The sequence below is a fragment of the Phalacrocorax carbo genome, chromosome 7 (genome assembly GCF_963921805.1).
Source record: "Phalacrocorax carbo chromosome 7, bPhaCar2.1, whole genome shotgun sequence".
Classification (NCBI taxonomy): Eukaryota; Metazoa; Chordata; class Aves; order Suliformes; family Phalacrocoracidae; genus Phalacrocorax; species Phalacrocorax carbo.
Window position 1 is genome coordinate 49,130,199 of NC_087519.1, and position 144,179 is coordinate 49,274,377.

Consider the following 144,179-nt stretch of genomic DNA (forward strand, 5'->3'; position numbering starts at 1 on the left):
AAAGTGATAAAATTTTTAAAATGCTTTCAAAGTTTTTTGTATAACCACATCTGTGATGGTCCCCTAAGAAACCGCGGGGATGTCAACAGCACTGCACCATGCCATGAGGTGCCACATTTCTGTGACAGCAGCTGCAAGAATGCAATCATTAAATCTTCGTAGTCAGATCGTGGTTTCTGTCACTCAAGAAAAGGCAAAGTCCATAAATCTTAACCGCTGAAGTCAATGACATGTGCAGTTACGTCATAGCAGACAGCTCTCTACTTCAGAAAGGTGTTTCAACCAAAAGGTCATAACTACCTTGTAAACCATCAAGTAAGTTTGGCTGTTGCATTTTTTCTGTTGCATGGGCAAGTTCTTAATTGCTCCTGTTGAAGATGCTGGCTACATTTGTTGGTTTTCTTTTTAAAAGTGTTGAAGACCTGGAAAATTTTGCTTCTTCTGTTGTAAAGGTGCCCTTGAGCTAAAGTTCTGCGAGTCAACTTTAAGAAACTATCAGCACAGCCGGCGAAACTCAGGGGTATTCTTTTTTCATCTTACTGAAAAGTTTCAAAATGCAACCACTGGAATTCATTTAAATGTCAAAATTTGTACTAAAAAAGTGGAAAAAACTGTCAAAGAATAAATAAAAGGAAGAAAAGATGTGACACATCTATTCAGTCCATTACTAACACAAGCTAGGATCACCTGTCCTGAAAGCATTACTGGTAAATGTTTATTTAATCATATTTGAAAGCCTTTACTTCACAGAAAATCTATATTTTCCACAATCTACTCTAGCTTTTAGCCAACCCTACTGTTAGAAAACTGAAAGATTGTCCTAATAAGCTCCCTTTGGGATTATTTTATCCAGGAAACATAAAGCACTTTACTCAGAAAATTATCCTCAAACCATTTTATTTCTAATGCAATCTTTCCAGCCCCACCCTGCAAAGGGCATGGGCTGGACCTGGCTAGATCCACCTCCTGGGCATGCAGGAGATAAAAAAAGGCTCAGGCATTCAAATTTATACCATGATCAAGCAGCATTATTAAAGAAAATACCACCTAGGTTTGGGCTGAGGAATTAAGGCTCCTGCAGCATGGGAGTAATAAAAGCTGGGGGAAAAGGCACTTGGGCAGGGGAGGTGGGGCAGGAGTGGGGTTGGTGGTGCTGCCGGGACTCGAGGGCTGGTTATCAGTCACGCGGCAGCTGCTGAGCGATCAAACCACTCTGAACTCTCCTGGGTGTCTGCACGTTTCTCCCTTATACGGGGTGGCTGCAAATCCCGTGCAGGAAGGACCCCTGAGCCCTCCTGCGGAGGGAGGCTAATTACTCTGCCGGGTCCTGATGTCTCCCAGGGACCGTGATCCACCGCCCCCTGGGCCTGCAAGCTTACACTGTGTTTGATGAGTGATGTTCTGTGCTCAGAAACACACGCGTAAAACTTCATTTGACTTTGGATTATCCTGGTGTGTTTATAACTCAAAGGGCAACTTTTATTGAAAAGATTCGTTTATTGGAATAAATTAAATCCAGACATGTAGAATGTATTTAAACTTTGGGACAGGAGAGACCATTTGTAAATAGAAGCAATCAAAGCAGACAGTGTTTAGACTATAGTGGAGACATCAAGGGACAGCTTGTAAGATAATGTATTAGGATTATACAGCGATCTTGTCATCGGTGACCCAAGAGTGTTTATAAAAGTTCTCTGCTGAAACTTTTTGAACCACTGTGCTGTTCAAAATAACCTTGGCATAAAAAAAGAGCAATTTACTGTCATTAATTATGAATATGTGCAAAGAGGATAGAGCTTTGTGCAAAATCAAATAATTTAAAAACCCAAAGAATGCTGCTATATTGGCAAACGTGTTCCTTGCATTACCTTTTTTCTCTGGGTGGTTTAAGAAAGTAATGAGGAAGTTATTGTACACGAAAAGAAAAGGCCAAGTCCTCAGCTGTACAAATCAGGGCTCAGATGTCAGCAGGATACCAAAGTTTAACAGAACCGCTGTAAATGACTGCATGCAGTCATCTGCTGTACATGTGAGATGAAAAGTGTTAGTTAAAACCTCAGTGATAGGTACAGTATGACATAACACGCCGTGTTATGACATAATGTAAGAGCTGAGCAGGAGCATCTGTTTTCAATACCAAGAAAAAAATTATTTCATAGTAATGCAGCTGTTCCTCTAATTAGTACGCTGAAAGGTTATTATTTTTTCCTTAATGAGAGTGTCACAGTGCTAAACAGTTTCATTACAACAGCCAGAAAATAATTTGACATAGAAAACATGCTGTTTAAAAATGCTAAACTGTACTTTTTAATGAATTTAATACCAGAGCAAAGATTACCATGCTTTATAACAGATAAAAGGATGGCAAGCCTGTGGTAGTGGACACTAAGTTTGTGTAACCTGGTACAAATGTCATGAGAGAATAAAAGATGAAATATGCTGTTAAAAGAAATAGATCTTGAATTTTTATATTTTAATATTGTAGTCTGATTTTGTTGAAATTATCAATGTTTTGCTTGGATTCAAAAAGAAAGTACAGTTGACATTTTCTCCCAAAGAGGAGCTCCAAATTTCATTGAAATTTAGTAACACCATTTTACCTTGGTATTATTTAGTAGCAAAAATCAGCAAAGCTTTATATTCAAGAGCATAGCTGATTTTTTTCGTACTGTATTTATTCTTTTCCTCACTATTCACACAGTGACAGCATCAACCAGGCACACGGCTGGAACATTATCTCCTCATACAAGGTACTGTATAAGCGAATCAAGCTTTTTGGGAACCTGAACTACGTATAGTAGAAACAACACTTTTGCCTGTGAATATTCTGCCTTAGTTATTCTTTCTCCGCTCCACAAAAATAAACTACCTGAAACCCTCTTATATTTTTCCTGAGAAAGGTCTTAATTTCCTTTACCACCCAAAAGTTTTTGCTTTCCTCCTCTTCCAAGTTTCTGTACCAGCGCCTCTCTGTCCCACTCCATTGCTAGCTCTTCTCCAGATTTTTGGGGCTATTTAATTTTCTCCTGTTTTGGACCAGTCCTGGCCATTTCTAAGCTGCTGGCAGGCTGCTGGCTCTCCCACCTCTGCTCCTTTAGAGTGGATCTCACTGGACTTTCACTGCTCAGCTAATGCAGCTTTTATGGTTCTGAGAAGGTCTGAGGCGAGGTTTATGAGTCCTTTTTGTAGCCATTTAAGGTTATCATATTTAACAGCTGTTTCTCCCTATGTGTATCATACATCACATAACAGATTGTATTTACATTACAGATGCTGGCCCACAGTTTCTGCTCTCTGACACCAGAGCAGGGATAGACTAACTTCTTAAACCTCGCTGTAATTACTCGAGGTTTTCAGCAGCGCGTGAGCAGAGTCACTCGCAGAAGCCATCAATCAGCTATGTTTCTTCTGGCCCAAATCTTTATCATTAAATTGTTCTCAGAACTATTTTCATTGTGTGTCATCTGACAAGTAAAACCTGATTTTAGTTTCACCACATCTTGCACCAAGACATCAGCTTTCATCCTCCTAATTATTCCGGACTCACATGTACTTTGGAGTTTTTGCACTTCAGCCCTCTTCCATTGAGTAACGATGTAATAATGGCATTTACCTCCCAGCCGTGATGGGAGATTCAACTAGCATTTTCTGTCAATGCTGCAGCTTCACAGACTGTTTTTAAGCAGGTCGCTCCATTTTTGGGAATCAATAACGCAAGATATATATACGGCTTTTCAATTTCTTACAAAGCAGCACTTTAATATGTCCCACGGGGCCGTCAGATGACCTAGGAAAACCTACACACATTCTCAGTCTTAGCTTGGCTTGACCTGAAATTAGTAAATCCCTTTCGTTTTCTCTCTTTCACAGAAATAATGAGCTCTCTTTTTGGCTGGGTTATATTTGCATACTTCCACCGACGCCTGGCAAGGCAATGGGAGAGCCTCATTTATACCTTGCTAGAGTTCTGCATCCTCATTCTTTGTTTTCTGCAGCACATTACTTTAGATCAAACTCATGGCAAACCTTTTTGAAAAAAAGCTTCTTGTGAAAATATTTATATCTCTACTCTTGTAGCAGGAAAATTCTCACCCAGATTCTCTTCTGTCCAGAGAAAAATAAATGCGCTCAGGTACAGCTGGTGGTATTAGGTTTAGTATAACAAAATGTATTAATTAATTAACATCTCCTCAACGTTCTTAGAAATGTGAATTATGAAATATAATTGTGTATATTGTGTTAGAAGTTCACAGCTAAATCTGATCATCAATAAATAAAAGAAAATGAAGCTATGTTGATTAGATAAAAATTGATGTTTTTGTGAAAAAGATCCACGCGACCAGCAGAGCACTAAGTAGAAGAGTTTCCATCCAAAATAGGCTTTTCTCATCGATGAATATCAATACCTGTAATTCAGCGATTACTAGCTGCTGACACTGGAGAATGCATTGCTACGTCTGAAGTTTGTAACACAGAAATTCGTCTATAGCGACAGTTCAGTGAAGAAGTTTTTTAGGTTAAAATTTTATCAGACAAAACTTGAATAGGCCAGTGATAACTATGAGACACTGTTAGTGCCTGTAGTCTCCCAGTGTTGTTATTTTCCTCTATTTCACTTTTACTGTTCAGCTCTGATGTGCGTCTACTTAATGCAGGTGTTCCCAGGAATTACGGGCAATAGCAAACCTTTTTGGCTTGTTCATCAGCAACATACACAAAACATCTTGTTCAGGATACCTAGCAGTTTCCAAACTGTGTCTAACTAGTTGTCTTCTTTAAAAAATATATAAAATCAATCAATCATACCTGCACTAGCTCTTACAACAGTTACAGTGTAAATGTCAAACTCGGGCTACTCCTGCAGGGAAACAGTTCTTCTAATGCGTTACCAAGCTGCTATAAGGTATGTGACACTTTCAGAAAAAAAGAATATTATGGGAGCAATGGAACAGATTATTCCAATGTTGTGTTCTCTGGTAGTAAGCCTGCAGGAGATCAAACACGAGCATGCGCTTTCTGCTGACATCTCTGTGGACTCACAGGTTCCTCGGATGCAACAACACTGGAATAAGGATTTTTTGAAAATATTATATTGATATAAGTTATGACACAGCAGAAACTTTTCATTCAAAGATTTAAGAATTTTACAATTGCATTTTACAAATAAAAAACCCAAATGCCATTAGTCCCTTTTTGCAGTTTTCTTTCTTTTTCCTTGTGCTGGTTTTGGCTGGGATGGAGTTTATTTGCTTCCCAGCAGCTGGTATGGGGCTCTGTTTTGGATTTGTGCTGGAAACAGTGCAGATAACCCAGGGATGTTTTTGTTCCTGCTGAGCAGGGCTTGCACAGAGCCAAGGCTTTTTCTGCCCCTCACCCCACCCCACCAGTGAGGGGCTGGGGGGGCACAAGGGGTTGGGAGGGGACACGGCCGGGACAGCTGAACTATTGAAACCATATTTAAGAACCTGGATCTGCCCTCATCTATGCAAGCCCACTTCGCTCTTTAGGCATGTCAGTGCAGACACTCATGTCCAGCTGATGGCTCACCTATTGTCTATGTGTTTGTATTTACACCCAGACAATTCTCCGCTGTCAAGTAATTGAAATATCAAAAATGGAAATGCAGCCTCTGAGTAAACTGCTATGTTATAATTTTCCTCAGGGTATTGGTCCAGGACACAGGACAGTTGATCTGAACTCAAAGCCTTGCTCTGTGTATTCCAATTCCTACCTTTACCACTGCTTTACTTTCTTTGTTGGATTTAACGCTACAAGGTACGGATTTTTATACATTCTTCTTTTTTTTTTTTTTTTTTGTCTGGCTTTAATTCAGGCATTAGCTCTTTAAGGCTCTACGCTTCTTTGTAAGAGCACACCCAGCATAACAGGGCTCTGATTTTCTTGGCACCCTGGTGTACTAATATGAAGTGCTACGACTACTATAGAGTGCAATGCTGAAATCAGCACAAAGCCTGTCTGAGCCCTCTCTGACTGTGGCAAACCTGAGGGCTGATAAAAACAGATAAAATACAATTCTAGGAAAGTTCTATTTAACATGCCAGCTATTAGTATCCGGCAGTAGATAAATATAAATTATTAATATTTTTATTAACTGAGAATTGAGAAAGCAATCTAATTAGCACCCTAATAAAGAAAAATGTTTGCCAAAGAATTAATCACACCTTGCTATAGTTCACTCCATTAGTTTTGACATCTTCATTTTAAGGAACTGCCTCGGCATCCCATTCTGGGCACCATTAAATGCAACTAATTGGGAGGAAACAGCTGTTGTTGTATCATTTACTGTGACCAAGACAGAGATGGGGCTACAAAGCTTTTTGTTATAAATATTCTCAAGACAAATTCTGGTAATTTTGGAAGTCAGCAGGCTCCAACAAGAGAGTGTCAGGAAATATATTCTCCCCGGTACAGAGACAGGGAGGGATTTCTCCACACTCTGCTCTCTGCTGGCTTTAAGATGCCCCTTGAGCTGGTTCAGGCCTTGGGGTCTTCACAGCAGCTGTAACGGGCTTGATGGGAGCTTGAAGTAATGGTTGTAAAAAAGGAAAGAGATTTTCCATGTCACTTATCTAGACTGAGTTGCAAACAGAAAGAACTTACATGGTCGTGTCTCAGAGAACAACACAGCAAACAACAGGAAAACAAAGTGATGAGGTTTTTCCAGCCCATCTTGTGTAAGCTAGAAGGGTTGTTTCTTAGAATAGACACTGAAGTCAATTTTCCAGACTAGTTTTAAGACTCCCAAGTGATGAGATACCCTGGGGGATTTTTTTGATGATGCTTCTTTACCTGCTGTCCTGCTGTTCAACCTTCATTTTTCTTTTTTTTTGACTTTTCATTAAATTACCCCAGGTTATGAAATTAAGTATGTCATTTAATTGCTCTCTTCTCTGACTCTGCAGCATAAAAAGTAGGAAGAAAATACTAACAAAAGAGACCTAACAGATGTTGTAGTTGAAACAAAGCAATGTTAATTATTTATACTATATGAAAAGATCACATTTGGTATTTGCAAGTTTAATGCCACACCACATATAAGTATTGATAATAATGATATATAGATCCTTCATAGCCTGTAGGTGTAATTGTTTTGCCTTTACATTGTGTTATTTTACATAAGGGGAAAATCGGTTGCAGATTTTAAATGAATTGTTTGAGGTTAGCAATCCTACCTGTTGCAGAGTGAGGAGTCAGGGAGTCACTGATTGCTGCCCGTCCCTTTGCCCTAAATCTCACCTTCCTCTTTGCTATGCAATAATCTGTTTTATATATATATGTGCATGTCAAACATAACACATATCATAAGATGTGGTTTTGCTTTTGATTATGGAAGAAGAATAGTAAAAGCTAAACACCTTTAAAACCTGAAGGCAAAAATGGAAGTAGGCAGTATTATATGAGCATGGGTTTGAACAAAAAGTAAATGTTTGTATAAGATGACAGAGAAGATCCATGGAATTATCTACCTTGCCAGGCTATAAACTGAAGTGGAAAGGAGCAGCCCTAAAACACTAAGTAGGAAAAGTGGTTTCATTTCTGCACCAGTTTGTAGAGCTTTTGAGTCACATACCTTTACTACATCCCTACACAACATGTGTACTGCCAAAGACAGAACATTATTTAAATTTCCTCTAGCCTCCCCACCCTTTAAGCATCACTGATAGGCAGCGTAACAGCAGTTTTCACCTTCTGCATCTTGCATTTCATGTGTTTCCAATAATGAAGGCTTTCTGCTGAAAACACTTGTGCATATTTAAATGACATTTTCAAGCGAATGTAGTCTTCTCTTCTAAACTTCCAGTCAAGGCAAGCAAAAAAAAAGCTCAGTTTCAAGGAAGGAGGCTTTACCCAACCAGATGGATACAAATATGTTCTCTGTGTGCCTACACTAAAATGAGAAAAGTTATAAAGCAGGATGAACTGGTCTTCTATAACATGTTAATGTTGTCTCTTTACTGTTCTTTTTCTTTCATAATACTTGAAAATGTTTTTTTCTGAGTAAAAAGTCAAGGCTGGAAATCAAGCCTCCCTCCAGCCTCAGCTCATAAATCCCAGGAATTGAGAGTGCAGCAGGACTACAAAAGGTATTCTTGAGAAAATTTGTCTTCAAATTGCCAGAATGAAATAATCTGCAGGACCAGTGAAACCAGGGGTGTGGAAGAGTAATTGACTCAGTCAGAACTTTGTATCTGTATTCAAACATCTACATAAAGGGTCTAATTTAGTGTCATGCTGAGTAACCAATGTCCTCCTTTGGACTTGATGAGGCCATTCAATAAGATGCCTCGATGTAGTTAAGGAGTATAAATTAAGGCAATAATTTTTCAAAAAGTTTGTTCAAATCTCTGATTGCTCAGTGGAACCAGACCTCTCTGTAAAGCTTATTTGTTATTAAGGCTGTAGGAACAATACATAGGAGCATATTACTAAGTCAAAGTTAACAATGGCATTTTGCCAGAGAACCCAAACCAGAATTCAGTCCTAGCAGGAGCTAAGCCTGAACAGTTAGCCGTAGGAAAGCAAGTGTTTCAGTGTCATTTGGCGTTTTAGACATACTCCTTGTTGGGAATGTTGTGGAGAAGGCAACCTGCCCAGGGAGAGCTGCGATGCTTCAGTCAGTCCTTCAGGGCCTCTCTTAGACCTTGCCTCAACACAGAAAGAACAGAGATTGTTATGTGAGACACAAAGAGAAAAGATGGAACGATCAGAGTCTTCCCAAAACCATTTGTCATACAAATATCCAGGCAATAAAGGATAAAAAAAAGGAGTATTGAAGACTTTTTTCCCTGAAAGTACAAGAGTACTCTTAGTACAAGAGACTAATTTCTTTTCTACATCAGAAGAATGTGGACTGACATAAATAATCTACTTAAATCTAATCAAGCCCTGATTTACAGTGCAGAGCTTTTCCCACATCCATGGATATAAGGCAAATATGCAGAAATCAGAGTAAGCACACCAAAATCAGCCTCCTTGCACTGGTGTAAAACCAGCATAAATGACAGGAGAATCAGGCCAGCTGAGAAAGAAAAGAGAGGGCAAAGTACAAGCTGGCTCCAGGGAGCAGGGAGGGGAAAAAGTTCCAAAACAACACTGAAAAATGTTTTTTCCTTTCCTATATCTACCACTGAACACACCAAAAAAAGCCTCCCAAGGGACCATCAGAGGAATAGATCATTGTGGAAACTTCACAACACTTTAAAATGCATTTTATTTCACCCACATTCATCTGAGAGACTGGAAAAAAGAGATAAGAGGAGGAGGAAAAATGGTATGAGGAATAAAATATTAACATATACACAAAATGTCAGAAGCACAAATAATTGAATATATGATATTTTGACTCTTTCAAGCTTTGTGATTCCCCAAAAGCACTTCTACGTGCATTTTTGAATGAATGAATTAAATTTACATTAATATATTTCCTTTCACTCACATAAGATCTGAAGGCATATTACCGACTTGGAAGAGGAGAATCACCAATAATCACAAGGTAGCATGAAGAGGAGCTTCCCCGTCTTTCACCCTTTTTCTGACATTTCACTGTTTCTCAGGACCCTGTCTGGAAAACAGCCCTGCACAGACAAAAGGTCTAATTCACCTAACGAAAATTTAGGTGGGATGAAATTTTCTCTGCTGGATCTTACCATGCCCACAGTGATTAAGATCCTGTTTTCACTGTGGCACTCGGTGTACCACCTCCCCTTCCCACCATTGCTGAACGGGACAGCTCCTCATTTGAAATATTAGGAAAACATTCAACTGGAGTCCTGGAAATGCCATCACAACGTGAGAAATAGTTTTTTTCTTTTCTTTCCAAAGTATTTTAAAAATATTATCAATAAATAATAATGGTTACTGAGAAATACTCTATCTGCCTGCCTGGTGGCACATGAAACTCTCCAGAGAACATATATTAATCTAACTTGAAATTTTAATTTTGTATGTGCTGTTCATTTCTACATGCTTTTTCATGTAGCAAGCTATGAAGCAATGAAATTCACTTTAATTTTCCACTTCTCTTGGATGCAACGACAAGCTTAGGCTGATTCAGCAGAGTAGAAATAATTTTGACACTTGCAGTTACCAGATGAGGTTTAATATAGGGATTCAAGCTCTCATGGGAAATCTGCAAGTACTTGCAGATTCATAAGTTTATCCATAAATGTTTAAGAATTTGCAAGTATTAGAGAGCCATTTTCAAATGAAAAAAAAAAAAAAAGAAGAGAAAAAAATATTTTTAAGCATTTGAGGAATTTAACATAACATGTACAGCTAACAAAAATCCACCTCATTGATAGTAAAGCTGATCCAGAGACAAAACTGTTTTGTTAGATATATTACCGATTCTCCTGTTAAGAATAATGATTATGTCTCACCACGAAGCCCCGCAGTATATCTGCGTGCAGATATGCATCTCCCTCTCAAACACAAAAAGCAGCCTCGTTTGAAGGCTAAGTGAGTAAATCCTCCCCCTACAAGGTTTCCCCAGGCGGATCTATTCTGCTAAAGCCCTCGAGCAAATCCAGATTAGGGTTTTGGAGAAAAATCTGCCAAGCAGGGCTGCATCTGGGGGAATGTGCAACATGTTGATACCCCAGCTTTCCTCCAAAATTCGAGCTGCCAGTAGCTGCGGGTGCTTGCATCTCCCCCAAGACCGCCAGCATGCAGGGCGTGAGTAAATAAACCATGCAAGGGAGAGAACCCAGAGACACGCCGCTGCACCGCTGCACTCCCTGATCCGAGCGTGGATGTGCACAGCTGATTTCTTTGAGGGCTGCGGCTGCGTGAGTCTACGGTAACCTTTCACGCTCCCCCTTCTCCCTCTATTTTTATCCCGGCTGGATGCTGTTGTTTTGACAGGCCAGGGTGGATCAGCTCCCCGGGAGCTGGTGCCAGCACGCTGGAGCTCGGCTGGGAGGTGGCTTCGGGGACTGTTCGGAGACCACCAACTCCATTGCAATGGAAGCTTGGTGGTTTAAAAGCCCTCAGGGACCTGCTGGATTCAAACCACCAGGCTCTGCAGAGCCACCCAAGTCCCCAGGGACAACGTTCCCCTCCCAGACCAGCTCTCACTCAAACTGCCTTTGCAAACGCTTCCTGCCACACCAGAGCTTCTGCCAATTTTGGCCACGTTGCCTCATCATGATATTCCTCTGTAACCCACAAATTAGTTTAAAACCACTTTTCTGAAAGCAGGCTGGTTTTGAAGCAAATCGACGAGGGTGCAGTGCTTCGAGATCCCGCCTGGGGAAAGCATTCGTTCACATCGTGTGTTGTTAGCTTACCTAAAGGGAAATCTCAGCCGTCGTACTACAGTTCAATTTCTGCAAATTGTGCTGACAGGGGCTAAAATTCTGCAATTCTAGTATATTGTTTTTATTGTTATGTAGATTACAGAAAGCCTTGGCTGAACTGTACCCCCCGCCTCGTCCCAGGTTGTTTTAAGCAGTTCAAAACACACTGCTGGAGCCAAGCTCTGCCCTGCCCAGAGCATCTGAATGTCCTCCCCATGCTCCAGCAAGACCTCCAGACGACACTGCAGTCTCCTCAGACACCTAAGCTACTCATCTTAAGATATTTGATGTGAATGTAGTCATCAATCTTCCCCTCCCTTTGATTATTTTTAATGTTATTTGGCTTTATTCACTCTTACCATATAATGGCTGTAATAAGAATGAACCTCCCTCATCGCTATGTTGTGTTTGAAAACAGCTATTTATGGAAACTTCTACATGTTGCTCGTCACACTACCTAGGGACTAATATTTCAGGTGATAGTATGTGAACACATAGTAAAAGAGAGCATTTATAAGATGTTCAGAAATGGGGCGGTGGATAAGGAATGGCTACTCTCACCTGCACTGCAGGTGTAAAATTTATGCATAGGGAGATGATTTACTTAAAACTATACTGCAAGTCTATGGCATGGAGAATTAAATCCCAGTCTCCTAGCTGCAATATGTTAACCACAAACTCATCTTTCTCAGCATGTAAATATTTGTAAGCAGAATTTTTCTGTTTAACAACTTGATGTTTTTGTATGCTAAAAGATTACACTTCCTATCTGTGAATCTCTGAGTCCTGGCCCCAGAGCCACAGCATCTTATTATGAACAAGAAGTAGCAGGCAATACATTGGAAGCTATTGCTACTTTTATCTTCTGCAAGATTTTCTCTAGGATCTGTCATCCATGCATCAGCCTATTCCCCAGTGGGAGCAGGTGGCTGTTTCTCACAAATATGCAATAAATGATATTACCAAAAGCTACATAAATAAAAAATAAACACCACAAGATATTTCATGGCATCTTGAAATATACTGAGGCAGGGAGGGATTTGTGATGGAAGGGGATGTGCTGGTTATAGTTTAGCAGTGCATAAATTAAGGGATTAATGCCTGGGGTATTGTGGCAAGGGCTAAAAGTGTTTGTCTGTAGCTAGAGAAAATAGGCTCCAGGATCGTTATATTTTCCCAAGCACAATGACAGAACACGTGCATTCAGTCTCTGGAGATGTTTCTCACTCGTAACATACCTCCATAAAATCTGCCTTAGGTTACTTTGTTGTGACTGCCTCTTGGTAGGTAGTTTCTCTAGAAAAAGACATACGGTGTCTCCATTTCCCTGAGTGTGCAGCGTATTTACATCCCCATTCCTGATCCAAAGCCTGGTATAGACCAATCAGGTCAGGGTTAAAGGTTTCTTTAACCTTTAGGAGGGACTTTAGAAATAATAAATAAATAAATAACTTAAGGCCCCTCAAAACTGTGGTGCTCTCAGTGTGAGATGACACCGACTCAGTGTTTCATATATCAGCTAAGTTTCTGTGTGTTTATACATTGCTATACAATTTAGCCATTTAAAACACTAAGTGCAAATCATTTCTTTTCTACCTCTGACTGTCCATATTCATCGTGTGCATTACCTTTGCTTAAAGTGGGCAAAAACAATGTTTAAAAAAAATATTGCACAGCCATGCTGAATTACTACTTTTTGATGCTCTTGAAAAGAAGGGGAAAGCCGGTTTGCTGTGTCCCCAGAGAGTAGGACAAGAAGTAATGAGCTTAAATTGTAGGGAGGGGGTTTCTGCCCAGGCATTACAGAATTTTTCTGAAGAAGGAAGCTGTAGGTCTTCAGCATTGTACGAAAGAGCTAGATAAACAAGGAAGGATGTTCGGTTGATCAGGTCTCAGGGAAGAGAGATGGACTGGATGAGTCTTGATTGCGTGATATTTTCTGAAATGATGCCCTTGAACCCATTTTCTGTTTTTCTGTCTTCCAGTTGTAATATGTGATGCCAAATGTCCTCAAGGAAGCTGAAAGGTTTGCAGGCAGAAATGTCCACTCTCTTCAAAAAGAACTGGCCATTAAAAAAGCAAAACCCAAGAAAAAAACTGTTTTTTAAGAACTTGACTAGATACAAAATAATGAGTTGGGATTTTTCTTATCCTTTTGCTAAGGGACCCTATTGCACGCTGTAAATTGTTGAAAGATTGGACTGATAAAATCTGCTAAGCCCAAGATGTCTGACTAAAAGGAGATATAATAGGTCAGAAATATTAATAATAAGAAAAAGATTAAATCTCAGGTATCCAATAAAAAGTTGTCTATAAGCAACAAGAGTTTTTCCATGGAGAAGGTCCTATGTACTTTTCAAATATGTTTTATATGCTTACTAATTTTAAAAGTATTATTTTATTTTATAATTGCAGAATTATTACCAATGAAGACAGTTTTGCCTTGGGTAGGGTAACACTATGTCCAAAACCTCAGATGATGATTAATTCTATGGCATTTTTCTCTTCCAGTGAAAGGTGTGACATCGCTCTGCTGGCCATAGCTCATGCTCCTGAGGGCTGTGGCAGGAGACATTTTTGGAAAGGGATTTGAAAGAAAGCAGGATGCAGATTAGACATATGGTCCTTGCAATCAATAGGAGTCTTCATATTGATTTCAGGTAGTTTATGTATTATTTAAAGATATAGTTGCAAACATGTCAGGAATCATTTGAGAAGGGACAGATTAAAACCAAGTTAAAGTAACTCTCATATGGAAAACCATCTCTGCCTGAATATTGGTCACAATGTCTGCAGATATTGCTCCCTCAAGGGATTACCAGATACCACCTTTGACCCTTCGTGTATCCCAAACAGACATGGATCTACATTTCAGAGTTCCCACCAGAAATTAGAATACATCTTGAGGGCCGAAAGGGAGACCAGCAATATGAAATACCTACCTTTTTAATATATTTGTATCTGCTAAGGTAACGCGTTGGCTAAAAGAACTTATTTTTCCACATCAAATCACTGTTCTCATTTTCATAGTTCATAAAGTAGCAAAAATGAAAGAGAGAAAAGATTAATCAATTAACATCTGATGGAGAAACTGATCTGTTAAAAAATAGATATTGAGCATAATGAGGTCTTTAATTTGATGGTGTTCTACCATCTAGCAGAGAGTCAGCATAAGAGAAAAACCCGGAAAGATCAGAGACGATACGAGTAAAGCGTTCTAGATTTCATCCGCTGAAAAATAACATAAAGTAATTTGATTCATATAGGAACATACAGATTTATGGTGAATTAAGAATGCTGAACACATAAAATTAGTAGGTTCTTTCTGCTAAATTGTTTTAATTATTCTTGGCAAAGGCAGAATAATTCTACAATAGGTTTTTATGATTTTTTTTAATTAATTGAAGAATTTAAATTAAGCACTTTAAACAATAGTGTACTCGATTAAGTATGCACAGGGCAATTGGCAGCTGAGCACTAGAGCTGAAAACTGTGGCAGTCCAACCCAGACAGGTTCCACAATTTCCCAGGCATACAGGAATTTTAAACATGTAACACATTTGTGCGCATAAATTTCACTTGCATAATGCTTTGCTTGAAGGTTTCAAACCAAATTAAGTCTCTGATCCACTGATAAATTCTTGGAAACCTCCATAAACATTACAGATGAGACTTTTCAGGAGCGCCCGGCATTTGCCTTGGTCTCCTTCCATTCCATATGAATTGCCTATTGATTTTGATGGGAGCAGAAGTAGGGCGACGCAGTGACTTCTGAAAATGTCACCGTCTTAAAAAAGGATGGACTGACAACAGAGCCTTGTGGTGAGGAATGTTTTATGACAAAAAAATTACATCATAGAATAAGAAGCCCTAATTCTGAAGGTCTCTTGATTTATTCAGGATCATTTCTTGTCCAGTGAACACAGCGGGGTTTTAGTCATCAACCAACTAACTGAGCTTTTTATGTAGATGAACCCCTAGCTTGATATTGCAGGTGGAGGGGACGTGCATACCATTCTGCATTTTTTTCACACAGAACATGCAGCTTTATTTTTCTTGATCACAGTTATCAGTGTGATTTTTTCCATTGACCTTATGTGAACCTCCACACATTTTTAGTAAAGTGTCCTGTTTGTGCCCATTTGGAAATCAAGGAAGGATTATTTTCTTTTTCCAGAATTATATTATTTTTCCTCCTGCCAAAAGCCTATTAATTATAAAATGCACTATTTTCAGTGTATAGTGAAAGCCATCAAGATATGAATCAAACTCCTGCTGGGTTGGTGCAAACAACCTCACAACCCCCTCTTTCTAAATCAAAATTGTCCCTTTATTAGTGGTGATACAAAATCAGAGAAAAACAATTTCTTTGCCAAAGAGCTTAAAAGCTAAATAAAAGTATTCCCGTGATTTCTATCCTCCTTCAAATAGTTTTGTACTGTTTAAAAATAATGCTATTCAAAACCTATAAAAAGATTTTAGAGTAGAACATTGCCTTGCAAGATGCTGCAGGGTACTGCAGGATGTAAAGCTTGCAAGGAAGAGAGGACCCTGAGATCCTAGAAAAAAAATATTGATACAAAATTTCTGGTTCTTAGGGTTAAATAGAGCAGAAAAGAATACAGAAAGAAATTAATTTAACAGCACGTGGTCTAGAAGTGGAAAACAGTGACAGATTTGGCATACAGTTTTACATTTTGAAACAGTTGTAGAAACTTTTATGGAATATTTTGGCTTTGTTTTCCTGGTAATAACATTTTTAAAACTAGCCAACACCCAGCACTGGAGGAGTATGTACCTTTCCGTTTCACCAGTTTTATTTTCCTCTAATCATCAGGTTTAGTAGCATCCTTCCCCTGCCCCCAAAATCTAAAAAACATAAAAATCACTGAGTTCTAAAAAAGAACTCACTGGCTTCTCTGCAGCTATGCTAGCTAATAATTTGCTCTCTGCTTTCTAGCCTGCTTAATCTACAATCGAATCCCCCATTGCAGTGAGCAACCCATGTGTGCCACGGTGGGGTACGTGAGAAGGACCCCCTCACTCTGCCCGTGGACCCATCCCACGCCTGCTGCAACGCGGGGCTCTGCTGGGGACCCACGGAGGCGAAGGGCTCCTGTCTTCTCTCCCACTACCCAAAAGGGGCCAAAGCAATCACACATTTCAGGGTAGGGTCGGGGATTTTTAGGGCTTTTTTTTTGGATGCTAATTTACTTTTAATAGAGACACACACTTCATTAGCTGATTATATATGAGAAACTTTGCTACAACAACAATTATTTAAACAGGTGAGATATCTGAAAATCTAATAATCTCCAGCTAGGAAGCAAAGATACATAAAACTCGGGGGATGCATAAAATCCTATCTGAAATGTCTAGTCCACCATTGGATTTTTTGCTCCTTTTTTAACCTTAGGGCATGCAGTATTAGCTAATGGATTTTAAACTAGATATAGCTCAGTGGAGAAGGCTTTTCAACTTTATCTGCAGCAGAAAAAGTGAGTTTTCACACAGCATTTATATTCCTTGCTGGATTGGAGTCCATTTGCCTTTGATGATCATGAAGAAATATAAATCAGCTGTAACATTCCTTTTGATTATTTACACTTTTGCACAGAACCCTTAGGCAGAAGAGACTCGTGTTTGCTCTTGATTAATTTGCCTTTGTATCTTTTAAAGGTGTGTGGTGGTTGTAGATGGTTGTAGCAGAGATAAGAGGGGTTTTTTATGCTGGAGCAGAGGACAAGTCATATCATTTCCTCTTATTAGTCCCATTTCAGGAGGGATGCAGACAGGCCATAAAACTACCAGATTTTAAACAAATGAGGTGGGAAGTTGTGGATATGAGGGTTTTTATAGTGGAGGTATTATTTCGCATTTCTAGTGAAAAAAAACCACTTTAATTTCTCAGCAGTGCTCATAGGCATTATTAGACCAGGAATTACTTGAAGTTAACCAACTGCACATTAATTAGAAATTGCATGCATTAAGTTAGACTCTTCTGGAATCTTTTTGATATATGGAAAAAGATTTTAAAAAAATTCAGCTTCAGCGAAATTGTAGAGAAACAGTTGCCTCCTTCCTGTTAATTTACAAAATCCTGTAAATCCTGGGTTTAAGAGAAAATCTTTCAAAATGAGAAATGCAGTACTGTATTATGAGGATGAGAAGGACTTGGTCTCTTTCATGTATTATGAAACAAGGTGGATGAATGCAGATGGAGACGAGGCATGGGAATGAGTGACGGGAGGCTGCAGGCAGGCAGCGCCCAGCAAGGCTGGCTCTCAAGCCCTGGGGGCTGAAGGTGGGGGCCCTGAGGCCACCTAATACAGGACATATGGTCTTGAAATAACCAGCCCTCCTTGCCTCAAATGCGAAAGAAAGTCTGAGCAGGAGAGAGGAAGAAGGGATTCTGCATTTCTTAAACAGACCCAATAAAAACCCAAAGACCTGGAGCTGGACTTCGTGTTTCTGCCCTAGGTTTATGCACATGCAGCTCCTGCTTTGGTGCCGTTAGCTGGGAAAGCCCTTTGCTTTCTCTTGTTTCAACCTGATGTTATACATAACTAAATACTGGGAAGTGTTTGGCTCTTTGGTTTTGTTACTCGGTGGTGGGCAGAGTAACCACGGACTTGGGTAAGAACAAAGAGAAGGTGACACCCATACGTCTGGGAGCTTGGAGACGAGGTCTAGAGTAACGTTTCACTACTAACACCAGCCCCAGGCAGGAGATCGACCATAAAACAACATTTGCCTTCATTATCGTTTTGCTGTGTTCATTGTTTTACACCTTGCAGGAATACATGAATCACCAAACCTGTGCTTTTAGGATCAGCCCTCGTTGTAAACTACAAAATGCCCCGTAACAAGGTTCACAGTAGTGCTTTGTTCCCAGGTCAATGCTTTTACTTGAAAGTCCTGTGGATTTCCTAGCTTTTTCTTAATTTCAAGCATTAGACTCATTCCAGAATACCTCCTCTGTTATCTTTTTAACATGAAAAAGTCACCAGATGGTAAATGTGTTTCAGATGTGCTGACCACCCTTCCTGAAATACTTGGCAATGGCTGGGAATTTTATCTTTTAGCCACTGGTAACAGATGTACAGCAGAGAAGAAAATGAGTTAATAGATGATGGATGGATGGGCATGTACAAATTGTTTGAATATGATTATCTCTCTGCAGTTTTAGATAGATCTTTAATTTAGGCTAAATATGCATATTTTTGACATAAAGAAAGAGTATTTTAGGGTGTGAAATGTATTTTGTGGGTGTTTCCTTGAAATCCAAAACACTCTGCTATGTCTTCAGCAGGTCTGAGGACTAGCAGGTGACTACCTTTGGCTGGGGTGAGCTGGGTTGCTGCTGTGGTACTCCGTGAATCTATGACCCCCCTGCTTAAGCACAGCTCAGTGTAGCAAGATGCATTATCAGCAGAAATAATCAACTGCCATTATAGAGTTATTTTCAGTGACATTAAATGATATATTTTTTACCATAGTATGAAAAAATTACTTATGGTTTTGCAAGCTTGGCTTTCAAAAAAGATCAGAAAACAGTGTGGTGTTAAATATACACTCCCAAGGCACATGTAAAGAATAAAAATGCTATTATTCTTGGCCACATTGTTCTCACTGAAGGCAATAATAACACATCTAATTTTATTAATATATAAATGTTAATAAATGTACTGGTATTGCTGTCTGTCAAAAGTTACTCCCGGAGTGGTTAAATACTTGAGGCCACATTACTGTTGGCAATAAAAATATTCCAAGTTCATAAAAGTTACAGATATTCAGAAGCATTTTGTGAAGTTAATCTGGGATATTTAAGTTAAATTACTGATTTGGGTGTGAAGGGGAATGGGTGATAGATAAAGGTGGAATAAAATTAGGTTTTCTAGAAAGCATATCCTAAAACAAATCAGAGGTCTTCAGCTGGTTCTCAAGCCATTAAAATGCATGTATTTCAATTTATAGTAGTAAATATCAGTTGCCTTTTTTTTCAAATATAGAGCTCCCAGATATAATTTTAAGATTATGTGGGCTTTTTTGGTTTGGTTTTTTTTTTTCTTTTTGAGGCTGCTTTTCTTAGACTGCAATAACTGTCAGGAATGTGGAATAGGCAGGCAGAATTTTGACAGCCAACAGAAAGGCAAGGAATAGGGTTTTTAAAAGCATATGTTCAGCCTGGCAGGGATGTCCTGAAAGTCAATGGCAGATGCTCTCATTGGCTTCGGCAGAGTAAAGTCCGCCTGGTTATAGTCCCTTCTGGAAAACGCCTCCTTGTTGTTTATCAAAAGATTATTTCAACTATCAAACACTTGTGTCTGTAAAAACAGTCTGGAAATCTCTTGAGAAAAAGGATTTATTGTTGACAAAAACAATCGTTGTACTCCTTGCTTCTGATTATGACAGGAAAACCTCCAAACCAGACCTTTTTAATTTTTTTTGCAGGATTTCTACACAGCATCCTCTGGTCCTCAGGTCCTGAAGGCACTCGTGCGCTTGCACCCGCAGGTACATCGGCAGCCACAGCAGCCGGACCGGCACCGCAGCCGTCCGTGACACCTGTCTGTGGCTTCATAGCAAGCCTTCAAAAAGGCCTGAAAACCCACGGACGTGTTTGGATATGAATATAAATAAAGCAACACTGTACAGTTGGCACCTATTCAAAACAGTGTTTCTGTTGTCCCGTGGGAGATGTAGTGCTGTCGCATTTGGAAGTTAAAGGTGCTCTAGGAGTTAAAAGCACTACACCTATGCCTCAGGATACAGTTCCTCACCCCAAACATTTGCAAATTAAGCAGAAAAGACTAAGGGAACCATTATTAGCTCATTTCTTCTGTCTTTTGGCAGGTAGGAGATGGATTTGAGAAATTAATTTAGATTTTCCTAGCGTAGAGGCCACTGACCGCCCAACCTGCTGCCCATTTAATCTCTATGAATACATTAAATCGTTTAATAAAACTAAACATAGAAATTGGGAAATATTATAGGGATTATAAGAATGTATTTCTGAATGCAAGGCCATTGTTTGCCAGCCGCTGTGTGTTTTGTGGGTCAGATGTCTGCCTCCACGAGCAGCAAGAACAAAATACTACAGGGTCAGGCGGTAATGGTGGCTGTTGCCACTTTGTAATTTCTTGGTGACAGTGATAGATTTTAAAACAAATTAGTGCTTAGATTCCAGGGGAAAATTCCTCAGCAGATTGCAGCACTATCAAGAGGGGTCAGAGCCAGAGCCTAATCTCTCTGACAGTGTCTTGCTACTGCCTGCCTGTCACTGCTGCTCGGCACGGGGCGATGCTTCACTCCTGCCCTGCCCAAGTGGCACAGGCATTGTCATGCTGAAATATTGTCCCAGCCTAGCAACGTTTTAGTACCTTTTCAGCATTTTTCCTGTATGTGTAGCAGATAGGGAAAAAAAGTCAAGAGGAATCCTATCACAAGTGAAGCTGTTTGTCCTGTCCACACCAGCTATCTGTTACACCACAGACCAAGAGCAATAAAAAGGGAAATAGATATCTTATCTAGGCAAGACCTAAATTGCCAGAAAGGCCATCCTGATGGAAAACAAATCCACAGGGGACAGCCAGTCTTGCAACAGATTCACTGGTGAGACTGGAATCTGAAGACCTTTAGCTGGCAAAGGGTTCCTACAGACAGTAATGGATAATTTGTGATATATTGAGGCATAGAGTGAATTATTGGAAAGCTTGCCCTTGTGGTATGTACACCTGGGGCACTGAGCCGAGATCTGCTTACCCCCGGCCCCATGTATTCTTTGAAATAGTGCCGGTCCATACACAACCTTCTGATACAAATGTAAGTAATGAATTGGGCATCACCAAAAATCATCCAGACCTTAATCCAAAAAGCATCAGAGTTTAAAGAAGGCATCCAGAAATTCATGGACTAAGTGAAGGTATTAGCTGTACCTTGGACAGTCTCTGGTGAAAAAATATTTCTGCCGTCAATGAAAACGCAAACTGTACTATTGCTAAGTTATAACAGCAAAATTAGCCTGTATTTGCTTTTATTTCTATAGAGCAGAACAGCACTGATGCTTGCTATACTTAGGTGTAGTTATCCTTGCTATTCAGCTTCACTGCAGCAAGCAGATAAAGAAAAAACCCTAAAACCAAATGCTGGAGAAACTGAGATGATCATGAGTTTGGGGCTTTGCTGACACCGTCTGTCCCATCACTCAACACAGAGAACTTCTGCTTTCAGGTGACCTGTGCTCCACAGTGTTCCCAGAGACCCAAAAAGCAACTGCTGAGAAGAAAATTGCTCTCAAGGGCAGGGAGAAAGTATCTTTTCTTGCAGGGTTTTGAATTTATCATGAAATACAAAAATTCCAAAATCTGTACTTTTTTAACCTGTTCATGATGACTCCCATCTACTTTGATGTGAAACTGCTGTAAGCATGCAACAGAAATTACATGTTGATTGCAAAGGGAGTTAGAACCATAGAGCATCCTGTTACTGTTAAGTTGTTGTAGACTAATGGAGTATCCTTGGGTTTCAACTGCCAATCTATTTAATCAGATCTACTGTCACTTGCTGTCATTTCTACAAGTACTGTAGGTCTAAATGAGAGGCTGGATCTCTTCACCTTGTCATTAAGGAACTATGAAAAAGCAATGGCCATGGTAGATTGTGATTATTTTGACAAGGGGATCATATTAAGCCTCTCTACTCTCCCAGAGGAAATCACACTTGATCATTATAATTGAGAGGTACATTTCTTTAGACTGATGACTTCTATCTCTGTAGCATTGCTTTGCAGCCCAGAATATTACTTGTTTCCTTCCTTCACTGCCACTGAGCACTACATGAGCACGTGTAGAATTTTATTCTTTGCCTTCCCTATAATCTGCTGTTACTTCTGCAAGATAGCCCTTTGAATAAGGTATTTCAATTGCAGTGATTTGATTCCTTTACCAATGTTTACATACATAAAATAAGTCATAACAATCCAATTTGGAGCTTACGTGATTGCATTCAATTCCTTTGATCCCCAAATATTTGAAATGTGATTCCTTTCCTCAGCACAGATACTGTCAGATAGAACCATCTTTCAGCCATATTCAGTCCAGGCCTATCACTTTTAACAACCTTCACTTGAAAAAAAAAAATTAATAACCTTATTCCTGGCAAAGTGATGAGTGGAACCATTTTTTTGTGGCTTAAATTATTGATTGCCCTTAAGCATCTCATTTTGAACATTTTCAAAGAGCAAGCAAACAAGAATGTATTTTACAAATAAAAATCAGTTTAATGAAAAATTCCATAAGACAAATTGATTATGATTCTTGCTTGGTTTTGATTAAGAACGTTTTAAAATTACATTCCTGAACTTGTTTTTTACTGAACTTCACAATGTACATATGGATGAAAACTATAAAGAGAAAGTTGATTAGAGAATGACAGAGATTTTCTAAAAGGGGGATTTACTGAAATGGATCCTTACTTGCTAAGACTGCAGAATGTATTTATATAAGTGATTCACCATACGGATGTGGGAAAATGTTCAAATATTTGTGTATCAAGTTTCAGACTTTCATAAATGTTTGCTACAGAAAGTAACGCTGACTATAAAATATCTTTTTGCTATAGAAAGTAACACTGACTATAAAATATCTTTTGGCTTCAAATCATACATTTAATTCAGGAAACCCACAATGACAGAATGAACCAAATACATAAGCAAGACGTTACTACCTGGGTAGTAAGTCCCCCTCGTGGAACTGAATTCATGATGTGACCCTTACTGCTGCGCCCGCATTTACATAACAATTGCTAAATCCATCTATGCCTTTCTACACGTTTTTCAGATCTTGAAATTGTATATCCTAGTAGGACTTGGCCCAAAAGCTAGTATCAACAACAGCAGCTTGTGAGTGCTAACGTCTGCCACAAGCGATCCCTGGAGGTTTGCTGGCAATTCCCCATCCCACCCTTCCTGGGTAGAGAAGAAGAAGAATCCTACCGTGCTCATGTAGGGTTAGTGGTGCAGAATCAGTGCGGAGAGCTGCTCCATCACATTCCCAGTTAATCCAGTCCAGGTTTGTGAACTTGGAGGAGCTCCTAATAAAAAGATAGATGCTAAAATTCTGTGTTAACAGTATCTGCTAAGAAATGGTCTGCAGGCCCACATCCTACAGCTGAAAGCTCTCCGGGGTTTGGAATAGCAATGCAGGGCTACCACTCTTCTCCCCCGGAATAAAAGAAGAGCTCCTTCCCCAGACCCCGGGTGAAATAGAGCTTGAACAAAGGAAAGTCTATGACCAAAATTGTATTTACATTGATGAGCAAATCTTAGCCATGGCAAAAACAAGCATGTTTTAGTAAAATTATTTATTGCTAGATTTACCCTTTTGTTCTGCTTTTATTTTCATTCTCCCTGCAATACAATGGATTGTTTTCTCAGCATAATGAAGTTGAATGAAGAAGAAGAAAATTCATAGATGTTACTGTTTTTTGTAGTTTGGAAAACAAGAACTTGAGGAGAAAATCGAATATGACATACCCACTGCTGCAAATGCTATATGCTAATTTAGATAATTGAAAAATGCAAGACAACATAATTATCTGACATAGTTCATAAAAATTGCTGCTACTGCAGTGTTAACTTAAAAAGTGAGTAAACTGAGGAATACCTTCTTGCCCACAGAGGTCAGGGAAGGGTACTGCCAGCTGAAAACACCGTCATTATTCATAGGGCTGCAGTTCAGCTGGTGTAAAATATGATGCACTGCTGTTTAACAGGCTCACAAAAATCATAAAAATCTGTTTGAATCATGTAATCACAGGTACCTCTGGGACAGCCTCTTTGTCCTAAAGAAGAACTGAAGATATTTTGGAAAGCACATCCACTTTATGTCTTCATCCAAGGAAACAACCACAAATCAATTAGATTAGAGCAGTGACTAGGTGATACAGGAGTTAAGGTTGTGCATGTCAGCATGCCTATTAGGTTGATAAGTAACCTGCTGTGAAAAATCTAAACACTAGCATAGATGGTCTCCACAAATAAGTTGTCTTGTTATTTTCTCTAAATTTTAAATCATCGGTCATTTTGAACTCATGTCAGCTTCATTTTGCTGCTGTGTGCCTGCTGACTTCAAGAACATCCTTGTGCAGATATTAATACCTGAAATACCATGTGTGAAATTAATTTATCTAGTAAGGTTTTGAAAATGAATGCTCAGTTAGTCCCTGGTGGTGGTAATAGAGGAGTTAAGGCTCCCAGCAATTTTGTGGAATGTAGATTTTAAAAATTTTTTAATAAAAAATGTTCCATTGACTTTAGTTATCCTGAGTTTCTTTAATGAAAAGATGTTTAAATATCTAAACACATAAAGTCAATATTCAACAGAAAATTATTCACATATGCATTTTTAAAGTTTCCATGACAGATTTCAATACAAAGTTTAAACAAAATTGCCAGAATAAAGCTTTTGGATATTGAATTCTTGGCTTTGTTATTCTTTTAAGAACATATGCTATGTTCAAGTAACTGAGATCCGCCCATAAAGAAGTCTTGCAAGATAGATGAGACCTTAAATAGGCCAAATGAACCTGGAAGGAAGGAAAGGCAAAGCTACACATACTACCAGTGGAAACCAAGAAGACTCGTTAAGTGACAGTGCCATTGCTTCATTGCAAAGACTATGTGTATGCCATTAGACATGCAGGTAAAAAGTGGAAAAGCCATGCCCCAAGGTAGACTTCACGCATAACATTTTTCCAGCCACTCACCTAAAAATCAGGACATTCAAGGCATTCTTTTTCTTTGTCCCTTCCGAGTCACAGAGGGGCTGAGGTTGGAGGCACCTCCGGAGACCATCTAGCCCAACCCCTGCTTGAGCAAGGACAGTCAGAGCAGGCTGGGCTTTGTATATTTCCAAGGATGGAGATTCCGCAGCCTCTCTGGGCAACCTGATCCTGTGCTTGACCACCTTCTCTTATGTTTAAATGGAATCTCCTGTATCTCACGTCATGCTTGTTGACTCTTGGCCATTCACTGGCCACCACTGAGAAAAACCTTTGTCTGAACAAACCCAGCTCATTCAGCTCCATTACCCTAATCACCTTCATGGCCCTTTGCTGGACTTGCTTCAGCATGTCCTTGTCTTTCTCGTACTGGGGAGATCAGCACTGGACCCAACACTCCAGCTGTGTCTCCCAAGTTCTGAGCAGAGGGGAAGGATCACCTTCCTTGGCCTGCTGGCAACACTCTGCGTGATACACCCCAGGATTCTATTGCCCACCTTTGCTGCAAAGGTATGTTGCTGGCTGACGGTCAGCTTGGTGTCCACCAGGGCCCCCAGGGCCTTCTCTGCCAAGCAGCTTTCCAGCTGCTGGGTCCCAGTATGTACTGGTGCATGGGGTTGCTCCTCTTTGCGCTTCCCCTTGATGAGCTTTGAGGTTCCTGTCAGCCCATTTCGGCAGCATGCCCGTCTGGTGTGTCAGCCACTCCTTCCAGTTTTGTGTCATCTGCAGGCTTGCTGAGGTTGCACTCTGTCCCATCCGAGGTCATTAGTGAAGAGGTTAAACAGTGCCTGTACCAAGGGAAGTAAATGCTGTACCCTCAACAGTAATAAATCAGATTTCTACGTAAGATAAATGCTCATTGAATGAAAATGATGCATACATTTTTTTCCCATTTTTCCCCTCGCTAGCAGTAAGAATAGAACACAAATATACCTTGGGGAACAAAATTAATATATTCAAATAAGGTTTTCTGCATCTTGAAAACAAGCTCTAAATATCTTTCATAATGCATTCAATCTCTTTTTAAATTTTATGGCTGTATCATGAAAGAACATTTGATTTGTTAGACAACTAACCAAGCAAAAGTGAATTTACATACACATTTTTAACATTGTGTTTTGAAATTAAATCTTAGTTGCGTTGACTTCTGTGTCTGTGCTAAACCTAGGGCTTAGCTCTACTTTTCAATGGGTCTGTAACACGTTGAATATCGCTACCAAAAGGAAAGTTGACAAACTGCTTTTGGAAATGCCTTTTAAAACTCTAGGTATAGGTTGAAAAATAAAAAGTTAATTGCTTGGGTTTCAGTTAACCCTGCAGAATATTGATAATAATATTTTATCTAAGATAGTTATAATTGTTTTGTTTCAGGAAGCCACATTATAATCACATTAAGACACTTCAGGGTGTCTACCCTAACAATAGCATGTCCTGCTGTGTCTTATTACTTAAATGTGCTAGCAATTTGCTCTCCCTGCTGACTATTAATTTATCTTTTCTAGGCATAGATTGATAGTGAATTTTACCAAGTTGTATTTATTTTACTAAGAAAAGTGTTGATCAATACCATATGAGCTGAGACAATCAAACTCATTTTTCTAATGATACCATTTTTCCAGAAAGCCTGATGAGATGTATTTATTTGTACCATACCTTGCAATCAATTACTCCATACAGATGGTTAGCGAGATAATAACCAAATGATCAAACAATGATAATTGTTTCCCCATTTAGCAAGAGTGGTTACTCTGCAGGAAAAATTGAGCAATCCTGGGAAGGTAGTGCGAATCCAAGTCATGGGCCCTTGCTGCTCATCCCAGAGAGCCAGGCGCGTCCAGGTTGGCTGTTTGGAGACGGCTGTAAGACACATTGACGGGAACAAGGTACTTGGGAATATAGCACCAAATACCATGGCTAGAGACCAGCCACTTACTTCTGTGGCAGCCCTATATCATGAGTAGATACGAATGTGTCAATGTGAAAAGGGGCATTAAACACTTCTTCATACTAAAATATAGACAGAGTCTATATTCTCCACTGCAAAGGCATATGGAAAAGCAACCAACAGCCCTAAAAGTACTCAAGCCAGATTTCTGACACCATTTGAGTACTGAAATGATATTATTTTAGTCAGTTTACTTAAGATTTTTCACATGAAGGCAGTAAGTAACCAAACACAATAAAGTGTGTAGAAGAGCTTTAAAGTTACCTTCAGCTATTTAAATTTAAACAAATTCCTCAGTAAACCAAAGCCACTCTGAGTCACGTTCAACACCCCTCCTGAGTGGAAGTCTCTCCGGAGGGAAAGCCCAGGGTCTGCAGCAATACCCCAGGGGAACTCCCATTTAGTCCTGGCGAGGGCGAGCAGCGTGCAGGCTCTGCACGTCGCCTCTGCAGGTCTACAAGTGCTGAGTTAGCTAAAGCCAGAGATTTATTCCCCTCATTGAATATTAATTTGACTGTAACAAGGTCAGGCTAAAATGTGTACTTCCTGATGTCAGTGAAGAGTGCATGAGGAGGAGCAGCTGAGCTCATGAAGGTAGGTTTTTACACCCACCTGTATTCTCTGATGTCTCATAAAGGGTGAGTTTATCTTTATTCTCAGTGCCGGCACTAATATCCTCGCTCTTCTCCAGCTTCTGCCTTTTATGAAATTGGAAGGAATCTAATATCTCTGTCCATGCCATCTCTTTGTTAAATTTCTTTATAAATGCATAATGGTTTAAAAAGACATTAGTACAGAGATCTGGACTGGTAAACAGACATGAGTGTGTGAGCTTATATGTTTAGGTTATATATTTGGCTCATACATAATTAAAAATAAATTTCTCCTTGGTCATGTTAACAATCTTTCCTAATTCTGCAGTAATATTAGAAAGAAAAAGCCTTACTAGCAGCAAATACAGTTAAAGTTAATTATGTCTTAGACACATTCTCCAAAATAACAGCACAAAGACTGCATTTTATACGGATGAACTACCAACAGTTTGGAAATTACATATTTAAGTAATGAATTAATTCCCTCTAGGTCTGTTGACTCAGTGTGGCCTAAATTAGTTATATACCTCTCTTGTATCCCAAGCCAGGAGCATATGCATCAAATACACAGCAGTGTGGAGGAACCTACAGAAGACTATGTAGCAAGCAGTAGAAATTAATTCCTTATGTTACACTGAAGAGGTACTGCTTTTCTGACATTGTAATCCAATACAAGCTGCATTGCTTTTAGAGCTGAAAAGAGGAAAAAGTATACTAATATTGGGATAGAGAGTATTGCTTCTGATAGTCTTCTATAGAGAAAGGAAAATGGAAGCCACACCTAATTAATAGCACTTTACCCGAGAGTTTTCTTAATATTGCAGGATCCAGGGACACAAGTTCCACATTAATATCTGTTTTATGATTCCTCCTGCCCTAGAATGAACCATAATTTCATTATCAATTCCAGACATCTATGCCTGAGATGTATTTTCAGTGTTTACAATGCTTTTCAAAACAGAACTAATGAACTGTGTGTTTTAAAGGATTCTGTGGGTTTTGTAAGCAGGCCTGTTATTAGAGATAGGAAGCAAATGGGAGCAATAAAGTTGAAATGATGCCTGGTGTACAAATAAAAGTTGTAAGCAGCAGGTTCAATATCTTTGCATAATCGTGACTCATCTAGCTGAGTTATCTGCAAGCAGAGAACTCGGGATGGGAAATCAGGAGATACTTTTTCATGAGAGAAAGGAAGAACTTCTCCATGCTGGGAGCATGCCCATCATAAACTCATGTATATATATAACCTAGCAGAGGGAGACAGAGAGTCCCGCTATGGAAAGGGCGGTGTGTTCAGCCTGTAAAGTCACCCAGCAACTATACCCTCAAATTCAAAATGCATATAAGAAAAAAGTTACAAATATTTCCAACTATTCTAAAGATTTTTCCTAGAAATGCTATTTTAGTCTGATTTCTTCCATTTCTGGTTGTTTTTTTTCTTTACCTTTCCTCCTTGTTTAGCTGAGCCAGCCTCTGCAGATTTAGCTTCTTGTCTGTTGCTCCTTTGCCCAGACATATTGCCCAGATTTGATCACAGCTTGTAACAGAGATCGCACTTGCATTTCTACTTCTGATCATTCTCAAGTCTCCATCTACATCAGTTTTTCAGGTCTCCACAGCCTGCTATCCTCACGTGCCTCTCTGATTTTTCATGCTTGGAATTATTTTGTTTTCTGGTAATGCAAGAACCCATCCTTTCATCTTATCTCTCATCTTCTCCAGAGCATCCAAACATGCCTTCTCTTCCTTTAATATTTTACTGATAATTTGTACACCACTTCCATCCTTTTGCAGATCTAATTATTTTTTAGATGAAGAAATATTCTGCACAGCTTCATAATAACCTTTTTTTGTATTTAACATACACACAGTGTTTGGGTAGATGAGATTTTTATGGGAGCAAAATGATCTGTAACACTCAGAAGCGGAAGGTAAATGCATATTTAAGAAGAACATGTACATTCAAACCAACCAAATAAGAGAAACCCACAGACAGTTTGGGAAAATCCTGAACTTGAACTATCTACGATTGGTAAGCGTTACACCAAGGCTGTAAAGCTCCAGCATGTGCTGTATCACAGCATGTTGTGTTATAAGCACCTTCGGAGCTGACAGGAAGAAACATATTTTTGGGGATCAGTTCAGTCATCCTAAACCAGACATTTAAAATAGGTCAAAGAATTGTAAGAGTGACACTGCTTACTAGTCATTAATTTCAGTGATCAGCTCAAATGCAGATGTCTGCACTGTCGATGTGTGAAGTTTGGGGAGACAGAGCCTTACTCAGTGGGGTTTCGCTCTTACAAGCCTTTCCCTCTTTTCAACACATCCACTGAATTTGTGCTAATAAGCATTTGTCCTTGGCTTTATGGTAGAAATCCTTACCAAGACAAAAATTGCTATTTCTGCACCAAAATAGGAAGAGAGAATGCAAGTGTAGTGGGGTACCACATAGACTTTGCGGAAAAAACCCTCTGTGTGTAACCCTTTTCTCTTCTTTCAAGTTTTATCATAGGTCTTACACTCGGACAGAGGGGTAGGTAATTCTTGTCAAACCACTCTGTGCTTCAGTCAATTTTATCATCTTCAAAGCCGATGCAGCTTTCCCTGCACAATAACACCACTCTTTTCCTGATGGAGGTATGTCTCACATTTTGTTTTAATGTGTGGCAGGCTGATTTTTAACTTAGCTAGAAACTGTGAACATGGTCAGAATAATGTTCTGAAACGTGGTAGGTCTATTTTGCCAGTAATATATTAGCTATTTCCAGAGGAAATAATTCTTCAGGTTCATATGTTCTCCCTGCTTGCTTAGCTACATAAATTCTCCCTGGTGGGCAAAGTCTTTAAAGGTCATTGTGTGTGTGTATATAACACAAAATTGCCGCAAGATCTCACTGCTTGTTTCTCTGACAGCTTTGCATTGGGGCATTCTCCTCCAGGTGAGGCAAGGTCTCGTTATCACTGTCATTATTCTAAGCAAGCTAATTTCATGATGCTTTCCCATCTGGAGCACTCTTTACTAGCTAAACTGCGAAATCAAGTCTGAGACAGTCATTTTATCAGATTAGGGAGCGGTCTGGGAGTATTCGTGGGACTTTTCTCCTTGGGGAGAATAACATGAGGAATGGCTCTTTTTGTGTGGCTGGGATAGATCCTCGAAGGTTAGGAGCCTACCTGCTATTACATTCCTCATATTTTGTATACGCAGTGGTCTGTCTAAATAGGCAAGGAAGTATAAAAGAAGTCATGGAGTCTACAAAGGGAATACAAGCAGGAAAAGCTGTGCATGAAGCGCTGGTTACCAGTGTCCAGGTCAGAAACACTGCTGAGGGAGAGCCAGCTGTGAGTCCACACCGGGGTCACTCTGCAGAAAGAGGTCTGTTAGAGAGGTATTGACTTGCAGTAGGTACTCTGGAGCTTGTGTCTGTATATTTTTCTTAATCCTCTTTCTTCAAAGGGCATTACTAATTAATTTTATCACATTGTTCCCAATCCCACTAGTTGCACCATGACACTGAATTCAGAGGAAGACTCCAGAGACCCTTTCAGCCCGCGTACACCAGGAATGTTAGAGGTGAGAAACAAAAGAAGAGAGCAGGGTCTGATCCCATCTGAGTCCTGAATGGATCTGAGATCCAGACACAGTGAAGACTGACTAATCACCCTGTACAGCTCCATTCGTTTCTGTTGGCTTTAACTACTTAACGCCTTTTAAAATTATTGCCCAAAGCATGTTTTGAGCATGTTTTCTTAATGCTTTCTTTTTCCTGTTGAAAATATTAGCATTCAGTTTGTATTGCGAACTCTGTGTTGAATAAAACCTACAGGAGAAAAAAAGAAGCTGGTGGCAAAACACCCCTTCGTTTTGAAAGAACTTGCCCTGAATTTACCGGGGTTTCTGCTGACAGCTCTGCCTTCCCTCTTTCCAGAGGTGGTGGGGAATGGCCTCAACCTCACAGGAGCCTGAGGAAAGCATTTTCTTTGCAGGGCCTTTAGCTAGGAAAGCCCTTCTTGGACATCACCCCGAGCTCAGACGTATGAAACCCTCATAACCACTAATTAATAAAGTAAAATAAACAAACAGGGAGAAGTAGTTTAAAGAAAGACTTTGAATGCATATGTGATTGCATATGGCGATACAATTTCTATCACCATTTTAAAACTCTGAGTGCCTGAGTGGCTTCAGAAGGCTTTTCTGGACTCAGGAAATTTTAAGTCCCTCCTGTCTGTGTGGTGATTGGGTTATTTCCTCTGTCAGACCTTCAGGAATAAGGTTTTTACTGAGAGCTATTTCATGTATTAAAATTCTCAAAAAGAGGAGTAAACATCTCGTTATCTTGCTCAAAAAAAAAAAGAAAAAAAAAGCCTGAAAACAAACAAAAAATAAACAAAATAACCAGCTGGATCCATAGAGATACCTGAAGGAAGGGAGCAGTAATAGAGAAATTAAGATGTCCAGTGTGATAAATAATATTCTGTATTATCCATGTTGTCCTCCATGCACACATCACTTAGAGTGTGTTTTGACTTTGATGTTTTATTACTGATGTTTTTTGTTATTATTGCCAGTTTCTCAGTAAATTCCACTGCCTGTGCACTTGGTCTTTATGTGATGTCGCTGGCTTAGGTCATTCACTGTCCTCAATTCAGAAAACAGTCACACACAGCGCTGAAGGGAAGTATATAGCCCTGAGACAGAAGTCTGGCAGAACTGAAAAATAGCTTGTTAGGGTTTTTTCCAAAATAGACATGTCTGACCTATTGCAGATTAGAAAGGGACCCTTAATGGAAGCTGGTTGCCGTGTTTACTTGAGGAATACATTTGATAATGTTGTGATTATAAAAAGAGATACTTTAGTTTAGTTGACTTGTCCTAATTTAATTACTTTACTTTCCAGAGCCTTTCCTATGCAGCCAGGCGTCCTTAGCAATCAATGTCAAGGCAGGCAGCTATGGCTCTCCTGACGGCCTCCCCTGGCATTAAATGTGCCTCCAGGTCAAAGTGACCTCTGGACCTCCATCCATGCCTGCTGCCAAGGATGTGCAGGCAGGAGGGGAGAGTCTGGGATGCTCTGTCTGCGCTCCTCATCCTCATAGCTGTCGCCAGGATGTGGGATGCGCCAGGGCTACCCCTGCACCATGTGCTGCTGAAAATTGCCTGGAAGTCTGTATAAATGGCAGGATGCTTTTGTGCAAGCCTGGGACATGCCTGGGCTGAAGCTTGTCTGGAGGAGAGATGGAAACAGTGGGAAGAATGGAAAGGGCCAGCTTTGATGGGTGCTGCCCCTCATGGAGCGCTGTGTCAGCCCGGCTGCACGAGCGAGAGCCAGTGCCAACAGGTCCTCAGTAAGTGCGGACACCCGAACCCAGCCAGCACCGGGGCAAATCAACAACTGAGTCCCCTCCTGCCCCAGGACTCCAACTCACCTTCAAGATATTCAACTCAGCTTCTCTCTTACCACCTTCAAATGCCTGTTGAATAAAGATGATCGGTATAGGTGGAAAAATTTATTTAGAAGGTCTTTTTATTTGCAAGGTAAAGGTGGCCCTTAAAAGAATGAGACCCCAGGAGACACGGAGTTCTGGTTTTATTTGTGTTGGGTTTTTTTTCTTGATTTGAAGCTTATGTTATTTTGCATGAGGTCTTGGTGGCATCTCAACATTCTTAATCTACTCACTGCAAGTCCTTTAAAAATGAGGGGCTTAAATCTAGTAATTTAATTTAGTCCAAATTTGAAAGTTTCTGTATGATCTCCTTTTAATTCATTTTTAATTCCTTTATACATTTTTAATTACATTATTAGAGTGCTTGTGTTGAAATTCACCTACAGTGCTGCACAGAGATAATTAGTTAATGTATAACGAGAAAGCCTATTGTATTTGGTACAGTTGAGAATTACTGGAATTCAATATATTCTGGCTTTTTAACTTTAAGATTGTACACTACTATAGTCCAAATGAAAATTTGCGTACACAATATTAACCTGGCAAATGTGAATGGGAAAGAACAAAAAGGCAAGCTAACACCCACTTTCCCTGGTAGTCATACAATGCTTATTATTAGACCCCAACCAGTAATGACACTATATCTGAATCTTGATTAAAAATTAATTGCTAGCTAAATATTGAAAAAAAAAAAAAAAGCAAACAAGAAAAGGAGCTTTTACAGAGATGGGATTAATTGTAACACAATGAATTCACAAATCCAGCTGTGTAGTACATATTTTAACAGCATTAACAAACTGTCATTTCCCACTCCAACTCCAGAGTACAAGACAATAAACTCTGGTAATGGCAACAATAGCAGGCACATTCCTATTTCAAACACTAAACGCTAATTTGTTCTTTATTTACATATCCAATTCAAAATAATGTTACATTTATGCTCTGGAACTGTAAATGTTAGCTTTACTGGCTTCTCTCCCTGAGTTTTAGGCTGTTATTGAGCAATAGAAGGTGAGTTTGGCTTCTTCTGCTTCACCCAAGAAAAATGTATTGCTTGGAAAAAGCACAATTCATTTTTAATTCTTTGCTATCCTGATGGCCATGCCTCATGACTGCATTTGAGACCATGGTCGTGTTATGCGGGGAATTGTGCAGACACGTTGCAGACGCATTGAAGAGCTGGCAGTCAAAACAGGCAAAGTAGAGGAAGAATGGAAGGGGAAGCGGGCAAAGGGGTGGCGTAACCTGTTCAGTGGCAGAACAGGAAAATAACAGCCAGATCCAATCAGTATTAGCTGACAGCACCGTTCGCAAGAGAGGAGTACAGATCATATTATATAATGGGCTTCAGGGAAAGGCTGGAGATTACCTTGCTGAAAGGTGATACTGTGCCCAGTTAGAAACTTTAATGCCACTTTACTTCCCTGAGAAAGCATTTGGTTTCATCGCGGCGTGGAGCACATGCTGCACCAAACCTGGGCAGATGATAATGCGCTCAATTCATGGTTAGTTGCATATATGATAAATTCAAGAGCCTAAAGTCAGAAACACCCATGACAGCCTGGCCTCTTTAAAAAAAAAGAAAGAAAGAAAGAAAGAAAGAAAGAAAGAAAGAAAGAAAGAAAGAAAGAAAGAAAGAAAGAAAGAAAGAAAGAAAGAAAGAAAGAAAGAAAGAAAGAAAGAAAGAAAGAAAGAAAGAAAGAAAGAAAGAAAGAAAGAAAGAAAGAAAGAAAGAAAGAAAGAAAGAAAGAAAGAAAGAAAGAAAGAAAGAAAGAAAGAAAGAAAGAAAGAAAGAAAGAAAGAAAGAAAGAAAGAAAGAAAGAAAGAAAGAAAGAAAGAAAGAAAGAAAGAAAGAAAGAAAGAAAGAAAGAAAGAAAGAAAGAAAGAAAGAAAGAAAGAAAGAAAGAAAGAAAGAAAGAAAGAAAGAAAGAAAGAAAGAAAGAAAGAAAGAAAGAAAGAAAGAAAGAAAGAAAGAAAGAAAGAAAGAAAAGAAAGAAAGAAAAGAAGAAGAAGAGAACTGTATTTGGCTGTGGCTGTGTTCTCTACAAAAGTCTTCAAATGCTGCAAGGAGAATGGAATTTCCCTTTGGGAGCAAAACAACAATACCTGAAATGGAAGATATGAAAATTTTAAAATCCCCTGCAGCTTGTTACTTATTGATACCATAAGACACTTTCACAAAATTAGAAGTAGGTGAAATCCAAACAGCAGCAGAAAAGATTTTTGGAAAAGAGGATTTGGAAATTTGGACTTTTTGCAAAAATATATAAAAATAACATTTTGTAATCAGAAACTAAGCACTGTGATTTAAGGATGCAGAGATACTGCATCAGAATTACAGCTCGAGCATTTGTTGGTCCCTCCATCTTCAGTGAGGCTTCAGTGTAGACCTCATTTTTGGTACAATATCGGTGACGAGGCATGTATGAGGCAACTCAGCGGTAGAGTTTCTCAGAACTGAAAACGAAATTATAATTTTCCACTGAAAAAGTTGCTTTGCTCATAAATTTGAGACTGCCCATTCCCTTCCTCTATGTATTTCCCCTGAACCTGGGTTTCTTGTCTGCTGGTTTTATTATCTAGCCAGGTAAAATGGTTCTGGTGGAGAACTTAAGCGAAAGGTATTCCTCCTCTCTGGTACCATGCCCTTGCCAAGGATAAAGATCAAATCTGGCAGAGGGGGAAATTCCCTGCACTTCAGAGGACGTGGCCAGCAGTACCCCACACAAGGGTCTTGAAACAGAATCCTCCTTTGGGTGGTAAGATATCAAGGTATCCTTGGAGAATGCCTTCATTCAGGATTCAGTGTTGGTTTTATGTGACAGTCAAAGAAAGGCCAAAGTTCCACCTCGAGACAAGAAGTACCCCAAGCCACTCCAAGCCCAGCAGTTTACCAACAAAAGCAGACTAGGAAATTATGTGGGGAGCATAAAATCTCTTTGACTTTTGATCACACCGCCCATGGAACTCTTAATCCAATATATTTTTAGATCAAGTGAAGATTGCATTCAGACCATGGCTGCAACATCAAATTCACAGAAAGAAACTTAAAAGGTACCTTCACAATTCCTCCTGCGTGGGGAGCTTGACTGGTCTTCATTTTCCAGGCTCTCTGCTGGACCATCCAGCTATGACTCCAACCACCATAATGGACTTGTATGAGGAAAAGAAAATTAAGCCACTTTTCCTTTCTTCATTTTTCCTTGAGGTAGTTTACTTCAGCTGAACAGTAAAATGTCTTTTACAAGGACATTACATATTTGCAGAACCGAAAAAAAACCTCCTTTGGGAGGATGAAGGAACACATCTGAGATGGGGCAAAATCTCCAATTCCTGAAGGAGCCTATTAGTTTCTAATAGCCTGGTCTTTCTGAAGGGAGGGAATAGATGGTGTTGCTTCTGTGTCAGCTGAGAAATTTCAAGGACATTTTTCAGTCTGTGCATGACAAATTCTGAAAGATAGTAAAACCAAGATGGATTTGTTTTTCATGCAGTCATAATTACTAGTAAATTTGCAAGCTCTAATTTTGAATTGCTGACTTGGTCCTGATTCGGGACCTTTTAATGCCTTTACAAGACTTGTTTTTACAGATAACTGGGAAAGGTTATTGCTTTTCTTTTCTGCATATGTTCTTTTTGAACATGTTGGGTTTAGTTTTTATATTTGTGGCAAACAGAAATTTCAGAAAGTCCCCATCAGACAGGTCGTCAATAAATTATAACAACCTAATATGCTTGTAAAAGCTTCTAACCCAAAAAACTCATGCACATTGTAAGCTTAAAATATTTTAATGCTTTGGTAGTAAGTGAAAATAATTTCTGTAAAAGTGCGATTATAGCTGAAGTCTCTAATCTCTCTTTACTCAAAAGGAAAGACAGCCTTTCCTGTGTAAATGAAGCTTCTCTAAGCATTTCTACATGGTCAGTTCTCTCCTTTTATTTTGTATACCGAAATTTCATTTAAAATATCATTCCCCTCTCCTTAGCTGAATACATGCTGCTTTTTTACATCATTCTTCATCTTAATTTGACTCTGACCTGCCTGGAGCACTTCTCTAACTTCATGTTAGATTTCCCTGCCACATACGTGTGGATCAGCTACAGAGCATTACAGCTTCCCGAGCTTCGGCTCCTAACTTCAAACAACGGCTCAAACTTCCAACTCCGAAGTTTGTCATTTTGGATACTGACCAAAACCGATGCTGCCATCATCTGCTATTGTATTTACTATTTTTTGGCTCTTTATAACTTTGGTTTGGAGGCAAGGCCTTCAGCATAGTCCTTGAATACCAAGTCTTTGATAGAAGGGTCAATATGGTCATAAGCCATCAGTTTAAGTGAGCTCAGAAAAAGTGCCATTGAAATTCAAAATACCTCCACAGCCACCCATGAGATCGTGGGTCTGTGACAGGCAGAGAAGGTGGCTGCAGTCTTGGTTACCGGGGTCTTGGAAGGGAAATTGTTTGTGCGATGACAACAAAGATGCAAGCACAGATTTAGATCTTCTTTTCCTTATTGAAATTTATGTCAAAACTTCCTTAACCAGATAAAAAGGTTTCAAATGTTTATCCATTTGGTTGAAAGCTGTTTCCTCAGCTGCAGGGTTTAATCAGAAAGCTAACATTTCCACCAAAGAGAAGATAGGAAGAAGTTTTATCATAGTATTTTGGTATGATTGTTTCTCTTCTCAGCTGGAATCAGAAAGGACAAACGCAAGCAAAAGGCAATAACGATGCTACTTGCAGAACCAGCTTTCACAAAGGGGATCTGTCTCTGCCTAGGTAGGCAGGTTTTCAAAACATGTCTATGGATAAATGGATTATCATATCTGACTGGCCTCTAAAAGGACAAATAACATTAGTTTGTAGAAATTAATTATTTTCATATCCAGGATGACTTGATAACGAGTAGGAGTCAAGCCACATTGTAATTTCATTTGGATCATGAAAATACAGCAAGAAATAATCTCTCCGTTGCATTGCTGTGCAGTGGTCGCAGAACAGCGTCCATGGCCCGAAGACATCACCCAAACACCTCCGTTTTTCATAAGCATGAAGTTGGAGTGAAATGGTAGCCTAGGAAGTAAAAAAAATTTATTTTATTCAGACAAGTCACCTGGCTATCAGTTTTTGCCAGAGTTGACAGAAGGGGAAGGACAGCAGGCGCAAGATGATGATTCTGGAAAATCCAAATAATAATAAAAATCCACTAGAAGTAATAGTGGTTTAAGTAATCTACTCCACCAGACTTTAGAGCATGCCACTCTATAATCTCCACGAAAATAAAACATCAGTATTTATCTGTCAACACTGCTTAATATATAGTCAGCAAAATCAGAAATAGGCCTACATAAAATAAAATCTGGCAAAAGCACAGAGACTGCTTCCCATCCGGCACTCTTCAAAATGTCACTGAATGACATATTATTGCATTTTGCAGCAGAAACCGCTGCTCTCCAAGTACTGAGATGTAAACAGACATTTTTATGTGGTATTCCTGATCTTGCCCATCAGCTAATTAATTTTTTTTAATAGAAGTATGTTACAAACTTTGGAGAATATTGATGAATTTGTTATGGCATTTCTATCCACAGACTCTACTATGCTTTAAGGAATCCTTCAGCTAAACAAAATTTCTGGCCTGTAATAAAAGTGATGAAAGAGAATACAGGCTTTTGAACTTCCAATCCTCTCCATGTCATGAGATTATGCATGAAGCACAGAAATTATTTCAAAACCAAACATTGTCTCTGTGTGTAATAGATGCAAAGCCAGAGCCCTTTGGCATCTATAGCACTCATCAGCATCGCGGCCGGAGACTGCAAATCCTCCCACGAAATTCTGACAAACCTGATTACTAAAAAACTGTCAAATCTTTCCATGTCAATTGCAACTCAGCAGTCAAATACGACCCTATAGCAGGTTATCTGATAAATCCTGTTTCTCAAGCTTACCAGCAAAGGATAAACTGCTAAAACAAAACCCACCCTTTTTTTTTTTTTTTAATATTGCTCTGAGTTTTTAGAATATGCAATTTATCTATATTCATCTGAAAAGAAATCATGAGTGTGACTGGGGGGAAAAAGGGAAAGGACCCATTTTAAATATGAGGTTTAAATAAACCTCTTTTAGGACTCTTTTATCATCTGTTAGGACTGAGGCTATTGGTGTTTGAGTAAATTTTCACTAAGACAAATGTCCATGGAAGCAATTTGGAAATTATTGGTGTTCAGGAAACCTGTTTGTAGACAAAAAGAGTGATCGTCCAGGGACTGGAAGTATTTTTATACTCAGGCTGATCAGGGAGAAGGATATAGCTACTAGAGAAAGGCAGAGATAAAGGTAAACAAACGCAAATAATAATTTTATTCAGGATCTTCCTTATATAAAAGTCTTAGGTAAATTATTAAAGTTATTATGTGAAATATTGCATTTTTGCACAGTAAAGACACATGATACAGTTGCACTCTTTCTTACTGCTAATCATCCATTAATATTTCTACCAAAGCTGAACCTTTGTCTGTTCCTTGTATCACAGCCTCTCTCTTGTTTTTTGAAAGAAGGTGAAGGACAATGCTGAAAATCTCATCTCAGGAAAACATTTTCCATTTTCTAATCATGTTAGTTTTATCCCCAAACAGTGAGCTGTACGCATGAATTGGTAAATCACATTCATTGCTTACCCAAGGCACAATATATTCACCACATTGCGTTCAATAGATGAACGTCACAGTGATTGTTTTATTAACATTAACGTCATATTATTAATGTACATTATCAGTAGATTCTTTATGCTAATAATGATTAATTGTACTTCTATTTTGGAAAACATCCTACCTCCAGTGATATATTAGACCAACATTTGGTGCTAGTGTATCTCCTGCAAAGCTTACAAATAATTTGGTATAAAAGATAAGTATATGACAAAGTCAATCAGTCTTTTAAACTCTTAGCAGATCTCATAAGACCATTCTTTCACAGAAGTCAATCATTATTGGTTTTTTGCTGTTTTTTTCTGAATGGTCTCTCTGATGTCACCATTTAAAATCTCAGCCTGCTAAAACAAGATCTCTCCTAGGTTAACTCCACTGGAGTTGCACTACATTTTATTTAATCCAAACATGAAGTTCTGAAGTTCTGTGACTACATCTTGTTTAAAGGCAAAAGCGTGTGGAAATTTGTTCTAAAAATAATATATGTAATATGCAAATATTTTTTATAGGAATCTCAGACTCAGTACATAATCGAACAGGTTTCAGTCCTAGAAGATGCCCAAACACCAGAAATTTAGTGTGGATTCTGTGAGATATGCAGAAAGAGTCAAAATAAGAGTTATTAAATGCTCATCATAGAATTGGTTCATGAAATTGTGGGGAAAGGTTCATAAAAACTGTTCTTATTCTCAGAAGAACACTTCCATATTAATGTTATTTCCAAAATAGGTCACTCTTTGTTATTAAATAACTATTGCTCACTTGATTTCTTTTTTTAGAGAAAAACTACAAGGCTGACATGAAACTTGGGAGGTATTTTTGACTGGAATTTACTTTTAAATGAGACCTACTTCTACTCCTCCTGGTTCTTTTCTACATCTTGCACTAGTTCCTCATGTTGAACATTCAAATTCAGAATGAGATTATGCCCTGATTTATTTTCTTTTGCTCTGGGTTGGTTGCAGAGCCTTTTTCCCCCACTCTTTTCATTCTCATCACTTTTTCAAAAGGAGGTGGGATGAAAGGGGTGTATTTATGGCAGTCCTTTGTGATTCACTTTATATTTTTTAAAATGTGTTGCATACTGGACCAGATCCGTGGGTGCACACCTACAGACAAATTCAGGAACAAGGGAAGTCAAACAATGTTGGCAAGTGGACAACAACTACATTTTATAACATCTCCAGGACAGGGGTTATTTTTTTACCTAGCATATTCACAAGCGATATAATAAAGATACAAGAAATATTCAAAACACCGAGCAGAATGCAATGAGACCTAAAAAATAATCCTGAGTTTATATGTGAAAGCATCAAAAGAGACTCAGATGGAGATTATCCAGATTGTGGGAAGAGTAGAGTCCCCTCTCTAAGGGACCTGCGTGAGATACCCAACCCATCAGTCCATACGCCGTCCCCACACTGCAGCTAGCCAGACGGCTACGAGCACTGTGACCCACCGGCGCTGCCTCTTTGTCCTCTTCCCCGCCACCTGCACCCCCACAGATGGAGACGTGCCTGCTCCATCACAGGTGCCTGGAGACAGGCAGCCTCTCATTAGGTTTCCTGATGAGGAGGGAATTTATTACCACGGGCAGCTTGTCCCTCTTCTGCTTGTCACAGCGTGAGAGCATCCACTGTAAAGATGGCAACCATGGTAACTGTAGCTATATAGTTATATAGCTCACATTTCTGACAAATTGGCGGCAAAGTGCTTCCCATATCTCTTTTAAAAGTAGCAATTATGGTATCTCCTGCGTTTTATCTTGCAATAAAACACCTGATTTTAGAAGTTTTGGGGAAATATCAATACACGGTTGTTGCCACTTGTGTTTGTTGGCCTCATAAACCCTGTTATTATTAATTTTGTTTTGCATAACTGCATGCTAATTAATTTTTTGTTAAATGAACTTACCTCTGCAGGAACACAAAATCTCCAACAGGGTAATACTTGTTCTCTTCCCCTTCTCATTTTCTTCCCCAGATGAGCCACTGGCATTTTACATACCCGCTATAACTGTAAATCTCCAAAGCTGTCTAGGAGATGTGGTCTGTAGATAGGAGGATGCGATCCAAAATTTCTCCTAAATGAGCTGGGATTGAACCATGAAGATGAGTTCTTGCAAACCACTCGTGTTTGAAAAGGAAGCTCAACCATATTGACTTTAATGTACTGGGTTTAATCCTCCAGGTTTTGCATCATTTCCTAGTGTTGTCAGGTCAACTTCAGAATTAGGTGACATTCCAAGATATGAACAAAGACGTGGTTCCTTAGACCTCTGCCAGCTAGAGGTGATTGCAGGGTGCATATAAGGTTGCACTTCCATGCTCGGTATAGCCTCTACCTGGATCAAAGATTTTATTGTGTGCAGTATCTTAGGAAGTACATGGTCCTCGAGACAACTGAACTGGCCCTACTGCCAGAATAAGTTATCTTACAGCTAAATAATGTTACAACCAAAAGAAGATCATTGTGGTACAGGAAGTGGCGGGAAAAGGTTTAAAGGGAACTTTTCTTTCCCAAAGGCTCTATGTTTCTTCATCTTCCATCTGAAAATGTTATCTCTATTACCTCAACAATCTTTGTTTAAGACTTTAGATTATTTCTGTGCGCATGTACATTTTGGTGGTTGTTTTTTCCTCTTTCCTCTCTTCTATATGTGTGTGAAAAAAATGAATAAAAGCTAGGTGATAAAATAAAAGATATTTCATTAATACAAGCTTTTCAGATCTTTACTTTGTTAACCACTAGTAGCACTAGTCAGGGAAAAAAAATCATTCAGAGTCAGAATTCACAAGTGGATGCTCTTAGACAGCAAAAAAGGGTAAAAAACAGCTGCATTAAAAAAATATGGAAAGTACCAATCTACTGCCTTCATTGCCTCATGATTATGTTACTTACATTTATCTGATGAAAACAAATACTTGCTATAAACGTAAAACAACATGATCTGAAGGAAAGTACTGGTAGCCTGGCGCACAATTGAACCATTTACATCAAATATATTGCAGTTATTGCTAACATACCCTGTTTTCCCATTATATTTTGTATCTTTGTGACTAACCATGCACTAAAGAACTGTACACAAATGTTTCATTTAGGAACTTTTGATTTGTCATGAACGCTCTACAGCCATCAAGGGAATTGCTGACTATTAAAAACTTCTGCTGTTTCATCTAAGTATAGAAAAGAACAACATATTTTATAGGATCAAATAATCACATCCTTCTTCCTATATGCCTCTTTTTGGAATCTCAAAGCCAATCTCGCACTAAGAAACACTCATCTAAGTTTCCTACTCTGCATTTGTCAGATAATTTTTTATCATCATCTACATATACGTGATATTTGGCACTAACACACAGGAAGACAAGAAACCATCTTTGAACTTGTGATCCCTGCAGTAAACTCCGGTTTTAGGCAATTCCTGAGCTCGCATGAAGCCCTGTTGAGGCTGCTTAGCACAACATTCTGAAACACGCTTTGCAGCTCTCCTGCAAAATTCATCTTCTCTTTGAATCTACAAAGGAGCTTTTTAAGGGTGTAGGGGGAACTCCTAAAGATGCTCATTAAGTATTCTTAAAAGGAAGGAAGATCCCAAAGGTTTGATCAGTCCATGAGCCAAAGGATATGTTTTATATGAGGTGGTTAAAGAGGCAGGGAGACATCATGTCTATAGTTAATCAAATATAAGCATGAATGACCATGGTGTTTTGGGGATACTGTTTCCGAAGAAAATGAGCCCAAAGGTGGTTGGCACTCAGGCTTGGACTTCAACTGGTGCTCCATCCTGGGACATAGAATTTGATTTTAGATGGACTGGGAGGGTTATGACAGTTCCCATCGTGGTATTTGGTAATTTGTACTTCTGGTCCAGGTTGGAAGTCTGAATTGAAGAACCATGGGAAAAAATATTATGAAGGAAAGATTTTGATGCTCTAAAAGAGAAGGTTCTGTTGAGGCTCAGAAGGATGAGGAGAAATGTTTGTAGCAGAATTGAGAAATTAGTCTAAATGCTTCAAACATCCCTGGTTTATAAACAGCATTTTTATTGCTGCCATTGCTTTTTCTTTTTTTCCCTTTTAATAGTTGCAAATGTCTTTAATATATTTCAGTCCAAACTGTTCCACCAGCTAGAAGGCACTGAGGACTTTCCATAAGAACCATATCTAGCTTTAACAGACAGAAAAATTAGTATACTTGCTGCGTTTCTGTTTCTATCACACACACACACACAAAAAGAGAAATGTTGTTTCTGCTTGTTTGACGAGCAAAGGCAATGATCTCATTCTTTTCTTGATCAGGTGATCCCTTTGCAGACTATGGGTATCTTATATATAATGTAAAAATGTTGTAGAAATTGAAACCTGTGAAGGGTAGACAGAAACAATCTATCAGAATGCATAAAACCTGAAATTCTTCAGGGGAATTGGGCCCAGAATGCACACGGATAATTTGTGGGTGACAAAGATTCTGCCCGTCTGGAAAATTTTATGAAAAGTTCAGTTTGATGCATTGTCTGAGAGGCAAAGCCCTCCTTGCTTCAGTTATCCTCTCTCTGCAGCTGGTAAATATTTACCCTCTTAAAACAACCTTGCACATGGCACAAAGTCAAAAAAAGAGGCTCTGGCTCTTGGTCCCAAACTTTTCACGGTCCTGTTGGAGTCGACAGGAGTGATGCAGGGCTGGTGATAACTGTAGACCACAGAACAAACAACTACATTAAAAATTCTGAGAGCAATCTACCTGTTCTGCACATAGTGATGCATCTTAGTCGCCAGCAAAATTTTATTTCTGTATTTGTCTTTGATAAACAGCTTTTTATCTCTCCTGCTTTAGCTTATTCAAAGAAGAAAATCATATCAAGAGATTTTCTCCTTTCCTCATGACATAATTTGGCATACTCCCTGACATTAAGCAGACCTTTTTTTTCAGATACCGATAGCACGTTTCTGTTCCCAAAGAGACCCAGATAACCGCGGCCACTGCTGGCGAGAGGCTTATCTGTGGTGTTTCTATCAGAAATTGTGCAGTCAAACACAGGTCAAGTAAGCTGGGTCTTGAGCGGGAAATAGGGAAAATTAACAGAAAAGCCCAACTTACAACATCTTTAATAAAGCACTTGTTCAGCTTGCTGTTCTCTCTGATTTTAATATTCAGGAGGCTCAGGCTGGCCTGAACCTGCTGTATTCAAGCTGTGCATACGGCACTCTTCCCCGCAGGCATGCTAAATAATATGTTTATTTCTTCCACTCCTCTCTTCTGGGTCAGGCCAAAGTAGAAGTGTCAGTGGGGATGGTGTGACAGTTCAAAGAGGAACCTCAGGATCCCCAGATTTCCTCCTGCATTTTGAGACATGCCATTCCTGTATCTCGGTGTCCCTCGTAAAACATACTGGGGTGGAGGGAGGGCATCGAAGGAGTGCCCAGGAGAGATGGAGCGGAGCAGGAATGCTGCAGCTGCTTTCCACCGGCACACAAAGTGAGCAGAAACCACTCCAGAAATGAGGTGTGGAGACAACTGATCCCCATTTGGAAGGACTTTAAGAAAACATGCAACCGCTCAGGTTACTGGGATCAGAAGGTGACAGAGAGGGGAGCTGCCCCTCAGCTCCACGCCCGCACAAGGCAAGCACTCTGGAAACCCTGCTGGGCTCTTACCCAGGTACACACGCCATCAACACCAGGGTTTTTTTCTCAGAAGATGTTTCTTCTCCTCCTATTCTTTGGTGTTTCCTATTGCCTAGGTAAGAGGAAGCATGGAATGAGAGTTGGAGCTATAGAAACTCCAAGGATGTTTCTGCATTTTATGAGCCCTCTTGCTCTGGAGAGCACCTTTCAAACCATCTCTGCAAAGGCAGAACCTAATGTTGTCATGCCCGAAAATAATGCAGATTTTTTTAGCAAAGTTCTAAGAAAAATCAAAAGTCTTTCATAAATTCTACGTGCCCAGAGAGCAGTTACAGAATAAATAATATGGATCACATTGTGACTGTCCTAGCTAAACTTCTCCTAATATACAGCACAGGTCAGCAGAACAATTCTGCAGTGAATTTAATTAGCAGAGTTCTCCTTTCTGTGTTTGTTACACAAAAACACTTCTTTGTACAAATAACATTATTTTCTTTTTTACCTTTGCTTGTGCTATTCCCAGTGGCTATCTTTTTAGTGCCATTTTGCCATTTCTTACAGGTTTCTCTGTACCGTAATTATGCCAGTTTGCTTTCTAAATATTCTTTTTTGGTACTGAAATACAAAGGTTGGGACTGCATGAAGAAAGGTAAAATAATTTTCTCAGAATTATTTCAGTTACTTCAGAGACTGCACATAATGTTTTTACAACTTTCCATAGATTTTCCTTCTGCCTATACTTGCACATATTTGGTAGTCACTCAGACAAAAGGCATCCGGACTATCACGGCGTAGGAAAGGAAACTGCTGCGCTTATATCTATTATGAGCACATAGTGCAGTCTATGTAGATATTTTACATGAGACAAGTGGTTATTGTCAAAGAGACACATAATATCTTGCCTGAACATTTTCAAGCTGGCTCTAAGACTGTATATGCAATGCTCGCTGTGATGGAGTAGGTACAATACTCCTACAGTAGCATAGTTCCCTGCAGACGTCAGTAGATTTTATCAGGCTCAGAGGGAATGTCTGACTGTTTATTGCACTGTTGAAGTTCTCCTGCTTTGAAAAGCTCAGACCAGATTAGGCTTTTAAAAAACACTGACTCTTTAATTTTAAAACTTAATGCTTTTTCGGTCTGAACTTTTTGTGAAATTTTATCGGAAACAAACAAACATGCAAAATATTTCCCAGAGATCGCTCTACAGTCCGTAAACTTGTGTAATTTCAGGTTTGAAATGTGTAAACAACATGATTAGGCAACATGACAATTGCCATATGAGATAAAAATGCAAGTACTAAGTTTCTAGAATTCCAAACAGACTTTGGGACTGGGTGATAATAGTTAAACATAAAACTGCAGCTCTCTTAAAATAAACAACAGAAATCCACTGAGGCTGGCTGCATTGAGGTACTGGATGGATATTCAGAGATATCTACTTTAAAATATTTGTTCATCAGTATGGGAGGCCAGCTTTCCTGCATTAGCTTGAAACTCTCCCTCCAGCAAGGTTATAGAGTGGCATTATAATTTCATAATAAGATGTAGTGAGGCATAGGATGAGCACAGTCTTCCCGATTATATGTATAAGGCTATTCTGAACTGAAGGCACAAGGAGGTGCCTCACATTAAATGATGGGAAATTACACATCCCAGGTAAAATATTGACTCAGAACTTTATGCAGCAAAGTGCTTCAGCTTAAGTCCATCCTTTTTCAGCAAAGCACTTATTTTTGGGATAGCTTTAAGCACCAGCATAAGTCAGTTGATTTTAATAGGGCTTTGCTGCATAGAAGCAGCATTTTGAAACTAAAAACAGAAAAACAGTTTAGCAAGGGCCATCCAGTTTTCCTGGCAGAGGCCAGGAGACATTAGCTCTTACAATAGCTCCCCTCTCTTGAGACCCCGAAGCAAAGACAAGATTTTGCTCCCTGCCAGCACAGTAACTTTGCCTTTCTCTGAACCCTTGGCTTGTTTGCTGGCGGAGGGACAGGTCTGTCACTGTGCCAGGCTGGGGAAGAGATGCTTCACTCTGGTTCATGACCCAGGGCAACGGCATTTCTGCTATTCCTTTCCGTTTCCCGCTTGCACCTACGCCAGCATAACTCTTCTCATCACTCCTCAGAGCACGGTAGAGACAGTAATCAGATATCTGACTCCATTTCCTTCCAGGCACCTGCTTGCTTGAAAACTATCAAGGTTAGCAAGAACTGCTATAGGATTAGAAGGATGACAAGCTAAAACCTCCTGCCAGATCTGCAAGGCTGGTTATGAAGGAACTCGGGGAATTTAAAGCCCCAAAAGTCTGTACCACATATGATCCAGGACTGCGGTAATCCTGTTGATGCTGTTGATGGCAATTTACTTACACATATAGACACAAAAAAAAAAAAAAAGAAAAAGAAAGAAGAAAAAATCCATACTCTTAAGTTTACAGTTACACAGCTATGATTTACCATCGTAGTATTCATCACATTGCAAAGCAGGTAACCTCCACAGGATCTCCAGCTAACACACTGGACTTCTCAGCACCACGTGTCACTATTTGTGAGACAGGAAGAAATGCGGAGGAGGGGATGTATCATCCCGCAGCGAGGTTTGGTACCATGCTGCCGCTCCTAACACAGGCCCTGCAGGAGCAAGCTGAAGCTGGTGAGACCTCTCTGGTTTATAAGGCCCTTGTGCAGCAGTTAATCTTGTCTTTGAGTATATTATCGATATCTCCCTAAAAGAGGGGAATTCACCCTTTCTAATTATAAGAAGCTGCTAGAAAATAAATGAAACCAATTAGTAATAAAAGACAGATCTCAGGAGCACTGAATCCAGATTATCCATCGCAAACGTGAACTGGAGGCAGCTAATGGAAAAAGACTTTGGTCTCTAACTTCTCAATTGAAATACTATGGCTGAGGCGATGGCTGTATTATAACGCTATTTACAGACACCGTGTGAAATCACCAGCATAATAAATCCGGAGAAACTGGTAGCGAAATTGAGAGGGAAATTAACACTTCATTGAATTCAGTGTCAACTTACTTCCATTAAATTCAAAAGGACATGAGAGCCTTCATGGGGTTACTGAGCATCTGTAAACATTTCCAAGTGTGTCCCAAGTTACAGGTTTATTTTTCAGTTCATAGAAATTGGCCAGGCAAAGGTACATTTATTTCCTATTATAGAAATAGGAAGAATGAGACAAGAAGTTTGATAAGAGAGCAGACAATTAAAAAATTGACCAAAATCTTATATTTGGGGTGCTACATAGTTTGGGAACCCCAGTGGGCATGGGGAACCCAATCTAATGAGACTGATGCTTTTTTTTTTTTTTTAATGGGTCTTGGCAACATATATTCATTCTAGCGTGACCTCAAAGGCACTCAGCATCCTCACATTTCAGATCTGATATTCTTCAAGTTGAGGCACTGAACTAAGGGACTTGTTTCACAGAATTACAAAATGGTTGAGGTTGGAAGGAACCTGTGGAGGTCACCTTGTCCAACCTCCCCGCTCAAGCAGGGCCACCTAAGAGCCACTTGCTGAGGACCATGTTCAGAGGGCTTTTGAATGTCTCCAAGGTTGGAGACTCCACAACCTCCCTGGGCAACTGGTTTCCGTGCTCTGTCACCCTCACAGTAAAAAAGTGTTTCCTCATGTTCCTGTGTTTCAGTTTTTGCCCATTGCCTCTTGTCCTGCCGCCGGGCACCACGGGAAAGACCCTGGCTCTGTCCTTTTTGCACCTTCCATTCAGGTGTTTATATAGATGAGTAAGATTCCACTTCAGCCTTCTCTTCTCTAGGCTGAACAGTCACAGCTCTGGAGAATGCCTCCTCCCTAGCTGTCTTCCTCAAAAGGTAAAATACCAGCTAATTTCAAGGCAGGGGCAGCAAGATCACTGGACCTTATATTAATGAATTAGAAGCTTGAAAGGAGGAGAAAACCCGCTGTGGTGAGGTTAAAGAACTCTTGCTCAAATAAAGCTTCTTGCTTAAATAGCACAGGAAGAAAAGAAGAGAGGAAGGATAGCTAAACATTTCAGTGATAATATTTAAAGTCTATGCCTTTCCCAGCAGTAACAGGAGAGGCAATCCTGTACGTTACAAAAGCGAAGCTGGCATCTCAGTCTTCTAAATCTTCCTGTGGTGAAGGTTATAGTTAACAAGGCATTGCAATTCTTGGGCATGTGTGACATGCTGTTACTTGTATATTCATCTAAGTTATAAATACATGCTTAATTGGTTTGGAGGGGTTTTGTGTGTGTGTCAAAACATAACCTTCACGTTGACTTCTGGTGAAAGAGTTACTGACTCCTGTTGAAAGAGTGGGGGCTGGGTCAGCTGCTAAATTAGGGTTCACTTTAAAGCCTACAAACTTCAACTGAAAGGCTTTCATTCACTTCAATCACCTTTAGATGAAGCTTCTAGTGCAAAATATCGAACCTATTTACAGCAAAAAATATCCTACAGAATGAAATCAAGAGATGACTGAAAATAAAATAATCAAGTTTTCTTGAAATCTTGGTTTTTAATTCCTAGGCAGAGGTAAAAGGGCAAACACAAGAGCCGGGGTAAGCTCTGCTGGCCTGAAGCTTTAATAGTTGTAAACAACTTGGAGTGGTGGGAAAGGCAAGATGGTATTTGTTAGGAAATGGACTGCAGCTGAATTCTGTGTTTGGGACACCCTGGTTGGCAACCATTATGGAAAATCACCTTGTCTTTTTTATGATGATAAAGCAAAATGATATGGAGGAATCCTGAAGATTTCTTAAGGTTCTGTAACACTGAATAACAGTCCAGGCAACATGGGGAGGGAAAGCAAGAAATAGAAAGGAAAGGGGAAAAAATACATGGATAACTGAAAACTTCCTGGTGCAATTTGCTAGAGGGATACAAAAGAAAACCAGAGATATTACTTTAGTTATTAGTGAGAGGTATTAATTAATAACAAAGGAAAAAAACTCAAGTGTTTTGATTATGTGAATTTGGATCGAAACTGGAAAATGAAAAGTATCACAATCAGGTGAACTCTGGATTCTGCTGTAGAAAAAAATTTATGTGTTCACATTATTTCACATTATGTAGCTTGCTGGATTTTAATAACCTAAATATTGACTGGGATAATTATTACACACACACAAAAAAAAAAAGAAAGGCTATTTGACTACAGGAAATGGTACTTCTTTTTTGAAGACTTCCTTGATTAATGAGTTTCTTCTTTTACTGTTGTACATTTCAGGCTAGTCACAAATCCAGGTCTGATGTTCAGTAGCTGTTTAATCTGGTTGTTGGCCACGTTGCTTCTCTGGTTACAATAACTTGATGAGACGAAGTTCCACCAAATGAAGCGGAAAAATGTTTTCCTTCATAATGCAGGTGGCAGTGAAGAAAAACTACGTTGTCAGCAGTTCTGATCACCTTTCTGGTTATGTTTGGCAAATCTGAGATCTACAATCAATCAATGAACTGATCTGCTTCATATAGTGTTGAATTATAGTGTGTCTCAGAAGCAGCTAAGATACCTGGCTAGGGATCTATAAAGGGAAGTCAAGCAGATAAGTCCTGATTCCCAAACAACAAATGAGAAGTTCCATAATTCAAACAGAAATACCCTTGGAGCAGTACACATATTTATTGCAAACCACAACTCATTTCTTTACATTTTATTCTACAAATTCTCCATTACTTGCTTCAGTTACAGTGAAATGGCCTACTGTATTTCAAGATATTTCAAGCTGATCTTGTACTTCACTTTTCTATGTCAAAAAATATTCAGCCAATTGAACAATCAGATTACTGAAAAGCTGTTTAGTGCCTTGTGATGCAAGGAAGTGTGAGGTATTTAAGAACTAATGTGAAAAACAGCAACTTATATGTTATCAGATAGGTCTAAAAGAGAAAAAAGGAAGAATAAGTCAATATGAGTAGACAGGACTGTATTCAGTAAGCACACTTTTGTTTTGAAATTGTGAGAGAAGAATGCTATTTCTTAGGAGATTTTCCTTCAGATTGTAGAAGAAGATACTTCTGCTCTGAAACATGTATTTTGCCCTTGCAATCCCCGTAGTTTGTAAAGTAATCTGATTGAAAAGAATTGGATGTACAGAAATGAGAATTTTTTTACACTGGAGAAGCTAAAATGAATCCTCTATATTAAAAGTTGCAAAGATTATTTATACAAGAAAAGAGGTGTTCAATCAATCATTTTTAAAGCAGAAACGAGGTCAAAAAGAAAAATGTTGCATTAATGATAGCTATTTGGCAACTCTGCAGAGGTTTCTCTGGAATGAGAAGTTGTTGAGTTCATTTGAGTGGACACACCACACAACCATTACTTTAAATGGCTGGTGACTTTGGCCAAAGGACTAAGCGAGTATTTGCAACTAAATGCCACATAAAAACTGAATAAAACTTAGAATCGTAGGGTCTGTGTTTTGCTGCATTTCATCGATCGAGATTTCCCAAGCCCTCAGTACTGAACTAAATCTGCTCTCTCTGAGGTTAAAAAAGTAGGTAAATATTAACAATGAATTCCCACACCACCAATAAGCAAACTGAGACACAGGAGGTTTAAATGAGTGTCTCTTTCTTTCGCACATTCTTTGAAGAGACCCAGCTTGCACGTTCCTTTCGTGTGTGAAGCAGGCAGGAAGAACCACCGCCGTCCATCCTGAGCTTGCATGCTTTTATCTGCAAGGTTTGCAAAACGGATAATTTAAGTTGGGGGGGGGAAAAAGCAACTTCACTGTAAAACCACAGGACTACACTGAACAAGGTGTATGTGAGTGAGCAGCTTCTGAACTGACCTGTGGCATGTCCCAGTGGGGATAGTGGGTCTGGGTCACCCAGGAGTAGGAGGAAGGACTGTGACATGAGCCTTGCTCCTCTTTGCTCCCAGACCCCAGGTTGGCCCCATTGCCTGGCCCGCCCAGAGGGAAGACATCCGCCACCGATTCCCAAAGGGCAGCCAGTAGCACTGGTTTGCATCCTAAACTGATGGGTGTTGAGTGTAAACCCCTTTTTCACACTGTCCCACTTTTCCGCACAGGCAGATACTGCAGTGCTGCCTGTAACACAGCTATAGTGCTGCCTTCAGTGCAGTGTCAGAGAACGCCTGGTAGAATAAGAGACTGGTTTTAATTCTTATAATATATCCTGATCACAGTAAATGAATGAAATCTAGCTTTCAAACACCAAGACTGAGTTCCAACTGCCAAACCTTCACTCCCCAGTCTCAGAATGCATCCCCTCCCCTAGCACCATCATTTCTGCACTGTACAAGTTAACAGCCTCAGTTTATCTTGCTAAAATTCTACCACTCAAAACATATTTAGGTTGCACTGAAAGTCTACATCTGTCTTAGAAGGGACTAGGAAATTGGCAATGCAGAAAATTCAGTGATTCATGAGTCATGTGCTCATAAAGTGAGAAAAGCCTTATACCAACGTTCTTTTGTATAATATATCCAGAACGTAGCAGAAACTGTTTTTAATAGAGTCTCTGGGGTGGAAATGCAATGAGCGTTTATTAACATTTGAAAAAGATTTAAAAATTTATGGTAATTGAAGATGGAGTGCCAAAGAATTTACCAGAGATGAGTGCCCATTTCCATCAAAATTTAAGTCAATGACAAACTATTAAACCATTTTCATGAAGTCCAAAGGATTGCAAGGAAAGTATAAAGATACTTTTAATTATAGCATTTTCTATCAATTTATATTTACAGAAGTAGATATACCCTACAGAAAGATGGCAAATATTTATATGAAAAAAGGTGAAGAGGGTCAGAAAAAGTGCACATTCTACAGAAAATAGGGAATATGGGTACTGTAATTAATGGATCAAATTGCCAAGGAATTGCAAAGAGGATCAGAGGGTAAAAAGATAATTAGCAGATCAAAGGGTAAGCAGGCAAGTGTTGAAATAAAGTGGCAGTGATACAGACAGCTAAAAAGGAATTATTGACCAATACTTGTATTGCTTGAGGCAAGGTATGCTTTGCTAGAACCTTCATTAACAAGGTTTTTAATGGGCTAGTTTATTTTTATTTTAAAAAAAAAGTGGAGTTATGAATGACAAATGCCATGAAATCATTGTAGAGCCACGGTGCACTAGCAGTAACCTAGTTTTTAGGAGTTTGTAATTGTAATACCGAAGGGAAATAGAAGGGATTCAGGCTGCGGTGGCTGGTTATGTGGTCAGGGAATCTTCTTTCAAATATAGAAATAACATATAGTATGATTTTCAGAGATTTGGCATAAGTCTTGTTCTTATATCAACATAAATTGCATAGTTTGTTCTGGAGTGGGTGACATACTGGACTAAAGCCTCTGTGAATCCTCTCCATTGCTCGGAGTGAGTTTTATTCCCTCCGTTATTCAAAAGGGTTCAAAAGTCTGCCAACAGAAGACTATCTATTTTCATGCTACAGCACACCTGCCTCAGCAGTAACAAGGCTAGATTGGATGAGTGAAAAGCTAATGGGGATCCAGGGGCTTCCAATTGTCACCTGAAGTACTGTCTCGCCAAAAGAGCAAGACCTCTGCCTAAGTGAAGATTTCAGTCCTGTTTTTATCAGTCCACTGGGCTACAGGCACTGGGTCCTGCTATGGCTGACACCATGGGACGTGGTTAGCCAGAGGTTAACTAGGTGGACCAAGCAGGTAGGACCCTGATTGTACTCTATACTCACTGACTTCAGCACAAAGCGTTGTAAGAAACCTCGTACCATTGCTGCCCTGCCCCTGTCTGAGATAGCTAAAGCTGTTGATCTGCCATTTTTGTGTCCAGGGATAGGGACGAACAATTCAACAAGATTTTCTTTATTGCTTTCCTTGCTCTGAAGTGTTGTCAAATTGCATTGCTCAGACTCAATCCAGCTGGTTCTTGGAGTAAGGGTTAAAGACCTGGAGGCTGAGTTTTGACCAAGAACCTCCTTTGCAGTTCTGGCCCTACAGGGGATAGTCACAGGCTTGGGAGCTTCTGTAGCGGTTGGTTGTCAGGAGTTGTAGAATATACTGATCTTAACATTTTTAATAATACATACGCTATGTGAGTGTGGATATGGATGGGAACTGCTACAGTGGATCAGATTTGCGGTACAATTAAACTAATGTGTTGAGAGCCCTGATGGGGGAGAAGAGGACCCTCAGGTCAGCTGAAGGCATGCTGCCAGTTTTGTCAGGGATTGGCAGAGGATAATTTTGGTTTCTGCTTCTATTTTCAGAGTCTATTCATTAGCAAAATAATAGAAACATATAAAATGTAAAGTAAACGAGTTGGTGGCATTTTTAGTTAACATCTAATGGATTTTCCTCTGCAAAGAGAGCACATAGATACAGTTTGTGCACAGCTTTACTCTCCCATTTAGCTTGTCATTAAGAGAAATCTGTGAAAAAAATGGTGTGGATTTTTTTTCTTAAATAGTAAACACCTCCCAGATTACTAAGTGATAGACAAGATTGAAAATGTCAATCAAAGGAGCTTTTGGCCTCCTGAAGGCAATGGCAAAACTTTAATTAACTGAAAGTTACCCAGTGCTCTAAAACTGGGAGTGCTGAGGTAATTTCCAAAGAGAAATGAAATATAAAAGTCTTATTGAACAGAGGCAACCGTGCGTACATAAGTATATACTTGCAGTTTCGGTTCATAATAATCATTCCTGGAACCAGAATAATGCCCGCAGTAAGAGCTACAAGACCAAGCTCTTTTAGAGAGCAGAGGAGGAGAAGACTATAACTATCCACATCACTGTAGCACTGAAAACAAAACATGAAATGGGATGAACTTTTAGATAAAAAGATATGCTGAAAGATAACAAAGCAATACTTCTCCTGCAATTCTAATTCCTAATTGAAAAAAAAAAAAAAAGAGTAGTTAAATATATTTGCTTTAAGTCAGGAAAAATGATGCATGGTTAATGTTATTTAATGACTGATGTAACTTCAGCTATCAGTTACCTATAAAATTTGTAGCTCTGTAATTAGTAAGTGGGAAAAGTTTAATATTTCAGAAGGATCACTTTGGATGTGTAATTCCAGCTGGCTCTCACAGTCCTAAATAATGTCCTTGTGAATTACTTCCTAAACAATTCTTGATAAATGATCAGTCACATATCTGGCTGATTTTTCTGGGTTAATACCTTAATTGTCTCACGTATGAGATAATAAAATAAGATCAATCTAAAAACTCCATTGAAATGTATCTATTTTGTAAGAAATAGTGCTGCATAGCCTGTAATAGGGAGAGGATGATGAGGTACCATGAAGTGATTAGACATGCCGCAAGAGTGAATTTAATTTGGAAGATTGAGAGGTGTGGAGATAACTGCTTTCTGCCTACACACTTTTACCACTACTCAGTATAACTGAGGACTTATAAATTCTTTATAAATTAAAGGAAATTAACCACAGCACTCCCAAACTGCAAGAACCACCTACACCATTTGTGCATTGTTCTATTAATAGTGGCTAAAACATTAGCTCCTGCAACTAGGGCATATATTAAAATGGAGCAGGATTAAAAAGATCAGAAGCTGGTGTTCTTTTCCTGGCAAATATGTGGATTTGGAAGGACTAGATACTTTTCAGTTTTAAAACAACAATAATTTCCTGGCTATCTCCAGATCCCTGACCAAGACAACAGTAGATGGTGATATGTATCTGTAATGACCTGATTCAGTAAAATCAAAAAGACAGACACCCTTGTCCTCTGTATGTTTCCTCAAGCTGCTGCGATGCTATCAGGAATAAAACTTTTTCATCATTCATTTTTGTGTAACAGACCCTGTGCTGGAATTAAGCTTCATTTTTCCTTCTAATTCTCCCCAAACTAACTGAAATCATTATGTGACTAGCCCCCACCCCAGCACTTCTGCTTGCAACATGCCTAGGAGCCTTATTTAATCTCACCTGCAATCCAATTAAAAGCCTCTCAAAAATTCACACCTGTGCCAATTGTAGACTCACATCACTGCTTTGTAGTCATTAAGTCTATGAGTTAACGTTTTGATGAGTGCAACTAATCTAGTTTATCAACAAAATGCTGGAAGGTTTATGTGCTAAAACAAGATAATCAGTATTCATGCTTCAAGATTTCAGCAGGGGTCAGGAAGGAATTATCTTGTCTTATGAAGCATTTCAAAATGGCTAATTATGTTTGTTCATAAAATTTGGTCCTAAAACAATTGAAATCAGAGTAAAAGCTTTTGAACTTTTAACTGTGAATGACTAATTTGGCTGAGGTGTTGATTTATTTCAGAAAGTCTTGTGTTCATTTTATTCTTCAGTAAAGACCAAAAAGATACACTTTGAAAATACAAACGCAATCACGTATAAACCTCCATCTCCATGTTGCTTGCAATGGTTCGAAATATACTATTGACAGGCAATAGCTGATGAACCTATATTTCTGTGTGTGTGTGTGTGTGTGTGTGTGTGTGCGTGCGCCACCTTATTCTCTGAGACACACACGACTTTAAAGCAATAGTACCCTCAGCTCGCAGAACTGAGTCAAGGTTGTTAAATATTAACCGTGTGCACACAGTTGCCAAATATCTCTTGCAGATCCCAAAGATACAGTATTCACATAGTCTCCAATTTTCTCCTTTGCTAGGGGTATACTTATAAAACAGAAGTTTCTTCAAGCTCATGCAGCAGCAATCACCTAGCAATGGAAAACTCACCTAGAACCTTAGACAGACGAGGACAAATAAAAACAGAGTACTGACAAAGAGAGAAATACTTGTAATTCAGCCAGGAACCATTTTTTTCTTAATGGATTCTTGCTCCCAATCCACCCAGAGTAAATCAACAGGCATGTGGCATGTACTACAGATGGATCAGCCGTGGTAAACATAAACAGCTGCACATATCTGTTACACAGGTGCTTGGTTTTAGACTCGTTGGATGGCCAAAAGCAGTCAGAGTTTTTGGCAAATGCCCATAGTTCTACGGATTGGAAGAGAAAATACAGTGAGAAAGCAGTCAGCTGGCACTAGCACTTTCCATAGCAGCCCCCGAGCCTGAGCCAAACCCGCCGGTCTCATTCCTCGCCCCATATTCTGAATCACTGTCAAATTCCTAAACTTATTTTGCAATTCAGTGGGAGGTTTTTTTGGCTGGAACTATTGGAACAGAGGCACCGGGATACTTAGTACCTCTGTGTACAGTGTTAGGCCCTTCAGTTGTTGATCATTCCAGGGCAAAAGTGCTTGTGTGGGGTTATTATGGTCTGGTTTTGGTTTGGTCTTTTCCCCTTGGTTGATTGGCGTTTGTTTTTTTTTTTTACCTCTTGGTGGTTTTATTTATTTTCCCCTTGGTTGTTTTGGCTCGGTTCCCCCCACCCCACCCCCAACTGGAGGGGAAGGAAGGGCAAGAGCCCTTTGTGGGCAGGCTGGCATTTGGCAGTGCCAGCGCAGGCTGCTCTTTACTGGCTGGACACGCTGCAGGTGTAACTGAAGTACGGTGACGTTTATTATGTCCCTCTAAATAGCTGCTGATGTTGCAGAACTGGTGCTGAGCCAGTAGAATTGCATGAACCATAATCAAGCCTGAGAAGACAATGTTATAATATTGACAGAGACAAATATATATCTCTCCACTGTTAATGTTACCTTCAGATTAGTCTATATGATATCTGCGTATGACAATGGGCCAATCACTTGCTGATGATCTGTTGTGATAGGAACATTAGAGATGTCTACAGAGATCGTATTAAGCTTATACATCATGAAATACATATGCATTTTTCTGACAGTTCCATCACTTTTTCATAATATAAGATAATTTTATCCCCAACGATTTACTTCAGGAGTGTAATTCATTTTTTTATTATTATTCTACATTGCAAAGATACCTTTCCAACTATGAGCTGAGAGAGATTTGCCTCTGCCCCTTGCTATTAAGAGATGCATATGAGTTGTCTATTCATGAAGATCTAAACTGAGCACATGTATTTATGTGTTTACAGAGCAGTAATCTCTGCTATATAAATAGCCTGAACCTCTAGTGACCAAAGAGGGCCAAAAAACCCAGGCTTCCACTTAAACAGAAATTTGGCTTTATCAGTATGATAAACCTAGAGCAATGGCCAGGGCTTAGGGCTACAAGGCCTGAGCACCCATTCCAAGAATCCAAGCTATGAGTGTAAAATCTGCAGTGGGGATGAAGCCTGGAAACCTTGGAGGGGTCTTAGTTCTGCTAGAGACAACTCTTGGGGTTTGAGGGCCCCTGTTCAAAGCCAGAAAGCTTCAACTTTGGTTGGTCCAGGTATGCAGACCAGGGTGCCCTAGACCAGGTACCCTGAACATCCCGACTCCTTCAGTTTTTGATAGTCTAGCAGGAGCACAGATAGGATTTCACTCAAATAATGCTTAACTTTTTACTGAAAACTTATCTAACCCAAATTCCTTTAGACAAAACATTTAAAGTGCAAAAGCTGGTGGTTTTAATTAAACAGAGTTTTGCTGAAAAGTTTCTGACTTCAGTCCTCTTATGACTGTCTCTAAAATACGTGTGAAACGTCTGTAATTTAATCAGTGTGCTGTTAGCTTATAAACCTAATGACAACTGGTTCAATGCCAGCATTTTTGTTGGCACTGCAGTTCATTTCATTATAATCTTTCAGCAGCTCTGGGACTAAATTCAGATTTCTTGTTCTGGATATCAAGAATGGTAAGAAAGACTCAAATACTGTCTCTGGTTTCACAGAGAAACCTTGGTTTCTTGGTTGCTTGCCTCTTTTGAGCCAAAAGAAAACATTAATTAGCAACATTACATCTTCAGTGAGGTTTGGGTGAGATATTCCTCTAATATGTAACCATCATTTTAAGCAATGACACAGTATCCTCAAATAATTTCCAGCATAAGTTTGTTTGACCTTTAGTTAGAAACTACCCACAAAGGGGACTGGTCTTTTTTCACTCTTCATTACCTTATCTACTTACATCCAAGTACTTAGGGTTTTCCTATTTTTGCATAAGTGTGGGATATGAATGTATGACTACATGATATATTGATTTCATATGAGTGATAAAAGGAGATATTATCTCCCAGCATATGAAAAAAATACAAAGCTAGCAATTTATTCATACCAAGAAAATATCAGTAAAACCACACTTCAAAAAGTGGTTTAACCTTTATTTTAGCCTGCTTTGCTTTCCTCTTCCCTCCATCCTATTCGCTCTTAAGAATGTCACAGGCATGGTATGCATACTGTGGAAAGGATATTAGTCTTCAGATAGACCTTATCCAGCCTAGCTCACAGCACATGCAGACAAAGGACGCCTTCCCAGCAAAATACTTTATAAACTGCTTTGCCATCTGCCCTTCCCAAAGGTTTCTTGTGCATTTTAATTAGCTCAGATTTTTTTCCCCGTTGTTCAGGCTGATTAGATAGAGTGAAATATAGCTAAGAGGAGGATATCAAAAGAGGCAAATGCTGCTTTTAAACATGCCTAAGTGTTGCTGGTGCTGTCAAGGCTCACTGTGGCAGATCAGCACCCAACACGCCTATGAAGCACACCACAGAAATAAAATGGGGAGTGCCAGAGCTGGCTCAACGATGGGCAGAAAGTTCATCCCTCTGTGGCTTTTCTTTTTTATTCTTCAGTAGCTCATCAGGAACTTCTGATAAATACCCAATACACTGTAAAATGACAGAGCTCTCCAACTAACTCTTAATAGCAGTATCTATGCTAATGTATGCAATTAGCTAATTACCTGTGGTATAAACATGAAGCATAAAGGGTGTTTTTTAATCCCAGATAATCTCAAGTTTTAACCAGCTTGCTCAAAAATGACCAGTTTTTTTGATTGTATAGCCTTTGGAAATACTGTGCTAAAAACTGGTCTTCCATAATTTAGTCAGGAAATAACCATATTCTTTGGAAATAACTGAAAAGATGATAAACTATCATCTGTTGCAGAATTTGGCCTTTCTGCAAAAATAAATCCTTTCAGTGTCGGGATCCTGTGTGGTCAAACTGATTGCCAGAAAGAGAACACTCGCCGTTCATTATCTAGATCTCTTTGGTCTACTCAATTCGAGAGGAATTTTATAAGAGCTCACAGTCACTAGAACAGAAGATAGATGCGCTGAAATGCTATTACATTTACAGAAAGCTTCAGGATCGTTTATTTATGAGATGAGTTGTTGCTTTTACATACTCCTTATGTTTATCAAATTTTTGGCATTTATTCTTCCCAGTCGGGCCAGTGAAAAGCAGCTAATTAAGGTGTTATTCAGGCGTACAACTTCCAACGCCACCCAGAAGAAAAGAATTATGAAGAAGAATTATCCAAGGGGTTTTTTAGAAGCTTCTAATAGAATCAGCTGGAGTAGGTAGAAACGGATCCAGGAGATACCTACTTGTATTGCAACTGGAGCTCACTTGACCATGTCAAAGAGCTGGGTCCTTCCCACCAAGGTCACAATGTCCCTCTGCAGTGACATCCTTCCCGGCCTTCCCCAAGAGGAGCAAGGGCTTTACGGCCAGCTCCCATTCTCCTGCTGAGAGGTGGCTGGCCCAGCAGGGCTTTCATGGCTGCTTTCTGTTGAACCTGCCGACATGCAGATCAATGCTCTTCTGCAGGTATAAAAACTTGCCCGTCATGTTCCAGTAAACGTGGGGCTGTCCCTTGACTGGGAGGCAACTTGGTGGACAAAACATATCATAATTGGAGCTTACCTCCATGGCAGAGACTTTTACCAGCTGAAGACAGTGGGTGCCTGACCAGGGAAAGCTGAGAGTCCATTACATTGCAAATCTGTAGGTCTTTACTCCTTGGCAAACGAGGGTAGCAGAAGCAGAGATTTCTGGCTTGATTCACCATTGCACTTGCACACAGAATGCTGATGATTTAGGCCTTCACTGTGTAGTCTGAATACTCTCCTACCATGGCTTTGTCCTACAGATTTGGCCATAAAAAGGCAATGATTTAGGCTTTAATGGCAGTCTTAAAACTTTTTGGTCTAACAAGCAAATATGATTTGGTGCATGTGGCAAAGTTATTATCTCTTTATGTTTATGTCAATTAAGTTATGTCTGAAGCAAGGTTTAAGTGTGGTGGCACTGCAGTTAAAGATCAAAATCAATTGTGTTTTGCGTGGCAATACTGTAAAACACTGCTATTTCTATTTTAAAAAATCAATTTTTCTAAAACAGATTACATTGTTTCTTTGAAGTGTGAATTTAAGCAGCTAGTGTTTATAATAATATGTAGATCATTAATCTTCAGACTTTTATCTCTACAGTCCTATTTAACAGTGAAGCTTCAAAGGGTATAAATGCCTTATATGGTTTCCTGAGATATGAGGTAAAATAGAAATGAAAAATCTGGGGAATCAAATTTATACACAACACTTTTTTAATTTGCATACAGTATGTAAGGCTAGTCATGTTAGAAGGCTACCTGTACATCTGCCTGATGAACAGTAATATGGACATACTGGAAAGGGTAAACATATTAATTAGAGCCTGCACATCTCTCCTTCTTGCTAGTGTAATCATTAAATTGATTTTTCCAGTCTGACATGTAATTGTTCCAGCGATGGAATCCTGCTTTCCACTCTCGTTCTGCTTCATCAATATTTCCTGTAAAACATGAAATGGGTTACATTAATCTAAATTTGAATCTCTTTATATGCTAATTGAAAAATAATTTTGATTATCAGTGTCATTTGCTCCAAATACATTATAGGATGATCTTTTACCTCTTTTCTTAAACCTGGAATGACTGAAAATTCTGTGATTAGCACTTTATCTTTACATCAGGAAGGAAGGACTGCAAAGACATCATTCTGGCACACGGCAGGGTAGTAAATATACTGATCTATGTGCTTGTTGTTTTTGCATAATATTTGTCTATCAAACTTGTCATTTTAAAGCCACTTTAAAAAAAAAAACAAACCTCAAAATATTACTTTGGTTCAGTATACTCTACACTGAAACCTACGTACCCCAAAGACCGTGACGTGCAAACTGAGGTAGGTGGTTGTAAAGACACAGTGAAATCACAGCTTTGATCAAGGCAACAACAGTATTGCCATTAGTTTCAATGGATGGCCAGGATTTCACCCTACTGTGGAATAAATCTGCAAGTTTAATGCGTAAGGGGCACAAGTTTGGAGAAGGAGACTGTAAAACGTGCACTATGTCAACATGAAACAATCTTCTTTTTTCTTTTTCATTCTAGCCTGTATTTGCCAGCCAATCCTGTGTCCCAAGGCAATATTTATTGCCAAATTTGTTATAGGTGTCAGAGCAGAGGGTGAGGATGAGAAGAGTAATAAAAATACATCATTTTACAAGGTTCCCAGAGTATTTTACAGACAGGGATCACTTCCTCCAGTCCCAAAAGGTAATTAATGCTGGGAAGAAATGCAGTGACCTTGCAGGAACAACCCATACAACTAAAAGAAAGATAACTTATGTAAGCTACATTGCATACTGTGGCTTATTATTTTGGACTGGTTGTAGACTTTTTTATTAAAGTTTAGAAAGTGTTTATAATCTATGAATGCTTTTATTCATTCTGGACCTAATTATCTCATATTGTCCCATATTGACATAGCTTGCTTCCAAAAAAATGTGGTAATTGTGTTCACGAGATAATAGTTCTGTGGTTTCTTTATGCTCTTTTGACTTTATGTTCTTCTGCTGCAGTAGAGCATAGGCCCTTTGCCTCCATAAATACACCCTTTTCCCCTTTTTTATGATCTGCCAGCACTGCAAGTTTAACTGGTTATGTGAAAATGAAATACTTGTGTTTTACACATCAGTAGAGAAAATATTCTGGAAAGAGAGTTAACAGATTCAGAGACTTAGTTTGGAGAAGCATCCAGCAATTTGGTTGCTTATCTGCAGTTTAGCTCAACATTTCCAAACCTTTTTGGTCTGGAAATCCAGATGGCAATTTAATGAGACTTTGAAATGAGATTTACATTACTTCTTGGTTTCAGTGAGACCAGAAATAAAACCAAGATACTTTTTCTTGAGGAGGTTCTGTACTTCTGATTGTAGTCAAAAGGGAAATCGTGAAGAACAAATATAAGAAGAAAAGATAATTAACGACACTCCTCTCCCTCAGTTCAAAGATGTAAATAAGCTTCGTTACACTGGAAACAAAAGAAGAGTTCAGATAATTTTTAAAATTTTTCCGCAGGCTGCAATTGTCACTAAATCAAAGAAGATTCAGAAATGCTGGTACCAATAAACCCACATTTTTATTCTGAAGCTATGCAGATATGACTCACAGAACTATGGGGAGACGACACGCACAACATTTTACTTTCCTGACTCAAAGAACTCGCCTTTGCATGTTTCTTAATTTAAAGATGTAGCCAGGGTCTTGGGTAAAGCCAAATTTTCCACTTATATCAAATAGATTGGTAATTCAGTGTATGACCCAGTACTAGTATTTCCTGAAGAAAAATGCCTCAGCAGAGTTTCTTGTATTATTCCTGACTATGGGTCAGTTTTATTTTTCCAGGCAAAGCGTCCACATACGAATTTTAAAAGTTATGTCATTCTTTAATTATTCAGGTTTAGATTTGTTTGAAGTCTGCCCAAAGACCCTAGAAACTGGAATACCTCTACCATACACACAACTTCAATTAAAAGTCACTGTTCTAAAGTATAAATTATGAGGCATTTCAGTGCTTCTTAAAGATCACAGTGAAGAAGTGAGTCAGCTAGCAAAAGCAGACAACAAGAATTCAGAGTAGCCACCATTATGAATCTAAAAGACAAAAGGGGTAAGGAAAACACTGAAATAAGAACTTGGATTCCCATTTGTTTGGTTTTTTTCAGTGATAAGATCCAAATTGAAGTCACAAGTCAATGCATCCCATTATCACCAACACCATCAATCTCTTTGGAGCAACCACCCATGACTTAGATGAGCTGACAGAGAGAAGGCAAAAAAAAAAAAAAAAGATTATAGAATTCAACTTGACCAATAATTACAGTTCAGAGCACTGGGTTACTACAGTGCGCTGCAGTACTACAGAAGTCAGCTAATAATAAAGTGAGGTTATTTTGCTATCTGCAGTCATTTAGGCTATCCCAAACTTTATAGTAATACCAATTAGCCTAATGCAGAGCCCAGTGAAGTTTACAAGGAGGAAAGGGGAGGTTTCTGCAGGCAGTGAATCATACCTCAGTGCTCAGAAAAGTCCCAGTTTAACAGACCAAAAGAAAGGCAGGCTTTTTTTGATTCTTTAGCAGTGTCAGTGCAGACAGCTGGCGTTTCTTCTTTTTCCACACAGGCATACTGCCCTTACTTTAATGGCATTATAGCAACGCTGAATTCATCTCCGTACCATCATTTGTCGAACTGCTAGATGTGCCAATAAAGTGCTAATCTTAAAAGTATTTTTGTGATATTAAGATTGGGACAAAGGCCATATAGCTGTTACGATACAGTATAATTAATAAGGGATGACAAGTTAGAATTAGTTTTTCTGTCCTCAACAGCTCATAAATGCAGGTACCTGCAAACTTCTTGATTCATTAGTATAATAAAGGCTATGAGTTTATCTATGCTGTAGAGTCTAATGATGATAGTTTCTACAGAAATGTTCAGAAGGGAGAAAAATAACACCTATACTTCAGTATCTCTATTCAATGTCATTTAATCGCACAGTCTGAATATCAATGCTTTTTTTGACCACAACAGCGCATTGGTTTTCATATGTATTTTTAAGGACTTCAGAGTTTTTAAATTTCTTGTTATTTACTTCTTCCAGAAGTCAATAGAGCTCTCTGGGAGAAGAAATATTCTAAGGGCTGCTCTCTCTCCTATAACCTCAGATGCAAAGGTATTATACCTCATATACACCTATTATACTCTGCATAGACACCTATTTTTATATATATATATATACACACACACACACCTCTAGCTTATTGCCCATAGGTGCACTGCGTACAGCCTTGCTTAGTCGGTAGCTACAGTAGTGTTGGCGAGGTTACATTTGACTAGGTTGCTTTTCTGCATGCACCATGAGTGCAGAGCCTAGCTCTGTGAAAACTGAAAACTAATTCTGATGGTGAATTTTCTAATTAGTCACATTTTTAATGTTCTTACTATGCTGAGTATTTAGCTCTATAGAATCGAGATACTATTTCGAGCATCACAGCAAATACAATTATTTTCGTTATTCACTGGTCAAGAGGTTGAACTTTTTTCTGTCTCCACATTCAAAACCTTTTTAGGGTTGTTTTAGAATGTATGTATTTAAATCAGCTCCTTTGTTTGATTTCTCTATAGATGATATATGATGCAGTAATATCAAACAAAATAGAAAAATATGTATTAGGCACACTAAAATAGTAACAGAACACAAATGGAAAGCTTGGCTGCCTGCAGCTTTCTATAATCAAGAGGAAACGGGCATATATAAATAGTTAGGGCTCTAGATGCATTAGAGATTGTGTTAAGGATACAGAGTCCAACATAGATGCTTTTATAATTACCATATGATTGCTTCAAAAGCTACTTCAGTCACTTACTGTTTACTGTCTCTCTAGTGTGTTTCTTTTAGAAGAAGTTCTGGTGATTGTCCCAGTGCTCATACCCTCGAGTGAAATGTTAAATGCGGAATGCTCCCAGCTTGTCTTAGGGTGAGTGGGAACAGAGGGTATTCTCGGTGCCTCTGCAATAGGGTTGAAATCTGTGCAGAAGTTGTGCCTAGTTGGAATGGAGAGCCCACGTAAGGCATGCCTAGGTCCTGTTTACCTGGCTAGTGATTATTATTGAGAGAGACAGAAAACTACATGTTTTGACCCGTGTCTTCAATTATACTTTTATATATTGAAATTGAAGGGGAAGACATTGAGAAATATTCCCAAAATCATACACACTACTCTAGAGATATAAAGGCCAGTATTTTATACATGGCTGTTATGGTGGTTGTAGTGAGAGAGGCTTATTTTTTTCTTATTAGTTTTCTCAATCCTTAACCATGACAAGTTTTCTGGAACATATCCCATTTGGTTGCTTGAGGAAAATGGAAAAATATCTAACTATAAAGATGGCGGAGATTAAATATTTTTCTCTTTAACTGCCTCAAGGAACCTATCTTACCCAGCCTGTTATGGGAACAGGCTTGCTTAGATGCGGAATGTGTTTGGAGATGGCCATTACATGCAGAGAAGACCCCAAGGGGGTAGCAAGGCTTGTGCCAGGGCTGGATGGGTAACTAAAGAAGTTGTTTGTTAGCAAGCACATCCATGTCAAATTCTGACCACTTGCCACAATGAGAAATCCCCTTGCAATTTCTGCAAAATATGTTGGTTTGATTGTCCTCTTTGGGTTCTAACTGATGTAATTCTAGTTTGTCCATCTGAACTCTACCTGAACTATAACTTGCAATAATGATACATAAAATTTCCTTACATCTTGCTCTCTGTCATCTTAAATCATATTAAAGCAACCTTCTTTTCTAAGAATATTTCAGTGGAAGAAGATAGACCCTCAGAAAAGGAGGAAATGCATATATGTATGGCATACACTGTCCTTCGGGCATAAAAGCAAATAGGAAATGCAAAATAATACTTCAGAGAAGAGAATTATTACAATATATAAAGTATTATGTTTGTAAGCAGAATCTTAAAGGTTGCTTTGTTAGAAATGTATAAGAACATTAATAAAGAAAATTAATGTAAAACCATAGTATTTCTGTTATAATATTTCAAGGACTGATACATGTGGATACATGGCGAACCAGCACTACTTCTTTAAAATATTCTTGTCTCATTTCTATGTTTGGATCCAGGCATCTTTCCTCTTGCTAAGAATATGCTGAGGAATTTCTTTTAATTAAATTATGTAAATTTATGTTTTAAATTACTGAATATGGCAAAATGAAGTATTTATGTCTCCTGGCAGATCCAGAGTGTTGCTTCATCATCCCTCACACTGCAGGACCATGCAAAGCAACTTTGCTGTCCTGCCAAGATGTGCTTTCTTCTGCTCCACCACATTTGGAGCAGCATCCTCACCCAGCGTTTGGTTATGCACAGTCCTTTTGCAAGATGCACATTATTCAATAGAGGTTCACAACCAGTTTAAAGAAATATGTAAAATAGTTCAGTTCTCCTGGCTCAACATAAAGGGCTTGTCATAATTTGAGAAAACTCCCTCAAATCCATCCGTAATTTCGTATACCATGATTTTAAAAGTCACAGAGTATGCTTTATAAATTATTCATTTTACCTACTGATTTTGTTTCTCTTGATTTAATTGAAAAACATCTTTTGAATTGAGAGGGGATAAAAGTTGAGCCATAATACAGTTATAGGCTCAAATGAGGAAGGAATAAATTATTTCAGAAAGAATCGTCTGTGCACCATGAAAGTTTACATATTTTTAAGACTAACATTCAAACTGGAACTCACAGAAAGCTTGTAAATTACTAATTAACATTTTAAAAGTGTATCTTATACTTGAAGTGAGACTTCCCCCAAGTCAAAATAGGAATGCAGTCCCAGAGCTGCAAAATCACTTTATAAAATTAATTACTTTTGAAATCCAGAAGTACAGAGGCTTGGTCTGTTTGGTGGGCTTTGTAAAACAGTGGCATCGGGCTTCTAAAGAAAATACAAGTCCTTTGTGTTCAACTAAGCCTGAAGTTCCAAACAGCCTGATATATTTTTCTGGGCAGTGAAATCTCAAACACATTGTATATACAGTCAGGCACAAATCAGTTCTGTTTTACATAGGCAAATCCTGACATTTCTTGGTTGTCATCCATGACTGACAGTCTAGATATAAACCAAAGGTGCTCTCGTGCGAGATGTAGAACAGAATCCTCTTTTGGCAGAAGCATCACACTTAATATCCTCTGTGGATTAGCTGCATAATAATATAATCCCATAAATAATAGATGATATAATTCCAATATAACATCCCACAATGTACTTTAGATACATGAAGTTTATAAAGGGCATCTACAGCCTCCAGAAATCCCAGTGCAAGCTCCCAGTTCAGCAGTATCTTTCCTGCTCTCTCCAGGAGCCCAGAGCCAGGCAGTGCTGACCCTCGCAGTGGGTAGCTTGAGAACAGAGATTTGCAGCACTCTCAAATGTCTCACTTCGTGGCTTCACCTGCACTTTGGGGCAGAGAATCTCCACACGGCACGAGCCCTGGGCCTTGGCCTGTCCCCAGGTTTCGTCCTAGTACATAACAGGGTGGTGAGCCCATGGCCAGAAGCACAGAGCACATTAGAGGGCACACCCTCGCCATAGCATGGACACTCTTGTCCAACATCTGAACATCTAGAAATTCAGCTGCAAATAGGAATGTAAAGATTTAAACTAAAGTATTATATTAATATCAAATAATCCTTGTATAGAAGTTATGTAAAAACACCTATAAAGCATTTTTACCTGTCATTTCCAGGACTTTAGGATAAAAAATATTCCAGAATCGACAGTGCTGAGCACGCAATTTTGTCAGTATCTCTGCAGTGTCGGTATTTAATGTCAAATATTTTTGTTCAGTACTGGTGAAGACTGGCCATCTTGTTCCATTGATCAGGGTCCCATTTGGAGTTCTACATGAAAAAATAAACATTTCGTTTTGAATGAGACATTATCTGAACACATCAATAAAGCATTATTTGTTTTTTATTTAACAGTTATTTCAGCTTATGTAAGTTAGTTTAGAATTACTGAAGTGTAACTTTGTAAGCAACAGGGGAAAAAAGGAAGATAAGTTTGATTTAACTTCATTCAGAAAAATATAAAATTATTTATAATCCCTTTTGGGGTGTTCTGGGTTCACATAAGGGAAAACAGTTAATAAACCACCATGTACAAGCTACACTTCTTGAATTTGGAGATTCTCACAGAAACTGTAAATTATTACAGATGACTTAAAAACAAACCAATCAACCAGTTTGGGACGTTGAGTGGCTTATGTGTTAGTTTGAAATAATAGACTGGACTAACTAGCTCAGACAAGAATGCAAGTAAAGGTATAAATAATGTCTAAACTTTGAAAGCTATATTGGGAGAGAAAACAATTATTCTTCATTAAGAAGGAGCAGTTTTCCCTTGAAGTATGCCGAGTCCCATCAGTGGGGGGAGGCCCAAACAAGCAATCTGAAACCTTTTAGAAACCAGAAAGAGGTACAGAGCTCTTGGCCCTTTATGGAACATGCTCTGCATGTTAAAGGATCACAGCTGTTAGTATCAAAATAGTTGTGATAAATATTTCTAATACAACAGAGTTGATAAGGTTGTAGGGACAGAAACCCAGTATTTCCCCTCAAAAAAGGGCAATATCTAATATCTATACAACTAGAGAAAAAAATAATTGGTTTAAGTGTGTAGAAAAAGAACAAAATGGTGAGGATTGCATAGGGAACAAATGAGACTGAATATGATTTTGAGAAGATTATAATGATCTGTGAATGTTTAAAGTACAAATCTGTGTTAGCTCAGATGAGGGTAAGACTACAAAGTAAACATGTTACTGCAGTGCAAGCACAAGGACTCCTTTTCTTCTCTAGAAGCTGCTATCAAGGAATCTGTGATTTAGGGAAGAACAACAGTATAGGATGATTCTTTGTGGGATAGGTTAAGGGCACTATTAGCTAAGTTAATTTGGTTATCTCTACTTTTCACCAGGACTCTTCCCAGAAGGCAGCAGTGAAAGAGGAATCCAGGGTGTGGAGCCCACTTGAGTTCTGCTTGTCAAGAGCGGGAATAAGGTACCGGGTGTAGTGGGAGCAGTCAGAGCACAAGATTCAGCTGCTGAAATAACATCAATATCTCTTAGTTCATTCACAATGAATCCAGTTTTCAGCCCGTGTTTTAATATTCTGTTTTACTCTGGAGTCTTTAACACCAGGCACTGGCTGCTTACGGAAACATAATGTTAGAGTAAAAGACCCAGCATGTCATTTCCTGAATTGCTTGCTTTACTATTTTTTCTTTACTAATTCGGCTCTGATTAACCTATGGCACCCTTTTTAACTGCACATTTATTTGCAGCCCATGAGAATGATGACTTAAACAGAGCTGACTTGCACTTCAGTTCAAGATCAGAACGCTAATGGTGCTGTCAGTATTCATTTAACAGCTTTTATGCTATGAAATAAATCATGACATTCCACATTATAATTTACAGGTGTGTGGGGGATTATACAATGGCTACAGATGTATTTTACTGAAAGTGATTGAAAGAACTGTCAGATGAACACAGCATTTTGAAATATGTGAGCCTGCTGATTATGACATTCTCCCTGAAATTCTAGGAAGCTGACTGTTCAAAGAAAGGTCCAGTAATTTCCTTCTTAGCTCTCTTACTGAAAATTTCCCAAGTTAAAAAGTAGCTGCCCGTTACAGCAAAACGGAACACATGAGTATAATTTTTAACTGGTAAAAGAAGTTATGATTATAACCTTGTTGTTCTATCACAGCTACTGTTCATTCCTTCTCGCTAATAACTTCACAATGAGAATTGCAGTGCCCAGAATAAGATGTAAAATTCCCTGTTCTTTGCACCAAACTCAAAGGTTAATGGTATTCATATAGAAAATTAAAAGTATTGTGAGAATATCCTTACCGAACACGAAAGAGTCTAATACACTGCACAACCCTCTCTGTCCATCTATGTGTGACGATCTTTGCTGTTAGATTATAGGAACTTGCTTCTACTGAAACAAAGCTTAAAATTCCCATGCAAGCCTTCATTCAGTCATCTTTATCAGTTCCTCAGACTTCTCTTTCATCTTCTGGTACTACTCAATCATCTCTTCTTCCGTACGTCCCCGTTTTGCCCACCTCAGTGCTGCCAATGGAGCCTGAAAGAGTGCCCCGAATGGGCTCCTCCAGGATGAGCCTCTATCTTGTGCATGTACCTGTCAAACACTAATCACCCATCTCAGACCTCGTCCATATCTATAAGCTCTAATCAGGGAAGATCTTCATTTTGTTTAGGGAAAGTGAGAGCTTCACTGAATATTTTAGTAAGACGCTAATGCCTTTTCTACATGCTTTTTAATGTTTGCAGAAGCAAGTCTTATGGCAATTAAGAAATACAATTATTTGAATTGCTCCCAGAGGAGAAATGCAAGAAAGAAAGGAAAAAAAAACCCAAAAGACCAAACAATCTGTGTTTAAACTTTGTTGTAAACATAATTTGTTTCATTATTTCAGCTTTTTTTTTCCTTTGCATGTGCCCTGAAGTTATAGGATGGACTCTCTCTACTCTCTGAGACTAGTACAGCAGCTCATTTATAGTTAATTATTTCATTAAGTTGTGTCTTTAAGGCAGTCAAAGTTATTTTCTCATTAACTTGAAAAACAGAGTATCTTTTTGAGCTCAATCTCCAGTAAAGCTGCTTTCATGTTCCACCTTAATAGATATAGGTGCTCTCAGTGAAGTTCACAAGCCTGTTTTAATCTTGTGCTGGGTGGAAGTTGCTTGATATTAAGCAACCGTTACTAAGATCAGTTTCTTCCCCTTTTAGGTATTGTACGTCCATAAGTGTCAATAACATTTAATTCTCAAGACTCATTTATAGTAAATATACTAGACTTGACGTAGGATTGAAAAAGGTTTTAGAGGAGCTTGTTGACTGATAGTTCCTGTATATTTAATGTTCATCTTCAACAACTTTAGAAAGAGAAAGTTAATTTGGTTGAGATAGAAAATGCAACCACCTGAACATAGTTCTGTTAATCATAATAAACACATGTATGCATTATTTACATTATTATATATTACCATTCTCATTAATATAGCCTGAAATACAACACTAGCTCATTGCATGTTTATTAACAGTTACATAGCAGAACTTTTACAGATGGTTTATCAAACACATAAACACAAAACCACAAAAACTTAATTCTTCATCTAACTTTGGGGCTTTTTGGTAAGAATTCTGCTATAAAGAACCTGTAAATTATCCACTTTATTTTTGTGAGTGAGCTCTGAATAGATTTCACTTTTCTGTGGTATCACCATTTAACAGACAGGTTCTTCTGTAATGTTAAATTATATTTTGATGTAGTCCACAAAGAAAAATTTTCTGTGATAAGTCTCTTGAAAATGGTTTTAGGCATCATTTACCTTCCTAATGAGTGTTGTAAACACTAACTGTACCACATGCTAGCTTGGATTGTCCCAGGCTTGCACTGTATTCCTATTTAGCTGCTCTATTTGTAAATGGATCAGGTTAATACATTGTGCGTTCCTCTAGAGGAAAATAAAAACAAAACCCACATCATTTTAGCTGTCTAACACAGATGAATTATACCAACCCAAACTCACAAAGAGAGTCACAGGCTGAAACACAATTTTACCTCCAGTCCCCAGTAGCTCCTGCCTCAGACAGCCTGCCTGGAAGACCCCAGACAGGCAAATATTTGTTCTGCCTGGCTGAAGCTGTTCATAGAGATATTGCTCCCTGAGAGGAAACATACACTAATTTCACCTGAGCTGTGTGTTATTGCTCTTAATTGTCTATTCAGTTACATCTGGCTTCCCTCTGACCTGCTCTGAGAAGAGCTCAGCAAGCTCGTTTGCCTACGGTTCAGGCCATAGAGGATTTCCCATTCCTCCCCATTGTGTGGAGCAGCGGGAAGGTGGCCTCTCCGTGCACAGCCTGCCTCCCTCCTGCTTTCATCAGGGCAGCAGCAACCCCACCAGTCACAGACACTTAGTAAGGCAATTTCTTCCTCGATACCTTCTGCAGGTTATTACCAGACTGGCATTTTGCTGGCATGTGTCTCGTTAGCTGAACGGGTTGCCCACTGAGACTAATGAAAAGTTATGATAATGCTGCTGTACCCTCTGATTCCCCCGTGCAGCATGAATTGAAATCAAATGGAGACCTGTTCCTCCTAGGTGTGACTTTATTGACTTCACCTGGGCTGTAACTGCTGATGCTCATTTTCAATTTGGCCCCCTTTTCTTTTAAACAGCTAGTTTAAAGGGAGGAAAGAGTAAATGTGAATCATTTTTATTAGCTTTCCTGATTCCATGTAGCTATCAGGCAGTGCTGGCAATCAGCTGTTTTTCATGGGATGGCATTTTACAGTGTGTTACCATGGGCACACAATAACAGGGAGTGGGAATGGCCTGTGAGCAAATGCAACAGCAACAACCGCCCTGTCTCTTGCACATTTTCTACAGTTGCATTACAAAGCCTTTAAGAATTATGGAAATAGTCAGCTCAGCATCAAATAAGAAGCATACTGCAAATGTTTCACCCCAGGGGTACCTACAGGAACGAGGGGCGGTTCTGTGATCGAAAGGAGCTGCCTAAGCTCACGCAGCTGTACCTGAGGTGGCTTCAGAGCAGCCACGTGAAGGCTACCAGCAACACAGCGTGGCTTCCACCCCTGCAAGCACCCATGCAGCACACCAGTGCAGGTACAAAACCTGATAGCAATTAATGTAATTAATAACACCTTTGTGCTTGTAGAAATACATAATGAACTGCTTTTTCTGTAGCATTTTAACCTTTGGCTGTATGGTCTCCTATACACGTTTTCTGCCAGGTGAAAGGGAGTAAGACAGCACAGGGCAGAGAAATCCAAGGTTCAGGCCAAATGAACCAAAGGATGGGCAAACATCAACTGGGCTATGGTATCAACAGTTGATCTCGGCGAGTAAGGGGCTGGAAGCAGATTATGTGGTTTACAACCGAAGCAAAGATGCCAAAGTAAGAACTGGTACCACAGGTTGGGGTGTCACTGCAACACAAGTAAATATGCCTGCTTGCTTTAATGAAGCTACAGGTAGATTAAAAAAAAATAGGATGGTAAGAGCTCCTGGATAACATCATCATGTGATGGGTCTCCGTGAAAGCTCTGGCCTCCAACTCTGCTCCCCTGAGGGGTGGGCTATGCCAGCCTTTCGCACTTCTTTCTGCAGTGTGACCAAAGCCTGAGTCCTTGCTGATGCCTCAATCAACAAGCAATCCTGTTGACTACAGAGGAGTCACAACGGGGATATCGTATACTTCGAGGAAGCACCACATGATTTGTATCTTAAAAATTTATCTCAGTTTTACAATTGCTTTATTAGAGGTTGTGTCATGTAGAAAACCTCCGTTAATCGTGCCGGCACTAAACAACATACCCAATCAAAGCATCGAAATTCATCTAATCCAAATGGATGAACCTTCCTCCCCCCCTCAGCTTGGAATAAAATACTTTGTTGTTTTCCTTCTTTTTCCACTTGGACCGAAGGGCACTTCCAATTAGCGGGAGAGCTCATGAGGAGCACCAGGCACGTCTGTGTTGCCTCAGCCCTCCAGAGCACTGCTTGCTGCAGAGGGGTGGGAAGTGTTTGCAGCATTAGTCAGGCAAACATATCCAGATGTCTCACATAATTTCTAAAGGCCACAATGCCTGATATTTATACCTATGTTCATTTTCTTATTACAACACAACTGCCAGGTTGATATCAATTTTGGGCAGTGGCGTGGTCCCCAGGGTGACGATGGTGTAGCGACAGTGCATATTTGGGTAAGACTGATTGGATGGTACGACTGGGAGCTTAACAGATACTTTCCAGCCCAGTCTTATTAAAAAGAACAGATTTTACTGTTAACTACAGGTTGAATCTTCTCAAACCCTGAAACAATTTGGCTTAGTGCCGGTGTCTTCATACCAGGCTATTAGTTTCAGATGGCTCACTGTTAAGCAGACACCGGAGAGGGACGTGAGGTTGAAGACTCAAAGTCCTTAACCTGAGGAGCAGTCCTAGCTATTGGAACAATGAAAACGAACATATTCTGGAAGCTTTCCTTAGAAAAGTTAGCAAGGGAAAGGATGAAGAAATATCTGTAACACCTGTGAAAAAATATTAACTGTAAAAACATCCCCAGAATTTCTAATTGCTGTATAAGCTTTCCATTCAGAGACTGAGACCTGTATAAATCTGAAAGGCTCTCACTGCATGAATACGTAGATTGCATCTGATGCAATATCATCATCAGTTTGGTCCATCTATGTATGATTCAGTATAATTAACTTATTCTTAAATATTTTTTTTAAAGACAATTATCCAGAACATTTTCCCAAGTCAGCTAATCATCTTCCATGTACTAAAATGATTTAATGGACTCCCTGGATAAAATAATTATATTATGCCAAAATATTTAACATTAAATTGTACACTTTGAGGCTTTTTGTTATTAGAAACTGCAAAAGCAAAGATGAGATGACAGGGGCACTTTTCTGTCCATTATCCAAAGTTTATAAATTGGCCCATTTGGAATAACAAGCAAGGGGAAGTGCCACTCCTAAATAAGTGAATTGGAAAGCTGACACGCTATCACTTCACAAATACATATATTACTTTTGATGTCACTACTGCTACCGGTTGGTGCTCTTTATACATGATACGGCATAACAAGTTACCTTGGTAGTTTTCATTTGAGACAGCTCTTCAGAGTATTCCTTAGTATCAGCTAATCACTAACCATTCTATCTATTGAACTGATGGACCCTCTGTACAAAAGTGCTGCCACACTTGATATTTTGTTTTAAAATATTCTCTTAAGGTCTTTATCCTCTTAGACTAATGGGAAAGACAGCAGCTATCTAATCTATCAGCTGAAAAGGGTGAGTGGTGCCATTTATAATAACCAAGCTCTCAAAACTACTATACTGAAAGGTGACAACTCAGACAGGGGTATTGTCAGCCTGTGCAATACTGGGTGTTTGGAAAGCACCCACCCATGATTATCTGTTTTATACACTAAGCTTCCTTGCAGCCTCATGGCATCAGCATTCTCAAGGTATCACACCTGTGCTCCTGTGGCACTATGAAGAACTGGGGAACTTAGGGAAAAAAAAAATTGGTCATGTTTAAAAACATTGTTTTATTTATTAGAATTTAATTATTGTGAGGAAATAGTAAACAGTTTCTGAAAAATCTGTAGTAATTAAACCCTTCTCATTTATTTGTACCTTAATAAGATGCAAAAATTGTTGGTGCTGATTCTGCAATGTTTGAGCCTTACTCAGATTCCCACTGTAGTGGATGAAAGGACTGGTATGATTGAGTACTACAAGTCTGAGGGAGGTTGCAGCTTTGAGTCCTTCAAATTATTTTTCTTAAGCAGCTGTTTATGGGAAGTTCATTATATTCTTTTGTGCTCAGTTCTCACTCACAGATCACATGTGAATTCATAACCTAGTGACTATTAAGTGTCCCTGAGCCACAGCAAAAGGATACTGCCCTGCAAGTTATATCGTAGGTAAATATTATTTCTTCTGCTGATCCCTGAAGAAACCTGTAGGATCCAGCTGGCACACTTTTTAACTGACAGAAATTGGAGAAAGATCATTGCAGCTAGGCTTTCTTACACCTTCACAGGCTAAATAAAGATCAGGATATGCCTTCCAGATTCCAGCTTGGTGACAGCAGTTATGTGTTTAAAAGTCTTAAACTATAAATTATCACGGTATGCACTATTACAACTGATATCAGTTTCAGGAAATGAAGCAACAAGCTGCTGCTTCTTTTTTGGTCTTCTTGTGTTCTGCTCGAAACAGCCTCATGAAGGACTCATAAAGTTGAAATGACTCTTGCTTGTGCATGTGTTGGTACTTGTTTGTGAACTCCTGCTATAGATAAGGGATTGCAATGAAGGTCTTATGGTACCGGCCATAAATAATGTAGTATTTGAGAAATTTAGATCCAGGATGTTCTGCCTTAGGTCTTTGGGCACGCTTGCAATGCATTTAGGAGCTCAGTGCCTCAAATCCCTGGCTCCTGGATTGGAGTTTGCTCTGGTATCAGGAGTAAGAGTGAGCCGGGTCAGCTGAGCCAGAGCTAATGAGCCCTTCAGACCCTGGCTGTGTGTTTCTAACCTCCTGGGCTCACGCTGGCACTTCTGCACATAGGTCTCCTCCAAGGTGAAAATGTTCCAGCAAAGCTCAGTGCTATTTCAGGAACCCCTGCCCCAAACCCCACTCTCTTTCCAGCATGTGATGAGATGTGATTATCATACAAGGTCTGGAACAGCGGTCCCACTGCTCTGTCTAAGAGTCATTAGCACTAGAAACCTGACAGTGAGTTAAAATGTGCTTTCCTGAGCAACTGGTAAAGTTAAACATGACCAGACCTTTCTCTAAATTTAGCTTGAATTGATAACATAGATCCACATTGATTTAAATGAAATCAACGTTGTCCCAATATCCTCTGTGTCCCTCTGAGTGAGGGCTATCAGACTTGTGTCTCCGCTCCTCTCAGTGAGTCTATGCTACGGTCCTGAAGCCCTGACAGTCAGAGACACCTCAATATCTCAGATGGTACACCCCAAATACATGCAAGTTCTGCAAAGTTTTGAAGAGGGTGTAAAGAAGAGACTGAGACCATGCTGAATCTGACAGCTTTCTCCCCACAGAGCATTATTTCTGGCCAAAAAAAAGAAAGCAAGCTCTGAAAATTGAAAGAGCCTGTGATGCTGGAGGCTGTCACAGTGAGAAGAGCATTTGGCAAGAGGGAAAGAGAAAAAAAAACCAACCCAAAAGCAGTGAATAGTCTTCAACTTCAACCTAATGGTATGACTTCAAGAAGACAAAAGATTTGAAGTTAAACTGAGTTCAGGGAAATGGGTGAAATTTTGACGTTAATGTGGAGATAATTTTAAACCATCAAAATATGTTTTATCCTGTCTTGCTTTAAGAAATACTTATCACTCACTCAGTGTGACGCTCGCAGTCAGACTGAGCTGAATGTGACAAGTGTCTAATATAACATACCAACAACATACAGTTGTCATTTACACATTTAGATTATGTATTGGGATGAAGTAGTAAAGAATTTTCAAATGCATTTTATTTCTTCTGCTTAACATGCCTTGCATCTGATGTGTTATTTTGTACGGTTTTTGAAGAGCAGTCCAGCACTTTTTGAGGTGAATCAACCTACTGGCTGATCCAAATCCAAACAAATGAAACAGACTGATTGACTTCAAAAGCTTTGGATCAGGTCCCAGCTGGAGGAATACCTGTAGCTGTTTACAAAAGAAGTTTCTCTCTTCCTGGACAGAAATCACAATGATGATTTCATACCAACTCCAGGTTCTGGTGTGAATATTCAAAGTTCATATTTCCATCACTTTTGAATAAACATGAGAGAGGCAACACTATAGCTTAATCCTCCTCTATTCTAAAGGGACATCTTTGCCTTTCTTTTTTAATGTTCCTGTGAAGAATTTTGTAAGATCCTTATGCCCTTTCATATGGTATTGGTTTTAGCTTTCAAGGACCAATTTTCAAAGCTGTTATTTTTTTAAGCTCTTGGCTACAGCAAGAAATCAAATGAAACTATAGTTTTTAGTCTTGCTCTTAGTGGTTGAAGAGGGGTATCTGGAAATGGAAGAAGGTGCTGAACCCTACTGAGACCTTGAAGGAGGAAGTAACTTCCATAGAAGGTAAATAAAAGAATAAGTAGACAGGAAGGCACATGGCGCTTGCCCTTTTACTCATCCTTTGAAACTGTCTTATCTCCTGTACAACCTCACTTCTTCTCATGACCTGGAAACACATAAACTTAGATAGTAACTTAACCAGAATTGTTCTTCTCTGGGACAAACCTAAAGTGTGTAAAGGGAGAGAAAAATATTTTTATTGCCATGGAACCATTAATACTGTGTTTTAAATTCCTAGTGGCTTTGGTAAAATTTATCAGCCCAGCTGGTTGTAAGAAAGAGTAAATACTGTACCCATATGTATATGATTGCTCTTCCCATCTCTTGCTTTCTCTCCCATTAATAGAGTTCATCCCAGACACTCAGAAATTGTTAGATAAATGGATTCAAGGCTTTTCTTATCTCTAGAGACCAAATTTTCAATAGAGACTGTGTGGGAGATACTAAGCTATGATATAATATTTGAGACTTGTTTTCAATTGTAATTGCCCTGATCATTATTTCTTTTCAAGATGGATGCTCCACATAGCCCTGCACCAAATAAAATAAGCTAGATTCATTGTGTTGTGGTGGACTTCACCATGGTAGCATTTTTCTTGATATTATGGTCACTGTTTTATTTCTGTGAATTGTAGGAAGAACATGAGTCACAAACTTCAACTACCATGTAATCTAGGCCAAATTGAGCAGTCCTATAAATGAAACCATTAGATAGCTTTCAGTAGCATAGTATTGCTTCATCTGAAACAGAACCCCTGCTGCTTCATGATGGAAATGTAAATAAGAACCTCTAGTGTTCATAAATCCCCAAATAAGATATTTTTAAAAAATATGATTAAGTAATTTTGTTATCTCTGTTATAAATTCATTGTAGATTTGACATCCACAAGTGGAGATCGTGTATCTTTCTACGATAAACACATTCAAATTATGTCCCAGCATTATAACATCCCATGAATCTGATTTGAACTACATTCTGGCACAAAGAGGGAGATCTCCAAGTAAAAACATTTGGACTGAGATTCATGAAAGGCATGCTCTCAAGAAGAAATAGTATGTAAAGAGGGGACGATATCTGTGCCTCTTCAAAGCCCTTCTCTTTCAAAACTGAGGGGACTTTTCTGGAAATTATAGTATGCAGACTACTTCACAGCTGGGAAGAAACAGCTGTTTAAATCTCTAAGCATTTCCAGGTACATACGAAATTCACTTGGAGGCTACTCCTTGAGAACAATATGGTGAATAACATTCATGAGAGACAGGTATTTAAAACTTCATTAGTTAAAATAAAATCACGGTATTTGAACAGCAGCTCCAGTAGAAAAGGATCTCTCTGGTGTAAATTTGAGGCAACACTCTTTAGAGTTTGTATTGTATGAGATTAGGAAGTTGTCTTATGTTCCCTCAAGGAAAGGTAGAGAATACAGGTGGCAGCCAGGGATGTCTGGGAAAGCAGATGATGGCAGCTTTTAATTTTACATCTGCGCTAGCATATAATTGTGTAACATCACTAACTGTAAGCATGAAATGCCTGATCCCTGCTTATGCAGCTTCTAGATTTATGGGGACAGAATCTCACAAATCCTGTGACTAAATTGCTAACTACATATGCCCACAGCTGACTACTTTTGCAGATGATTGAAAAAAAAATTGAACACCATACTGAGCTACCTTCAAAAATATGGTGCTGGTAACCTCTGCTGCTCCTCATTTCCTCTTTTCTCCCCTTTGCCACTTCCCTGAAACAAGCCAATCTCTTGCATTGGAGAGTAAATTAAAATGTGTACCGAAAGGTTTCCATTCTTCATGTGAAATTTCTCAGTAGGACTTCAGATTAGTGTTCCAGAACCACCTGGAAAAATGGGGTTTGCAGACCTTTTAAACTTCAATTTCTGTCCTTTGATGATGAAACAAGAAGAAAGCTGCAGAAAAGCAGCATGGAAGAAGAAGAGTGTCCCTAAAAAGCGGATTAACTGTGGGTGAACACTAATTAGAATTTCACAGTGACTTCTGCAACAATGTTTACATGCCTGCAAAAGTTATGATATAGGGAAAGTAATCCCTAATCCTAGATTATCTCTGAGGTGCATTGCTCTTACATGTGAACTTGCCTAGCACATAACTCATAATAAATTCAAGCATGTATTTCTTTCTTTTCACTGTTCACAAATCCTTTCACCCTCCAAAATGGTCAGCAAGTCTCTCAGATATTTTCTTCTCTTATCTTTCCATCTCTTTTTGTTCTTTCTCTCACCTTTATGTCTTGTTCACCTAGCCTCTTGCATCAGTTAGCACTTCCCTCTCTTGCTCTCCCATGTTCCTTACTCACGTACTTTCCATTAAACACTAATTTATTTCCATCCAGGCTTCTTATTCCCGCTCCTAAACTTGACGTAGCAATCATACAGTTTTTTTGTTTCAGCTCTTGGAACAGTTGTGTCTCTTCATTCCTCTCCTTTCCCTGAAATTTATCCATGCAGGCTCTTTGCCAGGTTCTGGGCACAGCAGGGAACCATCTCTCCAGTACAGGCTCTTCTCCGTATCTCTGTTGCAAGAATTGGAAAAGCCACATCCAAGATACTTCCCTTTCTTCTTTTACAGGGTCAGCCAAAGGCAGCATAGCTCTACAAAAACCCACCTCAAAGAGATTCACTTTATCATTTCTTTTCTTGTGCCTGGGCGTCCACACTTGTGTATCTGCCTCCAACTACAGATACAGGGAGTTCACCTTGCCAAGTCCCAGGACTGTGCGTTATCACTGGTGGTTTCGATCCCACAGCCTTTGACAATTGTATTAGAGCTTACCCTTTTCTATAAAGCATCACCAGTGTTATATTCAAGGAAAACCTTTGCATTATAGTTTTAGGTTTTAGTTTTATGTCTCGTTCAATTGCTCCTACAATATTTGGACATTTCCTTAATAGATGTTCTCAGCTCATGTTTGAAAATAATAGTTTGACTCATCTGTTGTAAAGAATAAAATCTGTGTAGATGGAATTGCATTTGCCGCACATATGGAAAGTAACAAGACAGCTTCTTGTAATTTTGCAATATTTCTAATAATGTTAAACCAATCCAAACAATTGGTATCCCAGACCTATTTTCAAAAGGCGACTGAATCAAATACTCCTGTTCAATTTTGAAATTCAATGACAGCTTGTCAGTTTGCAAGCCAGAAGGAGAGAGATGACTGCCAAATGCGAGTCTCCAGTTACTGATTTTTTCCATGATGCACTATTTCCAAATAGATTGCTAAAAAGATGTTTCCGTTACTGCTTCTGAATATAACAATATATACAGACCCTGGAAAGATGATGAGTCATTTTTAAGAACCCCAAAACCAAAAGTGGAGAAATAGAAGTAAGTTTCCTAAAGTTTGACCTTTTTGTTGTTGTTGTTTATGACTATGATTGCCGTCACTTTTTTCATGGCTCAGAAATGATTCCTGTGAAAAAGAGCGAGTGTGAGAATGCATGTGCCCTTTTGGGTCAAAATTAAAGCTTTGCTTTTCCCTAACATGGGAAAGGAAGACTTTCCATATAACTTTTTGTATTTTTAGAATCTGCTGTCATGATTTGTTTATACTCCTTCTTTTTTCGCCTCACACCCAGAAATCTTTTGTTCTGGATTCTTGACCTGATCCAGTCAAATCACTAGTTAAGATGACAAATGGTTTATTCTGGATAAACATGAGATGCCAGAAGCAGCAGCCTCAGGGAAAGCCTCCTCTTGGTCCCGCTGAGCTACACCTCCGATGTGTTTGAAGACCCTATGAGGACCAGCACCAGGTCCCAGCTGAGCGGCTCCAACCCAGGCACCTGCTTCTGTTCCCATGAATGTGGGCTAATCTCAGGAAGAAATACTACCCACAGCAAATTTCTTACCATGAAATGGCTTAGTGGTACATAAAACTTCCTAGTTTCTGAAGTATTAGAAATTTAAAAGTGTTCGGAGTTTTTTATTTTCTTTTCCCCAGTATATTCATTTCTTTCCATACATACAGTATATAGGTCCCCAGTTCATCTGCTGTCTGGACTCTATATGAGGCTGTTGTTTTTGTTCTCACTGTTCTGAAACTACTCACTATAAACATGTTGTGATAAGTTGGTAACAAAAGCACTGAAATTTATTATATGTCTACCAGTGGAACATCAGGGAAAGGCAATAATAACCAGGCAAAGTGCTTCAGAGCTTTAGTGGGACAATCAAAGCCTCACAAATTCCCCTAAAACATAGGAGGAAATATTTCAAAGGCTTCACTTTATAGCAAAAGCTGCAAAGATTTGTCTCAGCAGTTGAAAAACTGGCATTGAGACAAGTTTTGCCAGTTTCCTTTTATCCAAAACATTTTTCACAAAGCCTTAAAAATATTATCTTTGTATGTTCCACTACATTCTTATTTGAGTTTTCATCTCATCTGATTTGTCTGTCTCCTTGTCACTTTACGTCACTCATATCTAAAGAATACAGTTACGAAATCTAATGAATAAAGTAACACAAAAGGCATAACCTAGCAACCGCTGATTTGGGATGCCATATATTTTTTCATGATAAATAAAACTTCCTCTTACTGGAGTTAGCAGAGCATTCTGCTGCTTATGATTGATAGTATCTGTTAGTGTCACTTGCTTACTTTCAAAAGCTTTCTGAAGAATAAAAAAGTACAGCAGAGAAATGAATTTTAAAAGTGTTTAGAAAGAGAAATTTAAATTATTTCACCGTGGACATCACATAAAATAAGGTGTGCTGGAAAGCATTCAGGAGAAGGCCACTGAAAACTAACTTAATATCATTAAAATGAACTTCACTTATAGACAAGCACGATCATACTGAGCCTGATCCACCCCTTTCCATGCAATAATGCACTATGGCTTTCTGCTGAATACAATTTGGCTGCATCTCTTTGCCTGTCTAATTTTGATGATGTCTGGCATTTTATCAAATTATTATAAGGCTACAACTTGATATTCAACTACCAATATTCTTAAACACAAGAATCAGCTGAAGAGACCTGCGCTCAGGGTAAATGGAGGAATTTTAAACCAAAGTGTAAATCAAGAACATTGATTTTGCAATCTGTTATTTCCTATAACCCAAATATTTTATTACACTTGATTTATTCAGACAGCACCAGTAATAACCCTGTATCTTCTCTTACCAGTAAAAACAGATTTTTGAGGGTGTGATGACAATGTTTTTCTTTCAAGTGTGTGCAAAAAAAAAAAAAAGGAAAAAAAAAAGAGTATTTTATGAAATTATGCTAATAGCACCAGGAACGGCTGGGACACTTGGTCAACCTTACTTGATACCAAAAGTCCGGTCATTAAAAATTGTAGTGATAATGAAACAGCAGAAAAGTTCAAGTGATGGAAAAGGAATTACCACACCTGGAAAATTTCGTCTTCCAATCGCAGGAATTTACTGGCAGTTTAGTAATAGTTACCTTTCTCTGCACCTTAACAGACATCAGTATCCACCCCAAGGGTGCCTTCACGCTGTTCAGCAGGAGGTTCCTCCCAATGCAATTTCTCCCTCAATACATTGAATCAAATTTTAAAGGTAAAAGGTCATTGGAAGATACAAGTGTTCAGCTGCCAGTAGACTTCAGGTACCAGGACGGTGGGGATTGTCCAGGACTGGCGAGCAGAGGCACTTCAGCCACGCGGGGAAAGGCAGGAATTGGCTGAATGTCTCTCTGGATAAAAGACTAATTATTGGAGCAATACTTTTCTAAACACTGTGAATCAGATCGCGGTATCTTTCTCTGCATGTAGCACGTCCTGCAAGAGTCAAACAGTCTAACATGATCTGTACCACTGATTGCTTAGATCTCCTCTTGAAACAAATCATAAGCATATTTCTGGGGGAAGAGATGCTGCAAGTGTGTAACTGGAGGGTAAGTTACTCACATTTCCAGTCTGCTTAGCCACAGCTCCACAGTGGGTGCTTATCGGTGTCCTGTGGGCTATCTGTGAGCATCGGGGTTAGCGTTAGCTAGACATAATCCGAAGGGCTGATCCTAAACATCACTACCAGGAACTTTATGGGCCACCCAGTCTGTCCTTTCTTCAAGCTACTCCATGTTAACTGCTTGAACAATCAGATACACAACATAATTTACCTTTTTTTCCTTTATTCTTCTCAGCCTATGTGATATGAATTGACATCATTTCTGTGGGTAAATAGCACAGACAGTGATGAGCAGCCTGTCCCTACATGCAGAAGCAGAGGTAGTTATGGTATCCATAGCTTCCAGGGGTTCCCAGGCTGCCGAATCCCATTCTGGATAATGAATCTGCAGGGAATCTCATGACCAAAAAGCAGTGGCTTATTGTCAAAGCAGACTATTTCAGCAGGGTCTTCACAGATGTTACAGACCATGTAAATACATGGCAGATTCCTAAAAGTGACACTATTCCCTTGGGTACTGAAGTGAGATATTGGTGTATAATGCCAGCATCTAACTTCACGCCTCACAGGCAAAATGTCTCTTCCCGTGTCCTCCTGAATCGTCTACATTACCCATTCCCCATTCATATTAAAAAATGGAATATCTTTATCCCTGTTTAATTTTACAGCAACAGTGGTCAGTTATCACTGATATTTATTTTTAGGAAGGATGTGAGACAAGAAGTGCCTAGAGGCATGGAAAATTGCATCACCTGCTGATGGGGGTGGTGGCTGAGTTGGAAATCCTTGGGCTGGCTGACAGTCTCCTTTTGTTTACTAAGAAATGTAGAAATCAAGAATTTTGCATACACTCTTGAGATCCTTTGAAGGAGTCACTTTTCTTCTCCCTAACATCCTTTCTTTTTTTGTCCTTACATGACATCAGGTATTTCTAAGAAACAAAAAATGTTCCTACAGGCCATAACTTCGACTTTTCATATCACCATTTTTATTCCTAGTGTTCATGTGAGAATGGAAAACAGAGATCCTTAGGGTCAAAGAATGGGCTTGAAGACCGCTCATGAGAAACAGCTGTGTCTGTGGTGAGCTGAGCAGCCTCGCAGTCCTCCCCAACCAGAAAGTACCAGGAGAAACCCGATTTCTTTCAGCTTTTGTTGACTCTGCCTTATCTCCTTTCCACTGCAGGCTGCTCTTCCTTCCCTTGTGCTTTTGTGCTCCTGCACATTAGAATATTAGGTCAAACGCCCTCACTAAAAATTGTGCTGTACAATTTTTCTGATTTTCATCTTTTGCTTGATTTTCTCCTCATCTACTGGAGACATCAGTGGTAAAGTAATTCTCCCCTCAAATGTTTGCCCTTTGATAATGCCAGAGTTTACTATAAACATCACGTCAAATGGGGCATCCCCAGTTCTTTATAAATGTTTACTGTGTGCTCAAAGGTGCCAGGAAAACAAGGATCAGTTATTAACTTTGGAGTTATTAGCAATTTTTATTATTCCCGCACTCATTGTACGCCATGAATAATGTGTTACGGGGCCTAAGGGGTCTGCGTTATGGACGGTGAGGAAAGTGCCACATAATGGGTTAATACCGATCTGATCTTTTACTGGTACATGAATTGCCTGATTGTGTTGTCTACCCTAAGAGTGATGTTTTTGGTACTTGTGATGGAAGCAGAGGGAGGGATTATTTGCTGTTTGCTGTGGAAACCACTTGAAATTCGATCTGTAGGCTAATCTAATTATAGTGTGAATGGTAATCAGACTAGATGATGGGACCATCTTCTATAAACTTAAACCTGACTGTACCTTATGTTGTCTAATTTTATCTAGTTGCAATGACAGGGACAGTGTACTCTATTTTGCATAGCAGGTAACTGAGATTTTATGTATGTATCTATATATATAGATAAACATACAGTATATTCTATATATGTCTGTATTTAAAATGCTATATTTATATATAGGTATATAAATTTATAATTTACATGTAAATATATTTTTATAATGTAGAATACATTATATAATTTTATATGCTTACACAGACATAAAATATATATAATACTTATTTTTAATATATATAAATAAACCAGTGGAAAAAATAGTTCACAAAAAAGTAAATATTATTCTGCAAAATCTAATATAGACCTGAATTTCTCTCTTCCTACTATAAAATTGTTCTGTTTAATGGAAAGATCCATTATCTCTGGTATAAAATCCTGACTGCAAACTCCTGTAGGGCAGGTTGTAAAGCTGCACTATGTAATAAAGAGCCTTCACTCAGTTTGCTCTCTACTAAGGGCCTAATGACACCAGTTTCAAATCAATGTTGTCATAGCATGTCTTCATGAGGCAGGAATTGTTACCAAGCTCTACTGGACCTCACCGTGCAGACTTCATCCTGGGAATCTATCAGATACATTTTTGGCGTTGATAAATCAGCCGCACAGCTCAATTCCAGAACACACACCCCTGCTGAATGCTTTTCTCTGTGCTACCTTCTTTCACACTGAATTAATATGGAGTGGTGTCATCAGGCTCCGAGTAAAGAGGGAAGCAGGAAGAGGTCATAGATTAAATTTTAGATTAAATTTTACAAGAATAAGACCTGTATCAAAATTTTTTCAGTTGATGAGTATAGCTGTCTGTATAGTCATTTTCTGAATTTTAATATACTCTTCACTTATGGTAAGAAAAAATATTACAGGCCTCAACATATAAAGGGGATAGGACTTGTTAATGTAATTACTATTTCTACATATCAAGGCAAACAAGTAATCACATCTAGTGTCAAGCAAATCTGTTAAAAAAAGGATGCATGTAAAAGAAAAAGCTGTTAGTTCACCTTGGAGTGTAAGGTGAAACGGCTACGCGGGGCTCGGGCAAGAGCCGGGCTGCCCGCAGGCTGGTGCCAGCCGCCAAGCACAGCATGTGTCAGAGCCGAAGCAGAGCCACTGCAGACGGGGGGACTGCGGGATCGGGGCACACAGGCAGGCACACAGCAGCTCCCAGTACAGCACCACAGTCAAGGCAGACAGTACTTCCCTTGCCTGAGTAAACAAGGGAATATCAGGTGGAACTAGAGGGGATGGATGACACCTGTACTTAGGACTCTCTGGGGACGACAGTGTTTAATTCCAACACGGAAAGTTCCAACAAGGTGTTGATGAATCACAGTTTTAGAGAAGATGCATAGTCATTATTTAAGGACTTGAAAAAACACATTATAGTGAAAGCCTCAAGAGTATAACCTGTTTTATTTAACAAAAAAAAAAATATTAAGGGTTATTTGAATAAAGCTTAGAATTATCTCTGTCTGGAACACAAATCATAATATAAAGCTTAGAAACTGTCAAACAAAATATAACGCCTGGAAAACGTGGAAGTAGAATAGGTAAATTCAGGCCAGGCAAAAAACTTCCTTTTATAACTGCAACTTTTTTAAGCAGAATTGAGCTTTAGAACAACCTACCAACATTTGTTCTGGATTTTTCACCACTGGAAATGTTTAAGTCCCACCTGTGTTTTGTGTTATGTACAAGGTTATATGGAATAAATGAGCACAGTGGTCTCTTCTGATTTCTAATCTATTAAGAAAACCAATTAGATCCTGTTCCTAAGTTGATTTCAACCTTTAAAATCTACGTATCTTTCACAAATCAAAGGAAAAGATCACCATGGAAGTAAAAATTAATGCAGGATTTTAAAATTTAAGTTAATTAAACATTTTAAAAGTGTGAATTGTTACATTGTATGTTCTCACAGGTACAGATTTTTATATATTTAATTTTCTCAGGAGAGAGCACAAACCAAGTTTCTGAGAAGGAGAGATACTTCCCCATCCCATCAGGCTTGCAGCCTTGAGACTAATCATACATGACTGTGGTAGTGGCTGTTTTTCTTACGGCACTGAAATGTTTTCATTTCAAACTGAATATTGCATTGAGAGCCCCACAGCCCTGCGGAGCAGAGCAAGGGCTGTCTCGCTTCTCTTGGACGCCAGCTAAATAGACTGAATGAGGGGTTGTATTTAATCCATTTCAAACATCCAAATGAAATATGCTATTTGCTTCTTATACAGGCTAGGACATATTTCACTTAAAGATGAGTCTAATGGAAATAGCAAGTGATTTGTCATCAGCTTCAGTGGAACCCAGGATTATACTTACAGTACGTGTGGGAAGAGAGGCTTTTTGAAAAGAACATCCTGCAATCCCAATCACTTCATCACGTGAACATAACATACCTCCATATTATACACCTGATTGTTCTGAGGAAATTACACCTTAAAGGAAATTTGGCTTTTGCTCCTACTACTACTGTGGGAAGTCTTTCCCAGCATTTGAAATATTTTGTTTCCAAACTTGAGACTATTGTCTTCCATTGTAACAACTGCTGCCATGGTGAAAAAATGTTTCACGTTTGCTATTATGGGTGGATATACATTATTTTCTTAAGATCACCCAACACCACTGAGCTATGCATCAAGAATTTGTTTTACTAAGTTTTTTTTTTTATCAGAACTGAAACAGGAATTCTGGATAGCTGAATATTTAATTCTTCCTCATCACTCTCATCAGTCTTCAAATCACCACCAAAACAGTTAAGCCTTTTCTGCCTGTGAAACGACATGCCTCTGACCAGTCAAACAAACTTCCACAGCAAACTTACCCAGTTTTTGCAAAAGTTGCCCAGTATCTCAACATGGAGCGGCTTAAGATTTCTTCAGCTTTGGTGTAATTCACTCTTCTTTCTAGGGGCAATCCGAACACAAACTCGATCTCGTAACCATGCATTACTCCCATCCACTCTGGCCAAGGGAGCTTTGAGGATCGATGTTCAAAGAAATAAAAGAATGTGTTGTGTCCTTGTTGTGCAAATTTTTTGGTGAATTCCATCACAGGACATATTATATTGTAGTCACCAACAACATCATCCATGGCATCACGGTAATGTTCTGGCTTTTGCTCATTTTCCCAGTCTGTGTACTGAAAAATGATAGATTCTATTGCAAGTTGGCTTGCTTCTGGGAAGCACAGAGTTAAAGCTGTTTCAAATGCTGTTTTATTGATCAAACCATCACTATCCTTGCTGAAGCCAGGGACTCCATATGCTAGAAATGCTGATCCTTCATCTTTATTAACGCCGACTAAGATCTGTGTTTGTTTGAAAAGGCCATTCTCAATCAACCTTTCTGGCATGTCTGAGAGAAAATCACCATCCACAGTTGGACAAAAATACACTTGTAAAAGAGGATCATATGTTACAACAAAAATTTCATTCTCCAGTATATCCTTCGGGTCCTTGCCTTGGAGGCAGAGAATTAGCTCTGTCTCATTGCTGGTGGGACACTGGAGTTGTTTAGCCAAAGCCACTGTTCTGTTTCGAGCTTCAGATGCTGTTATAGCAGCCCAAGGGGCATTTGCAGATCCACTTTGCATGATGGCTCTTGTGAATAAAGGATGGCTTTTTGGAGAAAGGAGGTGGTAGCTGACAGAAGCCGAGCCAGCGCTCTCTCCAAATATAGTCACGCTTTTTGGATTGCCTCCAAAGGCTGCTATGTTCTCCTGGACCCACTGAAGTGCCAATCTTTGATCAAATAAACCTGCATTTCCAGGAGCTTCTTGGTTTCCAGGCAAAGCCAAAAATCCTAATGCCCCAGTCCTGTAGTTCATGGAAACTACAATGACTCTTTCTACCCTGGCCAGAAACTTGCCGTCATAAACCGGTAGGGAAGTCGACCCAGTCTCAAAGCCACCACCATATATCCACACCATGACAGTTGCATTCTTGGGTTTTGGAGAAGGAATCCATACATTAAGGTATAAGCAGTCTTCATTCAGATTAGTTTTTGGATTCCACATCTCTGATCCAGCAAATCCCGGGTAATTTGTGTCTATAGTCTGGTAACAAGAGTTTGCATGTTTTGTGGCATCCCAAACATCTGACCACTTCTCACGAGGTTCAGGTTTTTGAAATCTCAACCTACCAATGGGTGGCTGTCCATAAGGTATTCCTAGGAAGGCTGTCACTGTTCCCCCCAGTACCTGCAGGTTTGTCCCTCTGACTCTGCCTTTCTTGGTTGTAATGATGTTATCTTCAGGCATTACCTTCTTGATGAACATATATAGGAGAAGAAGCCACATAAGAAATCTGGTATAGAGACTCGTACCTTTTGTCCAAATCATGATGCCTGAAACACAGGAAAAAAAGAATTCTGAACTAGTATTGCAATGTATTAGTACCAAACCAGTTTATTTAAAGATGGTGCTGCTGCACAAATCTCAGCAGCCTTTAAGTTCCTGTTAGTTAGTTGTGTTGCAAAGATTGTGTTCAGTATTTGGTACAGTGCTTCAGAAAAAACTCTGTCCCTAAAAAACCATAAGACTGAAGAAACCAGACCAGGGAAGGTAAAGACATATAAGCAGACTCTGACTACTTCAGTTAGCAGATGATTTAGCCACTTGCATTTCCACTGGCATGATGAAGGGGTCATTTTATGATCTCTGATGGAAATACCATGCCTGGCTAGCCATTATTCTGTTAGAGGTTACTTTGGCAATTTGTATTCTCAAACCAATAAAGAATTATAACACTAGGCAGAGATCTTTCCACATGTAAACATGCACCCCATGAACACCAAAAAGGAGCTTGAAGCCAAGTTTTAATCCAAGGATTTCCAGGTCCACATAAGTTTTGAACTGGGGAAGTAGACACTCCAGAAGGCAGAGCTGCTCTGCAGGGAGATCTGGATAGGCTGGAAGAGTGGGCCAGCAAGAACCTTAAGAAGTTCAACAGGGAGAAGTGTAAGGTCAAGCACCTGGGAAAACATAATCCAGGAGTGCAGCACAGGCTGGGATCCCCCTGGCTGGAGAGCAGCTCTGTGGAAAGGGACCTGGGGGTCCTGGTGGGGGGAAGCTCAACACGAGTGAACAGTGTCCTGCTGCAGCCAAGAAGGCCAACAGGGTGCTGGCTTGCATCAACAAGGGCATCGCCAGCAGAGAGAAAGAAGTCATCATCCCACTCTACTCAGCGCTTGTCAGGCCACCCCTGGAGTCCTGTGTCCAGTTCTGGTCCCCGCTCTACAAAAAGGATGTGGACAGGCTGGAAGGGGTCCAGAGAAGGGCCACCAGGATGATCAAAGGCCTGGGAAGCCTGCCATATGGGGATAGGCTGGGAGAGCTGGGTTTGTTCAGCGTTGAGAAAAGGAGGCTCAGAGGGGATCTCATCACCATGTACCAGTACTTAAGGGGTGGCTACAAAGAAGACGGAGGCTCCCTCTTTACAAGGAGTCCCATGGAGGGGACAAGGGGGAATGGACACAAGTTGCTCTTGGGGAGGTTCCAACTGGACACCAGAGGGAAATTTTTCACACTGAGGACAGTCACCATTGGAATAATCTCCCCAGGGAAGGGGTTGACTCGGCCACGTTGGACACCTTCAAGAGTCAGCTGGACAGGGTGCTGGGGCATCTTGTCTAGACTGGGCTCTTCCTAGAAAGGTTGGACTAGATGATCCCTGAGGTCCCTTCCAACCTGGGATTCTGTGATTCTGTGATATATGTTCATGTCACAGTAAATGCCTGGGCTGAAGCAAACCACTGAGACGGCATTGCTATAAACTCAAAACACTGGGTGATTTCATTGTCCTACTCATATGTCTTAAGATCTGAGGGTATGTTAACAAGTAAAATACATGAAGAGCTCTGAACTGACTGTCAGTTCCTCAGCTCCCATGGGCGACTGCATACAGAGGTAGACCAAGACCTAACCTAAATGAAACTTTTATTTCAAGACCTTTTTTTTCTAAAACAACCAAGTTTACAACGATCATAGTCATGACAAGTAGTCAAAATTCTGCTACTTAGAATGAACATTAAAATGGTAAAAACCCAAGGATTTTTTAACTACCTGGTTATTAAATGGCCTGATCTTTGCCTCCTGAGGACTCTTCAAAGTGATAATTAATATTATCTTAAGCTAAGGATTTAGATGTTGATAATGTACCACATTTAAGCATACTAATAGTCTTATTTACCCCAACCTTTTCAAATGCTATAAAAACCCCAGTATCTTCTCCTTGAAAGTGAAAATTCAGAAAAAGGCCATTTGCATAAGCCCACCTCTATGGCTCACATATTCAAAACTGCTTGACAAAGCTTCTTTCTATTTTTCACTTCTTGTCCTGTTGTACATAGCGTACTCTGTCCTGCCACTTTAAACAGGCCATTCTTTGTTAATGAGAAGCACTTGTGTCCTTAAAAGGAATGAGGCTAATTTCTGCATAAATTACAGCTGTGGTCTAATGTGAGCTCCTCCTGCTTGTTTGCATATTCTTGGAAATCAACTAAGAAAATGCAGGGGAGGGAAAGGAACATTTTGTGCAAAGAGATTCCTAACTTTGAGATAGCATCAAAGGACCAGGGAATAATCTTCAGAGACAATATTTTTAGCATTCATCTAAACAGATGGAAAATAGATAAATTTTAGAGAACATAAACATTTATGTGTGTGGATTGGTTTGTTTGGGTTTTTTTTTAAAAAAAAAGGTAAGGCGATGAATGGGGGTAACAGACTGCAGAGTTGGTCTTACACTCCACCTAGCCTTCAGCTTGACTTACAGAAACCTGCAAATGGTCCCACATATGCTAAACTTTAGAGATGTGAGTAGTCAGTCTGGTTGACAGACGTGGTCCAGCAACTCCGGATGAGTTTGGGTAAGAAGATGCTCACTCTGGCAGCCCATAGGACCCCACAGGAGGCTCACATCATTTAGTAGCATTTAGGTCCTCTCTCCATGTGCCAAGTTTTTTTGTTTGTTTGTTTTTAGTTTGTTTGGGTTTTTTTTCATTAATTCCTGTAATAAAATCTTTCAAGAGCTGAGTGAGAAAAGGTATGTAAAGAGTACCTTAGGGCTAAACTCTTTCACCTTATCTCACAGTCAACCAAGGCTGTGAGAAATGTTAATAATAGGCACCTAGCTGGGTACGTGTGCACCCAACGCACAGCACTGTGAGAAAGGTAATTTCTATAAGTCTTTTGCTTCACTTACACTGCCGTTTTTCACACGCTCACTTCTAACATACCACCCAGGACAGAACCAGAACAACAAGCTGGAGATAAAAACATCTTTGTTATGAAGAAGTGAAAAATGACACTAAGAAAAGTAAAAGACGTGAAAGTTCCTAAAGCTTTTAATACCTAGATAGTAATTAAAATCAATTCCCCTCTACGCTTTCCTGTTAATTAAAAAGGAATGGGATGGGAAGAAAACAATGTAACATTGTAAAACAGAGGCATAACATTTGACCCTAAGAAGACAACAATTTTATGAAGAGAAAAACTAACAAAAATTTCAGTTCTGTACCTTTTTAATTAGCTCTGCAAAAGAACAGGTGGCATTTTAAATGAAATGTTTTAAATAGATCAAGCTTGCAAAACACAGAAGTTTTGTACTACTGAATGAGAGGACTCATCTAGTCTCAAGCTACTCTGCTAATATTAACTATAGTGGCAAGTTACAGACGAAGATTATTACACCTTGGACTTACGGCAAATATTACTTTTAATAAGGTTTTTAATGCTGCATTAAAACAAATGTAAACAAGTAAACACAACAACGTAAAACACACTGAGTAAAATAAACATTACTTGATTATTACTGTGAGTGTAAAAGGGTCAGTAGATTGCTTTAGCTCATCAGCCTTAACGAAGCAGAGATACAGAATGTATTTGCAGACTTTAAAAAGCTGCTTCTGTAGTAGTTTCCTCCAGCAAAAGTTAAACAGACTCTACTTTTGTATTCTTATTCAGCAAGGGAACACAATTTATTTCAATAACTGTTTCCTTTTCTTGCAAATCTCCAGCCAGCCAAAAAAATCTATGCACAAGATTATATTATCACTATTAAATAGAAAAAAATAGTTGAATTAATAACTGATTTCTAGCTCAGCTTAATTTACTTAGCCTTGGATCCCTTGAATAATACCAAGGTCTGATACACACGCCTGCTTACTCGTTCCATTTGCAGAGCAGAGTGAGTTTTCCCAAGAGAGCAACAAATGGGCAGAGCGTAACATTTTAAAAGATCCCAATCCCCGTGCAAATCAAGCTGAACTGTAAATTATCCTGGCAGACAGAGACGTGTAAATAGAGAATCACTTACCCCACTTCTATTACAAGAACTAGAAAGTTTTTAAGAGTCAGGATCTTTGAATACTTCAGGGAAAATGCAGTATGTCGCTGCTGCTTTAAGCCCGTGAATTGGACAGTACTGACATTTTAATCAACTGTTTCTGACACAAAGCTCGCGAGAGTTGGCAGCAGCAACTTGATCTGCAGGCAGCCGTTCCTCACTATCTGACATCTGCTCAAAGGCTAATGGTGTAGTTGTAGAAATGCTACAGAGAGAAACCTGTTTTGGAGAAAATCAGGCGTAAGCCTCTACAGGAAAGGGAAGAGGCAGTGATTTGTTCTTAGCACAGGGCAACAATTTTATAATCCAGAAAGATAAACAGAATTACAAGTATAATAAAACCCTGACTCTCTTTCCTTCATCTTGCTTAGAACATCGATCTCACCTGTACTTTTTTGCTGTTGTACAGCTCAGGATTAGCACAATTTTAAAGTACCTCACACTTTTCTTTTCACTGTAGGATACGTAGTTATTTTTAAGCAACTGTGGCAGATAAGAAAGGCTTCTTCTCTGCACAGACATGTCAACAACTGGCAAGCATCAGTAGTATTACGTGACTCATGGCCATCTGTAGGATGCTGTAGAAATCTGCATTGTCCTCTTCTGATGTTAGGGTTAAAAATGGTACCCATATGGTGTCACATGCTGTTTTCTCTCTCTTCTTAGGCTTCAAATAGGAAATCACCCAGGCTGCTTAATATACCAAATATCCTCCTTTCCCTTGAATTTCTTAAGCATCGTTTCCACCAGAATTCAGCGCTGCGGGTGCAAAGCCAGTCTAAACCACAGGTCAGATCTGTCAGGGTCGCAGCACAGCTGGGGACGTGTCCCATGCTGCAGGGGTCCGCAGTGCTTGTCAGCAATAAAGCTGCGCCTGTAGTCCCCCAGCTGGGACTGGGACCCTCTTTGCTGTGTGCTGTTGTGATGTTTACCGAGAGACTGTTTAAATTGCAAACGTTTTGAGGTATAAATGAAGGCAGAATAGAGGAGTGGAGAAAATACATAAATTACATATACTCCTGTTACAAAATGTCTTGTCGAACCCACATCCCTGAGCCACCACATGAAACCACCTTGATGGTGGGGCTGCTGGGGCCCAGCAGCATCTGCTCACTAGCACTGCTCTGAAAAGGCAAAGTTTCCATGATTTAAGGTTTTCTTCTACCAAGAGCCTTTGCTTCCCCTGTTAGAGCTGAAGACAATTACTTTCCCTCTGTTTAATAATCAAACGACCGCTCTGTTTCAATTACACAAAAGCAATATTTGGCAATGCATAGCACAGGAATAAAGCAGAAATAAAAAGTTAAGTATGAAGTTTATAGACCTTAACGTGGAGACTACAAATGATTTTTAAAAGCTAGCATGTGAAATAGTGTTTTAATAGAGAAAAGCTCAAGAAAGCATGGCCATTTAGTTTCTCCCAGTAATTTTACAGTCTACCTTTCAGATCAGACATTTGAAAGGTACAGTGCAGGGACCTGTCCACTGGAAAGAACACCTCCCAGCCTAAACCTAAACCAGGTTATAAATCCCTAAGCTCTTAGCATGGAAGTGTCCAATGTAGTTGCTAGCTGGGAATTCAGAATTCTTAGCTAAGATTGTTATCTCATAGATGTGAATAAAAATATTTAATAACAAAATAGGACTAATTTGGAATCAACTCTAGTGGCAGCTCTGGCTGATCAAAACTTTTCAAATACCGTTCCTGGAAGGAAACGTGAAGTTGTGTTCTTTAAATTAAGGCAGTTTTCAATGTTCTCGGACGTGTGCATTCACTGACTTTCTCTGATGCCTCTTCAACCCATTTGGAAACATGGCCAGGTGACACACATTTGCTTCTTTTCCTTGACATCAGAGGAATGAATCAGAAGCCCCAAATCTTGTTAGAGGCCACTTTTGAATAAAGCATTTCTGATGCTTATGACAAACCATTGTCTTCTCAACCCTCATCACTGCCTTCAGCAGTAGAGAAACAGCAGGAGACTCAAAATACTAAAAATGCTCTTTCTGACTTCATCTGTTTTCCAGCATTGGCTGTGTTGTCCTACATCTGCTGTCACCACCGCTCCCTTCCCCTCTCCTCACCCCTCTCTGCTCCCCTTTACAGTGCCCAAGGCACCTGAAACAGCCTCCTGCGCTGAGGCAGACACAGTTACTACATGCAAAGTGTGGAGCATTTCTATGGACTCTGACAAGGTGACCCTGGGATAAATGAATCAACTCTCTCAGGCTGTTTCTCGGGCAGTAGGAAGCACGGAGTTCAGCCTTGGGGTAGCCTGGATGTCTTCAGGGAAGGGGAGCATTAGGACAGACTGTTTAGACTGTTACACTTCCTGACTATTATATTTTAGTCTAATGTTAGACTGTTATGCTGTACTTTTTGAGAAAACTAAGCCTTCTTCTATAATTTTTTCCTTTAATTAAAAAATTAACATATAAATTAAAGTTCCACAACTCTGTGCTGTGAGAGGAAACACTTATTTTAGTTATTACTTAGCTTACTAAAAATACCTGCACGAACATTAGAGATTAAATACACTTAATGCTTTTAGTAATTCTGTGTAGAGTGGTCATTTTCTCAGTTTTCCTTTGGGAGCTTGAAAGGGAAGGAGGTACAAACCAGCGGATAGGATGCATGTATATATATAGGACCTGTTCTACATACATACATATATATATATGTACATATACTGGTACTTCTAAATATCTCTATTCACCTATCTACCTATCTATAATACTGGGGGGTTTTGAGATCATGCAAATTTTTGTTTAAGGCAGGGTTCTTAAAAATCACCAGCAAAGATAAAAATGCCTTTTCATAATGTAACATGTACATATGAAATAGATCTCATGCTGATGTAGGGTTTTTCATAGGAGAGATGTTCAAGTCTCTTAAGAAATGAAAGGAAAGGCCAGTGCTAGGTAAGATTGACATTTAGTAGTCTAAGAAGCTTAGAAAATTTAAACAATATGTATTACAGAAATATCAATTTTTTTAATACAATTTAGTTCATTATTAAACTGCCCTTCAGGGTATTACCTAAGCATATGCGGATGTTTACTCTTACGAATATCCTTAATTATGCACATTCTAGGTTATCTCCAGTACCTACTTAATAGAGCCGAGGAATCTATGAGCGACAAAACTGTTTGGAAAAAGATGTAACTCATGTATTTCTGGTGGAAAATGTGTGCCTCTCTCCCAAGGTGCCCTCTGAGCTTTCAAGGTCTATTTGCACATGAAGAGTCCCATTCACCAGATATGATGCTGCCCTTCCAAGACATCTACAGCCTCAGAAAGAGCACCTGGACTCCCATAAGGATAACTGGGCTGAAAAACTTTGTAAATGTCACTTCAAAGTAAAGGGTATCACATGTGTAGTGTGTGCATGAGTAAAGAAAATATTTACATGCTAATAGTATGCAAAAGTAGGAAACATTCTTGGTTTTTTAATTGCTGAGAGGAAGATCAAAAGGTGAATTACAGCTAAACTATATGAAATGTCATTTGTATGAAAATGTGGAGAGGTTTTGTTTAAACTCTAGCCCTGGTAAGCTCCCCTGGGGGGCTTGGCCGTCTCTGATCCCCGGCTGAGTTTTCATGCTGAGCATCTGTGTGACCTTGGCTCGAACTGCTGAGAAAAACTGCTACATTGTGAGAAAAAGCTGTGCGGAAAACAAGTAAGCTCAAGCTCTACAAGTTACGAAAGGTGAAATTGCAGGCAGGGGTAAGATTGCTGAGATGGGGACAGTTAGCAGCTCAAGGACTCAGAGGGAAAAACACCAAAGCTGCAAGCTGTGAAATCTTCAGGTAAAAAACCACAGAAAACGGGGGCTCACCAGCACCAAGGAACTACTGATGCTCAGCTTTGGGGCTTGCATTCATGTTATTCTATTATGTATATTAGGAAATAAATCATTGCCTTTCTTTTTAAGTTGAGTATACCCTGCTTGCAGAGCATCTTTCCATGCCCAAATACAGGGACCCTGAAAAGCTACACCTGCCTCCTCTTTCTGTATTTCCCTTTCAAATCTCATACTTGGTACTGCACACAACACCTGTGTATACCCATGAATGTAAAACAGGGACACCCTAAATAAACCTGGAGAGAGCTTAAGTGTTGCTACAGGCGATTGTAGCTGGTGGTCAGACCCGTCAGAAATTCTGTTGTTATTCTGGTTATCCAAAGAAGCCCCACTCCAGAGGAGTTTCCAGGACTAGCAGAATTTCCCAACAATAGATCTGAAGAGTAATTTGATAATATTAGGAAAGGTGTCTTAGATACCTACCATGAAAATGGATACCAATTTATTAAGTATACAGAAGCCACTAACACTCATATAAGCCATTAAACATTATTATATTTTCCTCTTATTGGTTCAGTTATGATCCGCTGTAGATTTTTCCTTATTACTCTAATTATAGGTTGGTATAATTTCCTCTTTATTAGCACAATTATGGTCTGCACTTTTATAAAAGTCTTGGAGAAATCAGACCCAATGAGAAAATATAGCCAGTTAAAAGATAAAGGTATTATTATTATTATTTCTTTTGAATGTTAATTTACTCTTAATTCCTTATGGTACACTTACATAACGCAGTATTTTGTCTCATATAGGGATCAGATTCAATAAAGAAAATGAAAAATGATTATTGTATACACAATATGTCTAGCTTGACGCTATTACAGCCTGGTGTTTAGCTTGTAAGAAGACAGGCATAACTGGAGTGTCAGCAAAGAGCTGAAATTTTGTGTGATCATGATAAAGCTGATTAAATTATAAGTTAGGTTTCCTGCAGATGCCTGCTACAGATTCCTGCAGAAGATTAATTAATTGACAATATAACTGTTTTCCATTTCTGTTTCCTTTTTCTTCCCTATGGATAATAAAGCTCCAATTGTTTAAAATGATTTAAAGGTATCTGAATAACTGGGTTGGGTTTCTGGTAATCACGTACCGACAGCAGTGTGAAATTCACAGCAATAATATGTCCTCTCATACCCAAGCTCTGTGAATAACTAAGAAGTTTGATGGATAAATGAGCTCATTTGAATCTGTTAAGTAGAATTTGTATCTGGAAGGTGGGAACTCTTCCCAGTTCCCAATTCTCACTCTTTGTTTTAGGCCTTATCACTGATATGATCCTCCAGTTTCTGCATCCACAAGAGATACACACATCTCTAATGGAAAGTGCTGTAGAGGTGTTCAAAGATTTAGCTTAAGCCACTGCAGTTTTCATATTTCAATTTAATCTGGCATGTTGAAAATAGGAATGAAAGAACCGAGCCTTACATGAGGATCTGCTGAGACCTGCGGGTGGGAAGCTACAGAGGAAGCAAGTTCAGCATGCCTCAGTCCACTCTCCAATAAATGGGTCACAGCACCTGAATGGGTCACAGTGATGGATTTTAGTGGAAATAATTAGGTGTTTGTCATGAGATAAAGCTTCAGACCCACTAGTGCCCTGTTGTTGCCCGGTGTGGGTCTGAAGCCTGCAGGAGAGGAGGTCTCGGAGGTTACTGCAGCCCACAGGCAATGAAGTCAGCCGGGCTGCACCTTTCCAATAGCTTTGCTCAAGCAGGACGAAGGCAGCATTGATGTTAGTCAACATCAGGTCACATGTTTTATTTTTCCTCTCTCTAACTCCATCAGGGCAAAACTAAAAAATCATTCCAGAGCCATTTTTCCTTTATTTTCTATAATTCACAGCTGATTTGGTCTCTTTGCCTATGTGTTTCATGAAAGAAATATAACTTTGGGAAAAACAGACAGCCCTGGAAGAGGTTGTACTTATTTTGTTACCACTGCGTCACCACACACGGAGGCACACACTGAACTCTGCCATAGGATCATGCCCAGAGACCATTACGCTTATGAAAGCTCAGGCACTGCTGAGCAGTGTTGTAGTCCCATTGGAGAAGCAAACTTCCCAGGCTGAGTGACTTTTTAACAGAAGGCCCCTTCAACCTGTGGATGTGCAAGTGTTGTGTAATCATGAAAATCTCATTATAAACATCTGTGTACATTTTTCAGGAAGATGCCGTGGTTGGTGAACATCGGGTAATTCATCACAGTGCCATCTGCTTGAAAAACAGAGTTGTCAGAATGGGTGGCTTAGTGGTAAAGCACAGTAGAGTCCCCCAGGTCTTGCTACATGTCTATATATTAAGTACATAACATTAGCTTAAAGGTAATAAGATGTTCAAAATATGATGCTCAATATGGGGTTCAAGGATACGAGTCAAAATATTAAGGGCATTTTGATTCCAACAGTGTCCTTAAAACATTAATCATGTATAACTATTAGGAAACATTATTTTATAAAAAAGGTAGAAAAAAAATCATTAGTAACCTTCATTAGTTTATTAGCAGTACATTCTGCTCATGATTATTCTACCCTGTGCAGATTCCTGATGGACTGACCCACCCAATAAACTTATCTGCTCTTCCTCTCATCTGTGTTTGCACCAAGGCAATCGTACAAGCCTGAAACAACACTATCTATTCCCAGTCCCTTTTCCCCTATCATGTAGTAGCATTTTAACACTGAAAACAATCCGTAAGTATATTTTCCCTTAGCAGGGGTTGCAGCAGGTTGAAACGAGACGAAAACTTCAGTGCACTGACAGAGAACATGGCACCATGGGCAGACCTTGCAGACCTCAGCTGGGGAGAAGAGGCATTTTTAGCTGTTGTGGGAACGTTACAATTGTCTGCTCTTTCTCCCACTTTTGCCTGAAGGCAGGTTCAGTACATAATGCACAAAGACAGTCGGCAACCTGAAAGACTTTCTATTTAAGTTATCAGACCAGGGATAGTGGGAAATTAAAAGATGTGCCCAAGATCATAAGAAAGACTGAATTGCATTCAGACACCCAGAACTTTAAAACACCATCCTTCTTGGTTTGTTTTAAATCCCCCAGGTTTATAGCTGCAGTGTGGTAGGTTTTGTCTCAATATATTACTAAAAACCGAAGAAGTTTTTGATGGCAGTCTTGAATAAAAGCAGCATTTCCATCCAGTTTCCACAGTAAACAGAAGTCAGCCCTTGGGATTCAGAGGCTGTATTTTCTAAAAGTCACCACAGGCAATAATCAAAAGAAGTTACTGCAGAATACTCCTGGGCTCCTGAGCTGATAGACATACCATGGGGAAGGAAAGCCACTTCAGAGCAGCCTGCCCAGGAGCTGCCAGTGCCTCTCGCTGGAGCCACCGCCACAGCTGCGAATCTTTTGTGCACAATGATTAATCATAATAAACGTTGTAGTGAGGATTTGGTCTGGAAGTGAATTCGGAAGGCACAGATGGAATATCATGGCACAAAAACACGTGCCTTCATTTTTGCCAAAGCAGCGACTCACTTGCATTGAAGAGAGCCCACAGGTAGGCAGGCAGGCACTGCCGAGCGAGTTTTACATGGTTTGCCTTTCATTGCCTATCCTGCAGGAACACAGCTTTAGTAAAATGTCAGTCTATTTCCCAGTGCCTCTGGAGGAATAAAGTGCAATGGCTAAGACTTGCTCAGTGAAAACATTCAAGTGATTTTAATTTTCATGGTCAAGCAAAAAAAAAATCCCATCACCAGCTGATGAAAACATCGAAGATTTGGAATGTCACAGAATGAAATGCAAGTGCCTGTGGTGTTGCCTTTCTGATTAAGCACACTTGTACTTATATCAAATATGAACTGTCCTCCCCAGTGAAAGGGCATTTACCAGTGTTTAGGATTTAGCCATGTGAAAAGTGAAAAGCAATTTGCTAACTCTCTTATGCTGCCTTTTCTCTCCTCCTTTTCTTCCAACCCCCCAATTTTTAGTCAGCTATTCTCAGTGTTGCCAAAAAATGTGCAGCGATGTTCTTACACGCAGAGTATAAAAAATGTTTTTTCTAATAAATGTTAACAGCAGCCATAAAGCAGCAAAATAAAATAACACTAAGAAAAACAATCAATAAAAATCTGCACAAGAATTAAGTATTGGTGCATGAAATAGGAGAAGGGGTTGAATCAGAGTGCTTTATAGAGAAATCTGCAAGCTATTTCAAGAGAAGATGGGCAAGGGGTAAAATTTATCAAACATTGCTGAGATAATTACACCACCACACACAGGAAACAAGATGTTTGACCAAAAGAATGTAAGTGAACGGAAACAGCTCCTTTCTGTGCTTCCCAAATCATTGTTCTTTTGGGCTTAAGTGACTCCAGTGTGTCACCATGCAAATGATTTTAAGTCAATGCTGAAATAGGTGTTTCACTGATGGGTACCTGGAATTTAGATTGTTCTAAGCACCTGATGCATGGGCAATGGGGATGCAGTCTATGGGATAGGTCTAGAGCTTCTCCAAATTGTAAAAGTGGATGGGGGGGGGAAGAAGAAGCCCTGCAGTGTGTACACCATCAGATCCTCAGAATGGCTCTTTTGTTGCACTCACCAAGAAGCCCTACCTGCTATTGCATCCACGGTGTGTCCGTGGGTACCTCCCTATCCCAATATGCGCGCCCAGACGTGTCCAACTCATCTCTGCAAACAAAACCAAAGACCATCTGGTTGGCAAGCAGGCGATGGGACTGTGCACAGCCAGTCCCTAGCAGCCCTCAGAACTGAGAGAGGGTAAATATAAATAAGCATTTATTTTGGATGATCAAATAAAGAGTCAATATGATCAATATACATAAGCAGCTCCAAGTTCTGGTTATGTGGGCTTTGGTGTCTGTTCTGTGGGCTAAGAGCTTTTTACCGTTGAGCAATGAGGGGTTAAGCATGGGAAGACAGCCCCTGCCTTAAGCAGTTGGAGGGATTTTCAAGCTCTTCCTTTGGTATCTCTGGCGTTCTGGATATGGGATTGCTATGGGATGAGCTATCAAAGGGCTGTTCAGCAGACATGTTACTGTCCGTCTAGTATGCTACACTTGAGCCCAGAGCCCAAGAGTTCATGGGTATTAAGCAGAGATTTTCCAGCCTAGCCATTTCCGTTACATATGCAGATTCAACAACAGAGGCTACAGAAGTGCTTCCTGTGCCTCACCGGATATTTATTCAATAAAGTGTCTGAAAGACAGATATATTGCCTCCTCTTCCTCACCCAAAGATCCTGAGGGGCAAAAATAGTCTGCTAAAGCCAACAACCTCACTTGAATAATGGGTGTGAGATTCTCTACACATAATAAACCCCAAATACCTGCCGGAAATGGTAGTGACACCACAGTGAATGCCCAATCCAGTGACGACAACCAGCAAATGACAAAGCAAACATCAAAGAGCAACTTTCATTTACTGATTTGTGGCACTTTACAAAGTGCTCCCTCTGCCCCATTACTGGATTAAAGATCTTTACCAAGATCTCTTTGAATTTATTGTAGGGAAACTTTATCGTACATTTACACAGAGCAAACCTTTCTCTCAGAAAACTAGTGGGTCTTCACTCCACGACTTTCAGTCATGATGAGGACTTTCCATGTAATAGGGTGTGCAAGGAGCTCAGCTATGAACAATTTTAGTGAAAAAAAGCTTTCAATTTAAGATAAGTGGCATCTGGTAGAAGCAGAAAGGTGGGACACACACACTGAAAACTACAAAGCAACATTTGTCAGCACATAGAGCATATACCCACATTAATGTTAGGCAGTAGAAGGTGATGAAGTTGTGTGGAAATGTTTATGGGAAGCTCCTTCCCATGCACTGAAGAACAGGGAGTTGTTTGTCTGAAAGAGGGTCAGCTAGAAATGAAGCCTGGAGTTTTTGGCAGGAGCTGGCATCAAAACGGCAGTGAAAATAAGAGGTAGGTTGAGGGCAGGCTGTAAGGACAAGTCGTTCAGACTTGGAGTGCAAGCATCTGCCTGCTCGCTCCTGTTGTCCCCGTGGTGCCTCAGAGTCACATGAAATAAGCCTGATCTTGGCTCACTTCAACTCATTTACTATAAATCTTTGGCATGGCATACAAAAGAATGTCAGTAAAAATGGAGATGTTAACGCATGAATTTTTAGCACTATATACATTACATCTGGCATTACTGAAGTGCTGTTAGCAGGAAGGACTCGGGTGCCATCATGATGCAATATGCCAGTGCCTACCACAGTTATTAGCATGTCTACTTTTGACAGGATGCTTTAAGAGTTTCCTCACGGGACAGCTGCTATATTACATCATGTCAGTGCACAGGATAGAGCTATTAATGACTTTTAATGCAATACTCCGTATCCTGACAATGCGTGCTATTAGGCAGTCCTTAATCACCGGATCAGGGATATTGATATACCAACCCTAACAGCTCTAAAGATGTACGGTGCCAAAGTGTGCTACCAACGTCTGCAACAGTATATAGTAAAACCATTAGGCAAAGACTCAAAATGTTGTTTAGTTCAAAGGAAAATTATGACATTTCAAACCTGAGCCTCCACAGATCCAGTGTATGCTAAAAGTAATCTGAATTTTAATTTTCCAGGTGTCCACCTATTCTTGGGTTAATGACTGAGTGTTACAACCAGCTTTTCAAAAATATAACAAAAAAAATATTTCTGCTCATTTTCCTGGCAGACTGCTTGCATCACTTTAATTTAGGAAGCAAACCATTTTACAGTAATCAGAGACATGTAAATGAGCCAAAAATCGTGTTTATTTTGTTGCTTTCCAAATTTAAGCTGACCTAAATAATTTAATACAAAATTCGTAGCATTGAGAACACAACTCGGTGGACACATATGGGAACACATTGAATTTGTACTACAGAGTTGTTACTCCTCTGAATAAAAGATGATTCACCCTCTAAATGTACTGTAAATACTGATACAGCGTTCACTTTGGTGGCATGAATGGCACTGTGAAAACAATGCAGACCCTTTCTGTGTTCCTTCCATTTGACATGGAAAGAGGAGAACTTTCTCTTACCCAAGTTTGAAAACTGGGTACACACTTTTTCTCTGAGTGGGCGTTTGATATTCAATTGTCAAGACTGGCAGATGTCCCCAAACAGTATATTAAGTTGTTGCTGACAAATTCTTCTCACTAACATGAAAATATGAAATAGTTTTAGCAAACTGTAGGGGAAGAAGAATGGAGGACTGATCCTGTCAGTGGTGGGGTGTGTCCATGCTGCCCCAGACCACTACACAGCAGTTATGGCAGTAGGGGCCGGTGGAGATGTCAGCTCAACCCAGCTGATTTAAGATTCTCCATCCAGTAATTGACACTGTCGCCTACGTTGTGAGCAAAGCAAAAGGCAGTGGCTGAACTGATGGGTTGTAATGAGTGCGTGATGACGAGAAATATTAAGCAGGTAGACCTGATGTCACTGTGCTCACCAATAATTTTCAGCAAGATGAAAAATATTCTGGAGTTTCTCTACTGTGAAGCAGGATGTGTGGGCAGCTGGTGAAAAGGCATTTATCTCAGATATGTTTGTTTTCTCTTCATAGTTATGGCTAGCTGTGGCAGAACTGGACGCGCTTCCCGTATCTGCTCCAGTGGGATGCAGGGGTGCCGGAACTGCATCGCCGCCCTGTGCTTCAGTGGAGTATAGGGAAGGGTTGTGAACAACCGGATTTGGTCTTTGTCCATTTTGTCCTTTAATTCAACACTCAAGGAAAAGGAAACTATTATTTATCTTCCTTTTTTTTTTTTTTTCTTTCCCTATTCTACCCTTTCCCAAAGCTCTTTGTACACCTTCTCAAAAATATCTTTACTGTTCTTTGGAGTATTTTGCCCTGTTTATGTAATGATGTATTTCCTCTATATAAACTAAAGCAGAATAAAAAGCATTTTCATAAATTTCAGCACTCTTTACATTTCATATATATTCAATCACAATAAAATAAATGACACTTAAGGGTGAGCTTAAGTGTAAGTTTAAATATATCAATCATACTTCCACATGGACTAACGTGCTTTTTTAGACCAAGATTATAAATCATACTTCAGCCACGACTAGGACTAAAGTACAAATATAAAGCAATGAGAAACCTTAGCATTTACCTGTGGTGACAGTCCTATAGGAATCCTTACTGCATAAAAATTATGCTACTTTTTGCCTCAAAGCACTTCAGCCTTTCAGTGCCTTGGTAAGCATCTCTTAAGATACCTTTTCCCTCAGGTCCAAACCCACACAGGCTGAAATCAAAGGTTCTTCCCATCAAGTTAAGCAGGACTGAGGAGTCTGTGTTTTGGACACGGCCTGAAGATGAAAAAGGCTTGCACGGTCTCAGGACCAGCCCCAGCATTGGAATGGCACTGCCTTTCTAGTTAAGCTAGTGGCTTTTTTCCCATTCTATATGATTAGTAAATCAACTGAATATGCAATTCGTATGAATTCTGTTCAGCAACCACACCAGTGCCAGCTGCATTGCTAGTAATAATATAGCCCGTTCTTCTGAATCAAGCAAAATAGAAAATGTAATTAATTTTGTTTAAAAATTCTGTCTGAGCACATTTGGCACCCATTTCATTTTAGTGCCACATCAGAAGATACACTCTGACCAACATCACATACCCTGAAGACACAGAAGAAAGAGAATAAATATTATTATTGGTGTTTGAATATTCAGTCTATGTAAATGCATTATATACTTTCTTTCGCTTCGTCATAATAGAAAAAGCAAGACAAACATGTATTTTTTTCTGCACACACTTTCCTTTTGTCTTTTTTTTTTTCCAAATTTTGCATAGTGCATATTGCAATCTTTTCTTTTTAGTTTTCACAGAATCCCAGGCTGGTGGGGGTTGGAAGGGCCCGCTGGAGCTCACCCCGTCCCACCCCCTGCGTGAGCAGGCACCCCCAGAGCAGGGGGCACAGGGCCGCGTCCAGGCGGGGTTTGAATGTCTCCAGGGAAGGGACCCCACAGCCTCTCTGGGCAGCCTGTGCCGCTGCTCTGGCACCCGCGCAGGGAAGGGGTTTTTTCTCATATTGAGGTGGAACTTCCCGTGTTCCAACTTGTGCCCATTGCCCTTTGTCCTGTTGTTGGGCACCACTGAACAGAGTCTAGTGCCATCCTCTTGACACCCACCCTTTAGATATTTTTAGGTATTGATAAGATCCCCCCTCAGTCTTCTCTTGTCCGGGCTGAAAAAACCCAACTCTCTCAGTATTTCCTCATAAAGGAGATGCTCCAGCCCCCTGACCATCTTTGTAGCTCTCCACTGGGCTCTCTCCCATAGTTCCCTGCCCTTCTTGAACTGGGGAGCCCAGAACTGGACGCAGCCCTGCAGCTGTGGCCTCACTGGGGCGGAATAGAGGGGGAGGATAACTTCCCTCACCCTGCTGCCCACACTCCTTTCCATGCCCCCCAGGGCACCGCTGGCCCCCTTGGCCCCAAGGGCCCGGTGCTGGCTCAGGGTCACCTCGCTGCCCCCCAGCACCCCCAAGGCCTCTCAGCAGAGCCGCTCTCCAGCAGGTCCCCCCCAGCCTGTGCTGGTGCGGGGGGTTGTTCCTCCCCAGGGGCAGGACCTGGCACTGGCTCTTGTTGAATTCCCTGAGGTTCCCCTGGGCCCAGCTCTCCAGCCTGCCCAGGTCTCGCTGGGTGGCAGCACAGCCTTCTGGTGTATCAGCCGCTCCTCCCAGCTTGGGATCATCAGCGAACTTGCTATACACCTCTAGCTACTATCTTGGAACAAAAATTCAGACATATCTAGCACAAAACCACACAAAATGTCTCATCACAATGGTGCCTCAAGGTTTCAGAATCATAGATGTTGGAAAGGAAGAGAGCTATTAATTTATCTTTTTGCATAAGCCCTTGCAGTCTAGTTTTTTCTATTTATTCTGAAAACCCCAGGTAAAATAGTATCTTCTAAATGAATTAATGAAAAGCAGCTTCAGTTCTGTACAGGCAATAAGTTGGTTTCTAGGGAAGGGAAAGTCCTGTGTTTTCTTGTGCAGCTACCTGATCTGATGCATTAGAATAACCATAAACCACCAGGTTGTGCTGTTGCCCTTAAGCAATATGCATCACCACAGAGCTATGCTACTGTGCTCATCTGATGGCTGCTTTTCGCCTGGGAAGACCCGAAAAGCCTAGAAAACCAGAAAGAAAACAAGTCCCTCAGACTCATTTTCTTCTTGATTATACAGCTCAGTATTTTTCATAGGACCTTGGCTCACTTTGTAAACCACTGGCAGTGTTTGCCGGCAATGAAATTCAGGTACAAAAATAAATAATCCATCTGCACAGGCTTAGGATGCAAACACTGCAAAGCTGATCCAAGAATTGATGTTACACTCAGTACAATTTCCAGCAAGCTATCCATTACTGTTCAGCACTGCAGCTTATTTTCTGTACTGCATTTCCCCACCCTGCATAGACTTTCATTTTTTCAAAACCATATACTATTTTAAAAATCAGAAGTGTACTGTGGAGAGAGCTCAGAGGACGCCTTGAATAAGTAGAGATTGCTAAAGATGCTGGACACTGTGTCCGTTTGCAGTTGGAACCTCAGTGCTGCTTGCACTGGACTAACCTTCTGGATCTTATGAGTGCCTCTGACATGTTGAACTAACCCATCATTTTTTTCAGAATATTTTTCAGATTACCCTTTTTTGACAGTTTCTACCTGAGATTTTTCTTTTCTTGCTAATTTCTAAATAGATTTAATTCGTTCAGGTTCCCCATTACAGTTTCTAAGTAAATCACCACTAAACTGTGCAGATTTTTTCTTCTACAGGACTGATCACCTCAGACAGTGGTGTGACTCAAAATTACTTTTACTTTTAGTGTATGACTAAAGAAATACTTTAACTGCAGAGAATAACATCTTCCGTTAAATAACAAAGTTTACATAAGAAGAACATGTAAGAATGGCCAAGCCGAGTCGGACCAAAGGTAAATCAACAAATGCCAGGGAAGTTTCAAAAGTAAAGTAGAAGAGTGGGCTAAACCTGTAATGATACATGGAAAGCATTCCAGGCAGCAAAAAAAAGTCTCAATAAGAGGTGATGGTTTTGTATCTTATTGCCACCCAGAAGTTTTTCTAGCTTGAATTTGTCCAAGCACATTTTGCAACCTTGTAAACATTTGGCATCTGGAGCTTCTGGCAACAAGATCCATTGCACAGGTACGTGAGCTGCAAAAAATTGTCTCTTTCAGTTTCCTTTTGAACCCACCACTGCTAGTTGTATGTAGGAAAGTATAAAGAAAACTGGGCTAAGATTCAAGGCTGGATCCTAGTATTTTCCCTCATAAAACTAGATAGATAGATAGATAAGATCAATTTTAGGGGTTTGTGACACAAGAGACAAGGCCATCCCAAAACGCAATACCAAAAACCAGGACCCCAAATCTTAAACTTAGACAAAATAACTCAGAGTCACAATTGGAGAGGATTTAGTTTAATTTTAACTTCCCTGTCACTAAGCATTTGACTCTGTTTTCTCATCTAAATATTCCCAAAACCATCATGATAATTCCCCAGCTACCCTTCACCTTTTTGCTTGGTCACTGGAGTAACTTTACGCCAGCAACTGTGTGCTTTCCTCCTCCATAGATGCAACATGTGTTGTCTTCTATCTTCCCTCAAAGTACTCCAAGAAAAACAGCTTTTAGCTCTGCCTAAAAAGAAGAGGGAAAAGGCTCCTCTTCCTTCATGCACTTCAGTGAGATTACACGGGATCAGGAATTGCTCTAACACAGCTCAGGTTATTCAGCTCCCAGTCGGGAGCTGATACCATCCTGGCTTGTGGATCCCACTTCAGTTGCAGATGGCATGCTGCGCAGTTACTTTCTTTCCGAAAATAGTCTCCCAAAGAACACAACCAGATTTTCAGCTGCTGAAAATCTTAGTACCGGTCTTAGAACCTGCTTCTGTACTTCTGTTTAGCCAAGATGTGAATCTGTCCCTTCAGAAAGAACTCAATTATATGTCGTGTATTTTCAGATGTCCTACACTCTAAATTATTGACAAGCAACTACTACTATGCCAAGTCCAGTGTTTCAGATGGGGTGATAAATGTGAACATAAAACTCCAGAACATTCAGAAAATCATGAGGTAGGGACAAATCCCCACTCTTTGTAAGGTTAAAAATTTTGTCCCACGGATCTGTTCAATGCCAGCAGAAAAGTTAACAGAAAATAAAAGCAAACCAAAGACTATTATGGAAATTTGAAAACTACAGGGTAGAAGGTAAATTTCTGCCATGGATTAAAACCTATTCACGACATAGAGAAAACAAAGAAGAAGAAAAAAAGTTTTAATTATTGGCATACCCAGAGGTTAACATGGATTGCCCCAAGACTTGATGCTGGGACTGGTTTTTGTCACTTTAAATCCCTAGCATAATGCAAAAAATACTAGTTTACTCATCAAATATTCTGCACATCTCTATTGCAATAAATACTTGTGTTTGCTTGCTTTAGAGCAGGCTCCTGAGTCCGTATGCCTTAACATGTAATAGCACCCACAAGACTATCAGGGCACATAAAGAGGAAGCTTAATCTCGATGAGGTTATACTTCAGTAGAAATGCCCCAAGGGAAGAATCTGTGTTACTTGTGATTGCTCATAAATCAGAAGAAAGACATTTTTTCTTTTAAAACATTCAGGGAGTCTGAAGCTTTGCAAGGCAGATAAAACGTAGCTTTCCCTTGTATCTTGAAAAGATGTGGGAACCATACTGCTGCTGTAGAAAACATTGCTATTATGTCTGAATGAATGGCATTCAGCATCAAAAAGATTCTTTACATTCTAAGTAAACTCCGTCTTAAAGGTTTAAATCATACCATGGATATATGCAGACATTCAGCATGGAAGTAAATGGTATACAGCTCATTTTCCAGTAAATGTCGCCAACTGGAAAAAATGGTAGATGAAGTTTCATACAGATGAAGATTCATGAATCTACCAATACAGATACTAATGGATTCAGAGATGGTTGTTTAATTATTAAAAAAAACCAAACAAACCACAAACAAAGAAAAAAACAACCCAAAACCAAAAAAAAAACCCACAAAACCCTAAACAACAGCTCAGTAAAAATGTCTGCTATTATTCAAAAGCAGCCAAAAATGGTTAATGTGTTGCAGGTGAGTGCTAGCGACAAGCTAGTCCAGCTGAAAAGTTTGCTGTTGTTTCATATCCTCTTGATTTTTAACTCCGTTTCAATCACATTACAGAAAACACGGAAAACATTCGGAAGAAGCACAGCAGAATGTCTTCTAGGCAACAGAGTTTTGAAAAGTGTAAAAGCAGTTTTACACACGGTTCTGCTCCTATTTTGACCAACAAAACCAGCAAAGGTCTTTCAACTGCATGGCATTTCAAAAGCTGTAAAGCTGCCATGGTCTCACTGATTAGAGAAGTCTGACTCAATTATCTTGTGCGCATACATCAGGATAAAAATACTAAGTACAATGAATACTCATGATTCAGAACATAAATTGATTAACAGTCGGTTCAGCCAAAAAGTTGTCTTTGTGGCGTATTTCATATTTCAGCATCACGGCAGGAGGAATTGGCAGAAAACAAAGTTGAACATTTAATTTCCATTGTCAGCTGATGAAGCAATGATCTCAGAAAATCAGTTGCTTATGCCAACACATATTGATATATGTGACTATGTAATATTTTCCTTTGCATTAAGAATAATGCTGCCTAGTGTAGGCCACCTAAAATATCTCACTTTTCTAAAAATGTGCTTGGAAGCCTTCCAAGCTTACACCGTGTATTCGCCCTTTTGAGAATAATGTAGAACTGAAGTCAATAATTGTATTTTATTTCAGGTTGCGTGCAGCACATGCAAAGCATTCGCCTTCTATTCACAATGTAAGATCAGCAGTTGTGAAGTGCTGATGGTCCCTGGAGAGGATCTGGTGGAAATCAACATCCTACCTGGGTAATATCCGCCTAGAAAGGAATTCAGAAAGTATCCCTGATCTTTACTGGCATTGGTAGGGCTATCTACAAAATTAAAAAAAGAAAATGTTCACAATATTTTTAAAATATGTATTTTTCAGTATTTCCTTTTCTTTCTCTTGTTCTTAGATACATGGATTAAGGTAAAGTTGAGGATACTGGTTTATTTTGTTAGAAATGTAACATCTCAGCTTCCTTAGATCTCTCAGTTTTACTTAGCTGATAAGAACGCAGTTTAATTAAGCTAGAAGGCCTACTAACTCTAATAATGTTTGTTGGAGCAGGCTGATAGTTTCTTTTTCCTTCTGAACATGTTGTTTAACAAAAATCATTTTTTTCCCAGCAAAATTCCTTAGGACTTCCTAAGGAATCATATCCAGACCTCTATTGTTATAAGAAATCATTATATATTATTTCATTCATTGCTTGATTGAGCATAATCTTGTAGTTTCCTGCTCACTTTACTCCTAATGGAAGGGTGTTTAACAATCTCAATCACCTGTGATTAGAAATCTTACTCCCTTTTCCAGAATAAAGGTATACAAAAATATTTTTATTATGAGTGTTACAATTTCCTATTAAGTTTTCCCCTCTTAGATATTTCTTTGTGGTTATGTTTATAACAAGGAAACATCTATATCACTGCTTCATTTTTCTAATCTAAGCCAACCTGTTTCAGTCTATCAGGCTTTTTGGGGATTGGAAAGAAGTAAACCATCCAAGTAAACTTTGTTGACTCTGTCCCTCTTTGAAAGCATCACTCTTGACACAGAGGGATCAGAAATGTATGCATCAGTATTGGAACGTACAATATCTTACGCTTCATGTCTTATTTCCATACAGCTTTTCCAATGAAACTATCCTAGATTAACCAGAGCTGTCAAATTCTACTGTCTGCCCCTGAGTGCGTGACTTGGTTTGATTTGACATTACAAAACCAAATAAGCTTGCATGATATTTTGAGATGAAGACAAATGCAGGAATAACAAAGTCCTCTGAGATGTAAATTCCGCTCTCTGACTATGCTGCCACGTTTCCTCGGCTACTCTGATCCGGTACAGGGCTCGCTATCTCGGGTCTAGAAGTCATCAACAGCAGCAGTAGGCTGTATGCTGGTAACTGTGTTATTATAGTCTCATTTGAAAAAGAAACTGATTCCACAATATTTCCATCACTGCAGAATGATGTACTTATTTGAAAACAGAATTCATGCTTTTTCTTCCTCAGCCTATCACTATTCTAAAACTTCATCTTGTTTCTTTGAAGTCATGCTGGTAGAGAGCAGTCCATCAAAAGCAATAGTGCTTTTCAAACACTTTTTGAAAAGTAATTATTCTACACAGAAATGAAGGGCCACTGGACTATCCCAAGTCGTTCCTTCTGTGTTCCTCACTTGGTTTACAGGAACCGCAGTTCCTGTTCTTCCTGCTGGGCTCATCGACCCAGGCCTGTTCTGAGTGAGAGAAATGAGGGGAGATCATTTCTTGAGTCAGAGCAATTCTGAGAACACGGATACAGAAGCAAAGTAAATAAAAGCACTGCAGGTGGTGCAAAGTAGGGCCAGGATGACCTGGAGTGAGCCAGGAGTATCAAGACCCAATTTGTCCATTATTTATATGCGAGGGGGTAATTCAGCACCTTCACTAGGTGGTCTAATAACGCAGCTTCTTTGCATGACACTGAGACAGGAGGAACCGGGTGAACAGACTCTCTTTCTGATTGCCTTCTCACCACAGCTTTGCACCAGTATTCCCCTCTGCAAGGTGCAAAGTAACCTGCTGTGGCTCGAGGCAGGAGGCAACCGTGGCACACCCAAACGCACAAATACACACATACACACCTCTCAGTGGAAACTTCTTCGGATAGTTTTTCCCTTCAGAAAGCTGCTTTGTGTAATTCCGTATTGACTGAAAGGATTTGCGGGGGGAAATACCTCCAAATTAAAATCAGTCGCTTTAAAAACACAGAAGGAATATTGCTGTATGAGAGTCATACTTCTGCCAAACAGTCATAGAAAGGGAAGAAAGCCTTTCTAAAGATTTTACAACTGGGAAAGTCTGGGAAGCCTATTTTTCAGAATTCTTAGAAATGCAGTGATTTACTGCTATTGCTTACTAAAACAAGTGAGGTGTTATGGTAGAATTGCAGAGAAGTTTGTGCAAAGATTAAAAAGACAAGAAGCCCAGGGAACCCGACAGACCAGACTGACTTCTCCAGGATCCAAAGACCTGAACGCCACTGCTGACTGTCCAGAAGCAAATGTATAAAATGAGATTAATCCCAGGAGGAAGAATGCACAGATTTAACTAACCGCTGCTGCAAGATCACACGTGTCAAACAGCTTAGCCACGTACAGCACTGACCTATATCAGCTAATGAAGAACTTTACCTGTGCCACAGCCCATCTCCTGCTGCTGCAGATGGCCTTGGGGGCAGCTGGGAGAGAAAAGGGAGGGGAGAAAGGAAGAAGCTGAGCACAACTTGTGTGCTATGAGGAAGCCAAAGGAGAAGGAATAGCCTCTCCACAGCGCTCAGCTTCAAGCAGCAAGCTGTCAGGCACATTACATTAATAACTGTAATTTGTAACTGCAAAAGCTCTGGGATATCAGCAGTGCCTTGATGAGCTGTGACCAAGGACTAGCTGCAAACGGCCTCTTCACGCAGGAGGAGCCTCCCCAGCAGAAGTGAACAACACTTTGGCAAGGCACCATCAAGTGCTGGTAAACTTCAGTGTCTGACTTCTGCTAATCTCATGGCACGACTGCAGTGCAAAGAAAAACACGTTTGAAGTATCAACCTTACTGCCAACAGTTATGTGCCAGTGAAGTAGCAGGAAATCAGCAGAGAAGTGTTTGCTCTATTTCTTCTGTTTATAACATGCTTTGCACAAAAGACATCTGACAGCATTATCAGCTAGAGAGAAATAGCTGCAAACTGCGGTGTAAATTTAAGTGCGTTTATTATGGCTGGATTTTTGATGATTGGAAAATTCCCAGTGGGATTTAGGAGATGCAAGCAACTGACATTTAAAACATTTTAATTCCACCTTGATGTCCTGCTAACACTTTAAAGAGAAAATTGTACATGCAGTTTCATTCCACACTCATGCATAATTTTCTCTCATTCAGTTTACTCAACCTAATGCTAATTCTCACTCCAATATTACTGTGCAATTTTAAGGCTGACATTTATTTCTTTGACCACGATAGATTTCAATGATGTCTTTTCCTCTTCTGCAGCACTGCTAATTCCAACACCAGTCCCCTTACACAAGGGTGATGGCACATAAGCTGGGTACAAACAGCCTTTCCGTGTCTCTGTACATAGTGCAGAGTCACTCTGTGCCCCCCGTGAGACACAGAGGTGTCGATACGCCCTCTTTGTGGTTGTCCGACACGAGATTATTTAGTAGTAAAGTATAATAGTAAAATAATGCAATACATTCAACTGCCTATTCATTCTCCTAGAGCACATTTTGCATTTTCAACAATAAATGGTATAGAAAGGACCAACAACATGCCGGTTTTAGCCACCAGGAATTAGCTAATTCTCTTTTGGGGTTCCCACAGAGGAGGACCCCAGTTTCGTGTTTAACATCTTTTGTCTGCCCTCTGTGCACAGCTCAGAGCATAGGGCAAGGTAAGTCTCGCAGTCTCTTCCAGGCTTTGGGTGCAATTCCCTCCATTTCCCCAGAACAGGGCTTTGAGATTTGCATGGCTGACTGCAGCATTGAGCACCCTGCAGCTGTTTTGGTCCTGTGCCGGCTGCAATCTCTTCAGGACCTGCAGCCACAGAGGGGACAGTCCAGAGTTCAGGGTAAAGGACACCAAAGCACCCAGAGCCCCCTGCCGCAGAACCCACGGGTCCGACTGGTGCTGCTCTCATCATTTGCCCATTAAAATATGAGATCGATAATGTTGGCCACAAATTAACGTGGAAATGGCAGGTGAAAGCAGCATTTTTACTCTAACCTCCTTGTCTGATCAAATCAAGACTTCCACCTCTCCTGCTTTTAATGCTTTTTTACCTGAAAAGGAAGCAGAAAAGACCAACCTCAAAAGCCGATTTTCCCGTTTTGCTGCTTCTTTCTTTGAATAAGAGCTTTCTCAGACCAAGAATCGACTACCAAGTAGCCAAAGGATATATATCCTCAACTACTGGCTTACTTGGTGTCAGATAAGCATCAGGGTAAGGAGCCAGGAACATCACATGACTCAAAAGATACGCCGCTTTTTATATGTAAATAAAGTACTGAAGTAATGACACTTTGGCAAACAACTGAAGGAAACGCACACATTTCTGCTCAGCTTTGTTTACCCAGCTCTGCATTTCCCACTTGCTGAGACCTTTGCCTTTTATAACGCACTTCTACAGTTGCTGATAGGACTGGGGTTTTTTGTTTGTTTTGAAATTCTTTCCAAGATCCAAAACAAGTACATGTAGATTTAATTTTTTAACATTTTGTAGATTTAAGTCACAGGGTCGATTTATCATTTGAGTAGAATGCGTTAGATTCCATGCTGTTTTTATGGGCAATGAAGAAGCATTAAAATCTAGTGCAACATTGGAGTAGCCATCCAACTCATTTATTCAATTTTCATACCTGCTATTACTCGGCTGTTTGAGTGTGGGATGTCAGTTCAGTGCTTGGAACAGAGAAAGGGCTCTGCTTTCTGGTCAGCTAGCTGCTGTGGCATTGAGCTACCTTCTTGTCTCCTTCCAGTTTTCTAATGAAAAAGAAAACAGTTGTTTTTATTAAAAAAACAAACAAACAAACAAAAAACCACAAAAAACCCACCCTAGTATTTTCTGTGAGTATTTCAACGGAATAAAAACCCCCAAGTTTTACTCCAGAAATAAAATGCCTGAAAAATATTTCAAGTTGAAGTGATTCTACCATGCAGTTCTCAGGAAATCTGCAACAGTGTCACTCCAAATCGTCATTTGATTGTATCCTCAGTCCTGTATGTATTTGCCACCTGCGTTACAAACTCTAAAGTCTGAGACATTTACGTCCTGAGTTTTGGCCATATAAAGCAACACAAGAAAGTTAAGCTAGAGGTAACATGTCCTAAGCTGCAGAGAGAACCTGGAGCCACTCTTCATTCAGTGATGAGCTGCAAATGGGTGTTTGCAGCAGAAGGAGGCACAGCCACACCAGAACCATGTTTAGCTAATCAGGGCAATGTTAATGATTAACTGGTAACAGCAGAAATTGTGGTGGTAACAAGATGCGTGGGTGACACAGGCTACCAGGCTTTCGAAAGAGAGGGCTGCTGGGACCTGGGTGGGTCTTCTAGGTGCTACCAAGTGTTTTTCCAGCTTTAGATCTGTGCTGTTAGGTCTTCAGTGACATCTGTTGTTCTGTGACCCTTCGTGCAGCCTAGTTAAAGCAAACAGGTCTTTTTCGCTCCGTTGCAAGCTCGTGCTGTGCTGCAGCAGGCAAAGCTGCATCGGAAAGTGTTTTTCTGCTCGGGTAATGGCCATGCCCACCCGTGACATTTTCTGCTCAGGAATGATCCTGTTCAGTACCAGCATATCCAATTAGGATTTTTTATGTAAAGGTATGTGTATTTAAGATGTAAAAATACAAACGCATTTTTAGCTTTTGGTGTAATTGTGCTGAAAAGAGCTAAGGGACACCAAAGGAAGTCTTCTACGAGCAGAGTCCTGTGTGAAGCTGATGAGTGCAGCAGGCACGTTATTGCCAGGCGAAGAGATGAGCATGCTCTCACAGGAAAGCTGGCCCAGGGAAACGTTTTTAGGATGATGAACTCATTAGGAAACCAGAGTGGGGTTTCTGAGTTGGGGTTTCTGTTTATTTCCACAGTATTTAAAAAAGCATGTCTTGATTTCTGTAATTTGTAAATTTATATTGTTGCACCTAAGAAATACTTCACTCATGCCAACAGTGTGTTATTCTATAGAAGCAGGCTGCTGGGGTTACTTATTTCAATCATTACTCTGTGAAAAACCTCCACTGAAACCATGATATTTTATCTATGGCTATTAGACATATTCTGTATACTTTAAGGTGGTTTGGCTTTCAGTATTGTAATTTGGAAATATAATCTACACTTCACAAGACTTTACTGGCACTTCTGATCCTTGACCCATTTATATAGTAATTATTAACTAGCTTAATTCTGAGAACTGCTTTCACGTTATGCTTTTACGCAAGATATTTTAGTGTGATAAAATGATGTCTATTACAAGTCAAGGTTGGTTTTGTGCAATCGAAACAGCCACATTAATTCTAAATTCAGTGTAAACAAGAAAGAGAATAAATGTTTTCCAAGCAGAAGAACAAACCTGGCAAGGAATAAAACATGTTTATGCTTTTAAGTGTAAAATGCAAGTGTGCAGAAATACAGAATTTCTGTTTTGAAGGATGTCAGAGCATTTTACAGTATATGGTTTATATATTTTTTCCTTTTCATTTTGAGCTCATTCTTCATCTTAACCACCCTGAAACCTTAATCTATTTAATTCCAGGTATTTATAACTTGTGCATATACCCAAGCCTGAATTTTATTTGAGTATGAATTGGGACCGATTCTGAATGTCTTTTGAGAAAAGTGCAAATTAGAGCAGTCATTGATTGAATGTATCTGAGGATAAACTACAAGTACAGAATGCCCCACTACTTACTTAATCTGACTCACATAGCATCAAGACTCCATTGATGTCAATGATACCATCAGAGTTTGTCTAAGGATCAGAAGATGTATTGGTTTTAATAACTTACTATTAGATGATTTTTCACATCAGTGCTTCCTTGACTTCAAGTCAAGAAAACAATCTCCTAAACTATACTTGAATAAACCAAATACATTAAGTTTCATAACTTTCTCTCTATAAAATAGGTTTTCCAGACATCCTACCATCCTTTTTTTCTGAACTTTTCCAATTTTCATTATCAGTTTGGAAATTAGGCTGCAGAATTAAACAGATCGTTCCAATAATTGTCTCACCAGTGCCGCATGGACATACGCCACCATTTCCTTGCTTTTTCTTCTTCCTGTGCTGCTTGTGCCCTCAGGTGTTGTTTCCTTGCTCCTTCTTGCAGCATTGTGGCAATACTCTGTATTCAGCTTGTTATCTATGTTCCTTGTTTCCGCAGTGCAGGATATGTTGATTTTCTAAGCACAGATACATGAGATTGCAGGTGTACTAAACGTGTGATTTATATATATGACTAATACTTAGACAATGCAAGCCTTCCCCCGTATTTCTTTAACCCACTATTCATTTTATATTATTATCAAATCAAGACAGACTTCTGTCAGAAATGGCCAGAAACAGCTTTTCAATGTCTGTGGCCATAGACTACAGGTATGACTGTAGTCATAGACTGTAGTAGTATGTAGAGCCTAAAAAGAGTTGTTTAATGTTGCCTAAGCTTACTGCTGATTATTAAAAATGGTACTAGTGTGAATGAAGTCCTATAGTTTAACACATACTGAAATATGACCTTGGCATAGATCCTCCACTAGTGTAAATAGCCATGCTGAAGTTGAAATGAATGAACTTGTGATCATTTATACCAAGTAATAGGTGGCATGTCCTAAGTTCACAAATATTTATCTGTATTTTAAATTGCCTCCTTCACACTGGAAGAAAAAACTTCCTTATTTGTCATCTAAAATTTGTCTTTGCTTCCTATATTTAGTAGAGAGCTGGGAATCGAAATACAGAGGGTGGAAAATGGCAGGAATTGCTGAATAGCAATAGCTACCTCCCCTATCATGAACTGCGTTGTAGAGTAAAAGTCAGCTTTTTACATTTTTCTCTTTGCTTAATATTTTGAACTCTTTGCAATGTGAATGAGTGGGACCATGCAAATAAATTTACTAATGGTCTTTAGGGTTATCAGAAACTTTAGAAACTAAAGACCTAAGAAAAGAATGTGGCCTGAGAAGAAAAAGACCTCTGAAAAGAAGTCTTACGTCACCTATAGACAGTATTTGTAGGAGAAGAGAGAGTAACCTGAGAAAAATCATGGTAAAAAATTTCTTCTACTAACAAATCTTTGGGTTACGGCTACAAATATCCCTGTTTCCTATCACAGTAAAGCCTTGTCTGCCTCTAAGTAGAGCAAGACCATTTAAAGATATTGACATGAATACTAGATCTGAGAAAAGACTATATTCTTAATCAGAGAGGAGTGAAAGTAGAGAGGAGATTACACGATCAAAAGATATGAAGAATGTTTATTCATTATCAAGAATAATTTATCCTATGCTATTTCTGCATCTCCTGATGTAAGCTTTAAAACATATGGAACTTGCACAGGAAGAGGCTGGAAGAAGATACTGGTCTTTTTAAGATGAATATGTTTCATAGCGTTGTGGGGAAGAGCAAAGATTACTCTCTGCATTTCAGTAGCTGGCATTCAATCTAATTTTTAAAAATCCCAAACCATATGACTTCTATCTCTTGTATTATTTAACAGTTTAATACATTGCATTTCCTGATATTTATATCAAATATCTTTCATCCCTTATAATATATTCCCCTTACCTGTTAAAACTGTACTTCTATATAATGAAGTGAATTAATTATAGTCCTTTCTCTAAGCTTATGTCCTCTGATACTTGAAAGCTGTTATTGTGTTCCTGCTTATTCCTTATTTGGCCAAATTATAACTGCTTAATTATCTTCATTTTTCTTCCCACTTCAGTTCTCACAAAAACCCTTAATTTTTTATTCTGCCTCCTCTCTGATTTCCTTCCAATTTAACATCTTTCTGGGAAAGCATTTCTCATAGTTGCCTGCAATGCCCACAGCGAGGTTTCACAAAATCCTTGCTTTGTGTCTGCCATCCATGTCCAAAATCCTTTGAAGTCCACGGCTGAACTTCCATTGGATGCAAAGGGCACTGGATCCTAAACCTGCATTTTATTTCGTATAATTCTTGTAACATCCTCCAAATCTCTTATCCACTACTCCTCTCCTATTTCCTACATTGCTTATTCTAGTGGTTCCTCTTCTGATGGGCTACATGGTTTATGCTGGGTTTTTTGTTTGCAGTAGAATATTTTTACTCCATTGATAAATCTTTTTTGGCCATGCTTCATCCATGCTTCTTAGCAGTCTCTTTTTATGTCACTGTCTTTATTGGCATTTCAAATCTAGAATGAGCATAATCTGTGCATTTCATTAAGATCTTATTTATATCTCTTTTATTCTAAATCATTAATGAAGGTATGAAGCAAACCCAGACTAACAATCACTATGTGTTACCCCACTGGACATTTCCAACCATCTTGTTACACAGCTGTTTGTCGAAACTATTTCGTTTGTCTTTTAGCTAATATTCAATCCACACACAATTGTCTCCAGCCAAGCTGACTTGAATTAATTTTTCAATTAAGATTTCAGGAGACATGTCAAATGCTTCACTAAAATCCAAATATCTGTCAACTCCTATACTGATTTCTTTTTTTCTTTTGTTCCCCCCGCCCCCTTCTTCCCAACTCTTTGTTTACAGCTCATTCTTGCAAGTGCTTCACACAAGGATATCAACAGCTGTTCTGTGTGTGGAGGACTTCAAAATTATTCTTGCCAACAGGTAGGCTTGCATTGCTTATTTGTCTAAGGACTGTTTGGCTCAGGGTTTGCTGACCGTGGAAGAGATGTCTCTCTCCCTGGCTCTTTGCAGGGTGACTCTGGTGTAAGCTGGCAGAATTACAGAGTTGTTCTAACTAAATCCACTCGCAGTCTCAAAAGTCCCTCCATTATTTTAGTTTACACAGCTTGAAAATATCTTCTGTCTATTCCTCACCATCACCCAAAAAGCAGAAGATGAATTTGCAATTGCATTCACTGATTTTTATGCCAATGAGGGAAATTTCCTTTCACCTACAGCCGTGATCTGGTGTCTGTGTTGTGCCCAAACCATCAAACACAGGTTTCTTAAACCTGGGGCGCTGTTCCCCAAAGGGCCTGAGGATTTGAATTTTGACTATCTCGTTCCTGTACATTAATCCTCTGGTATTTCTGTTGCTTTCAGAGGGACTCATCATGCAGTGAAGAACTGCTTATTGCTAATTCTAAAAGTCTAGCCTGGACATTTTAGACCTACGCTGTGCTTCTGTCACTGAGGGAGGCAAGGAAAAAATGGTATCCCAATATATTTATATATTATTTAACATTTAGTTAATTCCTTTCATTCACTGAAAACAGTCGTGAAAGTAATTGTTCTTGGCTATATGAACTCAGCGTATCCTGGATCCTCACTCGTTACAAAGGAAGCTTTATGTGATGAAAGAGACAGTAGCTTTCTATGAACCAGAACATGTCATTCTTGTCTAAGCCAACAGTAAATCCCCAGCCACTAGGATGGATTTCAAATGAATTCATGGTGACTAATTATAAGTTGTTTCTTCCTTGATTCTAGAGGAATATTAACAGAAAAAAATTTTATAATCTGTTCAAACTTTTGCCAATGTAAGAGAACAAATAAGCAAGCCTTTGAAGGATTAAAATGCCTTCTCCTTCCATGAGAAAAATACAGAAGGACCATCAATGCCCACTTTTGTGGTAGCAGAGACTTACATTAATTGCTGAAGGATTATGTGTTTCTTTTAAAAAATCTCATCTGAATCTATGAAAGATTTAAAAAGGCCTTTGAATAATGAAGAAAACCATTGAAATTAAAGAAACCCAATGGCTTTTATTTTATTGCAAACATATTTTAAGATTTGACAACAGTTGCAGTGTTCCCCTAATTTTTGCTATAAAAGGGAAGTAAAACAACAGTTTATTGTAGCAATACTTCATACTGCCCTACTTCTGTAAATTGTCTTTAAGCTCTAGGGTAAGGATTGAACATTCATGTTTTTAAATTGGATACAAAAGCAGTTTCTATGCTGCGGCTGCTGTAGCATAAATTGCTACACAGAGACTACCAGATATATCTAAACATAGTGATGCTCAGCAAATTGTGAACGTTTTTTTGCCTTGCTTTACCTGCAATGCTTACAGTTTGTGCTCCTCTTAAACGCTTTCTAATGTTTGGGAGGTATAGCACAGCCTTGAAAATGCTTCCTGCTTGTAGGAGGTTGCATAATTCTCTTTGAAAGAGACCCAAAATTACCTGAGCCATCCTAAAGTTTTAAAATGTTTTAGCATAACTAATTTATAATATAAATTGGCTGACCAGCGTGAACCTGGTTCTTACACTGCAATTTTTTTTCGAGGACATAATGTTCTACCTACAATAATGGACAGAAAATAGTACTTATTAAACTTTCATTTGAGAGCAGCGGTGGGTCATGCACCATGTCATGGAGGTGATGCACTCTCCAGACCCCACAGAGGAGGGACTGAAGGGTGGCCTTGCCTCATACGCTCTTGGACAGGTAATAACAGGTTGATATATTTGGCATGCCAGCTAGGTGGTGTGGCGGCCTCGCAGTCACCCAGCGGGAGCAGTGTCAGTGTCTGGAAGGAAGGTCCTGGGACTGCTCGGAAAGCAGCTGAACGTTTTGCAGGTGGTAGGAGGCTGCTCATATCTGTTCAGTATTCCAGATGGCATCTGGAATAATTACTTTTAGTGAGACGGCTAGGAAGGGAACTGTGCCATTAAGAAGCCCTTGCGAAAGCCTTTTGAACTGACTGCTGTATTTCGCAGACAAGTACATAATGTGATACTGAGCAATTAGACCTTGAATTAGCAATTAGGTATTGCATTGAGTAGATCTCTGATGTAGATACCAACTGTCTCTGGAAACTCCTTCCTTGCTTGTACCTTCATTACACTTCCTTTGTTGTTCATTACAGAATAGGCTTTTGCATTCTCTGCAGGAAGGAAAATACATTTTAAGGCTATTAAGTGTTAATGATCAGATTGTAAGGTCCTATTACTTTATTTATTTTAAGTTATTAGGTGCGTGAGAGAAAAACGAGCAGTATCTTTGAGAAGTTTGGATGAGATTAGCGGGAGGCCGTTTGCAAGAATAGAAACGTAGCTTTTGCATTCAGAAAGGGTAGGAAGGCCAGTTGTTAACGGCGAGATTAGTAATGCAATCATCAGATATTTTAAATAATATGAGAGATCTGAAACATGAAAACAAATTAAGCCTTGCTGTGGATGAGAAAACATTACCTGAAAATATGTATGTATTTAGAGCTTAGTTACAGCAACAGATGCTGCGTCTGAAAGAAGGTATTTACAAAGACGTACAAAGCTGCCTCTGCACCTTACTTCCAAATTGCTATAAAACTCACAATAATTACAAATTAACTTTTAAGAGAAGAAACGTGTACACACACAAATAAGCAACACGAAACAATTTTTTTTTTGTTTCAGAAATTAACAAATATGTTGAGGTTTAATTGGCAACGGTTTAAGGAAACTGATGTTATGAAACCTTGATTTTGTTATAACAGGAGAAATGGCAGGTTTTTTTATTGCTGTTTTTTGCCTTAGAAAAAAAACCTGACAAACATGTCTATCATCCTGTTCAGTTCAGAAGACACAGCAAAATCTGTCTGCAGGATGCAGTGGAAACTCATTATATTTTAGAGGTAGAAAACATAGTTTCCATATCTCCAGATTAGTACCTAGTTTAAAAGTAAATGTTAAATTTACAACAAAATATCCAGATTACTGTCTGGATTTTAAGCAACGGCACTTGTTGCGTCCTTTGAAGTCAACAGCAATTTCAGCCCAGTGGCTAAAATTAGATATGTACATTATTCATAGTATTATGTATCATTTTGCTTGCTTTCCACGCCATCTCCAGCCATTCTTCTTGGGTATTAACCTTTGTTTTTGTCAGCTCCAACACTTGCCATTTTCCTAACTGGCCTATAAGATGGAAATGAGAAGGCAGTCAAGGTTGATGCGAAATGCAATCAGCTGTCTTCTAAGCAGGACCTGATGTTTTTTTAATGCACATTTTAAAAATCGTATTTTGCTCTGCATAGAAAACTTGGTTGTCCCTGATATTAATACTGTTCAAAAAATTATTTCCAGCAAGACTCAAAGTCTTCAGAGATAAGCGTACAGTCATGATATACTGTTAGGATTTGGATTGTCTTTTGGACTTTCTTTTAGAAAAGAGAGAGAGGAAGAATGCTTTTTCTGAACTAGACCTACAATACATTGAACCTTAAAGCTGGGTCTGAAGAGGGAGGTGTTGTGGCAGGTGCAGCTTTTATCATCCTCACAAAATGTAAGGGCAGACAGGAGAGAAAGGGCAAGAAGGGAAGAGTATTTAGAGCCTACAAATTGGCCTCTAAATATACCACCTAAAAAATAGGATTTTAATTTTTTTTTTAAACTAAAGAAAGAAATAGGTCTCATCAAGTGATTTTTCTCTGTTTTAAAATATCTTATGATGTTCTTTATAAAATAACTTTCCTAAACCTCCAAAGAAGTCTGACAAAACTATATTTTTATAAGTCCTAGAACTCTTTCCAGAGTCCATTAATTTCTAATGCTATCAAAAATACATGAGTTATGGGCAGCGGCATCAGTACATTAATCTTTCCCAAAAGAGTCAGAGTAGAACTGCAAACATAGGTACCTTATGCCTTCTTTGTGTTAAGAAAGTTTGGGCCAAAATAGTATAAAAATGGTATCCTTCAGCAGGTTTGGGGGTTTTGGGGGGTTTTGTTGTTTTGTTTTTTAATATTATTAGAATGATTTCGCCTCGGTATCAGATGTAGTGTAGAAAAAGTGTTCACAGAACAAACTGTTTTCATACTCCACTCATCTAGATGATGATTACATCAGGGTAGATGGTATTGTTAGTTTGACCCTTTATCTTGGTTGGGAATTTCACTAGAGAGATGGCCTCATATCTTTGTGATGATCAGGTATCAAATATATGCTGTTATCTAATCTTGCCTGCTTTTGGCAGATAAAATGGACAGAATGCAGAGAAGTAAGGTTTCATTTGCAGAGAAATCCTGGCTAGACAATGCTGTATCATCCCACATTTATTGCAAGACAGACATTTTTTTGCAAAGCTTGTTGTGAAGAAAAAGAAGATTTATACTTACAAATTTTATTCAGGTGCAGATTCCATGAGAGATTAAGTGAATATAACAAATGTGGGAATTTCTGCTCATAATTAATAATTCCTATCTGTTTGTCCCTAACATAACAGGAGTTCCCAGAGATTCAGACGATATATTAAAGCTCATCCTAGAGCTATCAGAAGTTAGTTTCCCAATTCTGGATGACATCTAGATGGTAAGGTGTCCCATGAAACCATGGCAAAATCAGAATCGTCCCTCTCTGGACTTCAACTGGAGGCAAAGTATTTTATTTCTCTTTCTGCAGAGAAATCGGAAAATACTGAAGCACATTAGTCCACAGGAAGATGAATTCTATATTTTCGTGGTAGCAGAAGGCACACAGGTGATGCTCAGACTATACCTGGGTATTGATCAAGTAGGAGTGCAGAGACATGGCGAATCTCCGTGAAGATCATCTCCTTCCTTCATATAGTGTAGACAGATATAAAATTCCTATTCTGTTTCATTTGATGCTTTCTAAATAATACCTGAGAAGCAGTTAGCCCATAAATGAGGTATTTTTATGTTTTACTTTAAGTATGCATCATTTTATCTTTCTGTTGTGACATTGATTTATATATTATGCCAAAAATAGAAAACCTATTGAAATAACAGTAACATTGCACACAAACACTCAGTTCAAGCATTGCTTAGCTTGTAAGGTTACCCACGGGGTTTTAAATTGCTTCACATGTTTTCTTGCTCTTTGACATTACCTTTTATTACAATATGATAGACTATTTTTTTCCACCATACCCTTCCACCTTCAACTGATACAATTCTCACTACTCTAACAAATGTAGTCATTAAATATTGCACCCAATCCTTGTTTTTCAGTGTGCGCATTGCCATTCCTCATTGCATACTCCTCAAAATGAGCCTGTTATTCCTAAGTAGATGGGGGTTTAAAAATGTCATTACATGAGTTAATTCTAGGTGTTGCCCTTGAGGTGAAGGAAAGCTCTGTTGACTTGTAGCATGCCTATTTGAGCATCTGCAGCATAAATTTAAGTTTCTCCCTCCAGCCAAAGAGGAACATTTCGAGAGGGTTTTTTGTCAACATAAAATACACTCTCTTTTGCACACATGTGCACACACAGACAGAATAGTTTCCTAACCTGGGGCACTTGCGTGTCTCCTTAGTGGTACGTGCGGAGCTGCCCAAACACAGTCAGCTTGGAGTGGCTACACTTGGAACTACAAATTGGATGTTTCTGTCTTCAAGCAATATAACCTGATGAGCAGTCGTAGGGTCTCTGCTGGATAAGGCTCTGTGCACAACGCAGACACGGAAAGAGGGAGTCCAATCTCTCCTTTACCAGTTAAAGAAGTCCCTGGGATATGGGAAAAAAAAAGTTTAATCCCTCCCTTTATCTTGTTTATAACCAGATCCCTGCTTCCCTGTTTAATACTCAAACTACCACCCTCTAAATTGCAGGGGCGGGGGGAGAGAACAAAGTAATGCATGAATTGACAGGAGTCTGGAGAGAGGGAAGGATGCGTGCTTTGCTGACAATTTAACACTAGGAAACCTAAGTGGAAAGCTGTTATCTTGTCTGTGAACCTGCCATGAAGGGTGACGTGAATTGGCAGGCAGATCACAGCTATTTGCTAAACAAATAACACTAAAACTAAGGAATAAGTTGTCCAGGTCTAGTTTTCGTAGAGGCGCATGTTGCAGTGGCTAAATACCTTTGCTTCTCTACGCCCGTTGCCTCTAAGTAGCCCTTTCTGTAACTTTGTGAAGGTTTGTTTTACCTTGTATCTCTACAGGTATTTTCTCTCTCTCTCTTTTTCCCCCCACCCCCCGCCCAAAGTCTTTGAAGTTGTGGTAATTATACCTGTGTAAAGCAGTGTTGCTGCCTCCCTTCTCCCTCTCGCCATTCTATCTTTATCTCCACCACCCCTCCCTCCTTTCATCAGCTGCAGATTTCCACTTCTCTCCTTTTATTCCTGCTCTTCCCAGCTTTTGCCACCCTTTGTTCCAGTTCACCCTGTTTATTCTCCATCCCTCCCAGATTCATTATTCCTATATCTCCCTTTGACCCCCACCAGGAATTTCCCATGCTTTTTGGATGAGCAGCAGGACAAGGGAGAGCCTCTTGTTTTGTTTTGTGCCTCTTACCACAGTGGGGCTGCCAACAAGAAATCACCATTGCAGGAAAAATCCTCATCAAGTGCTGCAGTAGAGCGCTCGTTTTGATCATGAACAGTGGAATTAGTAAAGAGGAGGTGAGGCAGGGGACAGCATGGAGAGTGGAAATGAACTGTCAGATGCATTAGCGTCTTCTCTAGATTTCTAACAAGTGTCTATGTACAAATGGATTTTAGAAGGTTGTTATGGAACCAAATATGGATTTGGAAGGTATTTCTGAGGGTTTCCCTGCATTAAAACAAACCATATTACATTAAACAATCCCCTGTTATCTTCCCATGCCTGGGAATACTAACTTAAAAGGTCCTAGAATTAGCAATTAGCACCATTTCTGACTAACGTGGCATTAATGTAACATGACTAATTTCGTTCCCTGTGCTCTAATGCTACATGGCTTCTGGTCAGGAGCATAGTTCAGCTGAAGCTGGCTTTTAGTAATACTGAATCTTGCTGTGTGGGTATCTTTTTATCTATATATCTGTATCTGTATTTACAACTCGTTCTAATGCATACACGTGGTGTTTCTTCATAAAATGGCACTGAAAACAGTTTCCCCTTTAACTCACAAAAGTTTGAGGTACTTTAGAAACCAGATGCTTCCCCCGGCCCCCAAATATCAGCCTGATGTAGAAAATATCCCTTAATGACTTGTTTTTCAACATTAAAACCAGATGAAAGTAAGTCCTTCTAGTAGAAGATTCTGGGAAACCACAGCTACAAGTGACCCATAAGAGAAAAACACAAAGTGCATTTGAACTCTGCGCTGCTGTCTGGTGTCTTATTACTGCATGTCGTCTTAGATATTTTTCCTGTTCTTAGTGTTGCAATTAATAAAAATCCTTACATAAAGGTAACTAGGTGTCAGCTTCATTTCCAGTTAAGACTGTCTGTTGATTAAAAACTACTTTACAATTACATTAAACTGCCAAGAACAAGTCAAAAAAAGCATAAGCCCAAGACACGCACTGTCAGTCCCCATAGATTTAAATTTAATTAAATGAGAAAACTGCAGGACTTCTTTTGTTCACAGTGAAGATTCCCAGAGCTATCCCATGAATGGTAGTCAGTTATTGCAAGTCATGAGCTCAGCTTGGAATATTGTTTTATCATTAATGCTGCCAGTCATTCCCCACTACATCTTGTAGCTAAAATGCCATGCTGCCGCAAAGAAAATAAAAGACCTTGGCCTCGTACTAAATGCGTCCCGAGGATGCAGCCTATGTAATCACACCAGTTTATCCATTTATTTACACAGTGAGCCAGTTGTTTTGGACATGAAATTCAACACTGAAGTGGTGCTATTTTGAGATGTGTTGACCACCTGCTTCTAGATGCAACCAAGCCTTTCATTTCGTAACACCGAAAAGTGTGGTGTTATCTCCCTCTAAAACCAGACCTCTGTGGTATGCCCTGGACCCATGGCCACGTGAAGCAATGCCCTCTGTGTCATCCCGTTCTTCCCCCTCTGTGGGTGTCTGCATTCCCCAGAATGCATCATAGAAAAATGTTACATGTATTCCCAATAAATCTGAATTTTTTTCTACAAATTTTTTTCTACAAAGTATGAGAAAAGACCGGACGTTGCTTCCTAAATCCTGCAAATAATTTGTTGTCCTTTAAATTATGGAATTATTCATCTGACATTTTGTCTTGTCTATCTACCAGCACTATCAAGTCAAATATAACATCCTTGAACCCAGTTTTCATTTTTTTGATCTTTAGCTTTTATATTTGTAGGTTTTCTGTCCTTAAAGATAAATTAGGAAATAAATGAGTCTGCAGACAAAGCTGAGAATATGCTATATAATAGCAGTAATGTACAAAGATGAACAGGAAAATGTCATCAGCATCACTGCGAGATATGTTCTTCTTAGTATTTTTTTAAAAAATTGGCTTATAGTGTTGGGAAGAGAAATAAAAAGAGGCCAAGGAGATGAGAAGAGGGAAAAGATAGGGGGCTCAGAGCTATATAAATATACCTCCCCAGTGGCTCTTACTTGCTCCAAAAAAAAGGGCATTGTTGCCTTCGTAATTGCTGATTTTTTTTTTTAAACTGGCCTGGTCTGTGTGTGAGGAGCTGTCTTTTTGAGCAAACGCTGTGACTTTTTGAGATTAAAGGCAAAACCATGTGTTCATGAATTTTAATGTAAACAAAATCAGCTTTTTTCCAGTTTTTAATATCTGTCTTTACTTTGTTTTGTGGGGTGAGGGGCGAAGGAGCAAAACAGCCAAAGGCTAAGCTACAGCATGCTGGTACATATGTTTTCATCTCTAGCTGAATCTTATCCTCCATGCTCTAAAGAGATCACATTTACAACAAAGAGACCTGAGAGACTGAGACCAAATAAGTACCCGGAGCAAAACTTTTCCAAAACACCATTAATAGAAAAAGAATATAAAACGAGATTAGCCCTTCTCCCTCTTCACAGGTTTCTCTGAATTTGCTGAAGTATATGCTTCTGCTGCAACAATAATCATTAATAATATTATTCCTTTTCAAAGCATTTTGCACTTATTCTTTTTAATATTAGTAAGGTAGCTAAACATTTCTGTCTCTGTTTTGATACTTGGGAAGAAGCACAGAGAAGGCAGAGCTCACTCCTTGCTCTGCAGCAAGGTATTGACAGAGCCTCGGCCAAAGTGTGGTAGCTCCAGCTCCATACCAATTAGCCTCAGCAAATACTCAGGCCAAGGTGACCTGTCAGAGGAGTCCAAAAAGGAGTCGTGCAAAGTAGCATCTGAAGAAGGTAACGACCATATTGTCTTACACCTTTTTCTGTCCTGTGGATTTCTCAGTCATGGAAGTGAACATGTTCCTAGCACAGTTGTTTCGAGGAGAGAGGATTTTGCAGGGTGCCTTCCATCCCCAGATTTTTACTTTTGAAGCTCTCCTGCTAACTAATGATGCTGATGCACCAAAATGCCATCTGCCATTTCTGAAGTGACACCTGCCCAGCACATAATTTTGAGCATCTTGCATGGTAATGCTAAAGAGATATTCAGGCTTTTAATCTCCACCATCCACCTCTCTCTCAATCCTGCTCAAACATAGCTTCTCTTCTAGTTAGATATTCCTGTACATACATCTCTATATAGCTACGGCAACATCCAGAGAGATGCTCTGGGAATTAAAAATGCAGCCTCTATGAATATTTTGGGAAGGAGCATAATGCTTATTACTTCACAACTTCACTTTGAAACCTGCAAGACCAGAAGTACCTTCGATTTATTTTATCACTGTAATTTAAGGGTACATATATTTTTCTTATTTAAAACTAAAAGTCTGGATGAATAACTACACTTTAAGGCATATTTGTTCTAAAATAAAAGGAATCGTGTGGCTGGTTTTGATACCTGCAGTGTGATGGTACTGAAACTCCTAAATTGTAATAAAGATTATACTTTCTTGTAATACATTGAAATAATGTTACTATTGTGAAAAATTGTGTTCATGTCACCAAAAAGGGACTGAATTAATGTTTGACCCTTTTGAGCTGAAAATTCTCGTTCCAGCCTGAAGTTCTCCAACAAATGACAGTACTGTGGCAACAGCTTTAAGTCCTTCTCACAGCCTTCTACCTATATCTCTTCAGATATTATTTTGGTGCAAATTCCACTTGACACAACCCGACAGCTGAAATATGCCTAACTCCAGAAGAATGCTGCCTTGGCTCAGCTTCCCACTGAAATGAAGTTTTTGTTTACAGCTGTGCGTTACCTTGTACAGCACTTGCTCACTCTGCTGCTTGTATCGTGTATGTGCTGGAAAAGCCACTCGACTCGTTTGTAACAAGTTCAGCTGAATGCCTCTCTGCCAAGGATGAAGCTGTACCACACAGCACTGCAGGATGGATTCAGCCTCTTAGCAAAGCAAACTGCAGCAGTACTGGTTGATTACTCTTCTGCAAAAGGACCACTCGAGAGCACAAAACTCTCTCCACCGCCACGACTCAGTACCCGCACAACTGGACTCCTCCTTATGTTTCTTTTTCAATCGCCACTTGAAATTTCTGTGCTGTATCTTAAGAGCTAGAAGTTAAGACTATTCACACACACTCCTAACGTCTGTCCATCATATTCCTTTCAATACAGTAATATAAGTTTTTGTTACCGCATCTAATACAAATGAAAGTTATTCCTGTTTCTCCATTATCCACTCTTTTTGTCCAAGCTTAGCCAGGTTTGCTCGTAAGGAAACGCCAGGCACGCATACATGAAGGCTGTAGACTCCAAAACATTCAGGCCATCTGGGGACGCCAGGGTGAGGATGCACAGGAGCCCTGGTGCAGCTGGGATGCAGCATCTGCACCCTGCAGCCCTTACCATGGAACGATTTGCATTCTGTAGCCACTCAGGTGTGAAAGTTCAGCATGGGAGGAATCCAGTTTTGGGGTATTACATTTAGAACTTGCTAGATATTTAAAGTTTCAGACCTGAGATATCAAAGTTACTTTTAAAAAAAAAATTCTAAGCAGGCTTAGAAGAGTGAATTTCAATTTTCGTTCCTCTTCCCTTCCATGGAGGGGTTTATTTTAGTTCTGTGAAGCTGATATGTTTAAAGACGGGGGGTGGGGGTGTATGTGTTATCTGTTGTATTGCATTTTTGAATTCTGTCCATCAGAAATATTATACAAAATATAAATAAGTCTGATGATGAAAAGACATTGTAAAACAAACAAATATACAGCACCTGCTTTTACATTACTTTTGCTCTTTGTTCCTGACATAAATAATGGTCAAAATGCAAAGTTCTTGCATAAATCATATCCATTTCAATGAATCAGTGCTTGCCAATGGGAAAATATTTACATCTTTGCTTGTTCTATCGGCTTCTAGATTGGGCATATCGTCTCAAAACAAGAACTCAGAAAACTCTTTTGGGAAGCTACAAAATGAAAAAGATTTTCTTGGCCAAGAGAGAAAACTGGAAGGATGAGTTACTTGCACTCTAACATCTCTCAGTTAATGTGGCAGCACAGCAACAGCGTAATGCTGAATGGACAAAAATTACTTCCATTCAGTTCAGCAATCCAAACTATTTTGGTTCTAATTAAGCAGAAGAGAAAATGTAGAAAACTGGACAAAAAACATTGACAAAAAAATACTGATTAACACAACTATAAAGGCCAGGATGAAAAGGCTCAACTACACAAGGGCAGAATGGAAAGTTGAACCTATATTTGGAAATTACAAGAACCATTGAATGAAATAAGAGGTGGTTATATTTATTTTGGTTTTCACTATTGCATCTTAACTTAAAATATTTTGATTGCTTAGTCTAGGAAAGATTACCAGGAAGAAGTGCCATTTTACTTGTCAATTATTTAGTTCCTTTATAGGAAAATAAACCCCAACCCAACAACAAAACCCTGGCCTTTGATCTCTCATTTTCTCTATTGAGAAACTACATAATCATTTTATAAGACAGGGCAATTGTTCTTCTATCCCTTCATTATGTCTGCTAATTCACCGTGCCAAGAAAGTGGTAGAACCACAAGTTGAAATGCAGTGTAAATTAGGAAATTGGTCTGTATTACAAATCCCTTTTGAGTATCTTGCTGAAGCAGTCTGGCAACAGTCACCCAAGATATTGTGTCATGTTAGAACAGCCTGATCATCTTCAGTATTGGAATGTCTCTTCTGTTTGCTCTTCACTTCATTGATGCAGTTATTACCCAACGGAAAGTGGCATGGGGTCTCCAGGAAGAGATGATGTCCTCAGGATGTGGTCTCAGTGCTCCTTTAACATCAATAGTCTTTCTGAAGGAAGAAGGGAAGCAAAACCAAAGGAACATCTAGCTGGATCTAGCAACCAATCTACCTACAGCACATCTAAAACACCACGCAATTTCTTAGGAATTAGCTAGTGGTATTTCAAGGTGGTCCTCATTCAGCTGCCATTACCTTCTTGTTACCTACTATGGAAATTGGATTTAATGCAAATACGTTGCTTAATAACAAGTGGAAGGAGCTAAAAGACGACTGCCACTGAAAATGTTCTCTACCTGCTATTTGCCATGTGGTTTTGTATTGATCTTTTTTTTCTTACTGACATTTTGGGACTATGGCATTCACCCAATGTATGTTGCGTCACAGTGTGTGAAATGAATAAAATCCAGGCATAAAAATAAGAGTTATGAGCAGAGGCATACACTGTCATAACAACAACATCTAGCTCCTTTCTGGCACTGTTTACCCATTGAACAGAGTGTTCTTTATGGAGAAACCTATAATTATTTTCAATTTGACTGGAAGGCCTTGGCTGAATCTTAATCTTAATCTTAAACTTTTGTAGATTAGACCTTCCTGAGTACCAAACTCAGACCAGCTTTACTGCAACATGTACTGCATATATAAATTCAAAAGATGTTAAGGGCACTTCTTTATTAAGTTTACTAGAGTCCAATGAGAAAAGTTTTTAATAGGACTAGTTAGGAAATAGTTTTTTCTGTTTTCAATGAACATCTCAAAACAGTAACCTTACATTAAGTTTTCAGTTAAAATTGCTGGATTTTATACTAACATTCCAACCGACTGTCTTAATCACCTGCGTTGATTGGTAATTTTGTGTTCCCCTTGCAAATGTTTCACAGCCTCGGAGCTTCAAAGCAGAAGGCACAGCCTGCTCTTCTGAAGCACGTAGTTAAAAGAACACAGAAGTGAAAGTTTATTCTTGTGTTGTTCTCAAGCATCTATGTTTCCGTTTTTATTTACATTTGATTTTTCCACTCTTTTTTGTTGTATGTTATTAATTTTGTTTCGTACCATAATCTTTCATTTCTGCATAATTTCTGGCTGATGTGATGCAAGACATCACAAGATGTGATACATCTAGCTTGCAAGTATTTATTGGCACTTGCACTGGAAATGAAAGTCGGAACTGGTTTCTGTGGCAGAAATAACATTTTTATTAGTTTATTTAATCTGCCGAAGAAGTAAGTGCACTCCATTTGTTGCCATTCTGCCACCCTTATTCCCTGAGTACATTTCAAAAGAGGTGAGGAACGGCAAGAGTTCTAAGGGAATCAATAAGCACACGCTCACAGACTTTCATCTCTGGACTGTTGTTCAAAAGCTGGCTTTCGACCAAAACTGTGACAGTTTGACAGCTGTTTGGTCATTTATACAAACTGAATTGGTGGCCTCCATCCAGGTGCTTGTGCAAGTAGGTGGCCGCATCCAAATATTTAGATTAAATTAGTACCTTTATCTGGAAACATTGGCAGAGCTGTCAGGATTGAATGTCATGGAGATTTGTCTCAGGTACCACGTCAGTGACCTGCTAGTGCTTACCCAGGTCTTGCTGGGCTTCACAGATAACTTTCCAAGTATTTCCAAGTCTTTCAGGGCTGCATATCTTCCAAAAAATCCTTCCATCTGTCTCTTACACAGAAAGGTATGATAGCGATCACAGCCCTCACGCTGGACCAGGGATCAAAACATCAGCTTCTTGCTGTACAACTCATTTAGCTTTTTTGTGCCTTAATCCCCTAGCAATAAAATTCAGAAGAGATAGTAGCACTGAGGATAATGTCAGTATCCCTCTACACTGACACTGTGGATGGTGTTTCCAGTTTCAGTACCTTTTGCATCTCGAAAATCCCCTCTGATTTTACAGGCTGGTGTATTGAGTGGGAGACCATTTCCCCGGACAGCATCACAGGGTGTGCCTCAAAAGCAGCGACCCCACAAATGTCTGTTGGCTCTTTCTCTTAATCCTTATCTAGCTACAGCATTATTTTCCATACCATGTGCAAGCATCCACACCAAATTTTATTTAATTAAACATTTATAGCATACTAATTTAATGGTGCTCTTGCAGCAACGCTCTTGGCAATGATGCAGTTCCCTCATTGGAATAAACTGCGCAACCTTCAGCTTCGTAGTTTATTCACTGGGGGACTGTGTTACTGCCTCATAAAACAGCGCGATAGTACTATTATCACTTAATTATACAGGGAGCTTTTTCAGACTTTTGTGTCTGCCTTCCTACATCAGCCATAGCATATTTCTCTGAACCCCAGAATGTGCAGGAAATATAAATTGGTCTGTTTGACATGCATAAATATATCTCAGAAAGCTGTTCTGTCAGTACTTGGAGAATTATCAATATATCATACTCAAATGTGATAAATGGCTACTTTAAAAGAAACCAACAAATATATTCCTAATAGAATTAATTCTAACAGGTGATTCTGAGTCATCACCTGTAACTCCTTACATAAAAAGTGCCAGCACCAGAAATGGGCTACTTATCTGTGTAATGAGTATTCACTGATGGAAAAAACAAAGAGAGAGAGAAAGAAATGCTGAAACTTAAACTGCATAATCATTATCACTAATTATTGGTATCTTCAATAGCTATTTTTGGAGGTAACTGCAATAATAAGAATACCTAAATGTCACAGATAGACACAATTTATTCCAGATCAAGGTTCCTAGTATTTTTTCTATTTGATGACTAATGGACATTTTTCTGTGTTGAGGCACTTGTTAAAGTGAGGAAATATTGCTAAAAAAAGAAGCAACTACAAAAGCTAAATCAAAATAATATTAACATTTCCTAAATCCTGGTTGTTTTAAGTAAATGTAAGCCACAATTTCTTATAAGTTAAACAAGCATAAAGCATGGGATTACTTATTTTATACTTTATTTCTATAGTAGTTTCTATTTAATAAATATAATAACTTATCCTTTTTTTTTTTTTTTTTATCTTCATGCTCATTTAATTAATGCCCAGAATGAAATTTGAGTTAGGTTTATATTAAAATGAAAGGATATATTCGAAGGCTATTATAATGTGAGGATATTAGGTAATCCATATCTGTCTCCAGATTGACAAAACTGGTAGAAATGTTGAATGCTTAATTTCCCTTGAAACAGGCTGGAAATGAGAACATTTGAGTTATGTGACTAAACAAAGATTCACACACTTACGGTTAAAAGTTTTAGATGAAGTGACTTGTCCCGCTGCCTCAGTTTAATGACCTCATTCAGCCCATCAATTCCTTCAGGTCCTCCTTTTTTGCTCACTCTTCACCATTTAAATCGATCAGCCCCAGATAGTCATCTCCCATCTCCCTGTGTAGCACAACCAGCTGCCTACAGCCAGCTCACAGGCTCTTCTCCTCATGAAAGTTTGTCTTGGAAATAGTATATACAGGGTGACATTGAAATGACTCTTCAATGCAATGCACTAAAAGAACTTTAATGTTATTTTTGGAGGGTAGCTAAACATCAGCATCTCAAATATGAAAGACCATAAGTATGTTAGAAATGGAAAGAGTGTGCTTATTCTGTAATTTAAAGCTTTGCAATTATTCCTGTTGGTATTAAATATATATCTAATTGTAAAAGCGAGTGGTTTAGATTTTATAATTTTTCATGTGAAAAGGAGCAAGACCGAACTTATTAACTTTACTAAAATTATTAAGTTATATACCTATACTTTATAGGCTTTTTCTCTTACAACTATTTATTCAAAATGCAAAAACTTAAAATAAATTTCAATAAGTTATGTCGAAGGAGAGAATAAAATTTTATACACTCCTTGATGTATCTAAAATTACTTTAGTTTATGGCCAGTATCTTTTAAAATCATTAAAACAGTAAATTAATGTGATTTAAGCATAGCATATCATTAGAATTTCTATAGCATGACACTAATAGTTCTCAATAATAGTGAGTTCATTAATACCTTTGAAAAGATTGAATGATTTTCTCTAGCTGTTTTCTCAGACAATGGAGCACACGGGAGTAAACCTCCTTTTTGTATTTCATTTTCATTGGCTCTTGTAAGACACCTGCATATGTGACAGTGAGGCAAAATGGGACATCTACTACAGATATGACTGTTGCCTGGCAAAGAAATATTTATTTGAACATTTTTAATTCATATTTTATTCATTTATTTATTTATTATTTGATTGTAAAGTGCTTATTTGTCCATCCCACATGAAAACCGTGACAAAAACTTTACCTACTTAAACCCTATAATTCTGACTGACACTGCGTTAAGTCATCTTGAAGAAAACGTAAGTATTTTGTGTATTTCTGTTACTCAGAATACACAGAAAGCTCTTGGTACAACTTAATTCATACTTTTGTTTCTCTCAACCGCTTACCAAATAATTGGAATATTTATATCGTATCACCTTCTCTAATGATGTGCACACCAGTTAAAAGTAATGTCGAGAACATAAAATAATGTTGTTTGTGTGCTATTAGGTGTCTGCTTAGCATTTAAATACTGCCTTCAAGTGGATTTTTAAAAAAATAAACACTGATTTTGTTGGGATGTTAGAAATGCAGGTCTTTCCTTGGCTGGCAGGAGAGAGATGAAGTGGTGGTGTCACACCAAAGACAAGGAAAATGAAGATTTCTTGCCCTTACTGATAGGAAACGGATGTGAAGATTGCGTGATTTGTATCTCCTTGAGTAGAAATTCTCTCCTGAGGTAGTGTAAGAACAGGGCTTCAGGAATCCTTGAACAATTAGTACCCTGTAAATCATAACCTTTCTCTTCCATCAGTTTCTGCCATTCAGATTCCAGTTTTCTTATTCACTCACAGCTGAGAATTAAAGAGGAAATACTGGGAGTCTCCACTGGAATCTGTGACTTATCCAGGAACAACTGTAAAGCAAAGCCCCATCTGTTTCCATCACAGTCGATGGCAGAGTCCCCATCCCCGCTCCAGAAGTGGATGGATGCTGTCAGGCTCCTGACAACTGCGCCTCCAGCCCCTGAAAAAATCACTGAAAGGAAATCCCCAAAGTAAATCCCTAGTTATGGCTGTCTCAGAGCACGTCTCCTTTCCTAATTTGTTTTACTTCTGCTTATCTTTGTATGTCCGTGTAATATAACCATGCTTTTTATATAGATGGCAGTAACAAGTGGTTATTTTGTGTAGAATGAAATATTTATGACCCCTGCTGCATGATGCAGGGTAAAGGAGTACAGGCAGCTGTGCCAGCAGGGACAGCAAAAAGAAGGGACTATAAAACGCTTCCCACACAGTAAATTTTGTCATAGAGAGGAGCTGCAGGCCACTAACGAAGGCGCATGGTGCACAGCATGTCACACATGCAGCACCATGAGACATCTAAATCTCTGAGCCCTGGTCTGCTAAGCAGGGAAACATCCAGCCTCATCTGTGCCCTGCTATGAAATCTAGGACAAGAGGCTTTGAAGGTAACTGCCGACACTGTAGCCAGCTGCTTGTTCACAACAACAAATGTAAAAAAAAATAAAAATAAAAATGCTGAACTACAAACTTCAGTAAAGGAGTAAAGTTCAGCTGCTGCATATTCATAGCCCATCTCTGAGTAAGCCTCCTTCCATTGACACATACCCTTCCCGCATACCAAATGCTAATGCATATTTATATATTCATAAAGCATACCCAATAGTTCAGCATTCACAATTATTTACTACGCACAGGTATGCAGCCAAAAATCAGGTACTGTCTAATTTCCCATACTGTAAATTCGTCTCCAGACCATATTATTATACTCTGTGCACCTGCAGAATCACAAGGTATTTCACCGCTGAGGATTTTATCTTCAATTATTCCTCAGCCTCCATATTGTAATTCTTACAGCATTATGCAATACACAGCCAAATTTATCTCCAGGTACATATTATCTAGGCTTATATGCCTATAAGCATAAATAGCCTATCATAATGCTAATGCTGGTATTAGGACATAGGCAGGAAACACAGCTCAAAAGATACAAGAAGGCTTGTGTTGGTTTTTGGTTTTGTTTTAAACCAGCAAACAGTACTGGTTCTTTCAGTCGTTCTGAAGAACTTAGAAGGTGAGTTACTGGGCCACAGACGAGCCAACGCCAATAGCACACTTGGCAGAAACGGTGAAACATCTCCTGTATTAATCTTTCTACATAAACAGCCACTGAGTTGGGAGCGAAAGAGCCCACTGCTCGCTCCCGTGATATTTCTTTCTTTTTTTCTCTTTTACCCTTTCCAGCACTAAATATAGAAACAAGAATGCGTGCAGTGCCAAATTTTTATACTTTATTTAAAGAAATCAAGAGGTATAGAAATAACTGAGAATGACTGAGTTTTTCTCTTGTGCGCTCCTGACGATTGAGTTCTCACTCACAGTACTAGTCTAATTTTAAAAATCAAAGCGGTAGAAATAAGTAGAAATAAGCATTGTTCTGATCTTTGAATGTTAACCTGCAGGTCTGAATCCATATCTAACAAACTACCATTAATAAATACGGCTTTATTTTAGCAGTGGGATGAATAGCTAAAAAAAACCCACAAAACAAAACAAAAATAAAAAAAACAGGAGAGGGTATTTCAAGGACCCAAAAGGTTACAAGTGGGCTTTTGGTGTAGCTGCCTTGGAGATGGAAGGCTGCTGTATGGAGTCCTACACGACAAGTCGCAGAAACTGCTGAAGGAGAAGGTGAATCGAGCCAGTTTGCATAAGTAAAGGCCATCCAGCTGGCCTTAGACATCGCTGAACGGGAAAAGTGGCCAGTGCTCTATCTCTATACTGACTCCTGGATGGTGGCAAATGCCCTGTGGGGCTGGCTGCAGCACTGGAAGCAAAGCAACTGGCAGCGCAGAGGCAAACCCATCTGGGCTGCCGCACTGTGGCAAGATATTGCTGCCCGGGTAGAGAACCTGGTTGTAAAGGTACGGCATGTGGATGCTCACGTCCCCAAGAGTCGGGCCACTGAAGAGCATCGGAACAACCAGCAGGTAGATCAGGCTGCCAAGATTGAAGTGGCTGAGGTGGATCTGGACTGGCAACATAAGGGTGAACTATTGTAGCTCGATGGGCCCATGACACCTCAGGCCATCGAGGGAGAGATGCAACATACAGGTGGGCTTGTGATCGAGGGGTGGACTTGACCATGGATGTTATTGCACAGGTTATCCACAAATGTGAAACATGTGCTGCAATCAAGCAAGTGAAGCGGGTAAAGCCTCTGTGGTATGGGGGACGATGGCTGAAATATAAATATGGGGAGGCCTGGCAAATTGACTATATCACACTCCCACAGACCCGCCAAGGCAAGCGCCATGTTCTCACCATGGTAGAAACAACGACTGGCTGGCTGGAAACATATCCTGTCCCCCATGCCACTGCCCGGAACACTATCCTGGGTCTTGAGAAGCAAGTCCTGTGGCGACATGGCACCCCAGAGAGAACTGAGTCAGGCAATGGGACTCATTTCCGAAATAACCTCATAGACACCTGGGCCAAAGAGCACGGCATTGAGTGGGTGTATCACATCCCCTATCACGCACCAGCCTCTGGGAAAATCGAAAGATACAATGGACTATTAAAGATGACACTGAGAGCAATGGGGGTGGGACATTTAAACACTGGGATACACATTTAGCAAAAGCCACCTGGTTAGTCAACACGAGGGGATCTGCCAGGCGAGCTGGCCCTGCCCAATCAGAATCCTTACGCACTGTGGAAGGGGATAGAGTCCCTGTAGTGCACATAAAAAATACGTTGGGCAAGACAGTCTGGGTTATTCCTGCTTCCGGCAGAGGCAAACCCACTCGTGGGATTGCGTTTGCTCGAGGACCTGGATGTACTTGGTGGGTGATGCGGGAGGATGGAGGAGTCCGGTGTGTACCTCAGGGGGATTTAATTTTGGGTGAAAACAGCCAATGAACTGAATAATATATTGTTAATTGCTATATGATGTTGTATGTCATCACTACTATGGTTGCATCAATGGAATGTTATCATGGTGGGAATCTCCCAATTAATAATAATAGCAAATGAACTTTCAAGGGAACCGAGCAAAGTGCAGCAATGAGAGAACAAGAACTACCAGTGCAGCGGTGATGGAACAAGGACTGACATGCAACACTCTGACCCCACACACACCGCCTCTCTGAAGGACTCTTACAAGAGATGAAACCCAAAGTCATGGACTAAATGAACTCAATGGACGTTTCACAGGCATTTTACAGGGGTGGTCCATAGACTAGGGGAATGATAAATGAAAAATCTGTATATACTGTTAAAGGATGAGAAGATGGGTAGGGATTATTGAATTTGTACTGAATAGTATGGGACCTGAGCATGATGTAAATGATACGAAATAAGGGGTGGATACTGTCATGGTTTTAGCTGGGATAGAGTTAATTTTCTTCACTCTAGCTGGTATAGTGCTGTGCTTTGAAATTAGCATGGGAAAAAAAACAACCTGTTGAGATAACACACAGATGTTTGGGCTGTTGTTGGGCAGCGCTTGTACTAGTCAAGGACATGTCTAGCCTCCCATGCTCTGCCGGGGGCACAAGGAGCCGGGAGGGGAGGGGGCACAGCTAAGAGAGGGGATTCAAACTGACCAAAGGGATATTCCATATCATGTAACGTCATGCCCAGTGTGTTACCTGGGAGGGGCTGGCCGGGGGAGGGAGGCAGCAATCGCGGCTCGGGGACGGGCAGCGTCGGTCGGCGGCTGGTGAGCGGTCGTATCATTTGTGTTTCCATGGTTTTTTTTCCCTTTTTCCCTTTCCCTTCCTTTTCCATTTTATTATATTAACAATATTGTCATTATTATCATAATCATTGGTACTATTATTATCATTTTATTGTAATCATTAAACTGTGCTTATCTCAACCCACAAGTTCTTTTGCTCGTCCGATTCTCTTCCCCATCCCACAGGGGTGGGGGTGGGAAGTGAGCGAGCGGCTGCGTGGTGTTCAGTTGCCAGCTGAGGCTGAACCACGACACCTAGGCAAATTCTAATTTTATTATTTGTTCTCAGGATGGAAAAAAATTTTAGGCTTTTGTTGCCATCTGCAACTGGAGGATCTTGTCTTCATTCTGTATCTGAGAACTTGTTTAAAAAGAGAAATCCAGTCTGTAAAACAAGATATCCAGTGACAAAGAAGTAAACCAAACCATTTCAGGTACAGATAAGAGTGGCAATGGCATCGGCGCACTGCAGAAAGAACTTCTGGAGGGGCACACACATTTCTGATGAGAATATTCAGCAATTACTTTTAGACAAAAAGTCACAAAAGGGAAAAAAGAAAATGCTCTATAGGAAAATATGTAGATAAACATGGAGACGGAGGAACCTAATCTCAACAGAATCATTTCTGGAAGAAGTACATGCTGTTAAGGCTGAATACTCCGTACACTTCTTACCACTGAAAAGAATACATTAAAAAGATGTGTGGAAGATACATACGTACCCAGATA

The 144,179-nt window shown here is 39.4% G+C and overlaps 1 protein-coding gene across 3 annotated transcripts; it reads right to left on the bottom strand.

The window, feature by feature from the left end:
• Positions 1-57,148: 57,148 nt before the first annotated feature.
• BCHE (butyrylcholinesterase) lies at positions 57,149-116,925 on the bottom strand. Of its 3 annotated transcripts, none has more exons than XM_064457931.1 (4): positions 116,830-116,925; positions 89,419-90,940; positions 68,817-68,983; positions 57,149-62,018 (listed from the first exon to the last, which is right to left on the bottom strand). In XM_064457931.1, exons 2-4 carry the CDS (start codon positions 90,933-90,935, stop codon positions 61,891-61,893), a joined length of 1,812 nt encoding a protein of 603 aa, XP_064314001.1. In that variant the 5' UTR covers positions 90,936-90,940; positions 116,830-116,925; the 3' UTR covers positions 57,149-61,890. The 3 variants fall into 3 exon arrangements, with proteins under 3 accessions (XP_064314001.1, XP_064314000.1, XP_064314002.1); XM_064457930.1 differs by lacking the exon at positions 116,830-116,925 and adding an exon at positions 94,912-95,061; XM_064457932.1 differs by lacking the exons at positions 57,149-62,018; positions 68,817-68,983; positions 116,830-116,925 and adding exons at positions 86,820-87,285; positions 94,912-95,062.
• Positions 116,926-144,179: the final 27,254 nt, after the last annotated feature.

Excerpts from the sequence above, each read along its gene's own strand:
- BCHE (XM_064457931.1), bottom strand. The coding sequence starts at position 90,935 with ATGATTTGGACAAAAGGTACGAGTCTCTATACCAGATTTCTTATGTGG. Across the intron at positions 68,984-89,418 it reads GCAACTTTTGCAAAAACTGG|AACTCCAAATGGGACCCTGA; the intron begins GTAAGTTTGCTG and ends TTTTTCATGTAG. Across the intron at positions 62,019-68,816 it reads TAAAGTCCTGGAAATGACAG|GAAATATTGATGAAGCAGAA; the intron begins GTAAAAATGCTT and ends CATGTTTTACAG.